This window comes from Choloepus didactylus, chromosome 8, assembly GCF_015220235.1.
Source record: "Choloepus didactylus isolate mChoDid1 chromosome 8, mChoDid1.pri, whole genome shotgun sequence".
NCBI classification, from domain to species: Eukaryota; Metazoa; Chordata; class Mammalia; order Pilosa; family Megalonychidae; genus Choloepus; species Choloepus didactylus.
Window position 1 is genome coordinate 118,076,719 of NC_051314.1, and position 128,147 is coordinate 118,204,865.

Sequence of the window (128,147 nt, forward strand, 5' to 3'; positions counted from 1 at the left end):
AAGTATAGCTAAATACCCTGCATGAAACAAGCATAAGAATATTCTAAATGGAGGAGAGAAGGAGACAGATTGAAAAGGAGCCCTAAGACCCAAGGAACAACACAGCAGTGAGTTCAACCTAGGTTTTCTATTTGGTTAATATAGCCTGAGCTGGATGATGGAGAAGGCAGCAACCCAGAATCATCAATGGGAGCAGATTTTAAAAAGCCTCCCTTTAAAGCCTACTTCCTCTAGCCAAAAGACCAAGAAAGAGGTAACTTAGCAAAACAGCACACTTTAGACCAAAAAACACCTACTCCAATCAAACACCATGGAGAAAATTATGGCTGACGCCCTTTTCCATAAGCAAAGTCTGAGTGGAGAGCCTAGACATCCACCCTCACTGGGCTGCAGTGAGGGGACCCTCCCCAACCTCTGTCAGGGTGGTATCAGAGAAGGCCAGTTGGGAGTTGGACTTTCACTCCTACCTGGAAGTCCTGAATCCTCCTCCCACAGGGTTAGCAGAGATCATGTGGGGATCCCGGACTTTTCATCTCCAACCAGTGGTAATGAGGCCCCCTTCCTTATCCCTAACAGAGGGTGCCAGAGGAGAACAGCACAGAGAAAACAGACTGAAAAAATGGGTGGAACCTCAGAGACTTGTGAAACTGTAACAAAAGATCTGACATTCATGTCATCAGAGTCCCAGAAGGAGAGGAGAAAAGGGACATTTGAAGAAATAATGGCTGAAAATTCCCCAAATTTGGCAAAATCTATAAGCCTTTAGAATTAGGAAGTTGAGCAAACCCCAAATGGAATAAACCCAAAGAAATCCATGCTAGAACACATCATAATTAAACTTCAGAAAACTAAAGACAGAGAAGAAATTTCAAAAGCAACAACAGAAAACACCACCTTCTCAACAGTGGAATAACAATTCAAACTGCAGTGGATTTCTCATCAAAAACCAAGCGGGCCAGAGGAAATGGCACAACAATTTTCAAGTCCTGTCAGAAAAGGACTGTCAACCCTTAATTCTCTAGCTGGTAAATTTATCCTCCAGGAATGAAGGAGAAACAAGAACATTCTCAGAACAAAGGAAGATGAAGAATTTATTGCCAGAAGACCTACCATAAAATAATGGCTAAAGAAGTTCTTGAAACAGAAAGAAAATGGTAAAAGAAGGGATTTGGGAACATCAGGAAAGAAAGAATGAAAAGAGCAAAACTATGGGATAAGAGGAAAAGGGAGATGGTGAAATCAGCCACTGTCCAGCAAGACTTTAGATGCCCTAAAGAGTTGGTCTTCTTATATCTTTGTGGAATCCATTCATTTTGATTCCTAGTCAAGTGGCTGCTTTTTCTTTGTCTGCCTCTACTCTTCCTGATGCCATCTGAATCTCAGAGGACTGGTGTGAATTGGCCAATAAGCAGTAAGTACCCCTGTCTCTGCTGGACAGAGCTCTCCTAACAGGTCATTCAATAGTCACTGGCTAGCCCAGTGATTCCTGATGTCTGCCCAGTTGGCTATCTCTGATACTATCAACCAGGTAATGCAACCACATGGACCTAAGCAAAGTGACTGATGAACAAGGAAGTCCTCTGAAACACTTTGGGTGTTCTAGGATGCTAAGATTTCTTAGAATCAAGAAATAAAGCCAGCAGGAACCCTTGTGTGCTGGTTTGAATGTATTATGTCCCCCAGAAAAAGCCATATTCTTTGATGCAATCTTGTGGGGCAGACATATTAGTGGGGATTAAGTTGGAACATTTGGATTAGGTTGTTTGCATGGAAATGTGCCCCACCCAACTGTAGGTGATAACTCTGATGAGATTCCCGTAGAGGTGTGGCCTTACCCATTCAAGGTGGGCCTTGATCGGTGGAGCCATATAAATGAGCTGACAAACAGAAGGAACTCAGTGCAGCTGTGAGTGACATTTTGAAGAGGAGCTACAGCCAAGAGGGACACTTTGAAGAAAGCACAGGAGCTGCATATGAGAGACCATTTGAAGACAGCCATTGAAAGCATACTCTTGCTCCGGACAAGCTGAGAGAGGACAAATATCCCAAGTGCAACTAAGAGTGACAATTTTGAGGAACTGCAGCCTAGAGAGAAATTCCCTGGGAGAAAGCCATTTTGAAACCAGAACTTTGGAGCAGACACCAGCCACATGCCTTCCCAGCTAACAGAGTTTTTCCAGACACCATTGGCCATCCTCCAGTGAAGGTACCTGATTGCTGATGTGTTACCTTGGACACTTGATGGCCTTAAGACTGTAACTGTGTAACCAAATAAACCCCCTTTATAAAAGCCAATCCATTTCTGATGTTTTGCATTCTGGCAGCATTAGCAAACTGGAACAGATTTTGGTACCGAGAGTGGGGTGCTTTTGCTGCTGAGTTTGCAAATACCAAACCTGTTGGAATGGCTTTTTAAATGGATAAGGGGAAGATTCTGGAAGAATTGTGAGGAGCTTGATAGAAAAGGCCTAAATTGTTTTGAAGAGACTGTTTGTGGAAATATGGACTCTAAAGATACTTCTGACGAGGCCTTGAACAGCAATGATGACTGTGTTTTGCAAACTGGAAGAAAGGCGATCCTTGTTTTAAAGTGGCAGAGAATTTGGCAAAATTAAGTCCTGGTGTCAGGTGGAAGGAAGAATTTGAAAATGACAACCTGGAATACTTAGCTGAGGAGATCTCCAGACTATGTGTGGAGGATGTACCCTGGCTTCTCCTTGCAGCTTATGGTGAAATGCGAGCAGAGAAAGATAAACTTAGAACTGAACTCTTGGGTTCAAAGAAACCAGAAGCTGATGGCTTGGAAAATTATGGGCTTCCAGGGGGTGGATCCCCAGAAGCTACAGCCCAACATGAGAATTTAACCAAACATGGAACCCAACCGCTATCTCAGTACAAGCCAAGATTGGAGATGGAGTTATCCAGAAAAGATTTGTGGAAAGTCCCATTGTCTGACGGCTTTGACCACTGTGTTCTTCATGCAAAGCCAACAGAATTTTTGCGAGATCTTTATAGACAGAGCCATTGCCAGTCTGGACCGGAGGAGACAGACAAGGAACAGATTGAAGGAAAAATTTCTTCAAAGACAGAGCCATGGAGGTTGAGGTCTGGAGTCAAGAGGTCTCGGGCTGGGAGAGTGAAGTGGCCCACATACATGGAAAGGGTGAGTTTGCCCTGGAGGTCGAGGGTGGGCCTTCCGCCTTGATGCTCAGGAAATGTTCTGCCACCCCAAGCCACAAAGAGGGTGGAGCACTTTCCCAGGGGACTGGGGAGAACCTGGCTGCCACCACACTGTTCTGAAGGGGTTGAGCATGTGCCCCGGAGACGGAAGGGAATCCAGGTGCTGCCCCGATGTTTGAGGGGGGTGGGGCCGAAAAGATGGTCTCCCCAATGTGTGGATATGTTGGAGAACTCATTCCAGCATTTGGAGAGGAAGGGCTGCTGCAAAAGCCCTTAGGAAGGGTTAGATTCCTGCTCTCTCAAGTCCCAAGGACACAACGTCATTCTGTTAATGACTCTCAGACTTTGAAATCTAATGGAGTTTGTTCTGCAGGTATTAGGAACTGTTTTGGACCTGTTAACCCTGTTTTCCTTACTCTTTCTCTTTATAGCAATGGGAATGTTTATCCTATGAATGTCCCTCCTTTGTATATTGAAAGCACATAACTTGTTCTAAGCTCACAGCTAAAGGAAAATTATGCCTGAGGACAGACCATGCTTGTAACTGATTTAATGGGATCTTGTACTTGACTATTGTTACTGAAATTATTTAAGTTTTTGTGATATTGTGATGGGATGAATGTATTTTGTATCTGGAAAGAATATGTTTTTCTGGGGTCCAGGGGGTGGAATGTGCTGGTTTGAATGTATTATGTCCCCCAGAAAAAGCCATATTCTTTGATGCAATCTTGTGTGGCAGGCATATTAGTGGGGATTAAGTTGGAACGTTTGGATTAGGTTGTTTGCATGGAAATGCACCCCACCCAACTGTAGGTGATAACTCTGATGAGATATTCCCATGGAGGCGTGGCCCTACCCATTCAGGGTGGGCCTTGATCAGTGGAGCCATATAAATGAGCTGACAAACAGAAGGAACTCAGTGCAGCTGTGAGTGACATTTTGAAGAGGAGCTACAGCCAAGAGAGACACTTTGAAGAATGCACTGGAACTGAGAGAGGAGCTTCAGCTTACAGAGACATTTTGGAGTCAGCCTTTGAAAGCAGACTTTTGCTCTGGAGAAGCTAAGAGAGGACAAATGCCCCAAGAGCAACTAAGAGTGACAGTTTTGAGGAGCTGAAGCCTGGAGAGGAATGTCCTGGGAGAAAGACATTTTGAAACCAGAACTTGGAGCAGACGCCAGCCATGTGCCTTCCCAGCTAACAGAGGTTTTCCGGACACCATTGGCCATCCTCCAGGGAAAGTACCCAATTGCTGATGTGTTACCTTGGACACTTTATGGCCTTCAGACTGTAACGGTGTAATCAAATAAACCCCCTTTATAAAAGCCAGTCCATTTCTGGCATTTTGCATTCCAGCAGCATTAGCAATCTGGAACACCTTGCAAGGCAGAAAGGAAAAAAAAAAAAAAGGGAATGAGCTGTTGATAGATGCAATGGCATGGATGAATTGCAAATGCATTTTTCTAAGCGAAAAAAGCCAGAGTTAAACGGCTCTATACCGTACGATTTTTTAAACATATTATGTAAAGGCAAAACTATATGGCTGGAGAATAGATCAATGGTTGCCAGAGGTGGTGGTTTTGGGGGAGGAATTGACTACAAAGGGAAAACACAAGAAAATCTTGGGTGGGGGGGGGAGCTATTCTATTCTATATATTTATTGTGTGGTAAATACACAACTCTATGCATTTGTCAAAACTCATAGAACTGTATATCACAAAGAGTGAGTTTTACTGTAGGTAAATTTAAGAACTAAATACACTAAAATGCTTTTTTTTTTTAAATCTAGGTATGTTCTACGGCTCTATAACCCTTGGCTTCTCAATACTTCCAACAGATGGGAGAAATATTATTAACTATATATAGGGAAGGAGTTAAAGGCAGATGCTAAGTAATTAGAAAGCAATTAGAATATTTCCTGGCCTGTAAGCTGCTTACACAAGTATTAAATCTCTGATCTTTGTTTAGTCCTTCTTAAAATAACAGCAATTGGGAAGACAGGCAGCAAAATCATGTTGCCTCCAAGTTTGGAATCTCCTAGACTGAGCTCCCCACTCTGACTAATGCACAGTGGATGCCAGAGTGCAGCTCACTGAATCTGAAGGAGGAATATTTAAGGCTGACCCTTCTTCTCTTACTTGACAGCCTAAATGCTTGATTCTTCTGAACAACATTGCTAAATCTTGAAAAACTAACTGAATTAAAAAATACATTGCTCTCTTCCAGAATGTAGAGAGGAGGGAACACTTCTCAACACATTTTGCAAGGAAGGTTTTAGTCTAATATCAAAACCAGACAAAAACAGGACAAAAAAGAATACAGACCAATATCTCTCATGAATTTGGAAGCAGAAATCCTCAACAGAAAAATAGCAATGTATAAAAATAATAAGACACCATGACCAAGTGCGATTTATTCCAGGTACGCAAGGCTGGTTTGATATTTAAAAATCAATCAGTGTAAAGGAGGGAGGTGGCCACCGTTCCCCAGCTGCACACCCCTAAGAACCAGCAGGCCAGCACTTGGCTGTCTGGTCCTGCCTTTAAGAACAAACTCATCTATTGTGGGCCTACCCTGTGTTTCTTCCTTTAAAAGCAATGGAAAGTTGGTAGACTATTAACCATCACACAACACGGAATTTCCAGAAAAGTCTTATTTCAAAACTTCATGAAGAAACAGAACCACATGGACTTCTGTGAGGGAGACTGAAGTGGCCAGAGTTTGAGGGAAAGGATAATGTGTGACCAACCAATAACCACCACCCAGGAGGCCAGGTGGGAGAAGGTGCTCTGTGAGCAACAACCCTTCCCTTATAACTATGTGGATCGGCAGTTCCAGGAAGAGCTCCAGAAAAAACATCTATGCCTGAAAATCCCAACATTGGGCTGAGGTGTTTGAGACCAGAATGGTGAAACCACAGCTGTGCAGCAACTGTGTTTTTGTAGTTATCTGTTGTATGGATGAGAGCCTATGGCCCCTCACTGGCTTTTGGGACTGGTTGGTTGGTTTTATTTGATCTCAATGAAGGAGGAGAGGAGACAAGAATGGGCAGACCCTGTAGGCTGACCTGAAGAGTGCCTTCGTCTTCATGAATTCTGTGTATGATTTTTCACCGTCCATGCCGTGTGAGTCTCCATGCTGTTAGGCCATCTCATCTTCTTCAACTATGGCACCAGTGTTGTCGTTGTATCCAGCACACTGTCCTTGAACATGGCTGTCCTTCCCTTGTCTGCCTGGCCTCGTGCCTGCCCCAATCCCTGCCTGCCTTCATCATGGTGACATTTGCCACCCAGATTTTTGTTCTGTGGCCCATGTTGCAGAAGAAACTGAAGGCATGTACTCCCTGCAACTATGTGTGGGTCACACTCCTTTTTGAGTTTTCAGCCTTGGGAGGCCTGCTGCCCATTGGTGATGTGGGAGCCATACTGTTTGCCCTTCTGCTGGTTTCCATCTCATGGCTCTGCTCTTTCTACTTCATTCGCCTGCAGCTTTTTAAAGAAAACCTTCATGGTCCTTGGGATGAGGCTGAAATTAAAGAACGACTTGTCAAGGATCCTTGGATAAGTTAGGGATTTCCAGATTCCCTCATGAAGGCAAGCGGATAGACTAGCTTCCCAACTAGTAAGGCAGAATTACATTCTGGATGTAGCCTGCTGATGTGGGTGGAGGAGCAAAGATCAAAAGAAAAAGTTAACCAAAGCCTTAAGTGTACTTAACATGGAGATACACTACACACATGCACGTGCACACACGTACACACAAATGACTGTGTGTGTAACTGGAGAGATCTGAGTAAGCACTGTGGATTGTATCAATGTCCATTTCCTGGGTTGATACTGTACATAGTTAGCACTGGGGAAGGTCGGATGAAGGGCACACAGAATTTCCCTGTACATTTCTTTGCAACTTTCTGTAAATCCGTAATTATTTCAAAATAAAAATTTAAAGATATGCTATTTTTAAAACCCATAAGAAGGAGACAGGGCACCTTAAAAATAATAGCAAATCAAATAAATATCTGGTCAAAGTGCAAATATGGGTGACTTGAATCATTTGGCACAGTTGTTTCCATTCTCCCTTTTCTCCTCTAATTTCCTCCCCCCTCTCAAACCATTCCTTCTCTGCCTTCTCTGTGGTCATCTCTTATGTCATCTGTCCTAAATACTGATACTTCCCAGTGTGTTATCCTTTTTTATTCATTCTACAGATATTTATTAACAGTCTACTATATGTTAGGCAGTGTTTTAGTATCTGAGATATAAAAACAAATACAACAAGTTCCCTGCCCTCCTGAAGCTCATGTGCTTGTGGAGAAACAGATATAACAAAATACATCAGGAGGTATTAAGAACTATGCATAAACATAAAGCAGGATAATGGGATAAAGTGTGATAGGACACTTTTCATATGATATTTGGAGAAGACCTTTCTGAGGAGGTGATGTTTGAGCAGAGCCCTGAATAATGGAAGGAAATGAATCAGGTGTGGATATCTGGGGGGAAGAGAATTCCAACAGAGAGAATAATCCTTCAGATGGAAAGCTTTTCCTTACATGAGGATTAGCAAGGGGAACAAAGTTCTGGAATGGAGAGAACAAAAGGTAAGTGGTAGGAGACGAGTTTGGAGTAGCAGCAAGGAGCCAGCTCATGAGTATATAGGTTATCTATTGCTGCATAACAAATTAACCCCAACATTTAATGGCTTAAAACAACAAATATTTATTATCACATAGTTTCTGAGTGTCAGTAATCAGGAGTGGCTTAGCTGGCTGATTTCTCACGAGGGTGCAATCAAGCTGTTGGCTGGGCTGCAGTCATTTAGGGCTGGAGGATTTGCTTTCAAGATAGTTTTCTTACATGGTTATTGGCAAGAGACCTCACTGGTTATTGTCAAGAGTCCTCAGTTTCTTGGCATGGACCAGTCCATGAGGGCTTTGAGAGTCCTTATGACATGGCTTCTGGCCTCCCACAGAAGAGTGATCTGAGAAGGATCAGAGGAGAAGGCACAATGTTTTTATAACATCGCCTTGGAAGTGACATACCGTCACTTCTACCATATTCTATTAGTCAGGCAGACCAACCCACAGAAGACATGAGAGAAGACTACATAAGCACTATGTAATGATTGGGGCCATCTTAGAGGCTGATGACCAAAATGAGCAAACCTGTAAGCCAGGGTAAGTGCTTTTATTTTATTATAAAACTGGGGAAAGGTCCCTAGAGGTGTGAGAGCCAAGGAATAATGTGATCATGAATATGGTTTCACTCTGACTCCTATGAGAGGCTAATATTCAAGTGGGAAACACATTAGGAGGTTGTTGTGGAAGTCCAGCAGAGGCATAATGGTTGGAGGACTGGGGGATAACAGAGAGAAAATGTGAAGTAGTCAGCAGGTTAAATATTGAAGAGAACGCGAACAAGATTTCCCCATGTCTGACCAACTTCTCTTTCTGTACTCTTTCTGGGTTATCTCATCCATTAACACAATTTAAACCAGTGCTTCTCAAACATTAAAATTTACCACAGAGCTTGTTAAAACATAAATTCTTTGCCCCAACCAGAGATTCTGATATAGGAGATCTGATGTTGGGCCTGAGAATTTTAATTTCTAACAGGTTCCCAGTCAATCTTTGCTACTGCATAGAACACACTTTGGGCTTAAATCACCACCCATAGACTGATAATGGATAAATCACTAGCCAAGCAGTGAAATCGAGGCTTATATATCTTACTGTCTGTCAGAAACTACCTCTTAGAAAGGACACCATTTCCTCAATCTCAACATTCAATATGCCCAAAATCAAGTCATATTTCCCCTCAGTACATCTGCTCCTTCTTTGTATTCTCTGTGTCAGTGGGTAGTACCACCAAGCTTCCAGTCCTTCTAGCAAGAAACCCAGGAGTCATCTGTGATTACTCGCTCTGTCTCACCCTCAGCCTTCACATCTCATCAGTTACCAGGTCATGCCAATTTCACCTAAATATTTTTCAAATCTGACCACTTCTGTCTTTCTCTAGTAGGAGTACTCTGGTTCAAGCTTAGATACTCTCCTAACTGGTTCTGTCCCCATCAAATCCATCCACGCAACTACCAGAGGAAACTATATAAAACACTAACTGATCGTGTCCCATCTTTACTTTCAGTGGCACCCCATCACTGACAGGGTCAAGGCCAAGTTTGTTATTAACATGGCATAAGAAGCCCACTGTGATCTGGACTCTGCACCTGCCCACCTCCAGGCATGTTTTTCAGCCCTCTGTAATGTGCACTTTGTGGTCCTACAACCTTGAGTGGCTCCCAGGTAGTTCCCAGAACACACCATCCAGTTATGGATGCCACGTCTTTGCTCATGCTTCCCCTCTACTGCAAATGCCTTCTCCTCCATTCTCAACTCTCCCCATATCAACTGCTCAGCACCTGCTATACTTCAGGGCTGATGGCTGTAGTGTCACTTCCTCCAGGAAGCTCTCCTTGATACCCTTAGAGCTTTCATAATACTCCATGTATATTTCTTTTCCTATGCTCACAAAAAGTTTTAAATTTATTTCTGTCTCCCTCTATTACCTTGTTAGCAACTTGAGGGCTGGGAGTATGTCTTGTTTATTTCTGTACCTGTGCACAGGTCCTAGCATACGACAGGGTATGAATAAGTATTTGTTGAATGAATAAATGATCCCTTATGCCAATGGTGTGAAATTCTGCATATTGAAGTTCAATCTGTCATATATTTATGAAGAAAAGAGAAAAGGATGGTCTCTGTGACCTTGCTGACACACGAGTCTTCCTTCCATCCTCTCACTCATTCTTCCCCTCAGCAACACTCACCAGAGGAAGGAAGCAGAGCGGTATGCAAGATGTAGGCACTTCTTTTTAATTTAGACAGATGTATTTCTGCAGAATTTTACTCAAATCTTGCACAATTCAGTCAAATATAATGCTAGACACTCCAAAGAATACAATATATGTAAGACAGCCATTTCCTCAAGTATTTTATATTTGACTGGAGAAATAAGTCTAATATTCAGAAAATAATCTCTTAACAATACAGGCAGTGCTAATTAAATACTTAACTATATTGTAGAAACAGTGCACCTTCTAGGAGTTTAGAAAAATAAGAAATTTGTCCTGGATCGGTGGTGGAAAGCTTCAAGGAAGGAGGAGGTAATAGTTGAGATCCATATGGGCCAATTGTGAGCACTCACATGAAAACGACTCTCCTAGGTCATTCTAATATTTGCTCTGCATAATAAGGATCAAAATGTGATGTGGCAGTGATGATGGTGGTGATGATTTTCTTAGCCTAGACCACTTATTAAACACTTACTCTGAGCTAGGCACTCTGCTATATGCACTTCCATACATTGTCTCCAATCCTTCAGCAATGCTGAAGGTTGTTGTCATCCCTCTTTTACAGGTGGAGAAATCAAGGACACCTTGCTAGGAAAAGGCAGAGCCAACATGCATGCCTGACTCCAGAACTGAAGCTCTCGCCTCCGCTCCAGGCTGCTGTTTGTACTATATGGATGTCCTTCAGGGCCAAAAGTCTTTATAAGAATTTATTGTCTCTACCTGTAGGCTCCAAGAAATACGTCTGTGCAAAAAGAAGTCTCCCAAGTCTGCTGTCATTTGCCACTTTTTTCAGGCTTGTGGCAAAGGTTCTGTCCCATGGAAGATTTGCCTTCTAGTCATATCCTTTTGACAGCAAGGGAAAGCTGGAAAATACTTTAAGAGTTTGATCGTTTTTCTAGAAATTTCATATGTATGTTTCCAAGTTCTGTTGAATTCATTTGGCACTTCAGGGCTAACATCCTTAGACTAAGAGCATTCTTATTACCATGACAGGCATTTCCTTACATTTGCAGAAGCTTAGATAAGGGAAGGGATTATCAGCATGTAATACATCTTTGTCAGCATCGGCTGGAAGCACAGTGTCTGCCACTGTCCCCTGTTAAAGGAATCTCTTAATCTCGGTTTTCCCATTATGTGAATAATGAACTGTAACAGAAGAACACAAGAAATGGTAATTTGGAAAGGATCCCTGCCCCTGACTGTGATGCTAAAAGATATTTTAGGAGAACATGGCAGTTGTCCTCCAACATACTGAAAGTCCATGAATATATCATAAAGAAGAGCAGTGAAATTAGTAAATCTTAATCCTTTTGAGGTTGTGAACCCCTCTGAGAATTTGATGAAAGTTATGGATGCTCTCTCCTCTCCTTATAAACAAACACAATACACATATACACGGATTTTACAGACCAGACCCTCTAACGTCTAAAGCACTGCATTAAGAGAAATTATCTTGTTACATCAGGCTCGGCAGAAAAAAAAATGTGATGTTTGACTAGTGATATCTGCCCTAATAGTATGAGAGACAGGTGGTGACATGTAGACCATGCATTTACCATTCCTAATTTTTAAATTGTTCTTGTTCTATTATTTATTTTGTATATGTTATTTTTTAATTGTGTGTGTCCCCACTAGAACATAAGTTCCACAACATAGCAGAGTTTTTGTTTCTTGTCCACTGATGTATCCCCAGTGCCTAGAACAGGATCTGGAATAAAAGAGGTGCTCAACAAATATTTTTTAATGAACTTGTGTGCCCTTCTTGAGGGTACCCGTGATACAAAATTTACTGTCTTCCCTGTCAATCAATATTTGCTTTTATATATAATAAAATCATCCACTTTGCTTCAAGGCCTGTATTATTATTTTGAAATTCATAGACAAAATCTGGATTTGGCTTTTAGTATTTTGACAAATTCAATCATCTCCTGTTCTATTTTTAAAATTTTTCTGGATTATTGTCTTCAGTGTGTCCACACACCACCATTCCCTCAATTGCTTTAGTTCTGTTGACTCTGAGGATAAAATATAACCTGTGGCAACAATTTACAAACTGAAGTGAAGAAAATGCAATACATTTAGGTGAAAATAAAGCGAATGTCTGTTTGTCCAAATACATTTTCTTGATTAGTCAGCTCTTCACATATTGGTATATTGGCATAAACGAGCATTTATTATTGGCAGCAGCTACGGAAATATATAGAATAAATGTGGCTTGAGTGCTTAAAAACAGTTCATTCCTTCAAATAGTTTAAATGTTCCTATTTAAATTGCTTAACAAACCATTTCCTCAAATATGGTACAAAGTCTATTTTAGCACTTGTTAAGTTGTAACAAATTGAGTTAGAAGACCGTGAGTTAATGAAATTTTATTTTAATTATTGATCTGCATTCTTACATTTAATCAAAGGCAGTGTTTTAGCTATTCTTTAAAAACTTAAAAGAAATATTAATGAACACTATAACAAACAAAGCTTGATTATTTGTGGTGCAATATGGAGCTGCATCTTGAAATTATAATCAACAAAACAGCAAAAATCTGTCCGAGGGCAAACTTTAAAATTTTGGGTCAAGTATATGCAGTTAACATTCATAATTTCTTAGCATTCTGCATCCCCTGCCAGCAAACTTTCAACATATCTGGCTGATAAAGAAGATGGCAGAGACCAAATAGGAACAGAAGTTAGAGATATAAAGTTAAGCCAACAAGAATGTATTGCTGCTGGGTTTGGGGCTACTTGCCTCTGTAAGCTTATGCAATGGAAAGACTTGCTTGTTAGACCTGTCTATATAGTTGTGTGCGAAACCCATGGCCTTGAACTCCCTACCCTTGTAAGTACATTCATGCATATTCGCATTCAGTGAGCAGTTATGCTCTCACATGTGCCTTTAATTGACAAGAATTCTGCTCAGAGTTGGCTGATCAGAGACAGGCAATGCAGAAGAACAGGATTTGAGACGGCCCAGGGTTTCCTCTTCAAGTAGGTTTAAAACATTTTTTTTTTTTGTCACAACTTCCTTCCTGTTCTAACTGCCAGTACTGAGAAGTCAGAGTTGAGAGACAGAGGCACCCCTGAGAGCAACGTGAACCACGGAATGTAAGTTGAAATACCTCGGGCTGGGTTAGGCTGCAGGCATGCACTGAGCAATGTAAGAAAGCTCTGAACTTGGCTACAGACCCTCCACATTTCTGTTTTGTTTTTAAGGTGTGGTGGGGGGAGATTCTTCTTTAAAACAACTTTATGGTAAGAAAGTGCTAAAAGAGGCTGCTGGAAGAGTTCTGCCTAGAAGGGGAAGTCCAAGCAGGGAATGGCAGCAATGACTCAGGGTTGACAGCTAGACGAGGGAAGAGAGAGTGGCAGCCCAGGAGCCGAGATCCTGAATGTCCTGGAGAAGGACGCTGAGAATAACTACTGGGGTGTGCACCCCACGGGGTTTCCTACAAGATAGAAACAGGCATTAGGCCACGCTCAGAAGAAAAAGACTCTACAGCCAAACTGATACAGAACGCGTTGGTGGCTGGAGGGTAGGTGCTGGGGTGGAGATGTGCGGTTTCCTGTTTTTAAGTAGACTTGAAGAGACTGGTTGAAAAAGAAAAAAAAAGGTTCAAAGCTGTCAAAGATTAAGTTGTTTTCTACTAAGAATTTTCTGGTGATATAAGAGAAATGTACTCCCTCAGAGGACAATGGGACTTAGCAATCAAGGGGGAAGTTCAGTGGAACACATTGTTATTTACTTATCAGCCATGCAGTGATAGGATTTCTACCACTTATAAAACCCGTGGATTGAATTCCTGCAGTGAGCTGGACAGAAAGTTAGTCACTCTTGTTGCCTAGGAATAGCACTTTCACATCTGAAAGAACTGAAAGCAAACAGAGAAGTCACCACATAATTTATTAAAGAGACAGGTTCTAGAAAAATCCATGTGGGCCCAGCTAGGACACCTGGACAGTGGGTCTTTAAAAAATCAAGGTCTGAATTTGGCACGAAAGATCAACAGCTGTATCAGGAGAAGGGCTTTCGGCATGACCTGAAATACCTTCTTCACTTTTAGAAAACATCCCAGACAGCATGTTTTATAAGCACGGTCTGTAATTAAACCCTAGACTTAGGGTAACTTGTGGCACAGGTCTGAAAATCACTGGACAGTTCTTCCTTTCAAGGAGAGGGAAGGCAAACTGGTCTCGCACATGGGTCCCCATAGCCATTCTCTGCATAGATGGAGAGCCACTGGAATCAGGGTGGAGATGTCAGATGCTCACTGCAGGAGTGAGAAGTCAGGAAGTCTTTGTTGGCCTGAGTCTTACTTGGCACTTGCTTGGCACCATTAATCTTTGGCATTACTTTCTTCTGTAACTAAATTCTCCTTCCACATCCAGATAGAGCATAAGCTCATTAGTAAGATCATCTTTTCTTTTGAGAGATGTGTGGAATTCTGAGGGTAGATGAGCTAATTCTCCATCCATGTTGCACAGATCTAACTCATGTCGAGCAATCAGGCCCGAGCCTAGTGAAAACTGGCTGGCCCAGGCGCTAGACGTTGGCCAATCCTTGTTTGGGAAGGCATGAGTTTGTGCCTAGGGAAGTATGCTTGGAGCAATGTCAAGTTTCTGCTTTCAGTAGACGCTCAGCAAAGTCATTGTTGGGGAAAGATGAAAGCCTGGGCCAATTTAAGTGAGCACAATATATAGGAAACTTCATCTAGTAGGAAGAGAGAAGCCTGGGGAACTAAAAGTGAGCAGATAGGGAAAAAGAACCAACATTTGTTGAATGCTTTTTATGTGTTAGGACCGATAATAGAAATGTATCAATTTTTAACAGGATGCTGAGGCTCAGAAGTGGTAAATGAGGTGACTAACGTCACATACTGTACAAAAGGAACCAACAGCTCCAATGCCTCAGAGCAGCAGTTAAGGAAATGCACCATGGAAGCACTTTGCTTTAACCCCACATTCTGAGTGTCCTTGTTCCCAGGCCAGTGTTGCTGCCACTCAGGATCCTTGTTTTAGGGTCAACACTGGCACAACCAGGGATGAGTCTCATGTCGCTCCTGGAACATCAACATTTACTGATCGGCTCTGTTCTGTGTTATGTCTTCCATTTCCACAGGCCAGAGCTGGTAAAAACTTACTAGGACTTTCCTAAAGAGTCCGCTATTCTAAATATAAATGTTTATAAAAATTGCCTTTGTCTTCTAACTTTTCATGCTTAATTTAAAACTTCTGTGGATGTGTTCAGGTATTGTAGTATTTTTTTTCACTGAGGGTTATTTAAAATAATATTTGTGAAAGTGCCTGGCACAGTGACTTCACGTGGGAGACACTCAGAAAGGTGTAATGGATCCATAGAGTTCTCTGTACTTTTTCATATGAAATTGAGTTAGAAAAGTATGCTGTGAATGCACAGGCAGGAAAGAAATGATTTATTGTTTCTCTCACAAAGCAAAATGCTAAAGAACTCTGCTTCTGGTAATTTGTAGCCTCCTGTGGATTGATTATAGGGTCTAATGTTTATTGCATCTAATGAGGTACTCCTCTCAGGCACTGTCTGGTTCTTCAATGCAGTTTTGAAGACTGGATTTCCCTTGTGAGTCTGAAGTTGTAGGATGGAGGACATCCACTAGTGGAGAGCAGCCCTGGGAATCAGGGAGAACCTACCACTTCCCTGTGTTGCTAGGGAATGCTGGGACAGCAGAGGAGACTCCAGAAGGAGACTCCTAGTGCCCTGCGGGATACACTTAGAATCCCCATCTGAGCCAACTACCAGGCAGGCAGCACAGCAGACCCAAGTCCTTGACTACCTCTGAAATGTTGGCAGTCTTTCAGAGATGGCCCAAACTGTTATAGCTCGCACCCCTAGATCTGGGGAAAACAGGACCTGTGCTAGTCAGTCAGCAGGAAGTGGAGAGGCCGGGGTGACAGGGAAATGGCTGATGGTTACACAGGTACTTCTCTGATGGAAATCCCCATTTCTGGTACTTCCTCATTTCTCTCTCCCGCTCTCTTACTCTCGCTCTTGCTCTCGTTCTCCCCTTCTTCAACCTCATTCGCATGGCCTGTGTGTTTAGGTACACAATCTAACAGATGCAACTTTGGAACATCATTTCGGTCTCCACATTATTTTTGCTGCTGAGCCGGGGAATTCTCTCCGTTAGCTATGACTGTGTTCACTGTCATTTTTCATCACTCAGAGGGCAACCTCTGGCTTCAATTAGGAAAGGGAGCAAGAAATAGAATCTAAAATTAAATTGTTTATGTGGAAGTGTTTTAAAGAAATACAATAGTCATTGTCCCATTTTAAGGCTGTTTATAAACAACCCTGGTCATTCCCAGAACTTCGTGTTCCTTCCATACTCCTCAAAGAAACAAAATCTATTTTTGAGAAGGAAATTGTGGACATAGTCAAAACTGCAGATCCAGGGGAAAAATTTGTCACCTATACAGTCAGTTACCTGACTTCACTGAGGCTGACAGACAAAACGGACAGCGTTCAGGCTGGGGAGGAGACAAGGAGACGAATATTTATTCAACATCTACTATGGGCCCTTATAGTCCTAGCACTTTTGATACATTCTGTTTAACCCTTGAGCCCCATACAGAAGGATTATTATTTGCACTTTACTGATAGTAAAACTGACACTTGGTGAAGTTAATAACTTAAATCCTATAATAAGTCAATTGCAGAGCAAAGTTTGAATCCCTGGTCTGTCAGACTTCAAAGTCCATGTTCTATCAAATATGAAGGTCTCCTTTCTCTGAATTAACCAGGTGATTTTTTTCTTTTAAACTTAGAAGTTTCTTTTTTTTTTTCTTGCCCTCAACTCATTCAGAATGGCATTAATGAACCAGCCAACTCTGCTCTATCCTGAGATGAGTGTCAATCCTTAAGTATGATTCACTCTCAGGGTCTTGAAAATTTCACTGAATTTGGAAGAGAATGCACTGGTTTGTGCTATGCCACATGCATGCAGTGCTGCATGCTGTGAGTAGCCACTGTAATTTAATTTGACATTTACATAGAACCTGAGAAGATTCAATCCCTGCCTAAGCACATCTAATGTTTGAAATTGCTTTGCTGATAGCAAGCCTGGGGAGCGTGAGGGTTGCCCTGTGAAAATTCATCTGTGAAGCAGACAATAGGGATATGGAAGTAGTAAGCCATGAGAGAAAGCCATGTGTGCTTTGGGGCCAGACAGGTACAGAGTTGACAGTAACTTTTGTTAAATATATCATTGCTTAATTCTCCGTTTTACTTTTCTTGTATAAAGAACCCAAGTTTCAAAAAAAGCAAAAAAAAAACAAAAAACAAAAAACCCTCCTCTTTGTGGCTGAGTGGGTGAGTAGCAAGCAGAGGAAGGCAAGAAAAGCCCAACCAAGATGGTTTACACTGATGGCTGGCTGGGTTCTCTCCACCTCCACTTCCTCTTTTCCTTTCTCATTTTGCAGCCATCTTTAAATTAGAGTGTATTAGTCACTGAATTAAGAAGGGGCCTTAGAGAGCTTCTGATGCAACCATCTTATTTTGCAGAGGAGGAAACTGGGGCCCATAGTTAAGCGACTTGTGCAAGATGACACAGTTAGGGGCCGAGTTGCACCGAAACCCTCTTTATTTGACATTTCCCTGCTTTGCTAAAGCTGTCCCTGTAGAGCTTGCAAGGTAGAATTTGCCTCTGCCTGTGTTCCCCTGGTAGAATCCCAGGATGACTAACAACCTCCATAATTTTGTTATTTCTTCTTAATCAAGACTGGTGAAGCAACAGAGCATAGCACCTAAAAGCTCAGGCTTTACAACCAGACAACCCGGGCTCAGACAGTGATTCTGCCCCTTACATGATGTGTCTCCTTGGGCAAATTATTTAACCTGAACTTTAGTTTCCTAATCTGTAAAAGATGATAATAATGCCTGCTTCATAAGGTTGTTGTGAAGAATAAAATGAGCTAATCTTCTGAAAACACTCAAGAGTTGGGTATTATAACTGTCATGATTATTGTTAACCAATATAAGTTTGTTGTTCTTTAGAAAATAGAATTGGAAAGTGGTCTATAGGATTTCCATAAATACCTATTCTCACTTCAGCAAGTATCCATAAAATGGGAGGATAAAAAGAGAAAACTGAATAACTGCTCAAGATGTTTGTGGTTAAACACACACACACACACACAAACACAGTTTGGGAATTCACTGTCATAAATAAACCATTCATAGCTGGGCTTTGGGGAGAAGCTGAGGTTATCCAGAGATAAATCATGAAATTAAAAATGCAACATATTTTGGGAATTCACATAAATTTTAAATAATAAAGCACAGAGATACTTCTGTGCACCAGTGAAGCAAGAATGCCTGGCAACTTCGCTGACACCTGATTGCAGTGGACATCAGGAGAAACAGGTAGACAGAAACCTGAGAAAAGGAAAGCATCTAGAAATAGCCTGCTGTAACCTCTCGTCACCACTGCACCCTGCCCCCACCCCCGAGGCGAGGGTAGTAAGATCCACAGTGATTAAAACATTTGTTCAGGGGGTCACTGCTAGCTGGTAGCAAAGCCAGACCAAAAACCAGATGATTATCCAAAATCAAATTGACCACAAGATTCTCTTCCTAAAGAGCTTCTCCCTGTGCCCCTTTGCTCCTCTGCCAATCTTCATGGCTATGCTCCCTTAGATACAGAGATTACCTGTATCTTCTCCTGTTTCTGTATATCCAACATTTTGGGTAGATGGGAATGATCTTTAGCTTCAGGCTAAGTTCAGTCATTGATCCGACCAGGCTTCAGGAGGAAACAAGCTTCCTCTTTAACACACAATTTTCTACTTCACATTTCAGGGAAGTTAGTGTCTCTAGGTCGCATTCTTTATCTGGAGACCCTGAACTCTTTCAGGGGGCCCATGATCTCCTGGAATTGTCTGCAGAAATTCCGGAGCTTGTTAATTTTTACCTTGGGAGAAGGACCCTGGTTTTTATCAGATTTTAAAAGAGATCAGTAACCTCCAAAAAGATTGAGAGCCGTCAATCAAACCGGCTAGGCCTTTTTAGTATGGCAAGACTGCCTAACTTCGAAGCCTGCCTCCACTTTGGAGAGTAATTTAAACATCAGTATGTGCCAAAGTACAGTATCTTGTACCAAGTAGGTGCTCAACAAATATGTGTGAACTTAATTTTGCTTTAAGAGGGTTTTCCCTGTAGACTGCTTTTTTAGTATTTTATTTACTACATTATTCATTTTCAGTATTTTCTAGTCAGCTTTCCACAGTGAGCTGGTTTGAGATCGTCTAGCCTAGAATCTCTTTTTCTTATGCCATAATTAGACCAAATTATTTTAACGTGGCCCTGAATTTCTTCCTCTTGATATCACCAATTCCATACAGTCATTCCACATTAACCTCTGGTCTTCTGTGTCTTTAAATAAATTTATACCTCATTTCTATGGAATAATAACTATTTCTGTTTACAATGAATTAAGGACATTCAGAACTGACATTAAGTCTTCAGATTTACCAATGAGAAGGCCAAGATCTAGATGGTAAATAGATTGGCCAATAGTCACACAGTTAACTATTGGCAAATCCTATCCTAAAACAGACCTCTCTCTCTCTCTCTCTCTCTCTCTCTCTGCCTTTCTCCCTCTCTCTCTATCTTTCTCTCACCCAGTCTCTCTCTCTCTCATACACACACACACACACACACACACATTCTCCTTTCAGAATTGAGACTTAAGGCTGTGGAGTCAGAATTCCCTGTAGCTTATTGAAATCGCCTTCAGCTGTGGCTCAGTGTGGTGTCACCATCTGAAGGTCAGGCTTCAAGCAGATGACTTGTTAGAACCAAGCGATAAATTCCAGAAAGGCCTGTCCATGGGTCCTGAGATGCTCTCATCTGTAGACAGCCTTCTTGATGCTCTCTCTGCAGGCTTGTTACGTGGCCTCCCCCATGGGCATCTGTCAGGCTCCTGGATGTCACCAGATGAGAATACATCTCATTTGATTAGTCTTATTTGGTTTGCTTTTCATCTGCCCTTTAACGATTGTCTTTAAACTACCCACAGCCTACAGCATCCACTCACTGCATCATTCCTTTACTTCCATCCAGTTCATTCACTTTGTCCTGAGTGCTGTTTGGAATACAAGTTGTTTTAGTCTCTGTATTTACTGTATTTACTGCGTTGGTCTTTGAATGGTGTTGGTTCTGCAGCTGAGCTAAAAGTTACCATAGGAACAGACCTACATGTTTCCTTTCTGTACAGGAAGTGGACCTGAAGGTGGAATGCTGGTTTCAGAGATGGGCAAGGCTTATAGTGTTTGGCTTATGTTTAGTTGGAAGAGGAATGATGAGCCAAGAGATATGATGTTTTCTTTTAATTGTTTTGTTAAAATTGCTTTTGTTTGGCTTCACTTCCAAACTATTTTTATTCTTGTTGCCAGTGATAACGACATTGAAACGCAAAACCACAACTTGATTCTGGCCAGAGATATCTTCACTCTCTGGGAACTTTCTAGAGGTTTGCAGAGTCACTCAGGATGAGACGTGATAAATATTGTCTTAGAGATGTGTCACTTAGAAGCAATAGGAGTTTACCCAAAGTCAGGGAATGGTTACCCTCAAGTTAGAACTAAGGGGAATCAGAAAATGATCTCCTTGCCCAAATATCTCCATTGCTTCCAGTCACTGTGACTGAAATTCTTCCAGTAGAGATTTTTCTTCTTGATTGGGACATCACATCTCATACAGCTGGGTGAACTTGGGCAATTCTCTTACGCACTGGGTGTCAATTTTCTCACCAATAAAATGAGCCCTATCACCCCTAAGGTCCATTACAGCTCTGAAAATCTCTGGCTATACAAGCCCTAGAGTAATAATTTATGAATCTATTATTTTGTTATTAACACTTTAATGTTAATGATTTTATTAAATTTCCCCTTCTATGTTTTCACACATGACAACTAAATGTAGATGATGAAAGAAAAAAGCAGACTTCAGGGTATGCCCAGGTGGGGCCTTTGAGCATAAGGTCCTGGGGAAGAGGCGGAGGAAGAGGGGAGGAAGGTAGAAAATGGGAGAAGGTCCAGAAAGGGTACTAAAGGCAAACTTCTACTTTACAATTTTGTCTAGAATGAAAAGGCTAGAGTCTTCTGCTATTCTGTAGCATTAAAAATAATAATAATAAAACAGAGAAGATCTTTAGATATAGAACCAAATAAACCAATCAATGGACATTTATAAAAGACCTGAACTATGTCAAGTGTCATAGAGGATTCAAGAGAAATAAGAAACCTAGTACAGGCCTTCAAGGAGTTATCAGCTGTGTTGTTTGTAAACCAAGCAGGCACCTCAAGTGGATATCATAGAGGTACACAATTTTGCATGAGTCACCTTTTAGGTGTGGCAGTTCAGGAAAGGATTCAGTCAATGGAAAGAATACAATCATTTCTTTAGCTGGTACTTTGCCTGTCTCTTTAAACCATCATAACTGAGATTGAGCATGATGAGAACTTTGACACAAGCATGACTAGCTGGATTTGGAAGACTATAATAATTTCTGTAACTGTTTGAACTTGGAATATTAGTTCATTGATCAGGATCCCTTGGGCTCTGTTGCTTCACTTGTAACATGATTCACAAATGAGTTATTTCTTGTCAGTTTTATTCAGTGAATAGAAGATATTCATCACAGCACAGAGAATTCAGACAGGTCAGATAAATGACTGGAATACATTATATTCTTGTTTTGTGAAAAACAATAAGATTGAATTAAGGAAAATCTCCTGGAAAATCAGTGAAGATGATGGAACACCTTTATGGCAAGGATGGTGCTAACATAAGCTGGACAAAAAATCCTTCACATCCACTAACTTTTGGCTAATGATGTATCTATCCTTCTCTCTCTCTCTCTGAAATAGATCAAAATGACTGAAAAGGCCCCAGAGCCACATTTGGAGGAGGATGACGATGAGCTGGACGGCAAGCTCAATTACAAGCCCCCACCCCAGAAGTCTCTGAAAGAGCTGCAGGAGATGGACCAAGATGATGAAAGTCTAATCAAGTACAAAAAAACACTCCTGGGGGATGGTCCTGTGGTAGCAGGTGTGTGTGTACGGGGAAGGGGGGCAGCTGGAGGGTCTCGGATAAGGCCTCGATTACAGAAGCTCTAGAAAAGGGTACTAACTACTCCCCGTGCTGAGTGAGACATGATCTATATATACCGGGTAAATTTCTGAACTGTGTAATTATTAAGTCTTCTTTGGAGATAAAGTGCAAGTTATAATTGAAATAGGCAGAAATAGCACACAGAAATAACAGATTTAGAAAGAAATCTGGACAAACATTAAGAAGTGTAGTCCCCTCTCTCCGTCATCTCTCACATTTCCTCTGTGGCTTCTCTCCTCACTCTTTCACTAACCATTCAGCTCTTCCACATACACAATGGCAGGGCAAGACATGGCCCAAAGATAGGGATGGGTTGTACCCACCCAGCAGAGCACCTTACCTGGATCACTCTGGGAATGGTTGCTGTTGATAATAAAGATGAACCTACAAGTGCCTGAGTCTGGAATAGCATCACTCTAATTTATAAGCCACATGACCAAGTATGGTGAATCTGCCACTGCAATTCCTAGTTCTACTCCAGAAAGATCTCCTTTCTTTTTATAGTCTCTCTCCTCCTTGAAATGCACATACACACACAACACACACCCTATCACAGACGTGTCTCTTCCCTATGCTTACATTTACTTTTGAATCCTGCAGATCCAACAGCCCCAAATGTTACTGTTACCCGTCTTTCCCTAATGTGTGATACGGCCCCTGGACCAATCACTATGGACCTCACTGGTAAGTGGACACATCTCTTCTGTTCAGAGGGGCCTGAGGATATCACAGGGAAATGAGGTCTCTGCCTCCTGGCCCTGCAGAAGAAACCCTAGAAAGGTGAATCCCAGAGGTATACATGCTGGTACCAGTTCACAAACGATTGCTCTCAGAGTGCCCAGTACTTTTCTGTGCTTAATGAAGAGCCCGACCTCTTTCTCCATTTAATTGATTAGAGTGCAAGGGTAAGCGCTTGACATATTTACTTGTACCGTATTTACTTCAGGTCTTCACATGATTGTAGAAGAATTATTATTTATGTAAAAAGACTGCTGATGGAAATATTAAGTAGCAAGGAGTATGTTTCTGGAATTGTAATATTGGTATATTTGTAAATTCTAAATATCAGATAAAGTATCACTCTTGTATCAGCCACAGAACTGACCTGAAGGCAAGGAGAAATCTAAGACCTTCTCAATGATGCTAGAAATTCCACTGTTAGATCTTTATTGTTGTAGCTTAAAACTGTGATACTTAAATAAGCAACATTCCCCTCTGAAGTTGTGCAAATCAGGGGGGCATTATTCACTTTCACTCCATTTTGGCGAAAGTTCAAGTCCTTTTCTGCGATTTAGGTCTTGAAGAGATGGGAAGAGGCTGGGAAAGTGGGGATTATGGAGGCAATGGGCATCTGAGAGGGAACGAGGAAAGGGTCACAGAGCCAGGAGGTGGGGGCATCAAAGGCAAGGTCAGCTTGTGTTACCATCTGACCAAGGCCTGTGGTGAAAAAATGCATTACCAAATTTAAAACTTGGACTCGGTGAGGCAGAGAAACAGACAGCTCTAGAATAGCAGACTTAGCTGCCAGGCAGTTCCCCTCTCACAGGACACATCCACTCTTTACCATTTATGGGCTTTTTGTCAGAGGGAGGAAATCAGAGGCTGAGAAGACACACTTCCTGTTCAACTGAAATCATTAGAGCAGACCCAGCACACAGAGTCGACTGCCCCATCACAGTCTAGCATCTCCCCAGAAGTGAGCCCCTCTCTCCGTCTCTCTCTCTCCCTGCCTCTCAATCTCCCTCTCTCCCTCTCAAGGACTCAAACCTCTTCCTGTGCGAAACTGTAATGTTACCAGGTGTAACTGTCCATTTGCAAGATAAGGCCCAAATTAGTGCTAAAGGAAGTCTTTTCTGTTCAGAAGGGCTTCGTATATTGCAGGGGAAATTTGCTTTCTGTCCCCTGTCCCAGCAGAAAGAAACTCAAATCCAATTTCCCCTCACAAAGAAGCTGGTGAGGTGAATCCTAGAGGTTCATATGCTGATACCAGCTGTGTGCATGGAGCACCCTGCACACAGCTGTACAACACACACACGCACACACTCACACACTCAAATTACACAGGGTCAGATGAAGAGAAGAACAGAGAATGTTTCCACCCTATGCAGGGGGCAGGAATTGGGGGCAGATTCAGGTTTTGTGGAGCCCGACTCTTATAATTTGAGTGTTGCTCCTTCAGAAAAATAAAAGTGAATCTTTATTTAGAAAGATAAAATGAATCAAAAATAAAATTTAAGAGCTAGAAAAGGCCACAAGCCTCACCAAATCTAAAAAAACAAATACCTGGCACTCATATAATCTTTTTCCTTCATATCTTATTTTAGGGGTCAGGGGAAGATTCTATAATCACCTCTTCTTTTGGTCACATATATGTAATATCATTTTCAATGGGGAGAATAGGAAGATAACCCAGACTTTCCTCTAGTATGATTGATTAAAACTTGTTTTATTATTGGCAATTAGAAAATGTTCTTTTATCTCCCTATCTCATTACTGGTAATATCTTGTATATTTTTAGGATTGTCTTCAAATTGGGAAAAAAAATCTCTATTGCATCTCTTTTGTATCTGAGCAGTAAGGTGCCCTGCATTTCAAGCTGGTGTGTGCACAGAGACTCATCTCAATTACTCTTTGATTTGAGGGCCCCGTGGGCCATCTTGCTCTGATGGGTCCATTGAAGGGTTCTGAAGCTTAAGGTTTATTAGACTCCCTGTGTGTCTTCTTCTGGGAAGAATAAACTTCTTTCTGAATACACTTTACAGGGGATCTTGAAGCCCTCAAAAAAGAAATCTTTGTGCTAAAGGAAGGTGTTGGATATAAAGTCAAAATTAACTTCAGAGTAAGTATCTTGCCTTGTGTGTTTGTTTTTATAAAGGATAAATCTTTCCAACAACCAGAGACTAAATTTTTCATATTATCATGTTTGCATGCTATTTGTTTCTTTCCCCACCCTGGATCTGGCATATCTTCTCCCCAACTCTGAGCTCCATCCAATGAGAACCACCCATGCTTTAGAACTTTTCCCAGCCAGAACCTGCTCCTGATCTTTCCACTGACCGCTTAAATCAGTGGGATTCCTCTCTCTGTGAGGCACACACTGTCTTGTATTCTATCATTTGCAGCCTTTCCCTCCTTTACAGCCTAAGTTCCTTGAGATGGGGAGAAATTATATACCCGTCCCTCCAATATTTTACACAAAACCTTATAAATGGTAGATACTTAGTGAATATATATTAAGAAATGATAAATGAAAGAATCAATTAATAGGAAAATAAAATAGAACAGATAAGGCCTTAGTTCTAATTGTTCAATGTTTATCTAAATGCAGGGAATGTGGTCTTTGATAACTGGCAATTGCAATTATAGTTGAGGAGCAGATGACCAGGTAAGAGCAAAATTAAATAGGAAATAAACCGACATCTATGAATAATGAATCATATCCCAGTAAGCATTCAAAATAAAGGAGAAAGAAAGTCCTGACTTTGAAAACAAGTCAGAACTGCACAGTTAGCTCTGAATTACTTGTTTGCCTTGGTTGCCCGCATCCCACTCAGCCCTACCCAGGACCTGGGCTCGACCAAGGAAGTCCCCAACTGCCTACTCAACTTGCATCTGGGCCCTCCTTCCCTCTACGAGCAGGTGATTCAGAATCCATGGGCGATCATTCCCCACCACATACAAATATGCCTCAAAATAACTTCATTTTGGAAAAATGTAATAGGCACTGTTCCATAACTTGTTTCCTGTCATACTATTTATTACTAAAGTCCCTGGGAGTTTAGTAAGGCATCATGTCCAAATATGCCTAGAATGGTTTACACATCAGTCCAATTATTAATAATTAATGCTATTGCATTAATTTGTCAATCTACTAAGCCAGTTTTTATCAAATGAAACCTGACAGATAATTTTTATGTGGAAAAGACGAGAAGGCATGGTCTGCAGCATGGGCTTCTGTGATGGGATGGAAGGCTGAGGAATATCATGGTAATATAAGAGCTGGACATGCAGGATTCCATATTAGGGTGATAGCAATGAGGCACATAAGTTGCACCCATTTCAGAGGTTCAGACCTTATCTCTAACAGGTGAAAGAGCAATTCCTATGTGTAAACCCTGTAAAGTTGAACTGCCCTGTGAGCCAGCCCAGCATGAAACTACAGTTAGAAGAAACATCAGTCTAGAATTAAAAATAATTCAAAAACAATGGAAACTTTAACTGGCCTCTCTTAAAAAATGTCCAAGGAATTTTATTCTTATAACACCAGAAGCACATCCTAAAATCCTGTTTCCTTATCTCTCTCAGTTGCTCCAACTGTATTTTTCTCTCTCTCCGCAAACTTCACAGGACTGTCTCCAAAAACCTGGCCTGGGATGGTTCTTTTACTCTCTCTCCTTTTTCTCTATCTCCCAAGGAAACAAAGTATTGTATTTCCCCAGCTCTCACTCTTATTCATGTCCCAACCCTTCTTCTTCCTGGGGTGGGAGAATCAGTGGTGAGGGGTGTTTGGACAGAGGAAGAGGATACTGTGAATTTTCATGCTTTTTATTCCCATCCCAAGTGTTTCTATATTACATGGACCCTCTGTGGAGTGGCAGAAAAATGGAAGACTCTCTATTTTGAAGTCTTCATTGCTACCTCACCACCATTCATGTTTTTACGTCTTTATTCCACCAGACCACCCACGAGGGACCAGATTAGGACTTTCTAGAAAGATGCCTTCATTTTCCCTATTCCTAGGGAGTCCAAGTTAGGAAGTTTGGGCTTTGATTTTATCATAATCCCTTCTATACACTATTTGTATTTTGTCTGCTTTTGGATAGGTTTGTACTACAGATTTTACTGAGTAGCAGTGTAGAATCTAAACTGGCGGTGCTCACTGCTATGGCACTTCACTACCAACAAAACAAAATATGGCACTGACAGATTGTTTTCATTATTGTGTCCAAATAGGTGGGGAGAATTATTTTTGGAAAGAAATTACTTGAAGATGCTTTAGTTCTTCATATTGGTGAACAGTTAACCATGTCATCCAGTGGATGATGCAATCTCCACTTTAATTTGTTTGTATAGACATAGCCACTGTATAAAATTAATGGAAAATCCAGTTCAATCCCAGGTGAAATGAATCACAGGAAAACAAAGTGTATAGAAAAACAAAGACCGTATATGTTTTAATTCTGCTCTAGTGAATATTCTTTGAAAGTCTTGTAAAGTGGCAAGTTTTCAGACAACATCTGAAAAATGACAGCCATCCAAAGTGCTTGCCAAACACGTGTGGATTTCTCCTATTGTTTGTGTTTGGAAAAGGATGTTTCCATGTGGCTACCTCCTCACCTTGAGATGCCAATCTCAGTTATGTTGAAACTTCTCAGCTTGGTTTTCCATTTCGGGTTTTCTCCTTGTTTGTTTTTCATATGCTAGATGGATCATTTCCCAGATCATGGTTTTCAGATATTTGCATAACATTTTCCACTGGCACCTTTGTAACCTTTCCTAAGACAAGGGCAGTCTTCTGGCCAGTGGTATGGGGGAGGGGAGGTTCAAGATCGTTCCAGAAAGGAGAAATACTATGAGCAGTATTGAGAAAATGTTTTAATTAACCACCCCTCTCTCCTCAAACAATAAAAATCACAGTGTCTTATCATTACAACCATATGGACAATGTTGAGATCTTCTGATCTCCTCCCTCCAACCTCTGCCTCATGAGCACACTGAAGGAAAATAGGAATACTTAGTCTCAACTAAATCATCAGTCCTTTCATTCTCAGAATACTTGGCTAGGCAGGATCAACACAGAAGATGAGAAAAAATGAAAGACCTTCCTTAACCTGATTAACTTGGATCCTTCTCTCCTATAGGTGAACAAGGATATTGTGTCAGGCCTGAAATATGTTCAGTACACCTACCGGACTGGAGTGAAAGGTGAGGGACCCCACACTTTTCACTGTCCCAACTCTGCTTCTCACCAATACTTAAACTTCTGGTTACTAACAACTTTTAGTTATAGATCCATGTGAGAATCTGATAAAAACTGTCCACCTTCACCCAAGGAAAGGGCATACATGTACCTCTGATCTAGACACTAATGGAGAGATGCAAGGCAAGCATTCAGAAGATCTAGTTTAGGCTTGGGTCAGCCTCTAACTGTAGGCGTTCAACTTATGGAATTTCAACCTTGTTATTCATAAAGGGGAAGAGTAAACAAGATAAATTTGGATGAAGTAAAGTATATAAAAGTACTTTCAAAGGTAAAAAAGAAAAAAAAAAAATCAGTTTACAGGTATAAAACCTGAGTGTCAGAGAAATCCAAAACGGGAAAGACCTGACCAATGGCATATATATTGTGGATGGGAGTTGAGAGGTGGGGGGCAGTGCTTGTTTTCCTACCAACGAAATAGGAAAAATACTTGTTCTAGAATTGAGAAAAACTAATTGAAACAAATATTATAACAACTCTACTTAATCTGCAGTTGTTCTCTACAAGTAGTATGTAAACTGCACATGCCTTGGAACCTGCGTGTTCTTCGGTTAACGCGGACAGGGGGGCTCGCGTCTTCCTTCCGCCAGCTCTGGCGAGCGTCGTGCGCCTGCGCCTGGCCAGGAGCGCGGCCACACGCCCGTCATCGCGTCTATCATCCCTTTATCGCTCCGCTGCAGCTCTCTGGTCTGCGGTTGCGCCGAACACTCAGCGCAGATATGGCCGAGTTGGTGGGAGGATTATCTGAAGCTTCGGGGAAATTCACTGTCGCCATTACCAGGAAGAGCGATTTATGGCTTTGTTCTTTTCTTTAAGCCCCCAGATTACCTTCATACTAGATCCCGTGTGGGCTTTTATTCCTGAATCTTGGCTCAACTCTTTAGGCTTAATCTGTTGGCCTCAAAAATAGTGGGCCGTCGCATTACCTGTCTACCTCCTTATTCCTGTGGTGATCGGGTATGTGCTCTTATTTAGAGTTAACATGATGAGAACCTCGCCACTCACCTCCATTTACACAGTCACAGATAACTATGCTAACAGTCAGCAGCAGGAGAAATACCAAAAAGCTACCAATCCCAGCATTGAGATATTCCTATTAGTGGAGTAAATCAAATGTTTCTTGCAGTCAAAGAACTTTACACCACAAACTGAATTTATATAGACATATTAACACCAAGCATTTATTTATTTGTAAGTTTTTCACATAAGAATTTTGGCCATAGTTATTTTAACTTTCATTAATAACTGGTATTGAGATTTTTTTAAATGTAATGTAAGTTGAATTTCTCTTAGATTAAATTCCATTAATATTGTAAATGTCCATTGATAGTATAAATAAAATACTGCATTATCATATACCAGACTTTTTAAAAAATGTCAGTATAAACAAGAAGTCAAAATACATATATGGGCAGAGAGAAATGAGAAGTGGGAAGGTGATGGAAGTGTTTCCACCCTACCTGGGAGAGGGGCCCCGTTCCCCAGAGTTTTGAAACAGTAATGCATATAGACCAGGACCACCAAAATAATAAACAAAAGACAGGAAAGAAATTGTCTGATCTATTTGTACAAGATTGACAGCCACTCAGTGACTCAAATCTGAGAAAAGATTGTTGGCCTGAAAGATCTTCTTTGGCCTTTCCAATATCCAGTCTTGTGAAAAACTAGTTCAAATTACTATTTTTCTTTGAGCCTAGGGACTATTGCTTCACTTAGGTAAGAAGATAGTGCACCTGTGGCTGTTTCTTTAAACTTATTTATTAATAACGCTTCAAGGCCAATTCCATGCTGCTTGCCTTTCAACCTACCTTTATTTATACTTTCCAGTCCTCTATATAGTCTTAACATATATCCTTGTTTTTCTTTTACCAACTTATTGATTTTTGCTCTCCATTCAATTATTCCGTCCTCTAATTCTACTCATTCTGATCACCCACTGTTGCTTTCTCTCCAATTGATTTTTCATAGAATTATAGTTTTGTATGTTCATTAAATAGAGAAAAAAAAACAAAACACAACAGGTTTTGTGACTTAGGTAGGTTTCATTCAGTTTTGCCTTTTTTATGGTATAATCTGTTACATTAATTACAAAAAAAAAAAAAAAAAAAAAGCCTGATCCCCACTGATCTAGGCACTGGTTCCCCAGCTCGCCTGATACTTAGAAACAGCTGTGGGGCCTTTTTAAAACATTCATTCCTGGGAACCACAGAAGATTACTTAACCATAGCCTTTGGGGGTAGGGCAAAGAAAACTGTACTATTAAAAAGCAACCCCAGTCTTTGGCACTATAGTCATGGCAGAGGGGACAGCAGTGCTGAGGTTGAACAGGCTGGGCACCAAGGCTCAGGATTTCTATAACTGGCCTGATGAATCTGTTGATGAAATGGACAGTACTCTAGCTGTTCAGCAGTATATTCAACAGAACATAAAGGCAGATTGCTCCAATATTGACAAAATTCTTGAACCACCTGAAGGCCAAGATGAAGATGTATGGAAATACAAACATTTAAGGCAGTTCTGCCTTGAGCTAAATGGACTTGCTGTCAAACTTCAGAGTGAGTGCCATCCAGATACATGTACTCAGATGACAGCAGCTGAACAATGGCTTTTTCTTTGTGCACTTCATAAAACTCCAAAAGAGTGTCCTGCCATAGACTATACTAGGCACACACTTGATGGTGCTGCATGTCTTCTAAATAGTAATAAATATTTTCCCAGCAGAGTTAGCAGAAAGGAATCATCTGTAACAAAACTAGGATCAGTATGCCATAGGATTTACAGAATATTTTCACATGCCTATTTTCATCACCGGCAGATGTTTGATGAATATGAAAATGAAACATTTTTGTGTCATTGGTTTACTATATTTGTGATGAAATATAATCTGATGTCCAAGGATAACCTGATTGTACCAATTTTAAAATAGGAAGTACAGAATTCAGTTTCTGGAGAAAGTGAAACATGAAAATAATAGAAAAATGTATTGAACACACAATTAACATTAATTATGTACTGTGTGTATATATATCATTTTAGACAAATCAATCCTGTTTCTATATTATAGCTTTTTTGTTTAGTATAGGTTTTTGTATGCTGTGTGTAGCTTTTTAAAATGGGAAATACTTTTTAAGTTATTCATGAGCTGTATATTCACCAGTGTGGCACTCATGGTTTTTAAATAAGATTAGTATTATCTGTTTATAATGCCTGTTAATAAAAGAATTTACAGTTTGGTAAAATTGCTGCTAAACAATTATTGGATCACAATCCTCATCAAATAAATCCATCTAAAAGATGAGTGAACTTGAGCTTTCGCACAAGCCATTTACTAAAGAAATGGTAAAGTTTTCCTTTGGTTTTTAATCCCTGAGTTTAGATTTTCTAGAAAATTCTGTAGTACATAAAGTCTTAACTTTTCAAACATGTGATAAAAGTATTTTAAAATTCTGTTTATAGTTTTTGATATGCTTACATAATTATGTGTATATCCAAATATAAATGCAAACGAAGTATTAGTAACACTTAAATGATTTTACTATGCTACATAAAGTATATTCTTGACCAGCGTACCTGGAAGGACTTACCTTTCTGCAACAATGGATGTTATACATGAAATGATGATGACCATAAGGCACATAAATGATGTTCCCACTGGAAATCCCCCATCTCTCCCTTCTGAATTCCCTTAACCTGCTTCCCGAACTGCATTAGCTGAGAAGCTTTTCACCAAACTGTGATTTAGTGGTAGCTTATACCTATTTATATTTGTATTCATGGCTTATAAATTATACCTCATATTAGCAATTACATTACACTACAGGAAAGACATATTGGCATAGGCTCTTACCCTTGTTTTGCAAAATTGTTCTAACTACTTGGAAAATAGTCTTTTAAAATCATTTGACTCTTCCTATTTGTAACATTAATCTTTTCATTTAACCATTGAGGCAGCATTTAGGTAGAGTTGAAAGAATACTGTAATACTTATTTTGTACCCTCTCCCCACAAAGTTTATGTTTGAATTATATGCACTTGTGAGATTATTTGCAATAATTTTCAGGTTCCAAGGGTGTTAATGAATGGACATACATTTTTTGGACTGTGTTATAATTCATTGTCTTAAGAAGGATTCAACTACAGATTTAACAATCTAATAATCTGTTGGATGCAGTTTTTAAAAAAGCATTGGAGGTGTTACTGCCAAACTACAGAGAAGCATTAAGAGAGGGTAAAAACATTGTACATGTAGTGAAGAAAATACTTAAATCCATCACTTGAATTTAACAAACATGAGGAACTTTTTTCATTTTTAATTTCATTTTTCTTTGATAAAAGGCTCATTTTGAAATGAAGATGAAAATGTATTCATCTTAGTTGAATGTGAGGAAATAATTTAAACAATATGAGACAAGTATGTACAGCAAAAATGTGGGAAGTAGTAGCTTACTGAGATTGTGTGTATAATTTATACCTTTTTAAGCCTGCCAGCCTATTTGACTTTGAACAGTGCTATCCCAGCAACCATTCATTACTGTGCCCCAGCCCACAACTATCTTTTAGGAAGTTTTGTGTTCATAGTGAAAGGAATGTTGACTTTGAAATTATGTGTTTATATTAATGTTACTATAAAATACCAGTGAGAATAGTAATTTTTAAATGAACTTCCTAAGTATTGAGAGACTAAACTACTAAATTAATAAGTTATATAGTAATGTGGCTGTTTTCTCTACAAGGCATTTCATAACGAATATCTGTTGCTTGACTATTTTCTTGGTGAACATTTGAACTAAGGCAGTGACTGGGATGGGTGATCTAGCAAAGTATTTTGAAACACACTGGTTTGGGGTTTACAGGGAAATAAAATACGATTTTTTTCCTACTCAAAAAAAAAAAAAAAAAGCAACCCAATAAAATATTTTAAATAAATGAGTAAATATACATGTCTCAGCTAAATCTGATGTTTAGCCAGGTTTGGAAACTACTCCTCTTGGCTCTGATCACTGCCAACTGTACTCCAGACTCTCTAGTTTGCAGGGTCTGTTTCTCCTCTACCAGACCCTTGCCTTAATGAACTTTCCTTTCTTTCTAGTGGATAAAGCAACATTTATGGTTGGCAGCTATGGGCCTCGGCCGGAAGAGTACGAGTTCCTGACTCCAATTGAGGAGGCTCCAAAGGGCATGCTGGCCCGAGGCACTTACCACATCAAGTCCTTCTTCACCGATGATGACAAGCATGACCACCTCACCTGGGAGTGGAACCTGTCCATTAAGAAGGAGTGGACAGAATAAGCACATCCACCTGTCCTTCTCCCCACATCTTGCCACCTGGGAGAACCCTCTCAGTCATATTCATCCCCTGTCCCTCCTCTGTTCACAGCTGGGCCCATTCTCCTGTGCTCCCCACATCCTCTTGTGCATGATTCTTAGCCCACACTGCCTCTCACAGTGGTCCCTAGCATAAGAGGCTTAAAACCCAGGCTTATACCCTGCCCACTCCATTTGGTCCCCCAACAGAGTGAGATCTTCAATGTTCTCTACCTCAACAAAAAATCATTTAATGTTTCCCTCTCTTATTCCCGTTTGAGCAACGAGGGGCCAGGAAATGGACAGACTATCACTAGCAGTCCTTTTGCCATAGGTGCTAGTAGCTCATTCCATCCTTGGGTTCTTTTGTGGTTGCTGCTGGCTGAATGCAAGTCTCTAATCACATTCCCTGCCAGTTGGGGTTTTTCTTTTGTAAACAACATAACAAAGTAAGAATAAAACAAACTCTATATATTCTGACTGAGACCTTCATTTTTCTGCTTTTTTCTTTCAAATAAATATGATAACTGGATGATTCACATTTGTGAGGTTGCTTAGAGGGACGAGGGTGGGGGACATCGTAGAGTCAGGATTTATATCATTGGGAATAGATTGGACCCCTGTTCCAGTGCAAGGGTAATGAATGGTGGAAAAATCTTTTTTTTTTAGTATTATCATAGAGGTTTCTTCTAAGCTTGAGATGTATATATATACCACTGCTTGCAAGAAATTTTGTCTTGGATTTTCCACAGCCACCTGTGGGACAATCAGACATTGTCTCTCTCCTGTTGAAGACCTGTCAGTGGGATCCTGCAACAGATGGAATCATGCAACCCAACAAAAGACCTGTTCTTTAATCTTAATCTGCATTTCTATGGGTGGGAACCCACTTGTAAATAGAACCTTTTGAAGTTGTCATTATTTGTTAAGGTGTAACCAAATTGAATCAGGGTAGATCTTACTCCATATTACTGAAGGGAGGCTTTATAAAGAGAGGAAATTCAGATGCAGTGAGTTTGTAGAAACCAGAAACCTGGAGAAGCCAGAAGATATAGAAGTCAGAAGTTAAAGAGAGCAACAAGAGGAGACCAAGGACCAAGTGATGGAGACAGGAACCCCAAGGACTGAAACATCATCACCAGGACACTACAGACTCAGAGAAAGCAGAGCCTTGCCGACACCTCAATTTGGGACTTCTCATCTCTGAAACCATGAACCAAAAAATGCTTGTTGTTTAAGCCAGCCCACTGTGTGGTGTTTGTCATAAAAGCTCTGGTGAAGTAAGACAGTTCCTGTGACCGACGGAATAAAATTGAAGCTCCTACACTCAGCGCCCAAGATCTGCTGTGATCTGTTCCCAGGATGCCTTTCTGGACACATTTACCATTTCCTTTTTTTTTGTAATATCCAATTACATATAATTCTCTCACATGTTACATTGACATCTCTGTACTTGGGCTCATGCTCTTTACTTCACATGTAAAAGGGAGTAAAGACCATTTTACTCCACTGCCTTTAGTTGCCTGGAAAAATCAAGTATTTACCCAGGACTCTGTTTAGGTATCACTGCAGAAAGACAGCTTTCATTGAACCCCATGATTGTCCTAAATGTCCTCAGTCTGTACTCTCATAGCACTGTATGAGTTTCTCTATTTATTACTTTTTATTTAGTATTTAAATGATCTGGTTGTTTGACTTTCCTATTAAAAATCCAATTTGAGAAAGGCTGGCTCAGAACATAGTTACCTTGTATCATGGTTGCGTACGTCAATACTTGCATGCAGTATGTAATTTTTTTGTGGTTGGTTATCTGCTGAGGCCGTAGTCACTGAACCTGGGTCTTTTATCTCAGAAGTTGAAGGTTTCCCTAGAGCCACCTGCAAAGTTCCCAGAGCACTAACAACATCACAGTCAATTAAGCACAGAGCAGGCTGCCCTGTGCCTGCACCCCAAACCCAAAGTCCAGGGCGTGGAGCTGAGCCGGAGCAGAACAATGGAAACTGCCCAGGGCAGATGCTTGCTTCTCTTTTTTCTCCTCACATGGGGGCTGCCCCCAGAAATTGCTGCAGAAGGTGAAGCATCCTCAGGTAAAAGAAAAAACACCTGGGTGACCATAGTGGGAGAGTAAGGTAAGGAGTAGAGGGAACATGGCAGTAGTCTGGATAATTTCCCTCCAAACCTAGAAAATTTTCCAGGAAATGCCAACTAAAGGCCTGTGTTGCTGGTGGAGAGGAGGCAAGTCTGGTATTACCCTTCAGAGAGATGCCATAAGGTGGGGTCACCCTCATTATGTTGAAAAAGGCAGGGCGGGGAGTCTTGGAGGGATAGAAGCACCTAGAAACTGTGACATCCTTGGCCTTAGTATGAAGAGAGATGTACAGATGCCCTCATTATTTAGAGCTACTCCTTCTTCCCTCAGCACCTGGATACCTCTGCCTCTCTCTCTCTCTTTCTAGATGGTTCCAGTGCTGCCCAGGAACCTGTGCAGCTCACAGATGTCTCAGCTGTTGTGGAATTCATTGCTGCTGCTGAGGTGGCTGTGATAGGCTTCTTCCAGGTGTGTCCAGATGGGCCACTTCCTACTGCCCCAAAGAACCAGAAATGTCCTATCCCAAGGGAGCCGCGGCAGCTCCCGCCAGGTGACGGTGCATTAGGAAGAGGTGGGCAAAGGAGCCTGAGCCCAGAGTCTGCTGTCAGCTTGCCAGTCAGTCGTCTCCATTTAAAAACACCCCTAGTCTCTGAATTATCTCTTTCTTATACTTCATTCAAGAGTTCTGAGGTTACTGGCTGGATGTTCTCATCTATGAATGTTTTGATGTTTCAAGCAGTGTCTGGATGTGCTGAGGCAGAGGCCAGAGTGAGCCCAGCTTTTATCATCTAGGCAACACTTTCATGCTGAAGCCCCTGAGCATTAGTCAGTTGTGGCCTCTGTCTAAGGTCTTTCTCCAAATAGGTAGTCCCTCGTTGTCTCTCTTTGCTTGCTATGAAATGTTGGAAAAGCATGACTTTCGTATATTGAAGGTATAAACCTCCATTTTCCAAACTGGCTGCCTGGCTAATAAAGGCAATCACAATGAGAGGGCATCCTTCCATCATTTTCTGCTTTCTCTGGTGGTAGCATCTGACAATTCTCACAGCTGATCAAACCCCTATGCCCTCATTGCATTCCTTCTTGTCTGTTTCCATCCATTAATTCCGGCTTACCATCACCCTGTCGATTCTGTGTACACAGCTGGAATAGTGGCCATGAGAAGCAAGAGGGGGAGGAAGGCTGCAAACACATTTCTCAGTGATGAGACATCTGAGCTGTAGACAAAAACAACCACCCTCAGAAAGGCAGGGAGGGGCAAGAGAGAGAGGAACTGGAGTCTGCAATAATTTAAATAGCCACCAGATGCCATCATTCAGTCCACAAGCAATACCATTTGAAAGAGCAGAATAAAAAAAAAAAGGAAGCCTCAGTTAACAATTGTTCCTTGCCTTAAATGAACTCCACACACCCTTTTAGATGAGCAAGGAAGAAACTCCCTCTGCTTGACCTCAGATGTGAGATGAACCACCTTCTTGTCTCTTTGCACATCTCCCCCTTCAGCCCAGGGAGCTATCAGGGAAGAAGAACCCGTTCCTTCCTGTTTCTTGCCTGGAGCTGCTGTGGGCAAAGGTTCCTGTTTCAGCAGGGACAAGACTGCTTTGGAAGGACAGGAGTCAACACTCAGAAGTGGCTTTCCTGCTCCCTCCTGCAGATCTGGGTTGTAGAGTCAGAGCAAAGCATCAACAGTATCTTCTTGGGCAACACAACAAACAAAATTGTGTATGGTGGAAGGAGGGGGAACAAACCTTCCACATCCAGAACAAACCTTTGTTAGTAAGATTTCTAAGCTTCTCATTTTAAGTTATTTTCTCCTTTTTTTTTTGTCCTTTTCAACAGCCCCCATGCATTATTTTTGCATTTCTCCTTTCTCCATCACTTGTTCCCAAAACACTGCCTCCTCAGACACATCAAAATTGTGCATCCCAACCTCCCAGGTTTCTATAACTGTGTCTCTTCTGAGCTGCTGGTGAACTACAAGTTCTATAATAAGCTCAGAGAGGAATGCCACAATTTTGGTAGTTACCTACTAACCCACACAGCCTGGAAAACTCAGGAATGCCACTGCAAACTTAGCCTGCATTCTTGGGCATGAATGTTGTTTCACTGAACACTAAATCAAGTTTGATTTCTGGTATGAGAGAGCACATTAATCTTTCCCATGCTGCCTCTGTGTCTTTCTCCTCCAAAATAGTATCTGTGACTTTTTTTCCTCTGTTTTTAGGATTTAGAAACTCCAGCAGTGTCTGTATTTCACAGCATTGTGCAGGAATTCCAAGATGTGTCATTTGGAGTCAGCACCAGTTCTGAGGTTCTGACACACTACAACATCACAGGAAACACCATTTCCCTCTTTCGCCTGGTAAGTTGGATGGGCAGCTTGAGCCTTCCCCCAGTTTTTCCTTAGGATATGGAATCACAAACTGGTGAGACTGGAAAGTCTTTAACACTAATGATGGTGCCCAAGTCAAAAACATTGCTGACAAGGATGACGATTTAACTCAAGCTTTCCAAACAGGTACTGTAATGAAATGGAAAGAGTACTGGATGGAGACTGAGGAGATGGGCTTTGTAGCAAGGCTTTTTCCTTGACTAGGCATGTGACTTTGGGCTAGTCATTTAACATGTTTTAGCTTCAATTCTTTCATCAATAAAATGAAAGGATTAGACCATATCATCAATAAGGTCATTTTCCACACTAAAATTTTATAATCTTGCACCTTTGGGACTATGCTTAGACACACCTACAGGAAGAAATCTTATAGATCTTAAAATATATTAGGTACTGTAAGCATGATATATAAGTACTGTATTCATAATATTCAAAGAACATCATATGGTTAACCTGTTATAAGGAATCCAAAGATAAAAGCAGTATGGGAGTTGTTTAAAAAAAAACTGTATGATGGAGACAAGTGAACTAGGGCCTAAAGGACAGGTAAAATTTGGACAAAGTGGAGAAGAAGTCATGGTCCAGGCGGAAAAAAAAAAAAGGAATGCAACTAGGGAAAAGTGATCAAGCACATTTGACTGAATCCCAAGGGTGCATGTTCGCAGGAAATGAATATAAGACAGAGACACTTGATTAGAGCCATATTGTGGAGAAGTTTAATGCCAACTTAATGGGCTGGCCCTTAATTTGGTTGGCACTGGAAAGCCCATAAAGTATTTAAATCAGGGAAATAACATGGACAGAGAGGTTTTTTAGCAAGATTATTTTGGCAGTGATAGTTAGGCAAAAAGGCAAGAAGTAGGGAAAACTTTTGTTAGGCTAACAAAACAGACCATATGAAATGTACTAAAGATTTGTGGTAGAAAGGTAGCTGTAGAAATTAAAGGAAAAGCAGAATCTGCAATGAGTAGATATCAAAATTATGAAAAGGAAGCAAAGTTTAAAACCAGGGTGTCTAGAATTAGTGAGACCATTTACACAAATAGGGATTTCTGATGCTTTAGTTGGTTGTTGAATTTATGCTATTCAGGAATGTCAAGAGTCCACTGGAAATGAGAAATTGGCTCAGAAGATAAAAACTTATAAGCTTTCTCAAACAACAATTCTTTTCCCCCATGTCTCTCTGTCACTTCTCATCCAAAAGTCTTTTAAGTGTATTTTATACCCAGTATTTCCAGCTTCCTTTAAGCTCTTAAATATACTGCTCTCTAATTTATGTTCCATTATCCCATTAAAACTAATTTTGTCGAGGTCCCTGATGGCCTTTATGCTGCCAAATCCAATGAACACTCTCTTTAGGGCTTTTTTTACTGGAGGGCATCTCTGCCATATTTGATATTGTTGACCAGTCCTTTCTCCCTAATGTTTTCTTTCTCTGGCTTCTCGGACCCTACTTTCCCCGGTCTTCCGGTCTTCCCCTTCCTTTCATAGTCTCTTGAGACCATCTTTTCTTCCACATTCACTATAGCCTGATCCAATGCTCTTCCTAATCTAGATTATAGAATCCACACTCCTTGAAGGCAGAGGCTATTTTGTTCACCGCTGTATCCATAGAGCCTAGAACACTTGCTTGTCATGCAGCAGGTGCTCAATAAGTGTTTGTTGAATGGTTGAATAGATGAATAGATCAATTAATGAATGTTATTCTTAGACAATCTAATTCCTTCTCGTATTTGACTGTTGCGTGTATGCTTGGGATTTGGAATGTTTTCCTTCTAGCCCGGACCTCTCTCGTGATTGAAATGCTTGTTGGATCTAACTATTAGGATACCCTCAAAAGCATTACAGATTTATGTTCGAAACTGAATTATTCATCAGCACCCATTAAATCATGTTTCTCCCTCTGAAACACTATTTTGCAATGGCTATGCCCTACGCCCATTATATTTAATTTTTGCCAATTGTACTTCCTCTCTTATTGAATCCATATTTTCCTCTTTTTTTCCTTATTCATCATTTAGTCTCTTAGCATCTTTGGCAAAAAAGCAATTTCAATAGCCTCTTAATTGATCTCCCTTCACTACTTCAGATTCAGTTTCTCAGCTATTATCACAAAGATGAATTTAAAATGGAAATTTGACCATGACACTCCCTTCTTAAAAATTCTTCAATATTCCCCACTGCTTTTAAGATCATATCCAAGATATTTAGTGTTACATATGAACTATTTTATGACGTGGCAACCACCTGCTTCTCTAGTCCCTTCCCTTTCCCTCCAGTTCCCACCCTGGGTTTTACTCTTATAATACCCGCCTATTATCATTCCCTATATGTAGTATGATGATCCACTTTTCCAAGATTTTTCCCAGGCTATCACCCCTGCTTAGAAGGCCACCACTCTTAACCACCCCTTTTCACCAAGCCATCACCTAACTCTTATTCACACTTCAGTGAATCAGCCCAGGCATCTTAGCCTTCAGAAAGCCTCTCAGCAATCACCCAATTGGCCTAAACATTGCTCTGTGCCTCCATAGCTCTTTTAATTTACCACCTTACACTGCATATCATGTATTTATGTATCTATCTCACCTATTAATCCATTAGACCATGACCTATTCGAGGACTGGCATTTATCTTTGTCCTCCAGAAGTCTATAACATATCTCTGGCACCTAAAAGGCACTCAGAAATTGGGGAACAGAAATCACCTCCAAAAAATATGGCTGTGGGTGCATGAAAACCCTTCAGCAATTCTTTCTCCTCATACACAATAGTTGCATGTTTGCATTTCCACCATCAAGAAACAGGATTTATCAGTCTCTTTTGTGGAAAGCATTGGTAAGAAAGATACGGAAGGTTAAGCTAATGTTTTCCATGTTACCACCAATAGCACTGGTAGTAACCCTTCAATACAAAAATTCTGATCAGTTACAACTCCACGAGTAATTCTTTCCTAGTTTGTTGTTTACAGATCTTATGAAGGCCTGATTTTAAAGTCTTACTACTACCAAGATACACACATGGGAAAGAAAAACAAGTGCTTTTGCTTCCAAAGTCTCTACTGGCTTAACAACCTCTAATGGGAACATTAGCTTTGCTTACAATTTATTCTTTACAAAGCCCTTTTGATGACTTCTCAGAGCTGCTCATTCTTCTTGAGCTTTTGTTGTTTACCGCTAGTTACAAACCTACTCTGAATGAACTTTTGGGACCTCTTTGGACAGATTATTTATGTGCCATACCGAAAACAAACACACTGGTTCCTTCTCTGATTCACTGGCAGGTCTGGGAGAGGCTCAGCTTGTGTCTTGCCAGCTTTTAGATAAACATTTTTTTCTCAGTTTACACTTTCATAAGTTGAGTACAAATTTAAAAGGATTCTTATGCAGGAATTGGAGATGATTTTTTTTTAAAGGAAGCATCAAACAAGACTATTCTGTTTTACATTGAGAAACACGAACGTGTTGCAAATTTTCTGGTGCCTACATTCATATTAAATCTACAGTTCTGTGTTGTATTTGTTTGTTTTTAGTGCCTAGTAACAAGCACAATGCTAGGTATTATACAATGATCTACCATTTAATTCTCACAAGAATCCAAAGGCATAATAATTATTATCCATGCATTGTCAAAAAGGAAGCAGAAGTTCCATGAGATCAATCCAGTTGCCCAAAGTCTCACATCTATTTCATGTAACAGATGTCTGATTCACACCAAGCTGCTGACTCCAAAAGCGTCTGCTTTCTCCTGTACTATAGTGACTTTCTAAAGTCCTTAACCCCAAAGGACACCTTTGTTTTTACCCCTAGATTCTATCTACTCTAATGTTCCTTGTTCTAAAACCTACATTTTCTTTCTTACACTTTCTCCTAAACTATCCCCCATCTGTCTGTCATGACTTAATCAAACTCCAGGGTCATTTCTCAAGATTTAATCTAAGTATTGCATATTTTGGCAAAGAAATCTCAGAATTTAGAAACAGAATTTTCAGTAATAACATAGTTGGTGATTAAATAAATGACAAATGAAACAACTAATGGGATAAAAACAAGTTGATATTATTGAATGCTTGAAATGTTGAAGCAATAAGAAGCCAGCAAATGCTATGCTTATGAAATGCATCACTCTCCAAAAATGGTACAGGCCAACCATATAAATGTGATCAAGAAGAATTTAGGTAAAATTTATGAACTATAATAAGTTGTGTCTAAGGACACAGCCTGCCCTTTGTGAGTATGATGCCCAGACGACCCTCCACAACCTACAGGAGGCTCTTGTTGCCCTGACAGAGATGTAATCGCAGGTTGAATATACCATGAGCCTGGACTAAAATGGAAGTTCAGGTATTATTTGAATGTTTACTCTGCTTTGGATTTTCTCAATCATTTCTATTTTAAAATATATAATAGCCTAACTTTGACCTAGTGGGATAGCAGTAGAAACACAGTAGAGGCTTACTTTCTTTCATGTTACAGTTATTTATTGAGTGTTTATTATAAGAAATGCACTCTGCTGGAGAATCAGACATGAATTAGTGCATGAAAATTAACTGATAAATACAAGGAAGATGTGTAACAATTTAGTAAACATTTTTATCTAAAGGATATTTCTAGCAAATACATGGCTAGCTAAGCAGCTTATGAAAACAAATAAACCTAGGGGTATGAGAGCATTTGCTTAAGAAAGGATTTCTTAGTTGTCACCTAAGATATTTCAATACTATAACAGGGGTATAAACCAAGACGATTTTAATATATTTTATGAAAATGTGGGCCATAAACCAGAAATATCCATAGGGATTCTAAAGGATATTGCTGAAATACCAATGAACAGAAAGGAATGATGAGAACTCTTGGTATGACATAGTTTCTAAAATATAAAATAATTCACTTCAAATTTTCTTGCAGAATCTCAAAATTATGTTTTAAGATGGTAACCCTTCTGATTTTCCATTTCTCTGTTTATCTTCCTGGTGCTTCTTTTCTTAAGGAGAAAAGTAATGTATCTTAAGTGAAATTCTTTCCAAAAACTGGGAAAATATATTTTAAAAATTTTCCCTCAACTCTTGGTTCCAGGGTCAGATTTTCTTTCCAGTGCCTTCTGCAAATAATTCCCTTTGCAAGAATATTTCCTGTTGAATGTTGCTTCCAGGAAACCTACACATGAATGTTCCAGAGTTTATTAGTTTAAGAAATAATGAAATAATCAGGCATCTTTCATTAAAAGAAGCCCAACAAACTGGGCAGACTGCAGGAGGGTGGTTTTTATAAAAGCCCTTTGTTTCTTAAAGTATGTTATCACCAGTTCAAATCCTCTGCTTCTGGTGCACTTTACTGCCAACTCTTCATGTGCCCTGTGCACATAACTGTATTATAAGTACTCTGCTGATTTAGCCTTATAGAGTGCCCAAACACACTGTTTTATGTATATTATCTAATTTAATCCTCACAAAATCCCTATGAGGTTGATACCATTGCTGGTCTCACTTTTCTTATAAGGAAACGAAAGTTCAGAGAAATAAAATGGCCTGACCCATATGATACATTAGGGGAAAAAAAAAAAAATCCTCTGCTTCTAATACACTGCAATTTTAAAATCCAGAGACAACTGGAGTAACTGCTGTTTCCTGTTCTCCCTCTTCTGGGAAATGTGAGGGACTGCCTGGAAGCAAAGAGGGTGGGGGCTCCTGGCCCAAGCTCAGCCATGTGGGCTCAGGCTCCAGGCCTGAGAGTTCCTAGAAAAATAATCAGGAAGCATTTACACATACTCAATATTAAAAGGGCCCTGATTGTGATTATAGTAATGTTGATTTTGATGGCTGCAATAGCAAAGCCTTGGTATGAAGGAGACATATCAGCTGACAAAATATGCATTTAACTGCGGCAAAGTTCCTGAAAAACTGCAAATACCAATTTTTTATATCTTCCATTTTATTTCTCTACTCATTTTTATTGATTTGGCAGGATATGATAGGAGGGTGGGTTGGAAGTTTGCTAAGACTTTTTCTCTTACTTGTATATTTCTGTCCCCAACTTTCTGTTCAGAACTTTGTGACTTTTAAAACAATTAAATATACAAAGAGAGTTCACAGTTTAAAATATCCTCGGGTTTTGATGATTTTTTTTTAAAACTCTTTTTAGAAATACAAACATTTCTCCACCTCAGCATTGATTTATTTCACAAATTTAAATTTTGTGTAAAACAGTCTTCAAATAAGGAGTATTTGCATTGCCATCCAATTGAATGTCAGCCTTCTGTGCCTCAGTGCAGACACTCAACAAATAATTCTTAAATGGGCTTTAAGGGAATGACTAGATATATCCAGAATTAACAAAATTATCCATAAGGGGTACTTTCGGCTTCTTGTGGTCCACATTACTTTTAATTAACCCAGTGGGAGGCCGTCATAAACAAAAGAAGTGAAAAACAGACAGTAGAAGTCACCATGGGGGAGATGATAATGAGAAATTTTGGAGACTTACTGTTTAATGACTTGAATTTCACTGCTCCTGAATTCTCTTACATAAACTAAAATGAGAGTCATCTTTGATTTTGCCAAGCAGACTGGGAGAAAGTCTCAGGATCTTGGAGGGAGAAGGGTGGTTCTGACTCAGGGCAGGACCTCACTGGGCAGGACCTAGATGAACGGTATATGTAGGGGAAAGGGGGTAAGGAAGTGTCCAAGTGTTGGTGGTACAATGATCTCAAAAGTGTCCCAAGATATTTTAGGAAATACAAAAGTGCTCAAGAGCTGGCCCTGATAATTTTATCTGTAGGCACAGTTGCTGGGAGATGGCGGCATAATCTTATGTATTTATGGGCATGGGTAGACTGGGGAAGGGGATTGGGAAACTCCAGTGGCCATGATGGGTGGTATGAAATTCTGTCTTTAATATAGCTGAGTATGGTGGAATAATTGTCCTAAAATGTAGATCTGGGAAAATGGACAAGATGATTAGACGAACCCTTCTAACAACAATAGCTAAAAAATCCTGGACCAAAAAAGAAAAGCCTCCTGAAGGCAGTAGAAAGCTAGCAAGGGAGGGAAGAATGTTCAGACCAAGATCTAAAAAAAGACAGAAACCTAAAAAGTGGAACCCTGGATTTGAGACTGCTTTATATCTGTGTGTGGGTGGGGTGTGCCAGTTTGAGAAGCAGCAGCTGAGAAGCTGTGAAGTTTATCAGCATTTTTGAGCATCTGAGGGATCAGATTAATAAATATTAGGGTCCAAGGCCTACAAGAGGGAGTGGAATATGGACCTAGTAAAAGAACCTTTGTCCAATGTGAACCTGAAAGAACTGTTCCCTAAAAACAAGGATGGATGCAAGCAGCACAGATTCAAATCACCTCAATCCCTGAAATTGGATTAGAATGATTATATACATATAAATACATATACATTTATATACATATATGCACACACTCATATATCTATATAATGATAGATAATTATAGAAGTTGAATTAAAAAGACATATATAATGTATATATCCAAAGAACCAGCAGAAGTAATGAACATTAGAACAGGTCACAGAAGCTCCAGATTTTGGAGTTACCATATAGATTTTTAAAACTTTGCTTGCTATACAAGGAGATAAATGTAAAAATAGAAATTTTATATGGAAACTATTTTCAAAAGGAAGCTTTAAAAAAGAACCAAATAAAATTCTTGAACTAAAAACACAGTAATGAAATTAAGAGCATAATAGATGGATTCAACAGCAAATTAAACATAACTAAAGCAAATTTAGTTTTCTTCAAGATAGGTCACAAGAAACTATCCAGAATATATCATGAAAGAAAGAATGGATATAAAATATAGAGAAAAGGTAAGAGATGTATAAGATTATATGAGAAGATCTAACATAAAAATTTGAAATCCCAGGATGACGGGAGAAAGGGAATGGAATCGAGGAAATATTTGAACAGATAATGGCTGAAAAACTCTCAAACTATGGAAAGACATCAAGTCATTCATCTAAGAAATCCTACAAATCCCAAGCAAGACAAAAAAAAAAAAAAAAAAAAAAAAAAAACTACCCTTAGTCATGTCATAGTACAGTAGCTGAAATATAAATAAAAAGAAAATCTTGAAAGAAGTCAGAGAAAAGAGACAGATTATCATCAAAGTAATCTTTGAAGTGCAATAGTAGGAGTGACAGCTGACTAATCAATAGAAACAGTGGAATCCAGAATACTAATGAATTTTACCTTTAAAACACTGAAGGAAATAACTTCCAACTTAGAACTCTTCATCCAACAAAAATAGCCTTCAGAAATAAAGAAGAAATAAAGACATTTAAAATAACCAATGTCACCAAACAGATTAATACTAAAGGCGATACTAAAAGGTGTCCTTTAAGCAGAGGGAATCAAGTCCTAGATAGAAGCTCCGAAATGCAGGAAGGAATGAGTAGAAGCTAAAAGGTAAATATGTGCATAAATATAGATGTATACTGACCATATAATAATAACAGCTTGTAAGATTTAGCATTAAAACACACAACAATAACCACCTGTAAGTCTTGAGTAGGAGGGGACAGAGAATGGAATTGAAAAGGTTATAAACTGAACTAGAATGTCCTCGTGAGATTTTAACAATCCTCTCTTAATAGAATAAGCTGATAAAAAGATTCAGTAAGAATATAGCAAATGTGAACTATAAAATTTAAAACCTCACCTGATGGACTATACAGAACACTGTATTCAAAACTGCTTAGTTTTCTAGAAAACATGTATATATGCAGAAGTCAACAAGTGATGTAAATAAAATGTAGAAACTAAGCTAGAAATCAATAACAAGAATATGACCAGAAAATCTCCTCACATTTTAAAATTAAGAAATACATTTCTAAAAAGCCAATTGTTTAAGGAAGAAATAACAATGAATATTAGAAAATGCTTTGAAGCAAATGATAAAAATTCTACATATCAAAATTATGGATGCAATCAGAGCCTTCTTACAGAGAAATAGATGAATTTTAATGCATATTTTAGAGAAAAGCAAATGCTAAAAATCAAGGATCTAAGTATCCATTTTAAGAAGAAAACCTCAGTATCAGGTGGATTCTAGAATAAAATGTGAAAGATAAAATAATAAAACTTCTAGAAGATAAAGTAGGAGAATATCTTTATGACCTTGGGATAGACAAAACAAAACCAAAGAAAGAAAGAAAGCCAGCACACCTTAAAGGAAAAATTGACAACCTTGACGACACTGAAATTACCTTCTGTTCATGAACAGTCACCATTAAAAGGCCAGCCCCCAGTGAGAAAAACTATGTAAAATAGTGTAAACAAAGGGCTCACATACAGAATATTTTAAAACACCTGCAGATCAGTAAGAAAAAGACAGACAACTCAAATGAAAAATATGCAAGTGACTTGAATAGCTATTTCATAAAAGAAGATGTACAAAAAAAAAAAAAAAAGGAAAAAGAGGATATACAAGTAGGTCAATTGGGGAAATGAAATTAAAATCAAAATGAGATACCAGGAATCTATGTTTCTGGCTGGGGAGTATGTTGGAATTCTTTGTATGGGGTTTGTATTCTACTTGCAACTGTCCTGAAATTATTTCATAACAAAAAGTTTAAAGGAAAAAAAATGAGTTACCAGCACATATCCACCAAAATGAGTAAAAATCAAAAAGACAGATGATACCAGGGGTTAACAAGGATGTGGGCAAGAGTATCTTTCAAACAGTGCTAGTGGGAGTGTTTTATTACCCACTTTGGAAAATACCTTAATATTATCAGCTAGCTGAAAATACCAATCCTAGGTATACAGCCAACAGATAAAGGTGCATATATGTACCAAGAGACACAAACAAGAGTTCATTACAGCATTATTTTAATAACCAGAAACTGGAAATAACCTAAATGCCCATCAATAGGAAAATGAATAAATAAATCGTGATATAGTCATACTGTGGAAAACCATACATCAAGGAAACAATTTACAGCTATGCAAGCAATAGCATAGGTAACTCTTGTAAACAAAACATTAAGCAAAAGAAATGAGATACACATACAAAAAAAGAGAACATTGTTGCATAATGTTTTAAAAAAACAGATAAAACAAATATATCATTAAAGGGTGCATCTTTAAGTGGCAAAACTACCAAGGAAATTATATAAATGATTACCAGTTCAGGATAATGGTTACCTTTGGTGAAAAAGGATAAATTAGCAATTGGAAGGGAGTTCAGAGGGTTTCTAGTTTGTACTAGCAATATTCTAGTTCTTTACTTAGTTGGTGGTCCCGTAGTGGTTGTGTTACTGAGCTTTCATTTTATGTTTTGTGCTTTCCTCTATATGTATGTTTTGTTTCACATTAACAGGCTGTGTAAATGAAACACAAATCTGACTGTGTTAATGGTTCCCCTTGCCCTCAAGCTAGAGTTTAGTCTCCTTACCTTTGTTTCAAGAACCTTTAAGAGCTTGCTTCTACTTATCCTCCTCACCTTGTCTCTTCTCTCTACTACCCACACTCATCCTCTGCTGTAGTCACAGTGGACTCATTGCAGTCTCCATAACGTGACATCTCATTCACAACTTTTTTGCCTTTGCAAATACTGCTCTTTATTTAAAACTCCCTCCCTATGCTCATTCATCTGACCAACTCTTAATTTTCAGGCATTGCCTCCTCCTGGAGGCCTTTCTGCCCTTCCTTAGATGACATATCAGCCTGTCAATCCCCTGTGATAACACTTGCCCACTATGCACGATGTTTCTGTTCACTTGGCTGGGTCCCAAAGGACCGTATGTTCCTTGAGGGTAGAAAACACTGCGCATTGACCTTTTCATCTTTGGCACTCTAGTCCATGCCTGGCACACAGAAGAGTCTAGAAATATTTTTCAATGAGTGAATAAAGGCAGAACAGTGACTATTTTATCCCTTTTGTGATACCCAGGTGGATAATCAACAACTGAATTTAGAGGAAGACGTTGAAAACATTGATGCCACCAAATTAAGCCGGTTCATTAAGATCCACAGCCTCCGCTTGGTGACAGAGTACAACTCTCTGGTAAACAAAAGTCCCTGTCTCCAGCCTCTTGAGTCCCTGTGTCAACGAGAATACCTATGTTCATAGCAGAGGTCCATTCCTCTCGGAGTTCTGATCCTTTGAGCAATGACAATAACTTCCATTAAATGAACACCTAGTACGTTGTTTATGTTACCATCCTCATGACGGCCCTTTAAGATGGGTGGACTTGTCCCTATTCAACAAAGGAAGAAACTGAGACTCAGAACAGGTATATGACCTATCACAGGCTAGTAAGAAAGAGAGTGTGGCTGCAAAGTTAAGGGGATAGATTCAAAAACTTCAGGATTTTGCTGCCTGAGAGATAGTTTTGCTGCCTTTGCTGAAAGTAAATGTGACCTGAATGGCACTTTAGCCCATGCTTCTCAGAATAGATTGCAGTCTGTGCTGAAGGTCCATTTGTTTTTGTTTTTTTTAAGCATCAGTGGCAGATACTTTTGTAAAACACAATTAAAATAAATTACTAGAAAAACGAAAACATCAAGCCCACCAATTACATAGTTGGATGTCTCAGCACTGTCAAATTTCTATTCCTCGTTGTGGACTAGGAGCAAAGGGTTCCTGGTCTGGCACCACCTGCAAACTATCTTTGTTTAACACATGCTTAGACCCTCAGGGTGCTTCAAACTTCTTCCTACTGTTGCCTTCCTCTGGTTTAATCCGCTGCTGGGTGAAGGTGTTGAGCCATCCATCCTGATCCTATTCTGGCTCTCAAACACTCTACAGCTTTTGAATGCTCTTATGTGACCTGCCTTTTGTCTTCCCTGACATAGATCACTAGTGTGATAGAGTATTAGCTTCTCATGCTCTATGTCAGCTCTGAAATGCTGTGCATCGTCCAAAAACAATAGTTTAGGTGCATGTCATGATTTTTAGAACTGAACAAAGCCCTTTCACACCCACTGAAATCATATATAGAAGAGAGAAAATTATTATACCCATTTCATAGAGAACACTCAGGAACGCTCAGGATCCACTTATTCGGAGTCACACAGTGAGTAGGTAGAGAAGGCATAATTTAAGGCAGAACGTTTAACTGCTTGTGCAGTAGTTCATATTGTCTATTTCCATTGTATGGGGGACAAAATGGAAGTTCATATAGTTAATAGCAATTTAAGTTTCAGAGACAGTGCCCTGCACTTGTCCCTGCTTTTTTCCCTGACTGGTCTGTCTGACTGAACCCTGTGGTTTTTCCACTGTCCCACAGGGCCTATAATGGAAAACACCCCTTTTCCTGTTGATTAAAATCCTTTCCACCTCTGACGCCATGTTTGTCTCCATGGAGTGGTCACTCCATTTTCACCTCTGCTAAGACTCCACCACCTCCCTGTCTGGGGTATTTGCCAGCAATAAACGAGAAGGCATCCTTCTCCTAGACCAGCGTCATTCTGGTCACTGTGTCGTGGAGCTGCCAGGAGCGTGTGTGGGACCAGAAAAGGTGACCTCATGGTGCCTGGGCATATGGCCCCACTGTCCTGGAGCCCTGCAGGCTGGCTAAGGCAGGGCAAGGACTGGGCCTTCCTGAGTTCTTATGCCTGATCCATCTCTTATCTTACAGAACAATCACATATTTTTCTTAAAGTCCCAAATCACGTCAAGAGAAAATTAGGTAAGAATTTCTTTATAGAAGCAGGTTTAATTTTTATTGTGACTTTCTCATTGCCCAAAAAGCAATATTTTTTTCTTTGAAATACTGCCCATACTACTATTGCTGTTTCTCATCTGCTGTTTACACCACAGAACTGGGCAGAAAACCCCAGCCATGGACTTGGCCTGCCCCCCACTTTTAATGCACAAACTCAACATTCACTTCAAGGGGACTAACCAGGCTGGCTCTGTGAGGATTAAACTAACCCCATCGGCTATGCCCAATCCCTTCGGCTAGGAGAACTGCGCCTTTGACTCCTTAGCTCTTATGTCTGACTCTTCCTAAGGTTTATGCTCTATCTCTGCTCAGAACAAATGCTCTAAATTTAAGTGCTGCACCTAATAAAATAAGAGTCAGTTACTTGCTGTTCTGGTTTGCTAATGCTGCCTGAATGCAAAACACCAGAAATGGATTGGCTTTTATAAAAGGGGGTTGTGCTGGTTTGAATGTATTATGTCCCCCAGAAAAAGCCATATTCTTTGATGCAATCTTGTGGGGCAGACATAATAGTGGGGATTAAGTTGGAACGTTTGGATTAGCTTGTTTGCATGGAGATGCGCCCCACCCAACTGTAGATGATAACTGATGGGATATTCCCATGGAGGCGTGGCCCCACCCATTCAGGGTGGGCCTTGTCAGTGGAGCCATATAGATGAGCTGACTCCAAGAGAAGGAACTCAGTGCAGCTGTGAGTGACATTTTGAAGAGGAGCGAGCTTGCTAGAGAGGAACGTCCTGGGAGAAAGCCATTTTGAAACCAGAACTTTGGAGCAGACGCCAGCCACGTGCCTTCCCAGCTAACAGAGGTTTTCTGGACGCCATTTGCCATCCTCCGGTGAAAGTACCCAATTACTGATGTGTTACCTTGGACACTTTATGGCCTTAAGACTGTAACTGTATAGCCAAATAAACCCCCTTTTTATAAAAGCCGATCCATCTCTGGTGTTTTGCATTCCACAGCATTAGCAAACTAGAACAGGTTTATTTGGCTACACAGTTACAGTCTTAAGGCCATCAAGTGTCCAATCAACAATCAGGTACCTTCACTGGAGGATGGCCAATGGTGTCTGGAAAACCTCTGTTAGCTGGGAAGGCATGTGGCTGGCATCTGCTCCAAAATTCTGGTTTCAAAATGGCTTTCTCCCAGGATGTTCCTCTCTAGGCTGCAGCTCCTCAAAAATGTCACTCTTAGTTGCTCTTTGGGGTGTTTGTCCTCTCTTAGCTTCTCCAGAGCAAGAGTCTGCTTTCAACAGCTGTCTTCAAACTCTCTCATCTGCAGCTACTCTCTCAGCTTCTGTGCATTCTTCAAAGTGTCCCTCTTGGCTGTAGCAAGCTCGCTCCTTCTGTCTGAGCTTATATAGTGCTCTAGTAAACTAATCAAGGCCCATGCTGAATGTGCGGGGCCACACCTTCATGGATGTTATCCACTGAAGGATCTCACCCACGGTTGAGCGATCACATATCCGCGGAAACATACAATCAAAAGTCTGCAACCCAATCAACCCAATAGTTTCCTGCCCACACAAGACTGCATCAAAGATAATGGTGTTTTGGGGGACAAAATACATCCAAACCAGCACACTTGCCACCCAATCTTCCAAATTTAAAATCTAAAAAAGACCTGGTTTTGAACTCCAAGGAGAAAGCTGTGGGAGCCTTGTCTACACATTGGCTCCCTGCAGCTCGTAGAGCTGGAGAATCCCTACAGAGCAGTGGGCACATCGGGAGGGACCCTACCCAGATGCTCCCCTCTCCACCGCCCTGGGACTCTGCCCAATGACTCTTAAACCCATGGAATTCTCTCCTCCTGTGTACACACTGATTTTACAGCAATGCTTTCTTTGTTTAGAAAGAAGAGGCAAAAGGAATGGGATTTGTTTAAAATAGAGAGATTTGCAACACTACTTCAGGAAGGTGAAATGAAGGGAGCCAGTGCCATGGTTTTTGTCCTCTCCTCTCCTCACTCTAGCGCCAGGCTGTCCCACTCCCCTAAGTCACTGACAACATCCTAGGGAACCTCCTTCTCTAACTCAGAAAGAAAGGGCCAATACTTCTGTTCAGCTTGTTGCTGTGCTGAGGCTGACAGGTTCAACCACATTCAGGGTTAGATTTGTTTAGATGAGGCTTTGCCATTCACTGTATGAGCAGTACATCCTGGTCAAGAGCACAGACTCTGGAGCCAGGCTGCTTGGAGTGAATCCCAGCCCCCCACCTATTACTTATGTGATTTTGGGAGAGTTACTTAATCTATCTGTGCCTCAGTTTCCTTATTTGTAAAGCCGGGACTTTGAGGATTAATTAGTAGATGTAAAGTGCTGAAAAGAGTGCTTAGCACATAGTAAGCACTCAATAAGCATGCACTAGCAATATGTAGGAAAAGGCCACACTTTAGACCTATCCAACTGGTCTTCCAACTCTAAAAGGGGTTGGAAAAAGTGATTAATACGTATGTTGCATGGGATATTGCTGCATATCAAATTATCCCAAATCTTTGCTGCTTCTAACAGGACACACTGATTATCTCACAGTTTCTAAAGGTTAGGAAATTGGGAGTGGCTTAGCTGGGTGCTTCTGGTGTGTGGGATCTCTCATGACATTACAGTCGAGATGTTGGCCAGGGCTACAGTCACGTGAGCCTTGACTGACGCTGGAGGATCTGCTTCTGGGAGGGCTCACGTGCATGGCTGGCAAGGAGGTCTTGGCTGTTAGCAGGGCTCATTAGGTCCCTCAATGGATCAGCAGAGCTGCTTAAGTGTCATATATTGGGGCTAGCTTTCCCCATGGTGAGTGATACAGCAGAGCCTAAGGCGGAAGCCACCATGTCTTTTATGACCTAACCTTGGAAGTCACATTCCATCATTCCTGCAATATCCTGTTGCTTACTCAGATAAGCCCTATTTAGTAGGGGAGGAGATGACACAGGGGCATGAAAACTAGAAGATGACACTACTAAGAGCCATTTTGGAGGCTATTACCACATGTGGTAAGGGTGGACAGCTCTCATTTATGTTTCAGTCTACCCTGTCACTGGGTTGCCACTAAGCCTCTTTCAGATGCTCTCTCTTGGATTCTCTCTCTCTCTCTTTCTCTCTCTCTCTCTCTCTCTCTCTCTCTCTCTCTCTCTCTCTCTCTCTCTCCTGACAGCACATTTCCATTTTCCAGACAGTGACTGGCCTATTCAACAGCTTGATTCAAATTCATCTTCTCCTGATAATGGATAAGGCTTCCCTGGAATATGAAGAAAGCATGCACAGATACCGGAAGGCAGCTAAGCTCTTCCAAGGGAAGGTGAGTCTGGGATGGGGGATACCCTTTTTGGGGGGGTGGCGGGGGTGGGGGCTGATATAAACATTTTATTTTGCCAAGTAAGGACATAAGAATGTTAAAAAAAAAATTCCTATTATTACATCTTAAAAAATAAATGAACACTTTGATTTAAAAAAAATAGAAACAAAGAACAGTCAATCCTTCCCTAGAAAGACTGATTGCATTCACATACTGACATATTGACTTGTGGTAGTGAGAACATGGTCACAGACAAGGTCTGGGGAATTGTTGGGTTTAAGGTTTGGATGTGTGTGCATGTCCAAGTGTCTATGTGTGTAAGAAAGTGGTGGCAAAGAAGGTAGCTGCCTAAATGGTGTGACTGGAGGGAAAGAGGATGCTCCCCCACACGAAATATTCCTTGGATGAATCCAGAAATCCTTCACTGCCCTTTATCACTTAGGCTTTCTGTAGATTAACTAGTGTTCTCTTTGAAAGTGCAAATATCTCATAGGCAGGGTCTGCCAGGGAACCTGGGCAAGTCCTGCCTGTGGACACAGTGGGAAATACCCTTTTGAATTCTCCCCACCAGGATGCCAGAAAAAGGTAGATGGGGCCAGGGAAGTAACAAGAAATAAGGAAAATAGGCAGAGTTAAGAGACATCAAAAAAGATCTGGAACATAGCAAATAGCATTACTCTGATTTGAACTTAAAGAAGTATTTTGTACTGGTAAAGGCCTATATAACCGTATCTTCCCTCAGTGATAAGCCTATTTCTTTTTTTCTGCATTGGTAGATGAAGAGACAATACAGACCCAAAGTTACTCAAAATAAAAGTCACCTGTTAGTCACATTGTTTACACCTTGCCACAATCTGTTGGGTTTTAGAGTGGTTTTATATGAGAAACCACTGAACTTGTTTCTCATATAAAACATCTATCAAGTCCCTGATGCCTTTGCCAAGTCCAATAAATGTCCATTTCTTTCCCTTCCCTGCTCTGTGCAGTCCTGTTTGTAATTACTGAAATGGTGAGACTTCCTCCACTTGAAGGCCACTGCATCGAATCAGAGACCTTTCTAATGATGAGAACTGTGGAATAATAAACTGCCTTTTTGGTGGTTGGTTCCCTAACTTATAAAAAGGATTCCTGCTTTGTGTGGACAGCTTTACTTAATAATATGAAATCATTAACATTTATCAAGCACTTTATATATGACAGAAATTGTGCTAAAAATATTAAATGTATCATCTCACTTAATATCCCCTAACAAATCCCATTTTACCAATGAGAAAACTGAGTCTTGAGAGGTTGAGTAACATGCTCAAAATCACACAGCTAGAAAGTGCCAGAGGCAGGATCTATAACTAGTTCCCTGCTTTAAACTATGAGGCAATACTCCCTCTCCTAGGTAATCACAGTTCTTAAAATTAAATGAATCCAATCAGTGGGATAAAACATCAAAGCATCACAAAATAATATGAAATTAATTTTTACTCACTTGAGGTTTAAATTGTGTGACACAGACCATAAATTCAATTGGTATAAACTTCAACAATTATAAGGTATCTCTTTATACCCTTCTCCAACTGCAGATTCTTTTCATTCTGGTAGACAGCGGTCTGAAAGAAAATGGGAAGTTGATATCATTTTTCAAACTACAGAAGTCTCAGCTGCCAGCTTTGGCTATTTATCGCACTATAGATGAGGAGTGGGATACGTTGCCCATAGCAGAGATTTCAGTAGAGCTTGTGCAAAACTTCTGTGATGGATTCCTAAATGGAAAGCGACTGGTAAGTGTGAGACTACACAGGTAAAGCAAGATGGTTTTCTTCCTCTCCATGTCCCTTTTATTTCCTGTTTTTTAAGAAGTCTTTGGGCTCTCCGGGATTTGACTAAGAACAGAGGTATATGAGGTTGTAGTGGGCAGAGTCAGGATGCTTATTAGGTTATAGTCATGGGAATTGAACCAAGAAAGCATTTTTTGATGTTCTGCATATTCAAAGGAGCTAAATTTTAGATCTCACCCTTCTTTTAAGGGAATTAATGGGAAACAAATCAAATTCCATATAAAAGAGTTCATGAGATGAAAATTGAAGAGAGATTTAGGGGTGTCAGGAAGAGCTTAGTTTGTTAAAACCAGTGTGGACTCCAAATCTTAATATAAGTGTCACGATGTTTTTCAGAGAGAAAATCATGAACCAGAAGAAAAGCCTCCAAAGGTGGAACTTTGATTTCTCCCTGATACATCCACATACTGCCAAACATCTGCTTTATGCTGAATAAAAAGGGGCAACTCAAGCCTCAGAGACACTAAGTGACAGGATCACCAGGCCTTCCAGCCAGCCACACACACACACACACACACACACACACACACACACACACACACACCATTTTTTTCCTGAAAATTTTTATTGCTCTCTTTCCTTCTCCTTTCTTATATATTTCTTTTAGTCCCTCGCCACCCATCCACTTTTCTCTGGGGCATTCATACTGTGTGGGGCTATCTATAATACTGCTGGATGGAGGTTTTAGGTAAATACTGTGATACCTCCACGAAGGAGAGACATTCCTAGAGTGTGCTAGTTTGTCATTTAATATTTAATTTGTATGCTGCATATGACAACACACAACAGAGTTTCTTCTCTTTTAGCACTACCTAAGGGTTGAAACTCTGTCTGTTTCATAAGTACATGTTCCCTCTATGACCAAGAACATAATCAGCATCTGGAATTGAGTCTTTTTGCCAGAAGTCAAATGATGTCTCCAAGTGTCTGAACTCAGCAGAAACAGACCGTGTTAAAACTCCATGCTGGTTTAGCATTCCCAAGTCCCCATGTAAATCAATGAACTCGCATAATAAGTAAAAGACAGTAATGATATAGGACAAAGCTGACATCTCTTTGCAGACCAAACCTTTTGTAAATACCCGCCTACCTACCTAAGCAATTTGTACCTCTCCCTACAGCGCCCACTGTTTAGCATCAGCCCATAAGCCACCAATGTGTTATTGTTCCTTCTGTGAGTGGGGTGGAAGGTGGGTGGAGACCATTCTGTATGAAGACTGGTGTAAATGTGGCAAAGGAGCTAGGAATCGAATTAGGAAAAGGTTGGGGGCAGGGGTAGGAGGTGGGGGGGCAGCACTTGGAGCTGTGGTGGGCGGGGGAGCAGGGACTGAGCCGTGGATTATTGCAGGTGAGGTGTATCGTTCAGCTCCTGTGGGCCAGAGGCAGTGTTTGGCTGAGCATCTCTGGCCCACAGGCTGTTACTGTCAACACACAAATGCTACATTGTTCCCAAGAGGCCCTTGGCTCAGAAGGAAAGTGCCTAAGTGCTGAAGAGCTGAAAAACCACACATGCACACCTAACGACCGGTCCACGTGAAGAACGGAGAGTGAAAGGCTTGGTTGTTCCTTCTGCGGGGAAAACTCCACAGCCCCGGAGCTGGGAGTCAGCAGCTGGCAAGGACACTGAAAGCCGCAGTGTATGGCACACCCCTCAGAAAATGAGACCCGAGGAGGTCACCCGCTCCATCCACAGGCTGCATTAAGCCACCCAAACGGCTTCTTGCTTGAGGCTGAGAAATGTTCCAAGGGCAAGCACATCCAAGAAGCCCTGCTTGGGTCATGCAAGCCAGAGCTCTGGACATTCACAGTCAGGAAATTCTTCTGTTACCCAGCCCAGGTCCTCTGGCCATGCAAGCGTGTTTCTTCTTACCTGTTCTCCATGGAAATGCTTGACAGTCACCAGTCACAGTCCCCAAATGATGCCTCAACTCCTTGTTCTTAGGCCCCCTTATCCAATCTTCTCTACTCCATACTCACAATCTAATCCTTTATAATTCTTTATTTCTAAGTCCTTTGATTCACTGCTTTATTCTTTCTCTTCCCTCTTTCCCAACTTTCCCTCTTTCTTGCTTATAATAGTAGGGCCTCCCAAACTATTGCAGGGATTTGGTAAATGCTAAAGGGTAAATTCCTATGAACTACATTTTGTTCAACAGTGGGTTGATATTTCACTTATTGAGGTTGATGCATTTCCCTCAATAACTATGATCAACACTGAGTACATAAATCTTAATGTCTTTGCAGTACATTTTGCTGCTTGATGATATTCAACAGCAATTTACTGTTATTATTTTATTTCATGTGTTTAGTTTTTTCCCATGTTTATGGTTCCGATTTGAATTATTCCTTCTCAGCTTCTAGTTCTCTGTAACGGCCAGATATTTTTGCCTGTCTTCTTCACAGCCAATCCTGTTTCATGTATCTTGGGGGATTCATGTCCAAAGAATAAAACTTTTTCAGAAAGAAGAGATTTTTAATGGTTCTCATCCATTCACTAAAGATCAGACCTAGTGTTATAAACTTCTGCAGTTTCTAGACTTTTCTCTTCATGTAATATTTTCCCAAGGCTCTACATTCTTTTTCCTGGGATGATATTATTGTTGAAATATCTAGAAACATTTCAGCTATTTATCTTTGTGGAATCATTCATTGGTCCTCACAGGCAACACTGAAATACATTTTCTTTAAGGTTCTAAGTGTTGGTGCTATGTAATAGAACTTTTAAAAGATATTGGCAGATTTGGAAGACTAGGAAAACAGGAAGTGTGGGAGTAGGGCAGGACTCAGAAGAATGAGGGGAAGGTTGTGACTGAATCCTACATACGTCGCTCCATGACTTTAGGAAAATCACATTTTATCTTTGAACTTAGTTCAGTGAATATAATATAAATAGTTCATAAGATCTTTTGAGAACCCAGAGTGATAATACCTATTAAGTCAAGGTTGGTCATTATGTTTTCCTTAAATTAATACTATACTGCCTCCTGTAGATAACAGTCATTTCTCCAAGTGTTGAAACTTATGGAAACTTACGGAAAAGGAGGGTCTCTGTTCAGGGTTTTCCAAAATGAATTAGCACAGGAGGCCACCACACTGGAGACTGGAGAAGTATTAAGATAACTCTAACACCCACCTACCATAGAGTTTCTCTCCCAGCTCACCTTGTTGGGTTATGCTAAAAAAGGAAGAAAAGCTGTCTTCATCATGTCCCTGTTAATATGCTTTACCTTTGGGGTGGCAAGGATGGGGTGGGTGCTAAGTAGTATATTATTAGAGAACAGTTTGTTTATTCATTTACTCATTCATACATTCAAATATTTATTAATCAACTACTACTATGCCAGGCAAAATTTGCCTCTTAAGCGACCAGGGTATACCTAGCCTCAGGTGATGAGCTTCAGAACAGGGAGGTTTTAGTTGTAATAACAACAGGCAGCAGGGAAGCCACCAGTCTGGTCTAAGCCATGGACAAAGAGCAGCAGCAGAAGGAAAGCTGGAGAAAGGGGAAGAGGATTGCTGCACAGGGAGGGGCAGGAGTTTGTCAGCCAGCTGGGAAGTTTCCAGACTTGGGGGAGGAACAGCCACAAGGGAAAGAGGATTATCACAGACAATCTCTGTTTCACAATCGAGTTTGGAATCAGCCCCGTTTATGTCACCTTTCCAAAATCATCTGGTTTTCTAAGCAGAGAAAAATAAAACAGGAAGTAGGATGAATGTGATCCGTGCTCCTATTTGCAGAACTGTTACACAGAGAGACTTACAGAGAAGAAAAAGGAGGAAGTTAATCCTGACATCTTTTGAGTGTTGAACCTTAGGAGGAAATCAGAAAACTCTATGAATTTTAAAATCATATGTCTATAAATTTGGAGGAGATTCACTCCCCTTCAAATCATTTCTAGACAGGCCAGTATGTTATTCTCTTCTTTCCCTTCTGAAACCAGAGGCCATTCTTTTTTTGGGCTGAACAATGAACTATCTGATTCACACTAAAGTGGAAGGCTAAGGGTGAATGAAAGATTACTGGGTTAAGTTAATTCTAGAGGCTCTGAAGAGTCAACTTTCTAAACAATTGCAGTAAGATTTAATAGCAGGATTTGATTTCTACACCAGGCCCTCTGATCTTACTATGATAACATAGTGATAGCCTAGACTGGAGGAAGGAAAAATAGACCAGATTTGGCATAATCCTGGCTATGGTGAAGTAAGATTTTTAAAGGTAACAACATATTGTGTTACATGTCATGTTTCCTAGGAAGAGGTCTCTGAGACTGACTTTCCTTGCAGGAAGTTAACTAGGGGATGCTCCTGGTTTCAAAGCCTGACAAGGAATGAAGGAAGCAGGATTAGGCAGAAAGAGAAGTTTAGCTGTGATGCAATCGCCACAAAGAATCATGTTATCCTATGGTGAGAACTGGTGCTAAGAAAGCATCGCAGAATTGTCCCAAATTGAAGAATTGGGGCCGGGCCTTTACACTTCCTCACTGATTATTTGATGTGGGCTACACCCAGAAGAGGGGCTTGATCTTGGTCAAAAAGGCTTGATTCAGCAGAGAGCAATCTCTGGGCTGGAGGTGGACAGACAGGACTCAGCTGAAAGCTGTCAGCTCTCAACTTTCTGAGCAGCTGGGGAGAGACCGCTTTTCTATCTCCACTTGTCCCTCCTCACTCCCTCTGGCCCTTCCATCCTCTTGCCAATAATTACCTACCACGTGGTCTATCCTTTACTACTCTCCTACCAACTCATGGCCTGTGTCTTCACTCCTTATCCATATCCACATCTTCCTAGGATGTTGCTCCAGGTCACCGCATGGGGCAGAGGTCGAGGCAGGTTGAGTTATAACATCAGGCCTGAGTACAAAGGGGAGAAGTCGGGAAAGGAAGTATCTGGAGGGAAGTGGATACACATCAGACATATTGAAAGTTCTCTCTCTGTCCTGCAATCAATCCCTATCCTTTCCACCATGATCCTCAGAATCTTATTGGTCACAATGGGTACTTCTCTGTGTTCCATGTAAACCTTATTTCACCATACTTTTGCAAGAATGCCACAGAAAGAAAATGGAAATAATTACTTATAGCTCCTTGGACCTGCAGCCTCTCTTAGGTTGGCTTATTCTGTTCACTCCCCATGCTCTTTTCCCTTAACACCATAATGATACAGCAGGGGTGGAGAAAGGAAGAGGCTAAGTCAACCAACAAGTGGAAATGTTAGGTGTTCATGGTAGGACAGGGTGGCTTGTGTGGAGGGTATTTACATGATTGTGCTTTGCAAGAATAGTAGTGCCAATAATGTGACGTTGACTTACAAGGTGAGAGCTAAAGGGTCAGAGAGTAATTGTTCTGTGGAGGACATTTGGTATTTGGAAAAGAATGGTAGTTTCTGAATATAGGTTAATTGGATATAATTATGCAAGCCAAACCACATGTTAAAATGGCCATTTACTAAGGGCTATGGTTTAAGAACTATCATCAGTTTATGATCCTCTAGTGCTCTCCTTCCACCTTCTCATTTTCCAATTTGCTAAATTACAGAATATTCTCATGCATCAAGTCATCCAGGTTTTCTCAAGAAGAAAGTCACCACTTTCCGGTCTGTGTGATTCTAAATATGACTTAGCATAGCCATTTCCGTAGAGCTCAAGTTCACAAAGCATGATTTCCACACAGCTTTCAAAAACGTCTGGTTTTGGGCAAAATGTTTTCAAATTCAAAAAAAAAAAAAATAGAAATTTTATGGATAAAATTAAAAGGGCTATGTTGCTGATAACTGATGGATGAAGGAGGAAAACTGTGATAAGCATCAGCAGGATATTAAAAGAGATGTATTTGGAAGAGGCCGTCTATTAGTTACAGTTCCTAGTCACTGAAAACAGAATAGAACCCAAACCACAGCAAAGCCAGTTTTTATTTCTGAAGCTCATATTCACTTCTCATGCACCTCTATAAATTCCTGACTATATTTCTATAAGGAAATGGTAAACAAACACTCAAATATCCTTCAAAACACAAGGTTTTAGTTGTTTTTTTTTCTTTAGAGAGATTAAACTTCTAAAATCTGAGCAAAGTGGTCACAGTTGGATGAAAAGGAAGAGACTTCAAGGGAGTAAAGAAATCTCCTACAGAAAAAGTAATGACTCCAAGCAGCTATCCCCTATTATTATTAATTATATTAATATTATATTAATTATATTATTTCTCTGTTCAGCATGGTTTGGGTTTGGTAAAGCTGCCAGAATGAAATATACTAGAAATGAACTGCCTTTTAACAACGGGTATTTATTAGCGTACAAGTTTATAAGTTTCAGGCCATGAAAATGTCTAAATTAAGGCATCAATAGGATTTCTCCCGGAAGAAAGGCTGCTGGAGATCCAGGACACCTCTGTCACATGGGAAGGCACTTGGTGACGTCTGCGGGTCTCCCCTTCTCTTCCGGGTTTTGTTGTTTCCAGCTTCTGGAGTCAGTGTCTTCCTCTCTGAGCCTCTCCTTGTCTCTCAGCTTCTCTGGGGCCTTTTTCTGTGAGATTTTCTTAATCCATCTCTTAGCTTTGTGTGTTTTAGCCTCTTACAAAGGACTCCAGTAAGAGGATTAAGACCCACCTTGAATGCGGTGGATCACATCTCAATTGAAATAAAGTAATCAAAAGGTCCCACCCACAATCGGTCTCCACCCACAGGAATGGATTAAAAGAACATGATCCTTTCTGGGGTGTACACAGCCTCCAAACTACCTCAAGCACTTAAATGACTGTCAGAGAGATTTTATTTATTTAAGACACCTCGTCTTGTAATTTCTAATAGGAAAATGAAGGGCCATTATAAAAGTCAAGGTGGAGAACAGTTCATCACAAAGAAGCCTATGAAAGGATCTATCTCTTTGTTATATCCATGGAGAGTTAAATTTAAAAACAGCAGTATCTGGAGAAGATGCAACTGTTTTGGTTCCAAATGCCTTATGTCTTTACAAAGTTAGCCCTGCATGTTGAAGAAATTAACCAGAGGCAGCATTTATATAAGTGAATAATGTAGGAGCATATTACCATTCAGTAGGTCTATTTATTATACACCTTCTCTATTTCATATTAATGGAGGGGAGTAGCGGTAGAGTATGACCTGCCATAAGGAAAACTGATGTGAGAAAGGATATTTGGATTCTAACCCTGTCTTCCCCATTAAATTCAGCATGTTATCGTGAGAAGTTTCCTTGCATGTGAAATGGAGTTAATTATAACTTTCTGTCTCCTCAGAAACATAGGGATAAAATGAGATGAGGAATGTAAAGCGTTCTGAAATATAAAAACACACATTGACTTTGGCTGGTGTCAGAGACCCGTATGAACAAGCCCTCCACAAACACATACACCACCTGCACCTTGATGCCACAGCGTCACTAAAGACAGCCTAAGACAGCTGAGAAGGAGAAGGGAGAAAACGAAAAAATCCCCAGGCACAGAGTCCACCAATTAATAAAGAGTTGATTATGTGAATTTACGTTCAAGTGTATACAAATTGAATTGTTCCCATATTTACTTGCTCAATCCATAGTGGCTGAAACTGACTCTCCCATTTATAGAGTGCTGTCTGATCATTTAGTGATCCATTGCTCTGCTAATCTAATGCCAAGAAGTGGGGCCGCATTTATCTTCTCTGAGTCCCACTTTCCTCTGCACAAAATAAGGTGATGGGAAAAATAATCATAAGGGTTCTTTCCAGCACTTGACATTTTGAGTTTTAAAAATTGAAGGGAACGGAGGCAGAACTGATAGACTGGCTAGTTCATGCCCTGGGCATCAGGCCAGATATTTTGCCTCTCTATTGTCTCCTCCTAATGAAAATGATGTTGGTTCAGTTCAGGCCAGTGCAGTGTTGGTCTACCACTCGTTTGTAAATCAGTCATTGGATGTAATTCAAAAGCAGCTGATTCTATTTCTGCCTGCCTTTCTGTGCCAAAACTCAACCCCCAGTTTGTTTGGTTTTAATATATTTATTCTGTTGTTGTGGACATTGTGTAAAATGGAAAAAACAAGTCTAGACTGGTTTTAGTTCAGGAAGTTAGGGCAGGGTCTCTTTATTAAAAATAAACATCCTCCTCCTAGATTCCTTTTCACTCTTTCTTCATAAACCTGCTCCCAAAAGCCCTTGGAATCCAGGGCTTCAATCTGTGATTATTTCCACATATCCATGGAGGACACTTGACCCTTTGATGAAAAATAAAGCCAAGAATACAAGAAGTTCTTAAAGGCAGCTAACAGTAATTCAAGATGAACATGATAAAAAATTACCTGAACGCTGGTAGGGTCCTTTATCTTCCCTTATGAAATTTGGTACATTAATCTCAGTGAATGAGACACATTTTTGTCTGAATCTTAAATTCCATGTTTTTTGGTACTCGCTGCCCTTCTGGATTTAATCCCAACAGGGTATTTGGTTCTTTGACTAAAACTAAGGTCAAGTTTGTTTTCAGTCCTCTTCCTTCACCTTTTTGGGTTCCCCTTTCCTTTGGAGTCTGACTCCTCCTTTTCTCCTCAAGGGATTTAGTGAAGTGCTATTCAAATACAGCAGTTTCTGATTAGTGAAGTACCCCAGCGGCCTGCAGAAGGAAGCTACATGAATAAATGTTTCTTGTTTTTTAGAGAAACGTGGAAAGAGGCAATGTAACATGGTGGTGAGGCTCACAGGTTCTGCAGACAACTGAATTTACTACTTACTGTCCATGGGAACTGTAGCAAGTTTTTTTAATTTCTCTGTGCCTCAGTTTCCACAACATAAAGTGAGAATAATAACCTCAAAGGTTTATGTGAAGATTAAATGAAACAGTATAAAAGTTGAACACTTAGAACTTTACTTGGCACACAGCAAGCAGCAATTATTATACCAAGGAATATCCTAAATTGGTTAGAGTTCACACACTTCACAAGCTTTCTTTGTTTTTCCTTTTTTCCTGATCTGTGTTAAGCGCTAGCTATTTATTCTACCTAGAATTTCCACCCCACTTTCTCCACTTGGCAGCCCCTCATTAGCCCTCTAATGGATCTCTGGAGCCTTCCACAGGCCCCCGGGCTCCCCTGGCACACTGTACAGTCCTCATACAATGCTAACATAGCATTGAGCAAATCTGATTACCACTATTAATTTACATATTTGTCTAACTCTTAAAAAAATTGAAAAATCTAGAATATACCAGGAGTTTAAATATTTCTCAGATATATCAAATAAAAAATCTGTTTTCAATAGCTTCTTTCCATCACCTAGTTCATGCTGAACTGAAAATGTGCAAACACCTGACAGTGACAGTCAGAAAGCACAGGAGCTGCCTGGGGCATAGAGGAGTTTGTGAGCAGAGTCGGAGGACAGCAAGCAGCTTCCTAAGCCCCAGGACTGGATCTGATCAATTCAAGAAACTCCACAGAGCTTCTCACTTCAGTTTAGAAAATTATCTTAGTTGCCTCCAGATATGAATTTGCTGGAATCTTTTGGTTTTCTCTAAGAAATTGTGTGTGTTTATATATGTATGGTATGCATATGTATGTGTTTATGTGCGTGTATATAAATATTTTCCCCTAGGAAGACCATATAAATTAGCATGCTCTGGACAGCTTAACTGTTTAGAATTTCACTAATAATATAAAGAATCTTCATAAAATTTTAAGTGTGGGTTAGATGGGCATTTACTTATGGGAAATTATATCAAGAAAGTGAAAGGAAGGATTGAATTATGATATAAGAAACCCTAGATTTACATAAATATCTTTGTGAACAAGAGAAACACCAAGAAAAGTTAAGGCAAGAAAGAAGAAAGATTAAAACAAACAAACAAAAAAGAAACTAGAGTTTTTCCCATGTGAAATGTGGAGGCACACACGTGGGCCTTGTCCTTCTCCAAAGTGTCTCTCTCTCTCAATCTCTCTCTCTCTCTCTCTCTGAGTCCTATGTACTCTTGCTCTGGAGAAGCTCTAGGATATGGGAACATAAAATGAGTAACCAAAAATTCAGATTAATCAAATCAACAGATATCTCACAGCAGTTTGGAGTAGTGAAAAGAGCTCACATCTGACTTCTGATATCAACCCCAGCATTTACTGGGTCTATCTTTGAGCAAGTTAATCTGTCTGTGCCCAAAAAGGAGAAAACACATATACCTACAAGGGTTGTTATGAAAATTAAAAATAAAATAGGTGCAGCATCTGGAATACTAATTGTTATTAGCCTTACAAAGTAGATAAAACAACTTAAAACATTTCTAACCTCAAGTGCGTTCATAAGCAATAAACATGTGGTACATAAACTAAAAACTGAAATTAATACATCTTAGACAATTATTTCCTGAAAATTAATTTGAAATTTTCAAAAGCAAAAGAAAAGGAAAATTCTCTAAAACTTTTGGGGAAAGAGGGACAAAATACTTAAAAATATATTAAAGTTTGTAAAGTTTGCCTCCTAAAACAAACTACAATGATTTGGCACTTTAATTATTAAATAGATTATAAAATTGACCAAATTACCAGGCCAAACAACTTACTTTAACCTTAATTGTTCTCAGGCCAATTGACGACTCTATCAGTGGCCACCGCAAGACATAGGCCATGGAAAATAGGAAGAATTTGGGTAGGCAGAAAGAGAGGAAGAACATTCCAAAAGAATGGAGAGATGCAAAGCAAAAGGACACGTATTTGAGATCATCCTGAGCTTTTAAGAGTCCTTCACCTTCCCATCCTATTAAAAGAAACTGCTGACACCCTTGCCTTATTCTCGGCTACATTCTGGATCTTTGTCCATATACTAAATCCTTTTAGGCTGGAAACCTATTGCTGATATCAGTTCTTGACCTCTTGCCATATTTCCTGTCTGCAGCCTCACACTCTATCCTAGGACCCAACATATAATATTGTACCTCTAGTTCTATCCCTTGACTCCCTCCCTTGACAATAATTTGAACTTGCCTCTTAAATTGTGTTGTTTCTGGCCCCTCCAGATGACTACTCACCCTGAACCCATGAGACCTTTAGAGGTAAGGTCCATGCCAAGTCCTCTTTGGTCTCTAGAGAGGAAATGGAAATCGATGTGGAAAATATAAGATATTTGTAAATTTGTTTGCCTGAAGCAGAGTATTTGGGAAGGTGAGTGGTTAAAAACATTGGCAAAATCTTTTGCAAAATTACAGAGTTCTTTCCACATTGCCTTTCTCATAAAACACTTTGTGTTTGCCAATATTAGCTGAGAAGGCCCAGGGTCCAACAAGGGCTAAGTGACAGATTGAGACTTTGTGCCTGAGGTTATGCTAGGTCACTAAATTGGGTAGATAGCCAAAGTCAGCCTATCCAAGGTGGAAAAGGCTTTCTCTTGTCCTCTTAAAGAGAAGTATACAAGTATTTATGGTCACAGTCATGCTTCTTACAACATATCCAACTAAGAGCCATCATTAAGAAAGTGATTTAGCAATACTTTTAGTGCGATTTGGTCAAAAAACAAATATGTATCGATTGCTTACTCTGTGCAATCTGCACAATGGACTTATGTGGTTTAAATTCTCTCTCTATATATATACCTCAATTTGGTTGAGATTGTGCAATATATTTTTTGTTTTTATTATTATTACTCATTGTATGAGTCAAAAAAAGTAAACATTAGGAAATGATAGTCAGTCACTTATTCCTAAGGACTCATCTCTTTCATCAATCCGTGAGTTCAAAATAGTTGGTTCTGTGAAGGAAGATTTAGGAGAAAATATAGTTCCATTTATTTTGAAAAATAAATGTGTTTTAGTTGCATGAGCTGAAGATTCCCAAATTTTTATTTCCAGTCCAGATCACTACTCTTGAGTTTCAGACACTGAACCTTAACCTCTTACTCTCTCTGTCTATGTAGCTATCTCACAAACAACTCAACTTACTATATGCACTTTCGTTTCTCCCTGCAAACTATGTCCTGCTTTAGATTAGCACCAATTATACAATCCAAAAATAAAGGAGTCATTCTTGACACCTTTACCCTTGTATTCCTTAGTCTACTATTACCTCCTAAATAAGTCTCATGTCCTTCTTCCTTTGTCTACCTCTTCAACATCATCTTAGTTTATGCCACCTTCACCTCCTATCTGGGCTACTGCAATGGCCCCTAACTGATCTCATTGCATCAACTCTTGCCCCTCTCCATCTATTTTCCACACTGAAGTCAATCTCGTCTTTTAAAAACACAGTCTGATTATGTGTCTCTTCTCCTGCTTAAAGTTCTCCACTGGTTTTCCATGACCTTTAACGTAAAAAAATTATCTTTTACATTTTTACATGGTCCTGCCTAATGCTCCAGCTCCATCTTGTGTCTTTCCATACTCCAAACTCATGTAGTTACTGTTCCTTCAGCTTATAAGACTGTCTCTTCCTATTATTACTGTCACCTTTATTTATTTAACACTCTGTCTCAGTTTCCCAATTGCTAAAACAAATACCATATATTGAATTGGCTTTAACAATGGGAATTTACTGGCCAATGGTTTTGAGGTTAGGAGAAGTCCAAAATTAAGTGTTAGCAAGACAATGCTTTCTCTCCAAAGATTGTGGTATTCTGGGGCTGACTGCCGGTGATCCTTGGTCCTTGGCTTTTCTGTCACATGGCAATGCACATGGGGATGTCTTCTCCTTTCTCCTCTGGTTCCGTTGACTTCCAGCTTCTTACTTCTCCTGTGGCTTCTTCCATGTCCAATTTCCTTTGTTTACAAGGACTTCAGCATATTGGATTAAAGCCCACCCTCATTCAGTTTGGGCACACCTTAACTAATAATCTCTTCAGAGGTCCTATTTATAAATGGGTTCACACCTACAGGACCAGGGGTTGGAACCTGAAGATGCCTTTTGTTCAGAACATGATTCAATCTCCAACACTCCTAGTTATACCATGAATTGCAGATCAAACATTTGTGTTCAAAAATTCTTTCCTAACCCCCTAAACTATGTTTGGATTCTCTGTAATGTACTTTCTTAACTCTCTGTACTTTTCCTTCGTAACACTTATCAAAGTTTATAATCATGCATTTTCATGACTGTCTCATTCCATAAAACTGTAAGTTCCACAAGGGTAGAGATCTATTCATCTAATACAACACACTAATGAACATTTGTTTGGGGTGTGTGGGGTGGGCTAATCCAAAGGAACACTTAAATATGAGGAAGTGAATTGCAGACCATGTAGAACAGGTACAGACCCTTAAAATAACTCCTCTGATGTTTCTGTTTTCCTCGTAGCATTTACCACTACATTACATAAAATTATTTACTTAGACCCCACCCCAATCAAGTTGGCAGAGTGACAAGCTTTGAACAACCAGCAAGAAGAGGCTGAAACATCTTTCTCAATGACCCAGAAAATAGTTAAAAGATTGCAGCAACAGGGAGAATCAAGAAAAAATGCTACTTAAAAGCAGCTTTATGTAGGTGCCCTTGCTGGCCCCTCCTCCACCCTCACCAACTCAACACAGAGCAATGAACTTTCCTAATGTGGATCCCTAGTCCCAGATCTGGGGGGAGCAGAGTAACCCTCATGCACATACTGGGAGCATGTGTGTCTGGCCTAATCTGTCTGCTGATAGCCTGCGTGACTCACTATGCCAAACTAGCCCTGTGTGTAGAAGGCACCTCACAGAGTTCTTGAACAGAATGCTGTGGGAGTGCAGTCAAGTGGCTCCCTGGAGCAAGGAATTCCTGGTTGTGGACATAAAGTGCATGAAACCATGAGGAAACTGTTTCCTAGGGAAGAAATAACTTTTTGAACTGTGTACATGGGGGAATTCCTAAGGCATGCCCAAAATAAGACATATATGCAGAAAGGAACTGGGAGGCCCCTACACTTTGGCCTGTAGCTATTCCATAAACTAATTGTATGGATAATTCCTGAAGAAGTGCACTTGCACTCCTTCAACCTACAAAGACTGACAAAGGTGTTTCTTTTCCCCCTTTTTAAAATCATTTTTTGTAATCTCCTGGCACTCAAGGAAGGCTCTGTCATAACACTAGCTGGATACAAGCTTAAGGAACAGACATCTCAGAGTCTAAATTCCAGTGATAACACATTAAAATTTAAAAATGACCAGGTTTCAATAAAAGATTACAAAACATACAAAGAAATAGGGAGTGATGGGCAAGGAAAAGGAGAAGATTAAAGCATTAGAAATCATCAATAAGAAGGACCAGACCTGGAACACCAGAGAAAGACTTCTTAAAAAATTGTCCTAAGTATACTCAAAGGGCAAAAGGAAATCAGGACAACAACAGATTAACACAAAGAGAATATCAATAGAGAGAAGGAGATTATGAAAAGGAAACATACAAAGCTGAAGGCCATAGAAACAGAAATTTAAAATTCCCTAGAGGGGATTAACAGCAGATTAAAGCTGACAGAAGAAACAATCAGAGAATTTGAAGATAAGACCATTGAAATCATACCGTCTGAGGAGCAGAAAGAGGTAAGAATGAAGAAAAGTGAATGGAGCCTGAGGCATCTGTGGGACACCATCACGAGTACCAATATTTGCATTATGGGAGTCCTGGAAGGAGAAGAAAGAGAGAACGTGTCAGAGAACATCCAAAGAAATAGTGGCTGAAAATTTCCCAAATTTAAGGAGAGATATGAAAATACACATCCAAGATGCTCAACAAACTCCAAACAGGATAAACCCAAATAGACTCACACAGTGCCCATGTTACAATCAAATTGTCAAATGCCAAAGATAAAGAGAGAATTCTGAAAGCCACAAGATAGAAGCCATGTGTCATGTACAAAAGAGCCTCAATAAGATTAAGTACCAACTTCTCATCAGAAACCATGGAGGCACTGGGAAAACATATTTAAAGTGCTAAAAGCAAAATACTACCAACTAAGAATTCTGTATCCAGCAAAATTGTCTTTCAAAAATGAAGGAGGGATTAATTCATTACCAGATAAAAGATGAAGGACTTCATCACCACTAGATTGGCCCTACAAGAAATGTTAAAGGGAGTTCTACAGGTTGAAAGGAAAGGAAATTAGACAATTGACTGAAACCACATGAAGAAATGAAGGTCTCCAGCAAAGATAATAACATGGGTAAATATAATATGAGAATATAGTATTGTGATTTGTACCTCCACTTTTTTATTTCCTGCAGGATCTAAAAGGCATCTGTGGGACACCATCACAATGAAAAAAAATGTAAGGATAAATCAATGGTTTGGGACTCATAATGTGTAAATATCTAATTTATGACAAGAAGTAGGTAAAGATAGGGAGATGAAGAGATATAGGAACATAGTTTATATATGCTATCAAAGTTAAGTTAGTATAAAATAAGATTGTTATAAAATTTAGAATATTAAATTTAAGTCCCATGGTAACTACAAAGAAAATATCAGAGAATACGCACATTCATAAAGACAGAAAGTAAAGTACAGGTTACCAGGGATGGAGGGAAGGGGCAATGGGAAGATAAAGTAAAATGAGTGTAGAGTTTCTGTTTGGAGTGAAAGGAAAGTTCTAGTCATGGATGGTGGTGAGGGTACTGAACACTGTGAATGTGATTAATTCCACTGGGTGGTATGCTTGGGAGGGGTTGGGATGGGAAAATTTATGTTGCATATCTGTTTCAACAATTAGAAAGAAAGAAATGAAAGAAGAAAGGAAGGAAGAATGGAAGGAAGAGAAACTAAAAAGATGACAATTAAATGGAACATTTGATACTAGAGGGGATCTAAGAATAGAGGGAAAAAGGCTCAAAAGCACAGTAATGAGACATAAAAAATTAGAATATAGAATGTAAGATTTTTATTAATGCTAAATTTCTTGAACTTGATATCTGCACTTAAGGTGATTACATAAGTGAATATTCTTGTTTGTAGGAAACGTACACAGAAGCATTATGGGTTCAAGGAGTATGATGTGGGCAACCTGCTCTCGAATGCTCAGAAAACAGAGAGAGAAGATGATGACAGAGATAGATAGATGCATAGATAGATAGATAGATAGATAGATAGATAGATAGATAGATGGATGGATAGATAGATAGACAGGTACATAGATATAGAATGATATGGCAAAAGTGGCAAAATGTTGAAATGGTAGATCTGGGTATCTGGGAGTGGAGGTATGCTGGAGTTCTCTGTATGGGGTTAGTATTATTTTTGCAATTGTCCCACAAATTTGAAATTAATTCAAAATAAAAAATTAGAAAATGATCTACTTCTTTGTTTTAGTTTACTATTTGTCTCCTCCACAAGAATTGAGCTCCATGAGGGCAGGGTTTTTGCCCACTTTGCTCAGTACTATATTCTCAGTGCCTAGACCACTGCCTGCACATAGGCTTGATAAACATATGCTTTGAAAAATAAATGAATTAATGAAAGTGAATGCTACATTAAAAAGGAAAATTTTTAAAAATAAAACCAATTCAAGAGAAGTGACTCTTATGCCCTAAATGAATGTGTCCCAGGAAAGAAGGAAATTATGTCTGTAATTAGAAATTCATATATATGTGTGAGGATAATAGGTATGACTGGAAAGTGGAGATAATTAACTAGAAAGGTAGCTATAGAGGGAGTACTAGGGATAAGAAGTGGCTGTGAAATGTGTGGTTACATAATTTAATGACAGTTGTTGAACGCACCTTTGTAAGCTGCCTCTATTAATATTATAACTATCATTATCATTATTATTGTCATTATACTTATTACTATTTTAACAAGGTTGGATAAAATTAAAAACTAGTAGACAGAGAAATAAAGGAGCTGATTAACCTTTACTGTTTTACTCACCCCATTTCTGAAGCCGTTTTAACCACTCCTGTTAAGAGTGAGCCATTAATTTCTGCTCTGTCCTTTTAATATATCCTACACTGCCTAAATCTTTGAAACCCCACTGGAGCAGACCCATGAACCGGGGGGAACCTAGAAACTCTAGGTTGGGATGAGTTGTGGAGTTTTTCAAATGGTAAAGAAATGATCAGCCCAGACAGGTCAGGATTACTCATGCTAATATTTCATTCTTTCCAGTTAGAAGAGTTGAAAACAAGCAAACAAGACTCCCTGGTTCTTGCATCTGAAGAGTCGGTGCGCTCGGCATGGCCAGGCATGGACTGAGCCTGGCTAACTCCTGAGGTAGGGCTTTAAAGCCTTCAGATGCAGAAGTTTCCACACTTCTGCTCCTGTGACATTTGTGTGACTGACTGAGCTACTGCACACTCTGAAGTACTTGAGGTCTGTGTCAGACATATTTTTTAATTCTTCATATTGCAAGGAGCTGGCACCTATAACACAGTATGGCACACAGTTAATATGCAATAACATTGTTGAATAAATGAATTAATAAATGACAAGGAAAAAAATTCACCCACCAGCACAGAGAGATGATATGGATGCTTATTGGTACCTTGGTGGGAAACTCACCTGTGAGATATCTTAAAGTTGGGCTTACTCCTCAGGTGAGTTCAGGGTCTGAATTTACACTCCTCTGTAGTCCAAGCACTCCCAAACTGATGAATGTACTCAAAGTTCTGTCCCCTTGGGCACTTGCAGAAAAGGTAAAACAACTCTGGAAACATAATTTAATAACTTGGTTGCTTAGGATTCATGCAAATAATAGCACAAATAAAATAAACTCATATCCCAAATTACAAATGAAGAAACTATTCATCAAGAACATGAATCAGGAAACATAAAACAAGAAGAGAAAATTAGTGAACAGAAGGAAAGATTTTAGCAAACTACCCAGAATTCAGAAAAGACATAAAGTAATGAACAAAATAAAGGAGATTAAGACACATGGCAGTTCAAATGAGGGGGTCTAATATAAACCAGTAAAAGCTGCAGACAGAGGCATCAAAGATAGTGTGACAAAGGTGGCATTCAAAGAAACAATGCCTTAGGATGCCCTTGAATTGAAGAAAGACATGAATTCATATGACTGGGAAAAGCACAGCCCTGAGCCACGTAAATAAAAACATAGCCACACTTACCCACATCATAATGAAACGCAGAATGCCAAAAATTACAGAAAAATCTTAAATCACTGTTTCCTGATAAATGGATGGAAAGCTACACATTTTCCTCACAATACTAATTTAGCCAGCTCCCATAAATTTTGTTATGCTGTGATATCATTATTAGTCAAATTTAAGTATTCATTTATTTCCTTTTATCATTTTGTCCTTTATTTCATTTTATACTAAGGATTATTCAATAATAAATATATTATTGAATTTCAAATATTTGGGATTTTTAAGTTATCCTTTTGACCTTAAATTCTAATTTTATTATGCTATGATCAGAAACTGCAGCCTATATAATATTGATATTTTGGAATTATTGAATTTTCCTTTGAAGTATTCCTTTGATATAGAATATTTTTGAAAATGTTGTAGAGAAAGAATGAGTATTCTTTTGTTTGGTAAGAGTTTTTGAGTTTCAAAGAAAGGTAGTTAAAATCACCAAAGTTTTAAAATTTATTTCTTTATCCTTGAAGTTCTGTACCTTGTGGCTTGATAGATTCTCAGGCAGCAACTTATTAGGTGCACCCATGTTCATGATGGTTATATTTTTCTGTTCTGTTGGTCTTTTATCCAGTATAAAACATTCTTCATATTTCCTTGACTTTTATTTTGTCAGACATTAAGATTGCTACTCCAACAGAGCTAGAGCTCGGCAGATATGAATGCCAGTATTAGTGCATACAGCCACTGTTAAAAAAAAAGCTGAAAAAGAGTCCAGACTTCAATTAGTGATATGAATGAAGCAGGTCTGGTTAAGACCAGGGCAAGCCAGGCTAAAGCGTAAAGGTCGAAACTGACTGTGTTTTAAAACTTCAACTTCTATATGAGACCAAGGGAAGAGATATCTATTGGCTACAGGATCTAAATTTTCTAAACGGTGCAACTCTACAGTCAGTTTGTTCAAACACCACAATTGCATGGAACTTTGAATAGGAAGTGAGATACAGTAGGTTAGTATAGGCTGGAGTGAAATAGTGACACATCCCAGAGTAATTTGGGCAGATAAAATATATATATATATTTACAGCCTCCCTCTCCCCAGCCCCGAGGATCTGGGGGAAGGTGCGGATGTGTTGGACATCCTCACCTGGACTGGTGTTGATGCTGTCACAAACATTGGGACTGGCGGGTTGATGTGCTGAGCCCTCGATCATGGGACATGCCCTTATGAAGCTCGTTACTGCAGAGGAGAGGCTAAACTTGCATATAATTGTGCCTAAGAGTCTCCCCCTGAGTACCTCTTTGTTGCTCAGATGTGGCCCCCTCTCTCTCTAACTGAGCCATCTCAACAGGTGAACTCACTGCCCTCCCCCCTACGTGGGACCCGACTCCCAGGGGTGTAAATCTCCCTGGCAATGCAGATTATGACTCTCGGGGATGAATCTGGACCCGGCATCATGGGACTGAGAGTATCTTCTTGACCAAAAGGGGGACGCAAAATGAGACAAAATAGTTTCAGTGGCTGAGAGATTTCAAATGGAGTCGAGAGGTCACTCTGGTGGACATTCTTATGCACTATATAGATAACACCTCCTAGGTTTTAATGTATTGGAATAGCTAGAAGTAAATACCTGAAACTACCAAACTCTAACCCAGCAGTCTGAACTCCTAAAGACAATTATATAATAATGTAGATTACAAGGGGTGACAGTGTGATTGTGAAGACCTTGTGGATCACACCCCCTTTATCTAGTGTATGGATGAGTAGAAAAATGGGGATAAAAACTAAAGGACAAATGGGGTGGGATGGGGGGGATGATTTGGGTGTTCTTTTTTCACTTTTATTTTTTATTTTTGTTCTGGTTCTATCTGATGTAAGGAAAATGTTCAGAGATAGATTGTGGTGATGAACGCATAACTATGTTATCATACTGTGGACAGTGGATTGTATACCATGGATGATTGTATGGTGTGTGAATGTATTTCAATAAAACTGAATTTAATTAAAAAAAAAAAAAGATTGCTACTCCAACTTTCCTTTGGTTCACATTTGCTTGGTATAATTTTTCCATCCCTTTATTTTAAACCTTTCTGTACTTTTTGTCCTTAGTATGCCTCTTAGAGACCACATGAAATTAGTCTCTTTAAAACAATCTATGATGATAGCCTGGATTTTACTTGGTGGGTTTACATTAATTGGAATTACCTCTACATTAGGACATTTTTTTACACCATAATGCATTTTGCACAACTGATTAAAGCCTTTCTCATACTATTTATAATCATTTGTTTTTATGTCTTCCTATTTCTCTATAGACTGTAAGTTTCTTAAGGATCCATACGCATTTTAATTAACACAGTATCTGGAACCGAAAAGGTAGTTTATAAGAATTTGTAGAATAAATGAATGAAATATCATCATCATGCTTATAAATTTCCTTGTCACTGACACATTAACCTGTTTTTATAAATTCAATTTAGCAAATAATTATTAAGTGCTTACTGTTTGCAAGGCAATGTACCACAAGTTACATTGGAATACAGCTGCAAGTTAAACGTAATCTTCACTCTTCGGAATCCACAATCTCATATAAATTATATGTAATCTAGTACAATTGATATTATATGACAATATAAATATGCACACAGATAACTGTTCTATGTTAGGTAAAGCATGGGACATGCAAATCCATGGTGTCCCTTTGGACAAGTTAGTTGACATCTGTGAGGAACCATTTACCCAATAGAAAATTATAAAAAATAAATTATCTATATCTAAGATAATATTTTGAACTATATTTTGTAATCATATATATATGTGTGAATTTTCTTTTAGATAGTCCAGTTGTTTGCATACCTTGCACTCTGAAGATGTCTACTTTTGATACAGTAATAAGAATTGCCTCTTTTTGTTGCCCATGTATTTTATTTTTTAAAATTTTTGCTGCATACAGTGAGTGGGAATTCTCTCCTTAAAACATCATTTAAGGGGAGGAGGGGCAAGATGGCAGACTGGTGAGCTGTATGTTTTAGTTACTCCTCCAGGAAAGTAGGTAGAAAGCCAGGAACTGCGTGGACTGGACACCACAGAGCAATCTGACTTTGGGCATACTTCATACAACACTCATGAAAACGTGGAACTGCTGAGATCAGCGAAATCTGTAAGTTTTTGCGGCCAGGGGACCCGCGCCCCTCCCTGCCAGGCTCAGTCCCGTGGGAGGAGGGGCTGTCAGCTCCGGGAAGGAGAAGGGAGAACTGCAGTGGCAGCCCTTATCGGAAACTCATTCTACTGATCCAAACTCCAACCATAGATAGACTGAGACCAGACACCAGAGAATCTGAGAGCAGCCAGCGCAGCAGAGAAGAGACAGGCATAGAAAAAAACAACACGAAAAACTCCAAAATAAAAGTGGAGGATTTTTGGAGTTCTGGTGAACATAGAAAGGGGAAGGGCAGAGCTCAGGCCCGAGCTCAGGCCCTGAGGCGCATATGCAAATCCCGAAGAAAAGCTGATCTCTCTGCCCTGTGGACCTTTCCTTAATGGCCCTGGTTGCTTTGTCTCTTAGCATTTCAATAACCCATTAGATCTCTGAGGAGGGCCCTTTTTTTTTTTTTTTTTAATCCTTTTTTCTTTTTCTAAAACAATTACTCTAAGAAGCCCAATACAGAAAGCTTCAAAGATTTGCAATTTGGGCAGGTCAAGTCAAGAGCAGAACTAAGAGAGCTCTGAGACAAAACGCAATAATCCAATGGCTGAGAAAATTCACTAAACACCACAACTTCCCAAGAAAAGGGGGGTGTCCGCTCACAGCCATCATCCTGGTGGACAGGAAACACTCCTGCCCATCGCCAGCCCCATAGCCCAGAGGTGCCCCAGACAACCCAGTGTGACGGAAGTGCTTCAAATAACAGGCACACACCACAATACTGGGCATGGACATTAGCCTTCCCTGCAACCTCAGCTGATTGTCCCAGAGTTCGGAAGGTAGAGCAGTGTGAATTAACAAAGCCCCATTCAGCCATGATTTCAGCAGACTGGGAGCCTCCCTACACAGCCCAGCAGCCCAGAACTGCCCTGAGGGGACGGCACTCACCTGTGACATAGCACAGTCATCTCTCAACAGAGGACCCGGGGTGCATGGCCTGGAAGAGGGGCCCACTTGCAAGTCTCAGGAGCCATACGCCAATACCAAGGACTTGTGGGTCAATGGCAGAGACAAACTGTGGCAGGACTGAACTGAAGGATTAGACTATTGCAGCAGCTTTAAAACTCTAGGATCACCAGGGAGATTTGATTGTTAGAGCCACCCCCCCTCTCTGACTGCCCAGAAACACACCCCATATACAGGGCAGGCAACACCAACTACACACGCAAGCTTGGTACACCAATTGGACCCCACAAGACTCACTCCCCTACTCACCAAAAAGGCTAAACAGGGGAGAACTGGCTTGTGGAGAACAGGTGGCTCGTGGACGCCACCTGCTGGTTAGTTAGAGAAAGTGTACTCCACGAAGCTGTAGCTCTGATAAATTAGAGATAAGGACCTCAATTGCTCTACAAATCTTAAAAGAACCCTATCAAGTTCAGCAAATGCCACGAGGCCAAAAACAACAGAAAATTATAAAGCATATGAAAAAACCAGACGATATGGATAACCCAAGCCCAAGCACCCAAATCAAAAGATCAGAAGAGAAACAGCACCTAGAGCAGCTACTCAAAGAACTAAAGATGAACAATGAGACCATAGTACGGGATACAAAGGAAATCAAGAAGACCCTAGAAGAGCATGAAGAAGACATTGCAAGACTAAATAAAAAAATGGATGATCTTATGGAAATTAAAGAAACTGTTGACCAAATTAAAAAGATTCTGGACACTCATAGTACAAGACTAGAGGAAGTTGAACAACGAATCAGTGACCTCGAAGATGACAGAATGGAAAATGAAAGCATAAAAGAAAGAATGGGGAAAAAAATTGAAAAAATCGAAATGGACCTCAGGGATATGATAGATAATATGAAACGTCCAAATATAAGACTCATTGGTGTCCCAGAAGGCGAAGAAAAGGGTAAAGGTCTAGGAAGAGTATTCAAAGAAATTGTTGGGGAAAACTTCCCAAATCTTCTAAACAACATAAATACACAAATCATAAATACTCAGCAAACTCCAAATAGAATAAATCCAAATAAACCCACTCCGAGACATATACTGATCACACTGTCAAACACGGAAGAGAAAGAACAAGTTCTGAAAGCAGCAAGAGAAAAGCAATTCACCACATACAAAGGAAACAGCATAAGACTAAGTAGTGACTACTCAGCAGCCACCATGGAGGCAAGAAGGCAGTGGCACGATATATTTAAAATTCTGAGTGAGAAAAATTTCCAGCCAAGAATACTTTATCCAGCAAAGCTCTCCTTCAAATTTGAGAGAGAGCTCAAATTTTTAACAGACAAACAAATGCTGAGAGAATTTGCTAACAAGAGACCTGCCCTACTGGAGATACTAAAGGGAGCCCTACAGACAGAGAAACAAGGAAAGGACAGAGAGACTTGGAGAAAGGTTCAGTACTAAAGAGATTTGGTATGGGTACAATAAAGGATATTAATAGACAGAGGGGAAAAATATGACAAACATAAACAAAAGGATAATATGGCTGATTCAAGAAATGCCTTCACGGTTATAACGTTGAATGTAAATGGATTAAACTCCCGAATTAAAAGATATAGATTCGCAGAATGGATCAAAAAAAATGAACCATCAATATGTTGCATACAAGAGACTCATCTTAGACACAGGGACACAAAGTAACTGAAAGTGAAAGGATGGAAAAAAATATTTCATGCAAGCTACAGCCAAAAGAAAGCAGGTGTAGCAATATTAATCTCAGATAAAATAGACTTCAAATGCAGGGATGTTTTGAGAGACAAAGAAGGCCACTACGTACTAATAAAAGGGGCAATTCAGCAAGAAAAAATAACAATTGTAAATGTCTATGCACCCAATCAAGGTGCCACAAAATACATGAGAGAAACACTGGCAAAACTAAAGGAAGCAATTGATGTTTCCACAATAATTGTGGGAGACTTCAACACATCACTCTCTCCTATAGATAGATCAACCAGACAGAAGACCAATAAGGAAATTGAAAATCTAAACAATCTGATAAATGAATTAGATTTAACAGACATATACAGGACATTACATCCCAAATCACCAGGATACACATACTTTTCTAGTGCTCATGGAACTTTCTCCAGAATAGATCATATGCTGGGACATAAAACAAGCCTCAATAAATTTAAAAAGATTGAAATTATTCAAAGCACATTCTCTGACCACAATGGAATACAATTAGAAGTCAATAACCATCAGAAACTTAGAAAATTCACAAATACCTGGAGGTTAAACAACACACTCCTAAACAATCAGTGGGTTAAAGAAGAAATAGCAAGAGAAATTGCTAAATATATACAGACGAATGAAAATGAGAACACAACATACCAAAACCTATGGGATGCAGCAAAAGCAGTGCTAAGGGGGAAATTTATAGCACTAAACGCATATATTAAAAAGGAAAAAAGAGCCAAAATCAAAGAACTAATGGATCAACTGAAGAAGCTAGAAAATGAACAGCAAACCAATCCTAAACCAAGTAGAAGAAAAGAAATAACAAGGATTAAAGCAGAAATAAATGACATAGAGAACAAGAAAACAATAGAGAGGATAAATATCACCAAAAGTTGGTTCTTTGAGAAGATCAACAAGATTGACAAGCCCCTAGCTAGACTGACAAAATCAAAAAGAGAGAAGACCCATATAAACAAAATAATGAATGAAAAAGGTGACATAACTGCAGATCCTGAAGAAATTAAAAAAATTATAAGACGATACTATGAACAACTGTATGGCAACAAACTGGATAATGTAGAGGAAATGGACAATTTCCTGGAAACATATGAACAACCTAGACTGACCAGAGAAGAAATAGAAGACCTCAACCAACCCATCACAAGCAAAGAGATCCAATCAGTCATCAAAAATCTTCCCACAAATAAATGCCCAGGGCCAGATGGCTTCACAGGGGAATTCTACCAGACTTTCCAGAAAGAACTGACACCAATCTTACTCAAACTCTTTCAAAACATTGAAGAAAATGGAACACTACCTAACTCATTTGATGAAGCTAACATCAATCTAATACCAAAACCAGGCAAAGATGCTACAAAAAAGGAAAACTACCGGCCAATCTCCCTAATGAATATAGATGCAAAAATCCTCAACAAAATACTTGCAAATCGAATCCAAAGACACATTAAAAAAATCATACACCATGACCAAGTGGGGTTTATTCCAGGCATGCAAGGATGGTTCAACATAAGAAAATCAATCAATGTATTACAACACATTAACAAGTCAAAAGGGAAAAATCAATTGATCATCTCAATAGATGCTGAACAAGCATTTGACAAAATCCAACATCCCTTTTTGATAAAAACACTTCAAAAGGTAGGAATTGAAGAAAACTTCCTCAACATGATAAAGAGCATATATGAAAAACCCACAGCCAGCATAGTACTCAATGGTGAGAGACTGAAAGACTTCCCTCTAAGATCAGGAACAAGACAAGGATGCCTGCTGTCACCACTGTTATTCAACATTGTGCTGGAAGTGCTAGCCAGGGCAATCCGGCAAGACAAAGAAATAAAAGGCATCCAAATTGGAAAAGAAGAAGTAAAACTGTCATTGTTTGCAGATGATATGATCTTATATCTAGAAAACCCTGAGAAATCGACGATACAGCTACTAGAGCTAATAAACAAATTTAGCAAAGTAGCGGGATACAAGATTAATGCACATAAGTCAATAATGTTTCTATATGCTAGAAATGAACAAACTGAAGAGACACTCAAGAAAAAGATACCATTTTCAATAGCAACTAAAAAAATCAAGTACCTAGGAATAAACTTAACCAAAGATGTAAAAGACCTATACAAAGAAAACTACATAACTCTATTAAAAGAAATAGAAGGGGACCTTGAAAGATGGAAAAATATTCCATGTTCATGGATAGGAAGGCTAAATGTCATTAAGATGTCAATTCTACCCAAACTCATCTACAGATTCAATGCAATCCCAATCAAAATTCCAACAACCTACTTTGCAGACTTGGAAAAGCTAGTTATCAAATTTATTTGGAAAGGGAAGATGCCTCGAATTGCTAAAGACACTCTAAAAAAGAAAAACGAAGTGGGAGGACTTACACTCCCTGACTTTGAAGCTTATTATAAAGCCACAGTTGCCAAAACAGCATGGTACTGGCACAAAGATAGACATATAGATCAATGGAATTGAATTGAGAATTCAGAGATAGACCCTCAGATCTATGGCCGACTGATCTTTGATAAGGCCCCCAAAGTCACTGAACTGAGCCATAATGGTCTTTTCAACAAATGGGGCTGGGAGAGTTGGATATCCATATCCAAAAGAATGAAAGAGGACCCTACCTCACCCCCTACACAAAAATTAACTCAAAATGGACCAAAGATCTCAATATAAAAGAAAGTACCATAAAACTCCTAGAAGATAATGTAGGAAAACATCTTCAAGACCTTGTATTAGGCGGCCACTTCCTAGACTTTACACCAAAAGCACAAGCAACAAAAGAGAAAATAGATAAATGGGAACTCCTCAAGCTTAGAAGTTTCTGCACCTCAAAGGAATTTCTCAAAAAGGTAAAGAGGCAGCCAACTCAATGGGAAAAATATTTTGGAAACCATGTATCTGACAAAAGACTGATATCTTTCATATATAAAGAAATCCTACAACTCAATGACAATAGTACAGACGGCCCAATTATAAAATGGGCAAAAGTTATGAAAAGACAGTTCTCTGAAGAGGAAATACAAATGGCCAAGAAACACATGAAAAAATGTTCAGCTTCACTAGCTATTAGAGAGATGCAAATTAAGACCACAATGAGATACCATCTAACACCAGTTAGAATGGCTGCCATTAAACAAACAGGAAACTACAAATGCTGGAGGGGATGTGGAGAAATTGGAACTCTTATTCATTGTTGGTGGGACTGTATAATGGTTCAGCCACTCTGGAAGTCAGTCTGGCACTTCCTTAGAAAACTAGATATAGAGTTACCATTCGATCCAGCGATTGCACTTCTCGGTATATACCCGGAAGATCGGAAAGCAGTGACACGAACAGATATCTGCACGCCAATGTTCATAGCAGCATTATTCACAATTGCCAAGAGATGGAAGCAACCCAAATGTCCTTCAACAGATGAGTGGATAAATAAAATGTGGTATATACACACGATGGAATACTACGCGGCAGTAAGAAGGAACGATCTCGTGAAACATATGACAACATGGATGAACCTTGAAGTCATAATGCTGAGCGAAATAAGCCAGGCACAAAAAGAGAAATATTATATGCTACCACTAATGTGAACTTTGAAAAATGTAAAACAAATGGTTTATAATGTAGAATGTAGGGGAACTAGCAATAGAGAACAATTAAGGAAGGGAGAACAATAATCCAAGAAGAACAGATAAGCTATTTAACGTTCTGGGGATGCCCAGGAATGACTACGGTCTGTTAATTTCTGATGGATATAGTAGGAGCAAGTTCACAGAAATGTTGCTATATTAGGTAACTTTCTTGGGATAAAGTAGGAACATGTTGGAAGTTAAGCAGTTATCTTAGGTTAGTTGTCTTTTTCTTACTCCCTTGTTATGGTCTCTTTGAAATGTTCTTTTATTGTATGTTTGTTTTCTTTTTAACTTTTTTTTCATACAGTTGATTTAAAAAAGAAGGGAAAGTTAAAAAAAAAAAAAAAAGAAAAACAAGGAAAAAAAAAGATGTAGTGCCCCCTTGAGGAGCCTGTGGAGAATGCAGGGGTATTCGCCTACTCCACTTCCATGGTTGCTAACATGACCACAGACATAGGGGACTGGTGGTTTGATGGGTTGAGCCCTCTACCACAGGTTTTACCCTTGGGAAGACGGTTGCTGCAAAGGAGAGGCTAGGCCTCCCTATGGTTGTGCCTAAGAGCCTCCTCCCGAATGCCTCTTTGTTGCTCAGATGTGGCCCTCTCTCTCTGGCTAAGCCAACTTGAAAGGTGAAATCACTGCCCTCCCCCCTACATGGGATCAGACACCCAGGGGAGTGAATCTCCCTGGCAACGTGGAATATGACTCCCGGGGAGGAATGTAGACCTGGCATCGTAGGACGGAGAACATCTTCTTGACCAAAAGGGGGATGTGAAAGGAAATGACATAAGCTTCAGTGGCAGAGAGATTCCAAAAGGAGCCGAGAGGTCACTCTGGTGAGCACTCTTATGCACACTTTAGACAACCCTTTTTAGGTTCTAAAGAATTGGGGTAGCTGGTGGTGGATACCTGAAACTATCAAACTACAACCCAGAACCCATGAATCTCGAAGACAGTTGTATAAAAATGTAGCTTATGAGGGGTGACAATGGGATTGGGAAAGCCATAAGGACCACACTCCACTTTGTCTAGTTTATGGATGGATGAGTAGAAAAATAGGGGAAGGAAACAAACAGACAAAGGTACCCGGTGTTCTTTTTTACTTCAATTGCTCTTTTTCACTCTAATTATTATTCTTGTTATTTTTGTGTGTCTGCTAATGAAGGTGTCAGGGATTGATTTGGGTGATGAATGTACCACTATGTGATGGTACTGTAAACAATCGAAAGTACGATTTGTTTTGTATGACTGCGTGGTATGTGAATATATCTCAATAAAATGAAGATTAAAAAAAAAAATAGATTGGGGTGATGAATGCACAACTACAAGATGGTACTGTGAACAGCTGATTGTACACCATGGATGATTGTATGGTATGTGAATATTTCTCAATAAAACTAAATTAAAAAAAAAAGTTTTCAACTGATTGGATTAAATCCAGTTGACTGAATTCTCTCATTGCAGAAGACACGCCCTTTGTTGATGTAATCAGTCACAGCTGCAGTCAATTGACTGATGATTTAATAAACCAGCCTTCTGGTTTATTAACCAACCACAAATGTCCTTACAGTAACAGTTAAGCCAGTGCTTGCTTGACCAGACACCTGGACACCATCACCTGGCCAAGTTGACACACGAACCTAACCATTGCAAGCTCATTGAAAGCAGGGATAATGTTTAGTCTTCCTTTGTGCCCCTAATGCCCATTTGTTAAATAAATAAATGTATCTAGATACACTGCAAAAAAAAAAAAAAAAGGTGTGCAGTAGACCCCTTTATAAAAGAAAAAAAAAATGGGTGCAGTAGAGCATGGAAAAATACTTACCCCATCTGTATTAAAGAATTAAAATTTCTCTTATTCCTGCAAAGGAGAAGCTAAGCCTACTTATATTTATGCCTAAGAGGCACCCTCAGAAAACCCTTTGTGCTGCCCAGATATGGTCTCTTTCTCTCAGCCGACTCTGCAAATAAACTTACTACCCTCCCCTCTACATGGGACTTGACTCCCAGGGATGAGCCTGGCCCTGGTATCATGGGATTGAGTATGCCTTCTGGACCAAAAGGGGGAAAATAAATGAAACAGAATAAAGTTTCAGTGGCTAAGAGATTTCAAATACAGTCGAGAGGTCATTCTGGAGGTTATTCTTATGCATTATATAGATATTCCTTTTTAGTTTCTAGTGTATTAGAATAGCTAGAAGGAAATACCTGAATCTGTTGAACTGTAATCCAATAGACTTGATTCTTGATGATGATTGTATGACTATATACCTTTATTGTGTGACCGTGTGATTGTGAAAATCTGTGACTGACACTCCTTTTACCCAGTGTAAGGGCAGATGAGTAATAAAATAAAGACAAAGAATATAAATAAACAATAGGGGGGAGGGGTGTGGGATGTTTTGGGTGTTCTTTTTTATTTTTATTTTTATTCATTACTTTGGAGTAATGAAAATGTTCTAAAATTGAATGTGGTGATGAATGCCCAACAATATGATGAAACTGTGAGCCATTGAATGTATACTTTGGATGGATTATATGGTGTGTGAATATATCTTAATAAAATTGCATTACAAAAAAGAACTGAAATTTCTAATGTGCAAAGAGGGCCTCTAAATCTGTAAGAAAATGACAAAAAGACCAATTAAAAGTGGATAAAGGATATAAACAATTGTTACACAGAATATGAAGTAAAAATGGATAATGAAGTCATGAGAAGATGTTCAGTTGCCTTCATAAATACAGTTATGCAAATTGCAACAATGAGATGATCGTTCTCTAGCTTAGTGTGATGGTTTGAAGCTGTATGTACCCCTGAAAAGATCATGTTCTTTTAATCCATTCCTGTGGGTGTAAACCTACTGTGGTGGGACTTCTTGATTAGGTTATTTCAGTTGAGGCCTGCCCCAGGGTGGGTCTTACTGGAGTCCTTCATAAAAGGAGAAAACACTGAGAGAAGACTCAGAGAAGCTTAGAGAGAAGGACACACAGAAGCTAAGAGAGACAGAATCTAAAAGAGAGAAGCACACAGAGGCTCTGAGAGGAAGCCACTGGAGCAGAAACTGAAAGCCACAGAACCTGGGACCAGCAGACAGCGCCACGTGCCTTCTCATGGGGCAGAGGAGCCAAGGATCACCTGCAGCCGGTCTTTGGGGAGAAGGTATTGTCTTGTTGATGCCTTGGTTCGTGGCCTCAGAACTGTAAATTCATAAGTTAATAAACCCCCATTGAAAAAGCCAAAAAAAAAAAAAAAACAAACATCATTTAAGCCCCAGATAGTTTAACTGGGAGGCCTCATACCATGTCCTAAATAAATTTACTTGGGAGGGTAAATTTAGAGAATCCCTGAAATGCTTCACTCCCTCTTCCTTTCTTGATCTCTTCTTTCAGGACATTCAAAATGCCATAGGGTTCCTCAACTGCCCTGTGTTTAAGTGGTTAATTCTAATCTTACACCATATGGCAACCATTCCTACAAATGCAGGCTTGCCAAACTTATTCGTGGCAGCCTGTGTTGTTGCTTTCTTTTTGTGCAACAGAAGGATATGCTGACAAGAAAAGCAGTGAGTCAGTTTCTTTACTTATCTTTAATGCGCCTACACAGGAAAAATCCCAGCCAGATGACCTGTGTCTGGCCCTAAAAGAGGTGGACCCAGGTACAAAGACCCAGTGTGGGGGCTGAGAAATCCAAGCTGAAGTTTCCAGATTAGCTAAGGTCAAAACTGACTTCCAGTTGTTCCAGTAAAATTTTTATTGTCCATTTGATTTATTTCTGGCACCGAAAAATTAAGTATTAAAACACCGCTTTTCTCGAGAGTCCACAGTACAGAGAATAGCCAATAACAGTATCCCAGTTCCTACTTGTTCCAAAGAATCTTGGGCTTCAAAACTGTTATCCCCAGAAATCCTCCAGCTCTGGCAGCAAAACTTTTGAGAAAATTGAGATGTTATCGTCAGCTGAAGATGGAAAGAAAGTACTGGCTGAAATTCATTCCAACATATGTAATGCAGCTTTTGGGAAAATGATATAGAATTTTCTTTTTTTCAGCATTCAGTGAATGTTTGGTAAATGTAAAATATTGCATTTAGAGGGAGGAGAGATTTTGGATAGCCATCCTCTCTCTTTTTATGAATTAATTTGTGTATATTGCCTGTAGATTTATGTGCTTATATTACTTTTTTCTTTTCAAACTAAAAATTGTGGTTTGTTTTAAACTACTCAGTATACAAAAGAGGCTTGTTTGGGTAGATTAGAAAAAAATGGAGAAAAGAAAGAAACGACACAATTTGTACATATTAATTATTCATATTAATTTAAAGAAAAATAATTAATAAAATTAATTAATTCTGCCCCTTTGGCAACTTGTTATATATTCTTATTTTCTTTCCATTGAACTTACATGCTCCAATCTGCAAAAGTTTGGTGTTGAGCATGGAGTCAACTTCTTTGCACAACTGCATGTTGCATGTAATGGTCACTCCAGTAAATCAATATGTGACAAATCTAGATTTAAAGAAAACACATAAAGGGAGACATCCCAAACACAATAAGGGAACATTTCCCTTTTTACTCTTCCAGAGGAATCTTTCCTATTGAATTTGTTTCACTCAGATTTCCTTAAAGAGAGAGTGTACTTTTTCATGTATTTAAATTATAAATTAAACATACAATGCTGTTATCTGGAGATGCTTCAGGAATACTACATGGTACAAAGAGAGTTATCAGTTAATTTAAGAGTTAGATTGCTACATAAGCCAAAATTAGAAACAATGTGAGTGAAATAGCATTTTTCCTTTCTTTGAGCATACTGTGTAATTATTTAGTATTTCAAAACACAGAAATGTACTATCTGCACAAGGAGTTGAATTTATGTTTTAATTAAAGTGGAGAGTTACTTGCAGTAAACATTATGGGACTGCTGTAGTGGATTGTTAAGGGCAACTACATTGAGCTCAAGCAGTGCACTGGGATTCCAGAACGCTTCTGTCTGAGAAACAAAATGAGAGCACTTACTGTAGAGCAGACAATGTGTAAGGTACTAGACTATAACAATAAATAAAACACAACTCCTGGTTTCCCTTGAGGAGCTTAAAATCCAGTTTAGCACACAGTCATGTAAACGGACTATTTCAATACTGTTGTGAAGTGAGATAAGACCTATGAAAGAACGCCCATCGGATTACTGTGAGAACACACCAGAGGCATTAAGCCCAATAAGCAAATCCAGCAAAGTCTTTCTAGAGATGACAGTTCCTAGATTATGAGTCAGAGTTTGGTAGGTAAATGTGTACAGGGTTGAGGAAGAGGAGGGGACAGTCAGTGTACCATCAATTGTTGAGGAGAGGGTGTATAGCAAGATGGGAGAGCAGAGGTGCCTCTAATTCAGAGGCAGAAGGTGAGTGCTAGGAAAGAATCAAAATGCAGTCCTAAGGAAGATTTCAAAGGAAGGAGAAATAACACCCAATCAGGAGGCTTAAACAAAACATCGTGGAGTGGATGGTATTTGAGATAAGCCTTAAGAAATGCCAAGGTTGACAGAGACAGAGAAGGGAAAGCAGAGAAAGAGAAAGCAATAAAATGAGCAAAGGCATGATGGCAAACATGGAGGGTGTGTCAGTTTGAATGTATTATGTCCCCCAAAATGCCATTATCTTTGATGTAATCTTGTGTGGGCAGACATACTGGCGTTGATTAGATTGTAATTCTTTGAGTGTTTCCATGGAGATGCAACCCACACAACTGTGGGTGATGACTCTGATTGGATAGTTTCCATGGAGGTGTGACCCCACCCATTCAGGGTGGGTCTGAATTAGTTCACTGGAGTACTATATAAGCTCAGACAGAAGGAGTGAGCTTGCCACAGCCAAGAGGGACACTTTGAAGAATGCACAGAAGCTGAGAGAGTAGCTGCAGATGAAAGACAGTTTGAAGACAGCTGTTGAAAGCAGACTCTTGCTCCGGAGAAGCTAAGAGAGGACAAATGCCCCAAAAGCAACCAAGAGTGACATTTTGAAGAGGAGCTGTGGCCTAGAGAGGAACTCCTGGGAGAAAGCCATTTTTTAAACCAGAACTTGGAGCAGATGCCAGCCACGTGGCTTCCCAGCTAACAGGTTTTCCAGACGCCATTGGCCATCCTCCAGTGAAGGTACCGATTGTTGATGCGTTACCTTGGAAACTTTATGGCCTTAAGACTGTAACTGTGTAACCAAATAAACCCCCTTTATAAAAGCCAATCCATTTCTGGTGTTTTGCATTCCAGCAGCATTAGCAAACTAGAACAGAGAGAAATGTTAGGAACAATGTCTGAGGCATTGATTACATGTGGGGAAAGAGTGAAAGAAAAGAATGAAAGGACTGCTGTGAACAGAGGGAAGGATCATTTAATGAGCACCTACTATGTAGCAGACACTTATAGGGTATTTTACAAGGATTCTCTCATTAAATCCTTACCATGCTTTATGAAACAGTTATTATCACTCACATGCGACAATGGGGAAATGATTTACCCAGGGTCACATAGCTAGATTAAAATACTAATAATAAACAGTAATGACAGCTCTGGTCATGAAAATTGACTACCTGCCAACACTGGCTACGATGTTCATCTGCATTATTTTGTTCAAACCTCACTACAACTCTGTAAGCCACTTTCCCTCATCACCCCCATTTTTCACATGAAGGAAAGGAGGATCAGCAAGATAGCAGAGAACAGTGAGTGCCAGATCAAGCAGGACTCATATTCAGTCCGGCTGGCTCTAAAGCCCTGCACTTTTCCATTACCTCATGCCACCAGAGAATTTGAAATGCTTGTGAGTGGGATATGGCTGAGTGCAGTAATTGACGGGTGTCTGCTGGACAGTTCAGGAAGAATGAGATCCAGAAGCTAACCTCAAAGAACTCATGGTCTGATGGACGAGCAAGATGAACAAGTGTTCACATCAGACTCTCAGCCTTACTTGCTCCACTCCCCAGCTGGTATCCATTTCTCTTGCCCTTCTATTGCTCTTTCAAAACAAAACAAAAAGTTATGTTACGTGTTGTTCCCTTCAGTTTATCTTCCCTTCCTTTCGATCCAGTTCTTACTCACACTCATTTATCTCCTACAAGACAGAGCCGCCAACCTAGAATCCTTTTATTCCCTCAACAAAGTAAAAGCCCTTTCAACATTCCATTGTGGCAAGAAAGAATGAGAAAGACAGGAAACATAAAGAATAATAAATTGAGAGAATCAGAGTCAGGGACAAGGCCATCAAGACTCAGACAAGCACTGGTTGTGGGGTGGCTGAAACAAATGCCAGCAGGCAAAGCTGGATTAAATTTTTGCAGGTCAGCCCAACCCACATTTCACTGCATTTTATTTCTATCACCATTCTACCACAGAGAAATCAGATGGGGAAACAATCTCTTATTTCACAGCCTGTTCACTTCTTAGCTTGATCAATGAAGGTGTACTGCACTTCACTCTTCCTAATAGTAACCAGGAAAATTTTCCTCTGAGCCCTCTATAAACTTTCTTTTGCTAAATTTCATTCCATTTCCAAGGTTTGCAATGACCAGATAATGAAAATAAAGGAGTGGAATTGCAGAGAATTACCCATCTCTTCTATAGGGAGGAGGTTTTTCTTTCATTGACCAAACCCTGGTTGAAAAGATTGCCTTTCTTGTTTCAAGGAGTTCAAAGTATGTCAATGCTCCACTTGAATGACCAAAGTTATTTGAGTGTGACTGGAAAAGAAAAGCAGACAGGGCCTGCCGCAGTGACCTGGAGTGGAGCTTTTGCATGGCATTTGTTAGTGTTTTTCCAGCCCAGAGGTGGACACCCAAATACCACTGAGTCCTGCAAGGACCACTTGCATGATTACTATAAAGACAAGAGTGTACCTTCAAACACTGGGTTATGTAATAATTGCTCTATCTGTGGTTTATACATCTCAAGAATGAAATAATCTAGAAACACAAAATTATAGAGGTCTATTCCAACCCTTCTGTTTATAAAGAGACTTAAATGATTTGCTCAAAGTCACACAGCAATTTAGAGGCAGTGTCAGGACTGAACTGAGCTCTTCCAGCTGCCACTTTGGATCCCTTTGGACTAAGACCTGACAGCTTCAATCCCCATATTTTGCATTCTCCTCTCTGTTTTGGTTATCACCAGTTATCCATTCCCCCACATTATGGGTTGAATTGCATCCCCCTAAAAGAAAGTTTCAAATCCTAACCCCAGTCCCTTGAAGGTGGCCCTATTTAGAAACAGGGTCTTTGAAGATGTGATTAGTTACAATGAGGCTAAACTGGATTAGGGTGGGACCTCATCCAGTATGACTGATGTTCTTCTGAGAAGGGAAGAGGAGATGCAGATAGACACCAAGGAGAAGGCTGTGTGAAGATGGAGGAGGAAGAGGGATGCACCTACAAGCCAAGGAATGCAATGGATTGCCGGCAAACACCAGAAGCTACAAGAGGCAAGGAAGGATTCTCCCCTACAGTTGTCGGATGGAGTGTGGTCTTGCTGATGCCTTGATGTGGGACCTCTAGCCTCCAGAACTCTGAGACAATGTGTTCCTGTTGTTTTAAGCCATTTAGTTTGTGGTGCTTTGTTACAGCAGCCTTAAGACACCTAGCTATTGGGAAAAACTGAAGTAACATTGTTCCAGTTTGTTAATGCTGCCATCATGCAAAACACCAGAAATGGATTGGCTTTTATAAAGGGGACTTGTTAGGTTACAAAGTCACAGTTCTAAAGCCATAGTAGAGTCCAAAGTAAGGCATCAACAAAAGGATACCTTCACTAGAGTAGAAAAATGGGGGCAAAAAAAAAAAAAAAAAAAGGCACCCAGGGTTCTTTTTTACTTTAATTGTTCTTTTTCACTTTAAGTTTTATTCTTATTATTTTTGCAAGTGTGGTCATAAAAGTGTTTGAAAATTAATTTTGGTGATGTGAATATATCTCAATAAAATTGAATTAAAAAGAAAAAAAAAAAAAGGATACCTTCACGGAAGAGTAGCTGATGGTGTCCAGAACACCTCTGTCAGCTGGAAAGGCCTGTGGCTAGTGTCTGAGGATCCCAGGTTGTGTTTTAGCTCCTCTCTCTCAGCTCCTTTCTCTCAGGGTGATTCTCTCTAAGTGTCTGGGGCTCCTCTCTTAGCTTCTCTGGGGTAAACTCTGGGCTTCATCTCTTAGCTTAGCTTCTGTCCACATCTCCAGGCATCTCTGAGCATCTCTGTCAGCTCCCAAGCAACTCTCCAAAAATCCCTCTCAGCTGCTCTCCAAAATGGCCCTCACTTATAGGACTCCAGTGATTTAATTAAGACCCACCCCAAACGGGTGGGATCCATATCTCCATGGAAATAATTCAATCAAAGCTCTCGCCCACATTGATTGAATCACATCTCCATGGAAACACTCAATCAAAAGACTGATGTCTGCCCTCACAAGATTGCATTAAAGAATATGGCTTTGGAGGGACATAATATATCTAAACTGGCACAAACATTAAGCCAGTCTTTTCTAAAATAACACTTTTTTGCAGGTACTCCATTGTATTAGGAGCCAGCCATTGTATTAGGAGCTCCACATATATTGTCTTATTTAATCCATCCAACAATTCTGTTTGGTTTTATATTCCCTAATTATACCAGCGAGAATTGTGAGGCTCAGGAATATAAGTAGTTTGCCAAATTATTCAGGCCTTCTTATTCAATCACCACATCTCTCTGCCAGAAGGGCCATTTATCTTCTATGGATCCTGTCTTCAGAGTCTATAGTTCTAGCTTAATCAAGGATTGCTTGTCTGAGGAGGTACCAAAAGTGTGGAAAGAATATGAAGATAGAGTGAAGGTGGAGGATGCTCAGAGAAGAAATTTGGTGATTTGATTCATGCAGCTGCCAGATTTTTTCCAGCCAATCTCTTACCTAAAGTTAAAATCACCTTAAGAAAGATTTAAACCTCCATTGAAAGGAAGTACCCTTAGATTAGATACAAGATATCTACCTCTAATCAAAGGATGTCAAAGAAGAGAATATTTTCATCTCTCATGTCAACTTTAAAGGGACATTAAGTTCCCAACTCTTCTTAACTACCCTTAGTAACTGTTAGCATTATTGAGCTTACTTAAATTTTTCTTGAACCTTGATTTTATCATCTTCTTAAACCTTTCTTTAGGGTAATAAATTTCATAATTCATTCTCAGTTGTTTAAAGTATTATTTCTGCCTTCCCTAAAACTACTACTTACAACGTTATAACTGTGCCCTCAAGTTCTCCTGTACTGTGATTTGGTTAACAAAGCTATCTCCCTCTCCATTCTCTTCATGTCTTCATAAATATTTTTTATCATTTTTTATTGTGGAATATAACATATATACATAGAAATGATAACTTTCCAAGTGCAATTTAACAAGTAGCTAGCAAATTTCAAAGAATGTTATGGGTTATAGTTCCACAGTTTCAGTTATTTCCTTATTGTAAAGTGTAACAAAATTTGCAAAAAGGTGATACCGTTCAAAGTACTATTTAACAAGTAGTTATATAGGAAATTTCCAAGAATGTTGTGGGTTACAGTACCATAGTTTCAGTTATTTCCCTTATTGTGAAATAACATATCTTCACACATTTTAAACACATCCCCAGTCTGCTTCCTTCTCCCTCACAGAGATGAACTTCATCCTTCTCATATCCATTCTCTCACCATCCTATCTTCAAATCTCCTGTTTCTACCAGTCACCAATATCTCCTACAACTCCCATGAGTTTCTTGGCTCCATTTCTTGAGATTGTAAATTTTCTGAAAAGAGTATCATTATTTTTGGTTAGTTGGAATCATGAAAGGAGAAAACAAGGATGTGGTTGAGTATGGAATGGTGGTAGAATAGATATATGTAAGAACTCCTTCCTCTCCAGCTGAGGCCATGGTGCCATGGAGAATAAAATCCCCAGACTTTATCTTTATCACATTCTCACCTTGAAGAAGAAACCAAAGTCTGTTGAATGAACAGCTAGCCTCTCCTAATTGCATCTCCAATCAAGACAGGAGACGTAGAAACCATTTACTATTTTGCTTCAAACTAAAGGAGAATTTTATAAATTAAACCTATATTCCCATTTTTGCCTGGGATCTAAGTAACTGTAGAAATTAGCTTTGTAGACACTGGGGAGTCTAGATGCTTAATATAACAAACCAGAGTTAGTGTCAGATGACAGTCAGCAGACATGGGTGTTCATAGACTGAGGATTCCTGAAGTAAGTTGAAAAGATTTTGGGAAGCAACATATTTGAGTTGGAGCTCATTTGGGCAGAAAATTTAGAGTGCAGAGTACTGGATAGAGAAATGGGAGATTTAGGATCCAATACTAAATTCATCCCTTTCTCTGATTTTATAAGTCACTTGACATTCTAGGCCTAAATGTCAGCATGAAAATCCTTAGTTCCTGTTGTCTTATTTAATAAGACATTGAAGAAATTATCATTTTAAATATGTACATTTTTGTATATTTTAACTTTAGCTCTAAAACTGGGGACTTGGGGATCCTTAAAGACACAATCATAGAATTATTTAAGCAGGCATCAGAACTTTGGAGAATATTACATGGTGTATAAGTGGTTAAAACTATATCCGCTGAAACCAAACAGCCCTGTGTTTGAATCCTACCTTTGCCATTTAATTGCTATGTGGCCTTGGATAAACTATTTAACCTTAGCCTCGATTTTCTCATCTACAAAATGTGGTTAATTATACTTGGTTTGTAGTATTATTATATAGGGTTATATGAGAATGATTAAAAAGTGCTTACAGTACCTAGTAAATAGCAAGCCCTTTTAGTATGATAACATTACATGGATAGTTCTACAATTTTCATTTTTTACTTGCTATCCTCTTTAAAAATTCAAAGCTTTTAATGAAATGGAAAAGTACATAGGAAATGATCTATATTGGGCGAAGAGAAAAGTCATAGCTGTTCCAACCAAGACCTCAGTTTGTTTAATACCCAGCCTTCTCCACCTTTCCCCGAAGTTTCTGCCCAGTGTTTCCCAGATGCTCCTCCATAACATGCCCAAATGTTACAAGCATTTATTTTCAATTAATTCAGCTAAGACAAATGAAAAGGAGTGAGGAGTTCTGTTCCTGGGACACTATGTCAAATAAGAAATCTGAGTCTTAGAATCCATTCAGGAGGCTTCCCTTTAAATAAGACAACTAAGAGGTTGAGCCTGTCTCATGAAGTTGCTTGAGTTTCTGTTTCTCATTTCACTGTCCTCTGATGTCCCTAGAAAGTGATTTCTGTTTTTATCTTCATGGTTTTTTCTTCCTAACTCTTCCCTCCTTTGCCTTTTTCCTTTACTGGCAAGGGTGCGGATTTTAGAGCTGCCAGTAAAATAATAATGTGAACTCATAAAACCAGCATTCTGTAAATAAAGCTGAATCTCATGGAATAGGAAAAAAAAATTCTGCCCAGAGCCAGGAAAATTCCTCAGACAAGATTCCTAGCAGTTTAAAACAGAGTTAGAGAAAGGATAAGCAAGGACAGAGAGGGGAGGAGGTAGAATTTATGAGGAAACACATTACCTTATTTTTATGTTGCCATTGTTCTAGTCACAGAAATACTGTGGAAGGGGGGTAACTCAGTATATCCTCCAATGTATATACCATTCAAAGAAGCTTTTTCCCACAGTAATTTCTGGCAGCTCTGCCAACCTTCCCCCTTCTGAATTCTCTCCCTGAATCCAGAATTCTCTGGGCTTGTCAACAGTGCTGTTCCCAAAGCTCTGGAAACAGAGATGCCCCCAAATGCCCATTAAAAGGTCAGCCCAATAAGAGTGAGTATCACTTGGTCTCTAAGGCCAGTTGGCTGCCTAAACAAATTTCTAAGGAAGAGAAACTGCTAACAAAATTTGTGATCTTAGAGTAAATTTAAGATTCATGAGGGTAGGAGCCATGCCTGGATGTTTTTCTCACTGCATCTCCAGCCTGGAAGTGGCACATTTGGATACATTTGGTTAATGGACTGATGGCTGGATTGATGAATAAAAGAATGAAATGTGAGGCCACTTCTGTCCCAGGCAGGCCTGGTCATCTTTCTCTTTACCTCCTGAACGCAGGTGGAACAGGACATTGTGTATTGCCCTGTATCTTCTGTTCCTTGGGTTGCCACACTGCTAATGTCCCTCACCTGAGGAGACACCTGTGCAATCTGAACAATTCAGTCATCATATCTTGTTGTCACTTTTGGAAGTGTCTTGAAATATTACCTTCACAGGATGTATTTTAAGAACACCTTAAATTGGAAAAAGGATTGTAACATTTTTCAAGTTTGGATTCTGAGACCCTAAAAAACAAACTATGATGTTAGAAGGCTGAAAGAGCAGTTGTCATTTGAACTTGGGAGCCCAGGAGACATCTGGAACCTGGCTGGACAAAACTAAGTTAACAAACATTACAGAGCAGCTGTTTGGAAGTGGAAGAGAGAATTCTCTTTAATTCTAAAATGGCAGGGGAAGGGACAGTAGCCTACTCATCTGAAACACAGATTGGATCAAAAGTTGTTTGTTATTCCTTTTCCTCTTCCAGGGACGGTACCTAGAGACATTCAAAATGGTCCAGCATTTGACGTACCATCGTAGGCTGTCCTACAATACTGCTTCCAATAAAACTAGGCTGTCCTGGACCCCTGGTAATAGAATTGCTTACCTTTATACCAAGAAGGTTGGGAAGGCACCAAAATCTGCATGTGGCATGTGCCCAGGCCAACTTCGGGGTGTTTGTGCTGTGAGGCCTAAAGTTCTTATGAGGCTATCTAAAACAAAAAAAAACATGTCAGCAGGGCGTATGGTGGTTCCATGTGTGCTAAATGTGTCTGTGACAGGATCAAGCATGTTTTCCTGATTGAAGAGCAGAAAATCATTGTGAAAGTGTTGAAGGCACAAGCAAAGAGTCAGAAAATCAAATAAAAATACATGAAGCTTTTTTGAATTAAAAAAAAAAGTTGTTTGTTATATTAATTGGAGTGTAGTGACTAAGCTGAGTACCTATAGAAGCTTACCAATAGCTAGCATGTTCCCCTCAAACCATACAATGTAGTAAACTGGTTTTTGCCCTTTAAATAATTTATTGGCGATGTAGTTATTTGGTTGACTCATCTTGGGAAAAGGGCACAGTAAATCAGTCTAAGAGCAAGGCTGTGATTTAAGGAGGGAAACAACCATCAATCTTGTGGGTGGAAATTGTGATGAATTTATCATGGATGAGCATGGATTGTCTTCTTTTGAGGTCTTCTTTGAGATTTTACCATAAAGAATATCTTTCTCAACATGAGAAAATTTGTAGGGAAAACTTGAGTGTTATTGGCCCCTTAAAATTCACTTATCAGATTACAGTTGAGATATTTCCTTTAGCAAGTACTCCATTTGCATTCACAAAAGCTCTCCACAGAGGTAGAAGATGGGATGGAAACTCCATCCACCAAGAAGAGAAGAATGAGGCGTGAGACTCCAAGTTGTTCATCACTGCTCCTTGAAATAAAACATTATTGAAAATACACCTGTGCCAGTTTGACTGTATTATGTCCCCCCAAATGCCATTATCTTTGATATAATCTTGGGTGGGCAGACATATCAGTGTTGATTAGATTGTAATTCTTTGAGTGTTTCCATGGAGATGCAACCCCCCTCAAGAGTGGGTGATGACTCTGATTGGATAGTTTCCATGGAGGTGTGGCCCCACCCATTCAGGGTGGGTCTGAATTAGTTCACTAGAGCACTGTACAACTCAGACAGAAGGAGTGAGCTTGCTAGAGCCAAGAGGGACACTGAAAAATGCACAGAAGCTGAGAGAGTAGCTGCAGATGAGAGACAGTTTGAAGACAGCCGTTGAAAGCAGATTTTTGCTCTGGAGAAGCTAAGAGAGGACAAACGCCCCAAGAGCAACTGAGAGTGACATTTTTGAGGAACTGCAGCTTAGAGAGAAACATCCTGGGAGAAAGCCATTTTGAACCCAGAACTTGGGAGCAGACACGAGCCACGTGCCTTCCCAGCTAACAGAGGTTTTCTGAATACCATTGGCCATCCTCCAGTGAAGGTACCTGCTTGCTGATGTGTTACCTTGGACATTTTATGGCCTTAAGACTGTAACTGTGTAACCAAATAAACCCTGTTTTATAAAAGCCAATCCATCTCTGGTGTTTTGCATTCTGGCAGCATTAGCAAACTAGAACAACACCCAACCACCCCCATCCCAACCTTTTTGCTGCTCTGAGACTTAAGTCCATTTGTCTTCAGGGAAGACTCTTGGACACCCAAGCAATAGAGACACAGCATCTGGTAGAAAAGGTTTTCCAATTACCTAAAGTGTTTAAAAAAAAAAAAAAAAAAAAAACTTGACAAGATAATTAAAGGCACAATATTGAAATGCTTTCCCTATAATAAAAGAAATGTTACTTCTGGGACTGAGGTTATACTAGAAGTGTGTGTTTGTGAAAATCTGTATTTGAGGATACAGTAAAGCTAGAGAGCAAAGTGAACAGTAAGCAGCTATTATTTACCTCCTTAGGGAGGAGTCTTGTTTGTCTCTAGGCCCCCGGCAGCACCTAGCAAAGTGCCTTGCATCTCATCTGCCTCTCACTTAAAAGCTTGTTGAATTGATTAATTAGCAAGACAATGCCTTCAGAAAATGAGAAATGAGTACCCTCTTATCATTGTTGCACTTTAGATCAGTGGCATTCCGTCTAAGAGAGCATTAGGGCACAGGTTTGGACTGAATTCCCAGAACAGGATGACAAGTTATAATGGTGCCAGACAAGAAAGCAGAACTTTTGGGGTTACTGGACATCTCTACCCTCATGAGCACTTGGAGAAATGCAAGAGGTGCATATCACCAGGCAAATGCCTGATCCATCCAGGATCAATAGGTCAGCCCTACTGGGAAGACGAGTCTAAATTACAACCAGCATAGAAAGTGAAGTATCCTTTCTCCCCCGGAGCCTCTTGCCCCTCCATCAGGGGAATGGGTAGAACACTACAGCTCTGTCTATGGACCAAACCTGAAAGGCTATAGTGGTCAGGGCCAGGAGGGGAGATCAGAGAAGGAATTAGAAAGGCAAACGTGTTCTGGGCAACTCCCTGCTCTGTGGACGTTTGCCCATGTCTGGCCTCAAACATAGGGTAACCACAACTTCTGCACCAGGGCCTCTTCCTGCTGCATGCAGCTCACATTGGGTCCAGGGGTGAAGGAAAACTGCCCACCCAGAGTACATAATATCTGGAAGGAAGGAATATTTGGGAAAAGTCCCAGTACTAGTTTAGTGCCAACCCATCCCACCATCTCCGGCCCCCTCCCACTGGTTCCTCCCCTTTCAGCTGCTCTGGTTGTTATAAAACGCACATCCCATCAGACTAAACTCTGCAGCCTTTCACTAACAGCCTGTAGGAGCCCTCTCCCTGCAGCTGCACAGGACAGCGAGGCTGAGCCCCAGAACCACAGGGACCATGAAGAGCCTGCTCCTGCTCGCCGTTCTGGCAGCCTTAGCTGCGGCAATTTTGTGTTATGGTGAGAAATATCTCTCCTTTCCGTTGCTCTGGTTTATCTTTCTGCTGCTGACTTCACTTTACTTCTGGTTTTCCTCCCCCCCCCTCCTCCCCCTTTCTCTGTTATAATCTTAAAGTACCATTGATTTAACATGTCCCAGTCTCCCTCAAGAGATCCATTCCCTCAGGTCTTATTTACATCCCAAATATCCAGACTCTCATGTACAATTTAAAAGACAAGTCCTTTCAATGGCAAGTCACTCTGGGTGAATGGAAATTGAGATATTCCAGAAAGAAGGTATCCAAATTCCCAGTCCCTGAATTCTTATTGTTAAGGTTGTTTATTTACACTTTGGTATCAATTAGTTAAAGGTATTGGTTGAATCGTTCACCTTTAAGAAAATCAATTTTTATCTGATATGTGCTGTGGCCTTCTCTTGGGGCAGGGCAACCTCATGAACTTACTGCATTTGTTGAATGAGTTAATTTTTAAGTGAATTCTATTTAAAGAATTTCAGAGAAAAATGGAAGATTTCATGAGTGTCGAAAGATAATGTGGCCTTGTTTCCATATGTTGTTAAAGATCTCTGTGTCTGTTGAAAGTTTATAAAAGGAAATCTAAAGCAGAATTATTTCATAATTCAGCCTTCTGCTTCAATTATCTGGATATTCTAGCTGTTTTTAAGCCTAAATCATATTAACAACCATCTGTATTATGCTTTTCACTTTTGAAATTATTCACAAAAGTTCTGTATTGGGGGTTTGCTTTCTTCCTTTTGTTTGAACTTTTAAAGCAAATTCATTTGCTTACAAATATAAGCCTCATATTCCCAAATATACTTGCTGTCCTCAGGAGAATGGTAAAAAGAAGACATCGTCTCAGTTTTCTCTGAACTGGCATTGTGCCTAGTGTGAGTTGCTCAGCTGGAGCCAGTGGTTTCTGTGGCTGCCAATTTAGCACAGGTTCTTAAGAAGCTTTCAGAACCTCTTAGAAACCTGTCCAGCCTGTAGGAAGAAACCTGTTTTCTAGACCCTCCTGTACCTTCCTTGACCCTACTCTCAGTCCCAAATAAATCAAAGAAGGCTCTCTATGCAGCACTTAAATTATCTTTCACTAATCTGAAGACCTCACAGCCCTTGGGAAATTTTAGCCAAGACTATGACCCCTAACTCATTAAACATCAGATAAAGTGCAGAGACCTCCCAAGCAAGGACGGAGGTAGAAAAACAAATCGTAAATCTCAAATTCCTAAGATGTGTAATAACTACATTGCTAAATATATTCTTCACATATTCTTGACTCTTCCTTCTCCTTCCTTTCCTGTTTAAACTTTGTGAAGTGTGTTAAATAATGATAAAATGAACCTTTTTTTAATTACAGAATCTCATGAAAGCATGGAATCCTATGAAATTAGTAAGTAAATAAATATTCAACTGCTTTATTTAAACCTCATGCATTAAAGAATCTCTCCCTAGTTATAAAGAAAACAAATGATAAAACATACAAAAGGGAGGCAGAAGAGACCCTCATTGGGAAAACTAAGTAAATTTTAAAATCCACTGACTATAAAAATCACCAAATGAGCCATTTTGTAAGTTCAATAGTAGTGTATCATGGCATTTGAACTGCATTCAACATACTTAAAGCCCATAAAACTTCATTTACAAATTATAAGTTGGCAGCACATTAGCTACACAGATGGAAAACAGGGAGTAATGACAAATGGTAAAGCACAGAATTGGAGTCTGAGCCAGCAGGGAGACCACAAGTATCAATATTATGTCAAATACTAGAAATACCTGGACTTACAGAGACTGAGTTAAGGAGGAAATAACATACCACTCTCATTTTCAACTGATTCCTCATTTTATAATGTTTATTGACTGGCAATCTAAAGTTATGCTTCACAAATCCTTTGGGACAGAGAGAAGTTCTTTTCAAAGGCATCAAAAAGAGCACCGAGTAGGAATGCTAAAATCAAGAAAAACAAGGTGATTACCCAAAGGCCAAACAAACAAGCAAAAAATCCTGTGGCCTATCTGACACATGTCTAGGATACATCAATGGGTTATATATATATGAGTTATTGATTTCTTTTGATCAGGGAGTTTATGAAATCTGCTTTATCTCCCCTTTTGATTTTTGCACATCTCTGGGTTATATGACATGCATGAATAAATGGGCCTTCAAATAAATTTGGGTCAGGGAATATTCATGGAAATATTTTCAGCTTCTGTTTCCCTAAAGCTGTGTATCTTTATTTTCTGTTTTAAGGTCCTTTCCTTAACAGGAGAAATGCTAATATCTTCATATCACCACAGCAGAGATGGAGAGCTCAAGTCCAGGAGAGGTGAATAACAGAACTTGAAGAATTTTTAAATTGTTTCCAGTGTAGCATCTGAGATCTGAATTGAATGGAGTGAGAAACAGGTTTTTCATCATAGATATTGCTTCTAGTTATATCTTAAAATCAGGGAATATAAAAACAATATACAGAAAATGACTGAGTTTTCAGAATAATAGCTTATGAAAGACCAAGACAGGAGAAGGAGGGGGAAGGGAAAGGTGGGTAGACAGAAAGAAAACTTATATTTTCATTAAAAAAAAAAAATCCCTTCTGTTCTGCCTTTCCTCCTTTGTTTTTCAAATATCTCTTATTTGAGATCAGGGAGGAGGGCTTTCTCCAATATTTCTTTATTATTTCTTTTTTCTTTTCCTTATTCTTCCTTTATCTTTATGCATCTTTATGCATCTCAATTTTGGCTTCTCTCTTCTTCCACGTTCCAGGGTCCGAGAACGCACCAAACCCTCCCACGAGATCAACCGAGAAGCCTGTGATGATTTCAAACTTTGCGAACGCTACGCCATGATGTATGGATACAATGCAGCCTACAATCGCTATTTCAGACGGCGCCGAGGGACCAAGTGAGATTGGAAAAAGTGTCCTTCGTTCCAGAGCCTAGGGTCTGGTTTTGTATTCCCTGCAATAGCGTCACTGAAATATCTAGAAGCATATACATTGCTTGTTCCCTACCCGTTTTCCAGCCGGACTCTCCGTCCCCAGATTGTTTGATAAGTAGTGAAAGTGTGGTGTAATGGAGGGCAGAGGGGAGTTGCGATGTGTGATTAGAACATAATAAACTTCTGGTTGGATACTTTTCATTTTGTGAGTCTGATTCCTTCTGGGAAAAAGCTGAGGTATCTAGATCACAGTCAGCCTAAGCCAGTACAGGAGATTTGGTTAATTGCATACCTAGCGTTGATTAGAAGAACGACATAGGAAGAATGAAACTAAGAAGGCACTGGCACAGCCTTAAGTCCCCCAGCCTCTTTCTATCTTCGGATCAGAGGCTGATTGCTCCCTATTATGTGTTGTCCAGTATTTATTAAACATCGTAGTTAGTAAATCATCATTTTCCCTACTTCCAAACTTTAAATCGCCCCTAAGTTCATTCCTTGTGAATTCCTGACTGTTTCCCAGCTCCTCACCCTCACCTGAATGTTATCACTTCCTAAGATGCCACAGTTTCAAGTTACTTGGACCAGAGATTTAAAAAAACAAAAAAAAAGTTTCAATCATAGAATTTTGGAGCCAGACAGGATGCTAGAGCTCCCTTAGGCCTGGTTTTGATGAGGAGGAAATGAGCCTCAAAGAGTCTCCCTGCTTGAAAGTCAAAGGACAGACACAGGACTTCTCAATTCCAGTTCAGTGCTCATTCCTCTCTACCATGGTGATTTACTTGGTCGTTCCCACTTTTTATGTCCATTCCTTCTGGTAAGCCCACTGCCTTCATCTCTTTTATAGAATATCTTTCTGCTCCTTTGAAATCCTGCTAAAACCTCATGTACTTGATGAAATCAGTGACGACTAAATCCACCCCTCTCACTGCACTAGTCAAGCCATCATCCAACCGTTCAAGCATTTATATAAAGAGTCAAGTACAATATTATTCAATTCAGGTTATGATTAAAGTTGCTTTAAGAGTATTTCTTTTCTAATATATTTTATAGTAAGTTCTTTGAGGGCAGGCACTGTAACTTCAACTTACATTCCCTCTAGAGCCTTAGTACTGTGTTATATTCATTAAAGGTTATTCAAGGGCAACTGGCTAAACAAGGGACTGATTGACTTTTCATGCCTGGGAGTGAGCACTTGATTCTGAAACTATGAGATTCATCATAATAATACGTTCTATATAATTTAAACCAGGAGCAGCTGACAGCCCATGACCAGTCAGTACAGGGGTGTGAAGATTTGGCCCCCTTGTCTTAAAGTGGGACAATATCGAAAAGCAGTTATAGCTCTAGAGTTCACTGTAGGCATAGTTGGGGCCTCTGTTGAAAATGGATCACAGTTCAATTTGTCTCTGTGCCTAATCCTACTTCTCTCACCCCTTACATGTTCAGTTCCCGAAAGTTTTCTCCAACAAAAATTCACTTTGAAAACTCATAGTCAGAAAAAATATATATATATATATATATTTCCCAGGGGACCCAACCTATGACAATTGGTACTGCAAGTGACCCTAGAAAGCAAACATCCAAAAAGTGACTTTTTGAAGCTTGTTCACTCTCCAGCCAGCTTACAATGAGAATCACATCACTGTTGGTAGGTGAAGCACTGATACCCCTTGGCATGCAGTTGCAGTGCAATTGGTAAAACTTCCACTGGTGGTGATGAGATTGGATACTGAGGGATTACACTAGCAAGTGCACTCATCAGGCACTTGAGAGGTAGGGTAAAAGAACAGTTACACGGACTTTAAAATCAGATGGCTGTTGCTGGAAAACCACTGATGTTTTGGAGAGAGATAATGAAAGGCTTAGGGTAAGTAATCACTATGTAAGGCAAAGTGTGAAAGCCGGAGAGCTTCTTTGGCAGCATATAAATAGACTCAACTATCCTATAGCCAAAGGATAGAAAAATCCAAAGATGAGGTCAACAACTTAATTATTACAAGTAAAAAAGCTCTCTAAAAGGTTGAACTCTCAACAGCAAGTCTTTTAAACCAAGGTCAAGGCATTGATTGGGAAATAATGAGACTTGGAGTGAGAGCCTCTGGGTTGATGCACTAGCATATCTTGAATTCCCAGATTCTCCTGCAAAAGAATCACTATGAAGAGAAGACAAACACTTCATTCCTGCACAACCCATGGAGGAGACACCCACAACCCTACCATAACACAAGCTGCATCCACCTTTGCTAGACTACTGCTTTTCTGGTTGTGACGGAGACCCAGAGGAAGACAGTTTTCAGCTGAGCTATTGACAATGCAACCACTGACAGTGATATGAATATTCAGAGAAACAAGGAAAACTGGTGTTTGGAGTTCCCAGGGGAAGTTGAGAATGGGAGGTCTCATACTAGGGTAATTGTCTAAGATCATTCTTCAGTAGTATAGTCTCAAAGGAGTTAGTGAACTTGAAAAATGTAGGTATGGACTTCACTCAGGAAGAGTGAGCTCCACTGGAACATCACACAGAAAGCTTTTCAGAGATGTGATGTTGGAGATTTTCAGTCATCTAGTCTCAGTGCAAATAGATTTCAAGTCTGCAAATCAGATATATGTTCCCAATTGGAACAAGAAGAGGAACTGTGAGCGAGAAGGAATGAGAATACTCCAAAACCCAAATTCAGTCATGGAAAGTGGCCTTAGAAAATAAGAAATGGTAACCATATAACATATCTACAGGAAAGACACATCTTCCATTATATCACTGGGAACTCACATTCCAAAGAATCCCTTTAAATCTAATGATTTGAAAGAAGATTTCCCATAGATATCCACAGTGACTCAACTTATGTCAATTCACAAGAGAAGGAATCCCTATTCCAACAAACTCTTTGGAAAAGCCTTCAGTGACCAGTCATCTTTTTCTCAACATAAGCAAATTCACACTAGAAGTAAATCACATGACTATCATCTTAATGGTAAAGTCTTTATTCAAAACTTTGGCTTGAGACAATACAATGGAACTGACACTGGAGAGAAACTCTATGAACACCATCTATCTAGTGAAGCCTTCACTAGATGTTTTCATCTTGGAGAACATGAAAAAACTCATACTGGAGAGAAACCCTGTCAATGTCTTTGGTATGGGAAGCCCGTCAGTCAATATTCTACTCTTAGAGATCATGAAAGAATTCATACTAGAGAGAAACCCTAAGAATGTCATCTGTGTGGGAAAGTCTTTATACAACATGAGAAAACTCATGCTGGAGAGAAACTATGAATGTATCAAGGTGGGAAGGCCTTCAGTCAATATTCTCATCTTAGAGAACATGAGAGAACTCACTGGTGAGAAACCCTATGAATATTATCTATGTGGGAAAGCTTTCACTCATTGTTCTGGTCTTAGATGATGTGGCATCACTCAGTATAAATGTTTTGAATACAGAGATTCCAGTCATAGAATTAACCTTTAACACACCAGAGAACTCACACGCTGAAGAAATACTGCGTAATCAATATGGAAGAGGTTCTCATTATCCTTACTACTTCAGAAAATCCAAGCAAATTCTACTGAGAAGAATCTATATGAATGGCATTTATGTAGCAAAGCCTTCCATTTATGGTCTGATGGTATATATCATGGGTGAGCTCACAATATAAATGCAATAAAAGTGGAACTAGTCTTCTTCCACCACTCTAAGTCATAAACAAGCCAAAGAAATCTGAAGAGAGATGAATTTTATGCCTATAATAGTATGGTAATACTGTAATTTATAATTTATACTTTAAATAAAAAGAGTGAACTCCATAGGAAAGAAACACTTGGTCTGTAATCAATGTGCACAGCCCTTTAGCTGAGCACCAGCCTTACTGTGCAAAAGAAAATCCAATATAAGTATAACCACTAAAACAAAAAATTAGTGAGAAAAGTCTACTAGTAGGACAAAACCCCTAGAGATAGTGCAAGATAATTCATACTGGAAAAGTTATGCAATAAAAATCATCAGAAATTATACCTCCATACAGCAATACTTGAAGGGCATGGAAGAATTCTCACTATGTAAAACACTCTCAGGGTCATAAATGATGGGAGGTCTACCGTGAACACTCATTCCCTAGGCAGAATTAATCTTTTTGCACTGAGGAGTAAACAGTCCTGAAGTTAAAATCAAAAAATCTTTAGTAACCTTCATATGAGAAAACTCAGAGTGGACAATAAGGCACTTTACGAATACCTTTGAGCATGTAATTCAGCAAAGAATCCAGGATTTTGAACAAGCCATACTATTCAAAACATAAGATTGTGTACTGATCTGGGAATATTGAATGAAGATTATTGTAAGAAGTAATATGAAATGTGATTCATTTTTATAGATTAGTATTTTCATAAATGGAAGCAACAAAAGTTGTTGCTGAAAAATCAAAGTCCTAGTATTTTTCTATGTAGTTCTAAATGCAAATTTTTGGATCACTCAGAAAATAACTTTGCATATTAACATGAACATTTAGAACAGAAAATTATGTATGTTTACCATTATCTTCATGTTGTAGAATATATGTGCATGGCAGCAATGTAGACAAACATCAATAAATACACTTTTGAAGTCAATTAACACAAAAGTATCATCCTCCCCCATTATAAAGACTAGTACTGCCTCCCTTGCTCAAAGATAATACAGAGGCCTCTACCTTGTAAAACAACATAATCCCTTTCTCAAGATCTATACTCACCTTTCTGCCTGAACACTAGATCAATAATTAGAGTAAAGGCAGAGCATAATCTTGTTAGAGAAGTGACGGGTCTGCTAAGGGAACAAATGAACTATATGCTGAAGGAACTTCAGGACCTAGCCAATATGTACCAACAGGATTCAGGAGGGTATGTATGGATTGGAACCCGAGGGCACTTGGTCAAGAAGGATGGATTATAAAGCTGGATAATGAAGAGTTAATCAATAATTGAGCATTCTCCTAATTTTGTTATTGTGGTCAGGAACCCAGAAGATGGTGCTGATAAACTGCTAAGTTGGCTCTTAGAAGCTTAAATAAAGCAGTGGCCCATGTTAAGTAAGGTAAAAAGGCTACAGCTGTCTTTATAAACAGTGGAGGAAAAGAGTAACAAGGCATGCTAGAGTAGACATACCATGTAAGGACAGAAAAGCCAACAGCCAACTATGGAGGGCCCGGATGATACTCCATTTACCAAAGTGAAAAGGAGGCTCTGGTGAAAGCAGATGAGGTAGTATCATTGAGAAGCTCTGTGGAGGCCCTCATCCGGAAGCCAAAGCTGATTAAAAGAAATGCTCCTACCAAACTGGGGTCCTGAATAGCAGTGGGAATGTTGGAATCCAGAAATAATAGTAACCAACTGGTAATGCTTAACCATCAGGAATAAGATGGGCATGATTATTGTAAAAAGTGGCGAGGTTGGCATGGCAGGCTAAGAGCAGCTGCCCAGGAAAGAGTCATTCTCCCTTGCCCACTTTCTGGACACAGAACCCACTGACGATGGAGAGAGGTCCCTACAATATTAAGGCAAGTGTTTACAATAATGATCCTCCCCCACCCCCCAACCCCACCCAGTCCGTTTCCAAAAGACATCCAGGCTTTACTTGGGTAACTGTGCATTAGGGAAAAGAGAATATACAAACATTTTGAGGATTTTTGGACACAGGCTTTGTGTTTACACTGATAGCTGGCAACCCAAAGTGGAGGCACAAAGGGGCTGGGTAACAAATGGAGTCCTGACCTAGGTCTAGCTTCACTGGGTTACTGAATTCATGTACCTTCACAAGGGTCATTTTTCCATCCCAAAAGAATAATTGAAATGGATATACTTGATATGTGCAGAAGTGTGCAAGGCCAAATAAAAGCCTCTGAAACTACACCCCTCCTCCTACCAAGATAGCAACTCAAAATTGCATACCAGAGTGAATGCTAGAGATTAGTGACACACTTAAAGACCTAAAGGATCAGGTGTGGTGAACTCCATCATGACATTTAATTTACCAATTTAATTCCTAAAGAAACTAGAAGGATTCTGGTTGATGATACTGGATTATATAAAATTTAACCAATTTTTAATCCCAGTTGGAGTTGCTACACCAAAGTGGTATGTTCGCTATAGAAGATCAACATATTTTCAGCTACATATGTTCACTGTTCTTGCAAATGCATTATTTTCTATTCCTATTAGAAAAGATGACCAGAAGCAGTTTGAATTAACAGGCAATAGGCAACAGTACTCATTTATGGTCATATTAATTTGCCTACTCTTTCCCTCGCTTATAATATAATCCACAGGGAAATGGACCTTCTAGGCACCCCACAGAACATAACATTGGTCCACTATATCAGTGACGTCTTGTTAAATAGAACAGATGGGCAAGAAGCGGCAAGTAGTTTGGAGGCCTTGTTTCTCTAGAAGCAACAATTGGTGAAGGTAAACCCAGGAAGATTTAGGAATCTTGAGTCAACCTTAGGGGTCCAATGCATTTGGGGCATTCCAAGACTTCTCTTACAAAGTAAAGGACAATTGTTTCATCTCACAACTTCCACTACTAAGAAGGAAACACAACAAACATGGAAAACCAGTTTGAGTTCTGATGTCAGCATACTCATCACTTGGAAATTATATTCAGTGCATTTACCAAGTAAGAAGAAAGGCTCTTACTTCTTAAGGCTCTGTTTCTTAAGGCATACAAACCAGAAGAATCTAGGGTAGATTTAGTCTGTGATGAAAGCAGCTCTGTTTCTTAAGGCATACAAACCAGAAGAATTTAGGGTATTAGAGGTACCTGTGGTGGGAAAAGATGCCATGTGATGTTTATGACAAGCCAAAATAGGAGAATCACAATGTAGATTCCTAAGGTTCAGGACCAAAGTCAAACTAACTTCAAATTATACACTATTCAAAAGAGAGCTTCCTGATACTCCTGAGATGGAGCAACAGGGATCATATTCACCACACCCTTCATGAAACAACTAAAAAAATATGTACAAATATGTGAATCAAGGGTTTACGAGTCATTAGCTGTTAGTCAATGAAGGACATTGATACATAAGAGATGGGAAACAAATGAGGTGTGTCCTATAATTGCCACAGCTTACTGCTAGGAAAGTTTCCAGGCCATGGGATAGAATGGAACCCAGAAGGAGGCTTGTAGCCTCCCTAAATTGAGGAAACAAAGCTGGGGCCCAGAAAGACCAAAGCAACTAGAGTTCACAGGAAAAGTACCAAAGAAAAGAGAGAGACACAGAGAAAGCTTTAGAAATCCATAGAGGATTGCACTCAAATCTCAATTACTTAGTGTGAGTATGTGAGTAAACTACCTGCTGCTGGGGAAATAACCACCAGAGAAGATTAGAGGGAAAAGTACTCAGAGTTCTACAAGGCAAGGAACAGTTCCTATACCCACCAGGCAGAGTGGAAAACCTCATAATTTACGGGTCTTGGGTAGACAATTCAGAAAGATTGCCTCAGTAAAGGGGAAAATTAGACCTTAATTAAAGACATCTTTGGGTCTATCTTAAAAGCAAGGTGTGAAAAGATCAAATTGTTAACAAGTAACAGTGTCCAAGAAAAAAGCTCAAAAATATTTATAGAAATAAAAATTTACAATGTCTGACATCCAATAAAAAATTACCAGGCATGTAAGGCAGGTAATTATAATGAAAAGAAAATTCGATCCATCAAAACTGACACATATATGGCACAGATAATAGAGTCAGTAGAAAACAAAGATATTGAAAGTCATTGTGATTGTATTCCATATGTTCAAGGAGCTAGAAGAATGATTCAATAAATTAAATCAAAACATAGAAGATACAAAAATGACACAAAGAAAACTTCCTAGAAATGAGGACTATAAAGTTTGAGATGAAAAAATATATTGGATGGGGTTAAAGGCAGATCAGAAATTGTCAGAGAAAATATCAGTGGACCTAACATCAAAGCAATACAAAACATGAACACACACACACAGAGATATACATGTAAATGGAATTTTCAAAGGGGAAGAGTTGAGATAGAAAAAATCTTCTGAGAAATAATAGCCAATAATTTTCCAAATTTGATGAAAACTATAAACCCACAAATCCAAAAAGCTCAATGAATTCCAAGTACAAGAAACATGAAGAAAACAACATCAAGTCACATCATACTCAAATTTCTCAGTACCAGTGATAAAGTAAAAAGCTTAAAAACAACAAGAGTTGGAAGACACATCATGTACAAGAGAAACAAAGAGAAGGAAGAAAGCAGACTTCTCATAAGAGACAAATGCAAACCAGAGCATTGTGGAAACAATATTGCTAGAGTACTGTAGGAAAAACTGGCAACCTACAATTCTAAATTCTGCAAATGTATCTTTCAAATACGAAGGTAAAATAAAGTGATTTCAAACATACAAAAGTTGAAAGAATTCATCACCAGTAAACCTGCATTACAAAAAATGAAAAAGTCCTTCAGGGAGAAGATAAATGATACACAATGGAAAGCTGGATCTACAGGAAAGAAAGAAGAATCCTGGGAATTATAACCTATGTGGGTAAAAGATACTTTTAAGGATGACTTGTCTCATTATTTATTTATCTTTAAAATGTAATTGACTTTGGAAATGATAAATAGTAACACAAATAGAAGTAAGATGTTCGTCACCAATTGTGCAAAGGCTGTGGGAAGAAATTGAAGTATAGTATTGTAAGATTATTGTAGGCAGACTATGATGAGTTAAAGATGTCTGCTATAAACTGTAAAATAACCATAAAATGACACAGCAAAGAATTATAGCTAATAATCTCACAAACAAGTTAAAACAAACCTTAAAAAAAAAAATGCTCCAACAATCTGAAATAAGACAGAAAAAGGAGGGAACAGGGAACAAAAAAACCAGAAAGGACAAATTGAAAACAAATGGTGAGATGGTAAACTTAAACCTAACTGAATCAGTAATCACATTAAATGTAAACAGTTTAAACAGTCCAATTACCTTTTATTTCTACACATATTATAAATCTCACAGTACACTTTTATTATTTCTGATTTAAACAATTACTAGTTTTAAATGTTTAGATAATAAGAAATATCTCATGCATTTATTCATGTTGTTATCATTTCCATTGCTGCTCATTCTTTTGTGCAGACTTGTATTTCCATCTGGTGTCATTTTCCTTCTGCCTGAAGGACTTCCTATAATGTTTCTGGTTAAGTACAGGTCTTCTGGATTCTTTATGTTTTTGCAACTTTGAAATCATCTATTTTTTGCCCTTGTTTTTGAAAGATATTTTCCCTATATAGAGAATTCTACGTTGCCAGCTTTTGTCTTTCAATACTTTAAAGATCTCGTTCCACTCTCTTCTCACTTGTATTGTTTCTGATTTTCTCTCATTTTAATCTGTGTCCTCTGGATGTACAGAACTTTAATTTCTGGCTGTTTCTAAGTTTTCCTCTTTATCCTAATCAATTTGATTATGATGTACCTTGGTATGGTTTTCTTTATGTCTTTTTGTTCTTGGGGTTTATTGAGCTTTTTGGGTATCATTAAATTTAGAAAATTTTCAGTCATTAATTCTTCAAATATTTTTCCTTCCACCACTCTCCTCTCCTTTGGGGACTCCAATGGCATATACATTAGTCAACATGAAGTCATCCCACAGCTCAATGATACTCTTTTGATTTTTATAAATTCTTTTTGCTCTGTGTACTTCATTTTTGATACTTTATATTAATATGTCTTGGAATTCACTATCTTGGCCTAATCTTTTCTTTGGCCTAATCTATTGCTAATCCCATCCAGTGTATTTTTCATCTCAGACATTGCCATTTTTATCTATAGAAGCTTTATCTGAGTGTTTTTACATCTTTCATATTTCTAGTTAACTTTTTAATGTCTTGGATACAGTTACAGCTATTTTAATGCCCTTCTCTGCTAATTCTAGTATCTTTGTCAGCTCTGGGATAGTTTTAAATGGATGATTTTTCTCCTCATTATGGGCCATATTTTCCTACTTCTTTGCATGCCTGGCAATCTATCATTTGATGCCAGGCACTGTATATTATACCTTTTTGCATTCTGGATGGCCTTGTATTACTTTAAGTAGTCTTGAGCTTTGTTCTGGGATTCAGTTCAACTACTTGGAAACAGTTTGCTCCTTTAAGTTTTCCTTTTAAGATAGGACCAGAGCAGTACTTAGTCCAGAGTTCGTTATTTTCCAACTACTGAGGCAAGACTTCTGAGTACCCCACCCAATGCCCTATTAACTAAGACATTTTCTAGTCTGGGTAGTAAGAACAGGCAAAGGTTCCAGCCCTAAGTTAGTGCCAGCCACTATTTTCTCTTTCTCTCGGATGGTTCTTTCCCAACAGGCATTGCCAATCATTCATCTGCTATATATGTGAGGATTACCTTCCACAGATGTTTGGAGTTCTCTCTCTGTGCAGCTTCTCCCCTCTGGTATTTTGCCATTTGACCTACAGCCACCTTATTCTCTGTGAACTCCCAGCTCCAGCTCCTCAACTCAGAGAATTCACTGAATTCTGCCTAATTTCCTTCTCCCTAAACCACAGCTTGGAAATTTCCTTAAAGCAATTAACTGGGGCAATTGCAGGGCTCACTTTGTTTCCCACTTAGTAATGATCTCTATCTTTCATGGCAAGTTGTCCAGCGTCTTGAAAACCATTGTTTCCATGTATTTGCTGTTGTTTGTTGTTTGTTTCTGAAGGGAAGGTAAATTCCATTCCTGATAGTCCATCTTGGCTTTAGCGCATTAAGTCAGGCAGATTACTCTGAAGGTCATCCCAGCCTCAGAGTTCCCAGAGAACTGGCTGGAGAATTTATTGCAACTGCATCCCAGTTCAGATTCTCACTCTGCCCAGGCCTACTTCCCTCACCCTTTTCATATTTTGTTCCAAGGAGTACTCCCCAATAAACCTCCGGCACACAGATCTCAGAGTCTTAGGGTCTATTTCCCAAGGAACTGGATTTATGGCCGTCATTCAGATGATAAAGACCAGGACCTTCTAGCTACAGACTTACTGTTTTACATGTTACACAATACTTGAATGATAGTTACTGAGCTGGCAAGGAGTTCTGCGATAATACAGTCCCACCCTTTCACTGCACAGTTAAGGAATTTGAGAACTTAGAGGTTGACTGTTCTCGAGGGCAAGTACTGGCCTCATAAAATTTCATTTTTTAAACTAACCTTTTTAAATGGCCCATATATTTGCACCAAACTGGGAAATACATTTCTTTAGAACAGCCACAACATCCACGAAAATGTGGCTAGAAACTCTCTATTGTAATTTTCCCCTGTAGAAGAGACCAACCAGAATCCTGGAGAAGCCGTTCCCAGAGCATTTCTATGAAGCAAATGGATGTAAAGTGTAAGTGCAGACTGTAGTGGATGCTGCAGTGTGTTGCCCAAATCCCCTCTTCAGGACGAAGGCATTCATTCCCTCGGGTGCTGGGACAATCCGCAGCTGCAGGCTTTTGGCTGTGTCTCTACTGGCACTGCCCTTAGCTGAAGAGGGCCACCTTTCCCCAAGTCACATCCCTTTCCAGGAGCAGACCACATCCAATAGCTTGTCAGTGTACAGGTACACAGGCCCAATCCCCTTCCCCAACATGGGCTACTGTCAGTCCTGTGATTGCCTCTCTTTTCCCCTGATACTCAGTGATAAAAATCCAGAATGTGCCATGGTTCAATTGCTGTCTATGACTTTAAATATTCTGAGAAATGAGAAAGCAGAGGTGGGGTATGGGACATTTTCTTGACGGTTTCTAAATTCATCCTAGGATTGAAATTTGAACCGATTTTTCTGATTTGTACATGTAAGCCTCATACCTTTCCCAAATATACTGATGCCAGGACTATATTATGAGATTTATCTGTTTATCTTTTACGTCCTTCAAAGAGATGAACTGGGTGACCTGGGGTTTTTTCCATCTCTCATTTCTCTGAATTCAGGCATTGAAAGTGAACCAACAAGAAAGCCAGAAAATTAAATCATCTGGGGTTGTTAAAACATGAGGTTATACTTTGAAAAATACTGTTCAAGAAATGTGCTCTTTTGCTCATTTAGTTAATACAGAAGGTTTTTATGATATTTGCCTAGGAACCCTCTGACTCCTTTACTTTGGGTAGAACGACACACAAAATTTGTCTCTACCCATTTCATGTAAGGACAATGACCACTCCTTTCAACCACATAACTATCATAAGGTAGGAGAATAATTTGCATACATTAGATACATGTTTTTAAACATTCTGAGGTGTAATTTTCCTTCTTACAAGGAGTGTTGGAAATGTTCCTAAATAATAATGATTTTGCATTATAAAGGGATGCAAAAGAAAATTGTAAGTGGTATGACTTGTCCTGAGGAGTGAATTAGATCTCAAACATGAGAATATACCAAAGAAAAAATTATAGAGCTGAGAAAGAGTAGATAATTTTTTCACTAAGCTATAGCCACAGCATCTAGGAAAATGTGGCTAGACTACAAAGATTAGCAAAAACGTGTGAGAAATTTGCACACATTTCTTTAAAAACATAAAATGAAATTGAGAGTTGGAAGAAATTATGGAGTAAATATAGACCAGTGTTTCCCAAGTGAGTATTTCAAGGAATGATATTCCAGACAGTATTCTGCCAAATGTTGTTCTACACCTGAATAACTTCTTTTATTTTTATACATCACCTCTTAGAGATTAATACGTATTTACTATATTAAATTTAATGTTATATCCTCTGTGAGGTCCATCAGCAAAATAATCTATTTATCTCTGTTTAGCATGGAAGTCTGCAAAATAATTTCATAACAGAATATTCTTTTCAAAGGGCATTGACCAACATCTTGCAAAACACTATTTTAGAATCACCAGTCAAGCCCAATCTCTCACTCTTTCTTTCTGTATGTGTCTACCATGCACTTCACAGTTAATAAATACTTATTATGCATTGACTCGGTGCCATACAAAAGTAGCAAATGGTCATTCAGCTTGCACTTACAAACTCCAGTGGGATGACATTCTCTAAGTCATATGATATAGTAGTCCTTTATTAGATAACTAACTCTTAAGATAGAACATTTTCTTATTTTGAATCAACTTAAATATTTTGGCCTTAATTCTTCTAAGACAGCCTCCTTTATTGTTTCTTCTTTTCAATCTTCCACATTTGATCTGTTGCTCAGACATCTGCACACTCCCATGCATCTTTCTCTGAATATATTCTGGTCCCTCCATATCTGTCCTGTAGAATCCAGTGTGAAACACAATACTCCACAATGTCTAACAACCTCAGAGTGCAACTAATCATGACCACTAATGACCCAAATTCTGTTGCAGCTGTGGAAGTCTAGGCCTGCATTTCCTTTCCTTGTGGCTGCCTCTCACTGGTGGCTTCACATGCTTTTGGCCTTTTTTAAAAAAAACTTTTTATTGTAATAACATATATATAATTCAAAATTTCCCATTTTAACCACCTTCAAGTGTATAATTCAGAGGTATTAATTACATTCACAATACTGTGCTACCATCACCAACATCCATTACCAAAAGTTTTCATCAACTCAAACAAGTGCTGCACCCATGTGGTAGAGTGAGTTATGTACCCCAGAAATAACATATTCCTAATCTTAATGCACATTCCTGTGAATGTGAATGGTTCACCACTGAAAATAGGATGTCTTTTTTATAAATTAAGGTGTGGCCTAACTGAATGAGGGTGGGTCTTAACCCGGATTACTGGAGGCCTTATAAAGATTACCCAGAAGTCACAGAGGCTAGAAGGGAGAGGACATGGCTATGTAAACTAAGGGATTTCAGCAAGCCAGCGATAGAATGCTACCGACCTCGGGAGGAAGCAAGCCCTCTGGTCTTCAAAACTGTGAAACAATAAATTCCTGTTGTTAAACCAAAACCGGTTTGTGGTATTTGTGACAGCATCTCAGGCAAACTAAGACAACCCATTAAGCAATAACTCCCCCATTCTTCTCCGCAGGCTCAGCTCCTGGTTACCTGTAATCTGCTTTCTGTCTCTATAAATTTGCTTATTCTGGTATTTAAAAATAAGTGAGATCATACATTATTTTTCCTTTGAGGTTTGGCCTATTTTGCTCAACATGTTGTCTTCAAGATTCATGTTGTAGCATGTATCAGAACATCATTCCTTTTTATGGCTAAATAATATTCCATTGCAGGTATATCTCACATTTTGTTTATCCATTCATCTGTTAATGGACATGTGGTTGCTTCCACCTTTGGGCTATGGTGAATAGTGCTGCTAAGAATATTGGAGTAAAAATGTGTTCAAGTCCCTGCTTTCAATTCCTATAGTATATACCCAGAAGTGGGATTGCTGGCTCGTATGGCAATTCTGTGTTCAACTTTATGAGGAACTGTCAAACTGTTTTCCACAGAAGCTGCACCATTTTATAATCCACCAACAATGTACAAGCATTCCAATCTCTGCATCCCCACCAAACCTTGTTTTTTCTTTTTTTTTTTTTTTAAATAATAGCCATTTTAGTGGGTGTGAAGTTGTATCTTGGTGTGTGGTTTTGATTTGCATTTCTATGATGAGCATCTTTGCATGACCTTATTGGCCATTTGCATATCTTCTTTGGAGAAATGTCCATTTAAGTCCTTTGCCTATTTTTTAATGTTTGTTTGTTGTTGTTGTTGTTGTCTTTTTCTGTTGTTGAAGTTGTAGCAGTTCTTTATATTTTGGATGTTAAACCCATATCAGATATATGTTTAGCAATTATTATCTCCCATTCTGTAGGTTGTCTTTCCACTTTCTTGGTAATGGTCTTTGACATACAATAGTTTTAAATTTTGATGAAGTCCATTTTATCTTTTGTTGCTCAGGCTTTTGGTGTCATATCTAAGAAATCACTGCCAAATCTGAGCTCATGAAAGTTTTCCCCTGTGTTTTCTTCTAAGAGTTTTATGGTTTTAGTTCATAAGTGTGGGTCCTTTAAACATTTTGAGTTAATTTTTTTATACAGTGTCAGATAGGAGTCCAATTTCATTCTTTTATATGTGGACCACCACAACCATTTGTTGAAGAGATCATTCTTTCCCATATTTAATGTACTTGGCATCCTTTTCAAAAATCAGTTGGCCACTCAGGCAAGATGGCGGCATAGAGAGGAGTGGAAGCTAAGTAGTCCCCCTGGAACAACTACAAAAAACCAGAAACAACTAGTAAATAATCCAGAATAACTGCGGGGGGACAAACGAGACCATCCATTCATCATACACCAACCTGAATTGGGAGGAATGCCCGAGAACACAGCATAAAATCTGTAAGTAAAACCTGCGGAACCAGGTCGGGAGACCCCCTCCCCCATAGCCCGAGCTGCGGAGCCTCATGGTGCCAGAGAGAAGCTCTCTCCCAGCAAGCGAATACGGCTCAGCTGAGCTCCAACTGGGGTTTTAAGTAGCGAGTGTGAACTGCTCACTACAGGTACGCAGCCCCAAAAAACAGACAGAGGCTTTGGGTGATGACTGACCTTGGAGAGCCGGAGGGTTGCCTTGACTGGGTCTGAAGGGGACTATCTGTTTCTTTTTTGGCTCAGTGGAGAAAGCCCCAGTCATTTTCAGTTTCCAGGGCTGTGACTCTGGGAAGGGCGGAGACAGCACAAGCAGAGAGCAAGACCATTGAAATGCTAATGACCTCCACCTGGGGGCTCTGTCTTCTCTAGGAGGAAAGGGGTGGGGCCCTTTCCATTCAGAACCAGACTCCAGAGCCTGGGGGAACATGGCCATACCGGCCATACCGCCTCACACCAGACAAGAATTATAGGTTAACAGGCGTCACCTGCTGGGCAGAAAAGCACAGTGGCCCAAGGCATCAAAGGGTGGAGCAATTTTCTAAGACACACCCGCAGGGAAACCAGATACTGAATATTTCTTCCCTCTGGGACCTGAGCCTGTTCTGGTCTGGGAAAACCTGATTTGGATAACCAAGGAAACCATGCCTAGACAACAGAAAATTACAACCTACACTAAGGAAAACAAAGTTATGGCCCAGTCAAAGGAACAAACGTACACTTCAGCTGAGATACAGGAATTTAAACAACTAATGCTAAATCAATTCAAAAAGTTTAGAGAAGATATCGCAAAAGAGATAGAGGCTGTAAAGGAAGCACTGGACATGTATACGGCAGAAATCAAAAGTTCAAAAAACCTACTAGTAGAATCTATGGAAATGAAAGGCACAACACAAGAGATGAAAGACACAAGGGAAACATACAACAGCAGATCTCAAGAGGCAGAAGAAAACACCCAGGAACTGGAGAACAAAACACCTGAAAGCCTACATGCAAAGGAACAGATGGAGAAAAGAATGAAAAAATATGAGCAACGTCTCTGGGAACTCAAGGATGAAACAAAGTACAGTAATGTACATATCATTGGTGTCCCAGAAGGAGAAGAGAAGGGAAAGAGGGCAGAAGCAATAATAGAGGAAATAATCAATGAAAATTTCCCATCTCTTATGAAAGACATAAAATTACAGATCCAAGAAGCGCAGCGTACTCCAAACAGAAGAGATATGAATAGGCCTACGCCAAGACACTTAATCATCAGATTATCAAATGTCAAAGACAAAGAGAGAATCCTGAAAGCAGCAAGAGAAAAGCAATCCATTACATACAAAGGAAGCTTCATAAGACTATGTGCGGATCTCTCAGCAGAAACCATGGAGGCAAGAAGGAAGTGGTATGATATATTTAAGATACTGAAGGAGAAAAACTGCCAACCAAGAATCCTGTATCCAGCAAAGCTGTCCTTCAAATATGACGGAGAGCTCAAAATATTTTCTGACAAACAGACAATGAGAGACTTTGTGAACAAGACACCTGCCCTACAGGAAATACTAAAGGGAGCACTACAGGGTGATAGAAGACAGGAGTGCGTGGTTTGGAACACAATTTTGGGAGATGGTAGCACAACAAAGTAAGTACACTGAAGAAAGGTAACTATGAATATGGTTGGGAGAGAAAGATGGGGAGCATGTGAGACACCACAAGAAAGGAGGAAAGATAAAGACTGGGACTGTGTAACTTGGTGAAATCTAGAGTATTCAACAATTGTGATAAAATGTACAAATATGTTCTTTTACGAGGGAGAACAAGCAAATGTCAACCTTGCAAGGTATTAAAAATGGGGAGGCATTGGGGGAGGGATGCAATCAGCATAAACTAGAGACTGTAACTAATAGAATCATTGTATTATGCTTCCTTTAATGTAACAAAGGTGATATACCAAGGTAAATGCAGATAAGAGGGGGGGATAGGGGAGGCATGTTAGACACTTGACATTGGTGGTATTGTCTGATTCTTTATTCTACTTTGATTTAAGGTTATTTTTCCTTTTGCTGCTTCCTAGCTGTCATTTTTTGTTGTTGTTTCCTCTTTCTTTTGCCTCTCTACCTTCTTTGACTCTCCCTCCTGCCTTCTGGAAGAAATGTAGATGCTCTCGCTTAGTATGAGCAGAATGTTCAATTAGGATGAACTTAAATGTTTGGAAATGAACAGGGGTGTTGGTAGCAAGATGTGAGAATAACTAACAGCGCCGAATGGTGTGTGAATGAGGTGGAAACGGGAAGCTCAGAGTCATATATGTCACCAGAAGGAAAGTTGGAGGTCAAAAGATGGAAATGTATAAAACTGAATCCTATGGTGGGCAATGTCCATGATCAACTGTTCAAATACTAGAAATCACTTCATGAACCAGAACAAATGTATGACAATACAATTAAAAGTTAATAATAGAGGGGCATATAGGGAAGAACTATATACCTATTACAAACTATATACTACAGTTAGTATTATTTCAACATTTTTTCATAAACAGTAACAAACGTACTATATCAATACCAGGAGTCAATAATTGAGGGGGGTTGGTTAGGGATAGGGGAGGTTTAGACTTTCCTTTTCTTTTTTTCTTTTTTCATCTTTCACTTTATTTCTTGTCTGGAGTAATGAAAAGTTTCTAAAAATGGAACAAAAATTAAGTGTGATGGATGCACAGCTGTATGAGGGTACCCAGGGGCAAGTGATTGTACACTTTGGATCTTTGGATAATTGTATGGTATCTGAACAATCTCAATAAAAATGAAAAAAATAAAAATAAAAAAAAAATAAAAAAAAAAAAATCAGTTGGCCATGGTTGTGTAGGTACATTTCCTGACCCCTAATTCTTTCCATTAGTTTATATATCTATTTTTATGCCAGCACCATACTGTTTTGATTACCATGACTTTGTAGTAAGTTTTGAAATATGGAAGTGTGAAATCTCCCTCTATTCCTCTTTCTCAATATTGATTTTGCTCTTCAAGGCCCCTTGAAATTCCATATAAATTTGAGGATCAGTTCTTCCATTTCCACAAAAAGTGTTTCTGGGATTTTGATAGGGATTGAGTTGACTCTGCAGATTGCTTTAAGTAGTATTAACATCTTAACGATATTAAGTCTTCCTATTCATGAACACAGAATGTTTCTCTTCAGATTGCAAAAATCTTTTGCCTTCAGGCCTTTTTTAAAATAAACCACTAACAAGTCACGTTTCCTCCACCCCGTCCTTGTGAGCACATTTTATGACTGAAACACGAAATACATTTTATTCCTTTTTAAATACCTTCTTGTTGAACGCAATATTTGAGATAATTTTGTCATTCATTTTATTAATCTCTTGAAGATTTGTATCACCTGAAATTTTTTTCAGTTTTTTAAAATGCTATTTTATTGAGATATATTCACACACCATATAATCCATCCAAAGCATACAGTCAATGGCTCATAATTTCATCATATAGGTATGCATTCATCACCACAATCAATTTTAGAACATGTACATTACTCCAAAATAAAGAAAAAAATGCAAATGAAAATGAAAAAAGAACACCCAAAACATCCCTTACCCCTTATCTCCTCTATTATTTATATATATTTTTGTCTTTATTTTATTACTCATCTTCCCACACATTGGATAAAGGGAGTGTCAATCACAAGGTTTTCACAATCACATGGTCACACGATAAAAGCTATATAGTTATACAATCATCATCAAGAATCAAGTCTACTGGATTACAGTTCAATAGATTCAGGTATTTCCTTCTAGCTATTCTACACACTAGAAACTATAAAGGAAGATCTATATAATGCATAAGAATAACCTCCAGAATGACCTCTCAACTCTATTTGAAATCTCTTTGCCACTGAAACTCTATTTTATTTCATTTCTCTTCCACCTTTTGGTCAAGAAGGCTTTCTCAGTCCCACAATGCTGGATCCAGGCTCATCCCTGGGAGTCATGTCCCATATAGTGGGGAGGGTAGTGAGCTTATTTGCAAAATTGGCTTAAAAAGAGAAAGGCTACATCTGAGCAACAAAAGAGGTTCTCTGGGGGTGACTCTTAGGCCTAATTATATGTGGACTGAGCTTCTCCTTTGCATGTATCTCCTGAAATTTTGATGAGACACTTCATCTATGACTTTGAATAAAATATGTTAGCCTACAGGGGGTAGCAGCAGAATAAAGAACCTAGAGTTTAGGGTAAATTAGGAAGCAGCAGGGAGGGGCAAGTTTCTCATTATTAAAATTCACCTCAAAGCTAATTATATTACCTGCTGTTGCATATGCATCCCCCATTAGTCTAGTCTGCTACCTTGGAGAACCCAGATCTCGGAAACCAGTAATCTCAGTAGTCTGAGTACATGTGCCATCTCTGGCAGTCACTTGGCCCTGCTTGCTTTATCTCCTTATTCAAAATGCCTAGTATAAACCCAAAATCCAGTGCAAACCCATGTGACTAGGCAAAGAGGACAGGAGGCAGAGGAACTGTTCTAGTTTGCTAATGCTGCAGAATGCAAAACACCAGAGATGGATTGGCTTTTATAAAAAGGGGGTTTATTTGGCTACACAGTTACAGTCTTAAGACCATAAAGTGTCCAAGGTAACACATCAGTAATCGGGTACCTTCACTGGAGGATGGCCAATGGCATCTGGAAAACCTCTGTTAGCTGGGAAGGCATGTGGCTGGCATCTGCTCCAAAGTTCTGGTTTCAAAATGGCTTTCTCCCAGGACGTTCCTCTCTAGCAAGCTTGCTCCTCTTTAAAACATCACTCACAGCTGCACTGAGTTCCTTCTCTTTGAGTCAGCTCATTTATATGGCTCCACTGATCAAGGCCCACCCTGAATGGGCGGGGCCATGCCTCCATGGGAATATCTCATCAGAGTCATCACCCACAGCTGGGTGGGGCACATTCCAAGCAAATCTAATCAGCACCAAAACGTCTGCCCCACAAGACTACATCAAAGATAATGGCATTTGGGGGACACAATACATTCAAACTGGCACAGGAACATTCACTAAAAGCTTACAGTGAATCAGAGGTAGGCTGCTAGATGAAGTGCTACTTAGAGGATTTCCCGTGTTAGGTCTAACTCACTCCTTCTCACCCTTGAGTTTTGAGTCCATGTAAGGCAGGTACAAACATGTGCTTCAGCATAGGAGGCCCTGAGACCAACTTATTCTGAAATAAAGCTATAACAAAGAAGGAAAACCTCGTCTTAAGCATCCACATGCTTCCTTTCCAATTTACCTTTTTACTACTGGCCAAAAAAAAACATATTTCCAGGGTTATGTCTACATTTTAACAATGGATTTTGGAGAGGACCATGCTGACCCAAAGAAAATAATATAAAATAATGACCTTAAAGTCCACAAGACAAGCTTCTGAACAAGATATTTTGGGGTATGGCTCCCTGAGTCCCTCTCAAATTATATTATAAAGTAGCAGCTAGTCTATAAACTTGTGCAGGGGCTCTTCTTTACCAGCTGTGCCTCTTATTAGGTTTCTCAACTGTGAACCAACTGTAAGAGGGAAAAAGGCCCAGGCCCAACCTGGTCTCTAAGGGATTCCCTAATGATAGGGAACCTGAAGCTTATCTGGATCCCTGAGGAATTACTAGTTGCAGGAGCCCCTGCATTTGCCCAAGTATCTGTAAGAAGTCAGGACTGGTTTGAAGGAACCTAACCACTAGAATGCCAGCAATTGTTACAGACCTAGAATAGAGATTACAAGTGTTTGTGTGTGTGTTTGATGAGAAAAGAGAAGAAATCCCAGTGCAGTATGAAACCCTCCTCTGATTCAACTCAATCCAACCCCAATACAAGATCTTCTTCGCACAAGCTCTGTCCTTACTTCTGTCCTGGGTGTATGTTATTGATTTTCTATTTTTTATAAATATATTTATTTTAAATGCTTTCATATGCATATACCATGTCCACTGGTTCTAACAGGTTCTATGGGGGGAGGACAAAGCAGTTATTATTATCCATAGTTAAGAGATACAGAAACCGAAGGTCAATTAGGTTCAAGTCACAAGTCAGATAAAAGTGAAAGCAGCATTAGAACTTAATTTTCAACCCCTGAATATTCCCTTATGCACTACAGATAAGAAGCTTGGAGAATCTGGATAGGGGTGTGTGTAAACAGACCAGACTTTCAACAGCATAGAAAAGATAAGACCCAACCCTAATGCTAGAAAAATTGTTGCGAATAAAAACCTCTTTTCAGTCATCCTTCAGTTTCCAATAAGACTTCCTTGGGGATCTGGAGATCACAAAGTCACATGTTTGAAATCAGTCAAAAAAGAATTTTTCAGTAAAAGGGAGACTCGGCTCTACAAAAAACTAGATCCCTTTGACAAAATCAAATAATTTAATTTTAATTTGCAAGAGGGAAAAATAAACCTGTGTTTCAAAAATATTTACAGTGATTTTTTTTTTCTTTGCACTCAGTGACCTGCCAGATGAAAAGAAGGTTCTGAGCCAAACCAAAATATGTCACAGTTTTCCACAAGCTGAACTGGGTTTGCAAATGCTGTAGTTACAAAGCTTCAAAGTCATGATTTAAGTCTAGAGTATACATAGCTTACAGTTTTAAACAGTGGTATGATTTATTTTCTTCATATTAAAATCAAACAAATATTACTCTTAGAGGCTAAATAAGATCTTGACAAGATAAACGAGGTATTTAAATATTCAAGTTCTAGAACTGGCCCTGCATATTCTACAAAGTTTGTTCAATATCTATATTCATAAGCCTCTAGATTTCCAAGTTCTTTCATGGAAGGCCACCCCATGGGGTAGTTAACTTACCTACCAAAATATCTTTCCTGGATTTGCTAATCCTGGTACACATACATCTGGGCTTTCAAAGGGCATTGACAAAATGCCTTCTTTCTCGCCTCAACTGTAAAATGAACAGCAAACCCTTAAGTCAGAAGAGAGGTATCTGCACTAAAATGAAGGGCCTGGGTGTTTCCCTTTGGGTGGTGGCATGTGACACTCTGATTTGTTTCCATAAAGCATTGCTGGCTGATCTTTTACTGGAATGTGCATCTTTGGCAGGTGTGAGTTGGAAAACTTACTCCTTACGGCATGAAATATAAATCACCTTCACTCATTCCCCCCTTCACTTTTCTAAGCCTAATTGCAGTGTATTTTCAGTCTCTCTCTCAGTGTCTTCTATTTGTACCCTAGTCACTGGAATGAAACAGGGCCAAAATTAGGAGGGGAGACCTCTTCATCCCTTTACCATTCTTCAGGCCATGGTCTCACATAACCCACCCATCCCCTTTAGAATACCCAGGTGCATGTGTTCCTAAAACAGAATGGCTGCCCATATCCTCCCATTTCATGGCTCTACTTCATAGCCTCCAGATTGTTTCTGGAGATCAAGGGGCATTGTGTCTATAGGAGAATGACTAGAAAAAGGAAAGGGTCTTAAAGCTAACCTATGTGATCAATGGCTGAAGAAGTGAGTACTGTTTGATTTGGAGCAAAGAAGACATATTTAACATCTATGGACAAACATGCAAAGATCTTGCATGTGAAAAGGAAAAAGACATGTTATCCTAAGGGTAGAATTATGAACAAAGGGTAAAAAGGACAGGGAGAAAAATTTTCATTCACTAGTGTAAAATCTAAGAGAAAAATTCAAATTTGAAAAGGGCTGCTGAAGTAAGCTTCTTATCACAGGATATGTTTAAACATGGAGATAACACCACTTGACAGGGACAAAGAAAAGGAAATTCCTGGATTGTTAGACATAATGAACCTTGAAACTTTAGAATCCTATGATTTCATCTATACTCAAAGGGGAGAAATAGATGGAGCTGATACTTCCCTTCATGAAACCAGCTGTCAGCCACCTTCCATTCAAAACAGGGAGAAACTTGAACAGTATGTTAAGACGCAATAAAAAGATAAACAAAAACAGGCTAAAGGAAGTGAAGTTCTCCAGGACAGACAGAATGAGCATGTGAGGGCAGACAATTAAGAAAAGAATTACAATTGAGCTATCAGATGGGTGAATAGCACAAAAATAAAATTAAATAAGGAGCAACTATCTAGCATTTTGGGCCTACATCTTGACTTTTCCTTTCTATAAACAGATGACATATATTAGAGGTGACCTTATTTGCAATTTGGCTTTTATTTTTTGGATAACTGGTTTAATTCTTTAGGTCTCATTGTAACCATAGGCTCAGATTGTGAATTAAATGTGATCAAAAGCATATGAGTAATTAAGAATTTGACAAGGAGGAAAGAGAGAGGATTTCGATTACATTCAAAGCATCCTTGTGTCTCATATCTTATGTGTAATTAAATTAATATAAGCATTTATTACATATTTTACTTTGCTATGGTCCATATAGTATAGTGAAAAAGACACTGGGCTGAAAGAGAGCAGACAGTAGATATGAGTTCATTCCCAGGCCTCTCACATGGTAGTCATGTGTTACTTATCAAAGTCACATAGATTATTCGGCCCTAAGTTACCTCAGCTGGAAAATAGGACTAATAATATCTGTTCTACCTACTTTGTGGGTTATTGTGAGGATTAAATTGAATAATGAGAATTTTTAATTGTTAAGTGCATATTAAGTACATGAGGGGGAAAACATGCAAGAGAAGAGTTCTTGACAAGTTTAGATATTTTTATCTACACTGTTACATACTTCTAGTTAGAGAACTTATAAAAATATAGAATCTGCAATCATTTTTTAGAAGACTATAATTCATTTCCTTTTTTTTTAACTTCCAACACCCATCTTTAAAACAGAAGCTTTCTATATGCAATACAGAAATATGAAAATATACTAATAATTGTACCTGTATTTTCTAAAAATCTAGTACTCTTAATCTAAATCTGAGAATGCAATCGACCAAACCAGGATAAAATCAGAAAATAGTTTTGTTTTCCTTCAATGTCTCTCATTTCCCTTTTCTTTGCCCTTGCTTCCACCAACACCACTTACTTCCAGGTAAAAAAGTAACCCTGTGCCAACCCCTCCAATCCATTCCCTAATTTAAAAATCTCTACTTGGGAAATACTCTGCAATCAGTCCTGTGTCCCCTGGAAACAGATATATCACCTTTTCCAATAGATAACTGCCTTTTAAGATTCATCCCTAGCTGTAGACTGTAAGCCTAGTCCCTTTAAGGGAGGTCAAGGACAAGTGAGCAAGCAGAGAAGGTCATGTGCTTAGTTGTCACCAATTCTGGCCCTGCCGGCTCAGGAACCTCTCAATTCATATCACTGAAAGAACACAGTAAGCTCTTCTGCTAAGCCAATGTGTGGACAATGCTGAAGCTGGACTTGTGGTGTGAGTAGCTGTTTTCCCGACCATTAGTCACAAAATGTCAATGTTTATATAACTACAGTCAAAATCCAGAGGCACCAACTTGACCAAAACTTTCCTTCTCAATACTACAGTACAGTTCTGCTTTTGTACACAGTTTACATGAATGTAGAACTGTGTGGTTATATTAAGTTGGCCAGAAAATTATGTTTTCCTTGACAGCAATTAGAGTTTTACCCAAAGATCTTCCAGACTGAAACAACATTTAAAAGCATATTTTAAACCCAATTAAAAAAAAAAAAAACCATTAATGAAGCAATGACACTACACATCAAGCCCAGGAATCCTATGCTACATTTCAGCTAAAATATCATTCCTACTGCTCTCTGCAATTGAACAAGAACATGGTATCTTTCAATTAACATTTTTACAATTAAATATACCTTGAATTCACAAAGCATCTATTTGCAAAATGTATAGAACATCTTACAGATGTTTTCTTCTAAAAGAAAAAAATAATAATCCTTACAACATCCATGAGTGCTTTAAAAAGGAAACATGATCAATAAGAAAATATTGGGCAGTTGCAACCTGAAGGAATTAGAGAATGTAAAATTGAAAAGAATCATAAAGACCCCTCATCTGGTACTTAAATCTCTGAGCCCTGCAACTGCCCAAAGTCTTTGCTGAGCAGTCACCCAACTGATTGAACACAACTGAAGACATGGATATGTGAAAAGTGAGGTCCGTTTGTTAGGAACCTGTTACAGATAGAAGGTTGTGACTAGTTCAATAAAATAATTAGCC

General features: G+C 39.4%; 4 protein-coding genes, 1 long non-coding RNA gene and 3 pseudogenes across 7 annotated transcripts; 7 read left to right on the forward strand and 1 right to left on the reverse strand.

Annotated features, from left to right (window-relative positions):
* The first annotated feature begins 5,915 nt into the window (after window positions 1–5,915).
* On the forward strand, window positions 5,916–6,748 carry LOC119543384 (annotated as a pseudogene).
* A 6,226-nt stretch (window positions 6,749–12,974) lies between these two features.
* Window positions 12,975–33,933, forward strand: ARHGDIB (Rho GDP dissociation inhibitor beta). 3 transcript variants are annotated; one of them, XM_037848200.1, is made up of 6 exons: window positions 12,975–13,126; window positions 21,923–22,106; window positions 22,770–22,853; window positions 24,932–25,008; window positions 28,031–28,094; window positions 33,239–33,438. In XM_037848200.1, exons 2-6 carry the CDS (start codon window positions 21,929–21,931, stop codon window positions 33,436–33,438), a joined length of 603 nt encoding a protein of 200 aa, XP_037704128.1. In that variant the 5' UTR covers window positions 12,975–13,126; window positions 21,923–21,928. The 3 variants fall into 3 exon arrangements, with proteins under 3 accessions (XP_037704128.1, XP_037704132.1, XP_037704131.1); XM_037848204.1 differs by lacking the exon at window positions 22,770–22,853 and having other exon boundaries at window positions 33,239–33,933; XM_037848203.1 differs by lacking the exon at window positions 12,975–13,126 and having other exon boundaries at window positions 21,929–22,106; window positions 33,239–33,933.
* Window positions 28,101–30,259, forward strand: LOC119543390 (annotated as a pseudogene).
* On the forward strand, window positions 30,239–33,048 carry LOC119543388 (MOB-like protein phocein). The gene has a single exon (XM_037848199.1). The coding sequence runs from the start codon at window positions 30,443–30,445 to the stop codon at window positions 31,073–31,075; it is 633 nt and encodes a 210-aa protein (XP_037704127.1). The 5' UTR covers window positions 30,239–30,442; the 3' UTR covers window positions 31,076–33,048.
* A 117-nt stretch (window positions 33,934–34,050) lies between the features above and the next one.
* On the forward strand, window positions 34,051–56,132 carry ERP27 (endoplasmic reticulum protein 27). Its single transcript, XM_037848198.1, has 7 exons — window positions 34,051–35,540; window positions 35,910–36,010; window positions 37,767–37,904; window positions 48,849–48,962; window positions 53,790–53,915; window positions 55,487–55,684; window positions 56,078–56,132. The coding sequence occupies exons 1-7, from the start codon at window positions 35,447–35,449 to the stop codon at window positions 56,123–56,125; spliced, it is 819 nt and encodes a 272-aa protein (XP_037704126.1). The 5' UTR covers window positions 34,051–35,446; the 3' UTR covers window positions 56,126–56,132.
* On the reverse strand, window positions 55,393–74,420 carry LOC119543393. Its single transcript, XR_005218569.1, has 3 exons — window positions 74,228–74,420; window positions 73,145–73,289; window positions 55,393–55,513 (listed from the first exon to the last, which is right to left on the reverse strand). It is a non-coding gene; the product is annotated as an uncharacterized LOC119543393 (long non-coding RNA).
* A 22,368-nt stretch (window positions 74,421–96,788) lies between these two features.
* LOC119543391 lies at window positions 96,789–97,144 on the forward strand (annotated as a pseudogene).
* Window positions 97,145–99,579: 2,435 nt separating this feature from the next.
* On the forward strand, window positions 99,580–102,878 carry LOC119543392 (matrix Gla protein). Its single transcript, XM_037848205.1, has 4 exons — window positions 99,580–99,737; window positions 101,097–101,129; window positions 101,991–102,066; window positions 102,504–102,878. Exons 1-4 carry the CDS (start codon window positions 99,677–99,679, stop codon window positions 102,643–102,645), a joined length of 312 nt encoding a protein of 103 aa, XP_037704133.1. The 5' UTR covers window positions 99,580–99,676; the 3' UTR covers window positions 102,646–102,878.
* The last annotated feature ends 25,269 nt before the right edge of the window (window positions 102,879–128,147 follow it).

What these genes read in the sequence shown, in the direction of transcription:
- LOC119543388 (XM_037848199.1), top strand. Translation starts at nt 30,443, where the DNA reads ATGGCAGAGGGGACAGCAGTGCTGAGGTTGAACAGGCTGGGCACCAAG.
- ARHGDIB (XM_037848200.1), top strand. Translation starts at nt 21,929, where the DNA reads ATGACTGAAAAGGCCCCAGAGCCACATTTGGAGGAGGATGACGATGAG. An exon ending in AAGTCAAAATTAACTTCAGA is followed by an intron (nt 25,009 to 28,030) that starts GTAAGTATCTTG and finishes TCTCTCCTATAG; the next exon opens with GTGAACAAGGATATTGTGTC. An exon ending in CTACCGGACTGGAGTGAAAG is followed by an intron (nt 28,095 to 33,238) that starts GTGAGGGACCCC and finishes CTTTCTTTCTAG; the next exon opens with TGGATAAAGCAACATTTATG.
- ERP27 (XM_037848198.1), top strand. Translation starts at nt 35,447, where the DNA reads ATGGAAACTGCCCAGGGCAGATGCTTGCTTCTCTTTTTTCTCCTCACA. An exon ending in AGAAGGTGAAGCATCCTCAG is followed by an intron (nt 35,541 to 35,909) that starts GTAAAAGAAAAA and finishes CTCTCTTTCTAG; the next exon opens with ATGGTTCCAGTGCTGCCCAG. An exon ending in TGACAGAGTACAACTCTCTG is followed by an intron (nt 48,963 to 53,789) that starts GTAAACAAAAGT and finishes TCCATTTTCCAG; the next exon opens with ACAGTGACTGGCCTATTCAA.
- LOC119543392 (XM_037848205.1), top strand. Translation starts at nt 99,677, where the DNA reads ATGAAGAGCCTGCTCCTGCTCGCCGTTCTGGCAGCCTTAGCTGCGGCA. An exon ending in TGCGGCAATTTTGTGTTATG is followed by an intron (nt 99,738 to 101,096) that starts GTGAGAAATATC and finishes TTTTAATTACAG; the next exon opens with AATCTCATGAAAGCATGGAA. An exon ending in CATGGAATCCTATGAAATTA is followed by an intron (nt 101,130 to 101,990) that starts GTAAGTAAATAA and finishes TTCTGTTTTAAG; the next exon opens with GTCCTTTCCTTAACAGGAGA.